This window comes from Drosophila ficusphila, unplaced genomic scaffold (genome assembly GCF_018152265.1).
Source record: "Drosophila ficusphila isolate 14025-0441.05 unplaced genomic scaffold, ASM1815226v1 contig_758, whole genome shotgun sequence".
Classification (NCBI taxonomy): domain Eukaryota; kingdom Metazoa; phylum Arthropoda; class Insecta; order Diptera; family Drosophilidae; genus Drosophila; species Drosophila ficusphila.
The window spans coordinates 228,820-372,998 of NW_025064700.1; the positions used below are offsets into that span (position 1 = coordinate 228,820).

Consider the following 144,179-nt stretch of genomic DNA (forward strand, 5'->3'; position numbering starts at 1 on the left):
GGAAACCACACTGCAAATTACAGAGGTTGTCCTTTCTACAAAGAGCTGAAAAGTCGACTAGGCCAACACATAACTGCAGCTCGAAATCCTGTAACCCGAAACAGTTCTTGATTTATATCAACGACCACGATCCCGGGAGTCTCTTTTGCACAGGTTTTAAGTAACAACAACGGGGCGAACGCCCCAGTATCTAAGGTGACAGTTCAGCAAATCACTGCTGATACAGTGCGGCAACAAATATTGAACCAGACTCCAGAAACTACTGGCCAACATGCGAATGCAAATACTCAATTGCCTAATGGCGTAGAAGCAATGTTGGTAACTATAACCAACACAATGGTAGCAATACAGCAAACGCTGCAGGAACTTATGCGCTCTCAAAATCTCCTTTTGGAGCTATTAATTAAACAAAAATCGGTTTAGCTGGTTACCTTAAAAATATGTTTCTGGAATGCGAATGGCATTTCTCAGCACAAATATGAGCTCTTGCAGTTCCTAGATCAGTATGACATTGACGCCATGCTTATATCAGAGACTCACCTAACTAACAAAAACTACTTTCACCTAAATGGCTATTCATTTTATAAAACAAACCATCCCGATGGCAAGGCTCATGGCGGCACTGGCATACTGATTAAGAAACGCATCAGGCATTATGAGTTGCCATCATTCGCAACCACCTTTTTACAAGCTACATCAATACACATTGATACCCAAAGCGGTTTCTTAAACCTATCCGCTGTATACTGCCCACCACGCTTCTCCATTTCCGAAGATGAATTCGTACAGTTCTTTAACCTATTAGGTGACCGTTTTATAGCGGCTGGTGATTACAATGCGAAACACCCCCATTGGGGCTCTCGACTCACCAATCCGAAAGAAAGACAGCTGTACAACGCCATAATAACACCAAGAAACAAGCTTGACCTTATCTCTCCAGGTAAGCCTACATTTTGGCCAACAGATCCTAACAAGAAGCCTGACCTGATGGATTTTGCCGTCACAAGAAGAGTGCCTAGAGGTCATGTTCATGTGGAACACTTATCAGATCTTTCATCGGATCACTCGCCCATTTTAATTCTTCTCTACAACCATTCACAGCTTTCTAAACAAACACATCTCCTAACTTCCAGTAAAATAGTTTGGCTTAAATACAGAAAGTATGTAAGTACCAGCGTTGCCAGTTTTTTTTTTTTGCCAAGTCGGGACTTAGGAACTTTTTTAGTGAAAAAAGCGGGACTCTTACGTCGAAAGCGGGACATAATAAAAAACGTATATAACCTGAAGTTTTTAAAATATTTATCTTTTTATTTCCATCCAAATTAAGTGAAAGTGCAATAGATAGTAAAATTAGCTATAGAAAATATATATTACCAAAAATATAATATTTCCAATGATATTTCCTTTTTCGTTAAATATTTGGGTTTTATTCGTTCTCTAAATAAAAAAAATAATAATAAACAGAAATCAAAATCAAATAAGTACTATTCATTAGAATAGAATATTGGCGTTTTAACCAATAGTCTGAGGAATGAATGTTTCAAATTTTAACTTACAATAAGAGAATAACTATTTATAAAAATCACTTATTCATGATATTTCTGTGAAGATTTCACTTCTTTTAAAGTTTCTTTTTTCTCTTTAATAAAAATAAAGAACTCTATTAGTTGCATTCATCTTTAAAGGATTCTAATAAGTAAACTCCAATAATTCACGAACAAAAACACGTGAAAAACTTACTTTTGTTTGCTTAATGAAATCAAACTAAATTACGCACGCAATGCAACTCACTTAAAGATCACTGCTTCACTGCACTAAAACAAATGGTAATCGTTATTCTTTCGTTGATAATCGTACGTTTTCGTAAAACAGAAAATTATAAGCAAATGAAAATAAGGAAAGAGCGAAGAGAAAGAGAGGAAGTCATCATCAGCCCGCACGTTCGAATTATCATTAAAAAGCGGGACTGAACCTGTCCCGCGCGGGACATTTAATTTTAATTTAAAAATCGGGACGTCCCGCCAAAATCGGGACGTCTGGCAACGCTGGTAAGTACCCATATTGATGGCTTCCCAAACATGTACCAAAAAGAAGAGATTGATAGCTCAGTTGAAGCACTAGTGTCTGTTATGTCACTAGCTGCTCAACACTCCACACCTACTATATCGGCTTGTAATTTTAATTCTAATTTTAGCAACAGTCGAGCTTCTGGGCATATCAACGAACTGCTACGCAATACGAGAAGACTTCGGAGGGAGTGGCAAGCCCACAGATCGCCTGCCTCGAAGGAGTGGCTTAAAGCAGCCAACTATCTTGTTCGATGACATCATAAGTCAACATAAATTTTGATTTCATTATTATTATTTGTATGAATAACATGTTTAATTTGCTTAATATTTTGAAGTCTTTGCCAACTTGTTATATTTAATTACCCCACACTGTAATCATATGCTTATGTTTTGAATTCGCCTTACGCTCTTTTATACAAGCAGCTCACATATCTCTCTTTTGTAATCTCGAAATCGAACATTAAAATCAGTGCATATTAGAGACCGAAACAAGTCGAACGTTTTAATTCTACTCTAATAACTCTGCATTCGGCAGAGTCCGCACATTTTGGCGACCGTGACAGGACTCTGCATTCGGCAAGTCCCACCATAAATCACGTAGAATTATTCCCTCTGCATTCGGCGGAGAAATAGATTCCAGCAACGCCAATACTTGGTGTATTTGGCAGCAGCGGCAGCTCATCGGAATAGTGGCAGTGCGTTTGGCATCATCGTTGGATCACCGGAAGCATCGTTGGATCACCGGAATCATCGCCACTGGATCGTCGTGGATACCTGCATACAGGGTATGCGCATCATAACCGTCGCAAGTACAGGTTTGGAGACCAAGGAATAGCGGCACAAAGAGGACGAAAAACTGTAAGCTAGACTCGCAAATGCAATCGCGGTTTTGTCATTCCACTGTGAACCAAAGGCCATTGCCCATATACACATACATACTTGTGCAGCTAGTCTGCAAATAAATAAGCCAAGAATTCAGTTACTCTCGCAAGCATCGGAGTGTTTTGTTTTCTCCCTCTGAACCAAAGGGCATTGCCAACATATTTGGATAAGGTATTGCTTCACTCAATAATTGCTCTACACTTAGTTTTCGTTAATTAACTCTTCGCAAAAATGACTGATACTCAACTCGTGTCTTTAAGACAACACAGGAATACAATTCAGCGAAATATAGTTAATCTCAAAGTTCGCATCGAACTGCAGAACGACCTTGCTGCCCTTGAATGCCAGTCACAAATTTTTGAATTGAATAAACAAATTCTTCAGATTCAATCACAGATCGAACGGCTGGATGCGGCTGACGACGGCCGACAAGAATTAGAGGACGTATTCATAGAAACCAAGGCAATTATCATCACTCGAAGTGGGGCGTCAAAGAAGGATCGGCCTGAAGATGCAAGTTTCTTTAATTCATCGGCAAGTTGTGCAACTGGGCACCATAATCGTTTGCCTTCGTTGAAGCTGCCTAAGTTCGACGGGAAGTATGGTGACTACATGAAGTTTATTACTGCATTTACTAGCATGGTACATAATGACGCTTCTATATCAGCTGTTGACAAATTTAACTACTTGCTTAGCTGTTTGTCTGGACCCGCGCTGAGTGTTGTGGCCCCCTTTCAAGTGTCCGAAATTAATTATCCAAAGGCGTTAAAGCAGTTAAAGGAGCGCTACGATAAAAAGGTTTTGATTTTCATAGAGCACATATCTAGCTTATTCGACATTCAAATTATGAAAAGATCTGATCCCGCAGCTCTTCGCTGTATCTTGGATACCGTCTCCGCGCTGCGTGAATCGTTGTTGTCGTTAGGAACAGAAGCAGATGTAATGAACGCAATATTAATTCATCTTGTTTTATCTAAAATTGATGCAGATTCGAAATTATCGTACGATCGGTGTCAAGAATACGAGGTGTTGCCTACTTGTGAGGATTGTTATCGCAGTTTAAGCCGTCATTGTCAATTTTTGGAGAGCAACGTTAAACGAACATCTGATGAGAAGCCAAAGGAAAGACCCACGCAGAATAGAAGAGCCTTTGTTACGGCACAGGGTGGTTGTAAAAAATGTTCTGCTACTGATCACTCTCTCACTCAGTGCCCTTCATTTGGTTTACTAGACTGGCAGGATAAATTGAATTTCGTTAAGCAATCCGCTCTGTGCATAAATTGTTTGCGCACCGGCCATTTGGCGAGCAGATGTCCACATAGATCTCGATGCCGCGTTTGTCAAGGGTTACATCATACTATTCTGCATAGATCTGCTCATCCAGAGCAACCAACACAAATTGTTTCCAACACATCTCAGCAGCAGCGGGAACCCACACATGCTGTTTCCATGCTTTCGCGTCATTCGAGGCGCGCTTTAATTCCTACAGCAATAGTATTGATTAGGGATAAGTTCGGAATATTTCAGCCAGCCAGAGCTTTGCTTGACTCAGGCTCTGAAATAAATTTCATCTCTGAAGAGTTGGCCAAGCTCCTTCAGCTCAGATTCGAGAGACAGAAGTATGACATTTCTGGCATAGGCGATGTCAGAACGCAGATGAGATTCTCGGTCTCTACAACTATTCGATCACGATTGTCTGTAAATGAATGGCATTTACAATTCGCTGTAGCCAAGACAATATCGCTTAATCAACCAGAGCGACTCGTTGATACTTCACAATGGAACATACCCTCAGAGATTGACCTTGCAGATCCAGGCTTCTACATGCCTCACCGAATTGACCTACTCATCAGCACACAAGAGTTTTTTGATTTACTTTCAAATGGCAAAATTTCTTTGGGTTCAGGCCTTCCTTGCCTGGTCAATACTGCACTTGGTTGGATCGTTGGCGGAAAGGTTTCTGATATTCCGCAATCTCAAGTCGTAACATGCAATATGGCACGTTCTACGGAGCTGCAAGGTGCATTAGAAAGGTTCTGGCTAATCGAGGAGTTTGATTCGCACGATCAGGGTTTTACCGCAGAAGAGCAGGAATGCGAACGGCATTTTGTGGCAAACACAAGGTTTCTCACATCTGGACGGGTCCAAGTTTGCTTGCCATTTAAGGAGAATCCTCACATGCTAGGTAAATCGTTTGAAATTGCCAAATCCCGGTTTCTGCAAACTGAACGTAGGTTGAGCCGCAACCCGTTGTTGAAGGAGATGTACGTACAATTCATGAGGGAGTACATAGATTTGAATCATATGCAATTGGCATCTAATTTCGAATCTCAGAAGACACATTATGTAATCCCGCATCATGGAGTCCTTAGATCTGAAAGCACAACTACCAAGCTGCGTGTTGTGTTTGATGCATCGTGCAAAGCAACGTCGAATCTTTCTCTGAATGAGTTGTTGATGATTGGCCCAAGCATCCAGCAGAATCTTATCCTAACACTTCTTGCCTTTCGCTTACATCGTCATGCACTCGTAGCTGATATCTGCAAGATGTATCGCCAGTTTGAAGTATCACCAGATGATCGTATATATCAACTTGTTCTCTGGAGAGAATCCTCAGCTGCGCCTTTAGAATTGTTTCAGCTCAACACTGTCACGTACGGCATGTCCTGTGCACCATTTCTAGCAATCAGGAGCTTGAAATATATTGCGGATAACTTCTCCAATCAGTTTCCCATCGGAGCATCTGTACTGAAAGAAGATATGTACGTCGATGACCTCCTTACTGGAGCAGACAGTGTCGAAGAACTTCATCTTAAGGCTGCAGAGGTCACCAGCATACTTTCTAAGGCTGGATTAGAGCTTGCAAAGTGGAACACAAGCAAAATAGAAGGCGATGGAGCAGAGTTCCAATTCAAAGTTGATACCAAAGATGTGACGAAGACGTTGGGCATGTCATGGCAACCAAAACTCGATGTGTTCTGTTTCAGGTGTACCCTACCTACAATATCTGTCATCACCAAGCGGAGCATCGTTTCACTTGTAGCTCACCTGTACGATTTGCTAGGGCTCGTATCACCAGTCGTTATTCGATGCAAAATATTGGTCCAAGAGTTGTGGATGCATCGTCTAAACTGGGACGATCCACTTCCTCCTGAGCTTCAATCTCAGTGGAAGAAGAAGATTTGCACAATCTTCAAACCATCGAAGTCCCAAGATTCATTAACTCGTCACCAAGAAGTCTATCGGAAATACACGGATTTTCAGATGCATCGCAGCGAGCTTATGGATGTTGCCTATATCTACGAACATACATAGATGGAGAGTTTAAATCAATGCTAATCATCGCCAAGTCTAAAGTGGCCCCAATAAAAGCAATTTCATTGCCGCGGCTAGAATTGTGCGCCGCATATTTATTGTGTCAAACATGGGCCAAGATTAAGCATAAATTCGAAAATTACATTGATAATATTTTCTTTTGGACAGATTCGAGAATCGTTCTCCAGTGGCTTACCATGCACTCGTCCAGGCTAAACTGTTTCGTCGCCAACCGGATTTCTGAGATGCAAGCAACCACGTCAAACATCACTTGGAGGCACGTTCCGGGCAAGGAGAATCCAGCGGACATAGTGTCAAGAGGCTGCGCAGCGTCCGAGCTTATGGAAACTATATGGTTTCGTGGACCAAGCTTCTTACGTCAAGACTCATCTGGATGGCCTCAACCAGTACCAAATTCTCAGGACACCAGTGAAGAGTTGGAGCTGCGGAAAGCAACAGTCCTCACATGTACCGATAGTGGTAGCAAGGAAGATTTACTCGATGACGTTATCAACAAATTCTCATCCTATCGGCGCATTTTGCGAGTCATGGCTTTTGTGTTGCGCGTCTTCAATAAAATCAAGGTCAACAGGAAGGTGAACTTAGTCGATGTAATTCATACACCAGCAACTGAATTGCAATACGCGTTCAAGCACATCGTATCGCATATTCAGCAGAAGGCCTTTTTCAACGAAATCCAGCAGCTGAAGGGAAACAAGATTTTAAAGCCCGAATTTCAAAAGCTAAATCCGTTCCTAGCAGTGACGGACGGATCAAACGGTTCGATAACACTATTACGTGTAGGAGGCCGCTTAGCCAAGGCGCCCATTTCACTCGATGCCAAATTTCCTGTTCTTCTACCAAAAAATCATTCCTTCACATTGAAATTCGTTGAATATCTCCACCAGCAGCACATGCACGCAGGACCAAAGGCTCTCATTGGAATCCTGCGACTTCAGGCTTGGATTGTAAACGCCCGAGAAATCGTTCGAAAGATTGTACGGCGCTGCACTCACTGTTACCATTACAAGCCTCGTTTAATGGAACAAATGATGGGATCACTTCCAGTTGATCGGTTTCATTCACAACGACCTTTTTTGTAACTGGAGTCCACCTATGTGGACCATTTTCCACATCATACCGCATTCGAAGCAAGGTGCCATATAAAACATACATGGCGGTGTTTATATGCTTTTCTTCAAAAGCAATCCACATAGAACTCATTTCCGATCTATCCACTAATAATTTTATTCTCTGTTTAACGCGCTTCGTCAGTCGCAGAGGCATCCCACTACGCATTTATTGTGACAATGCAACTAATTTCGTCGGTGCACGATCGCAGCTCGAGGATTTTAAGCAGCAGCTGTTCGACGAAGCCAACACATCGAATTTGCAGAAGTTCAGCAGCATCGTGGGATTTGAGTTCAAGTTCATTCCTCCGCGTGCTCCCCACTTTGGCGGCTTGTGGGAGGCCGCAGTGAAGTCCATGAAGAGCCTTATGATGAAAAATTTGGGCAACACTGGGCTAACGTACGAGGAGCTTCAAACGATTGCAATCGAGTCGGAGGCAATCTTGAACTCAAGACCAATGGCACCCCTCTCCGAAGACCCAAACGATGGAGAGGCGCTTAGCCCAGCGCACTTGCTAATTGGGTCCTCTTTGATGTCCGTACCGGAGCCTTCAATTGATGATAGCAGACCATCTTATCTTACGCGGTGGCAGCGCGTTACGTACTTGAAGCGGCAGTTCTGGGAGCTATGGAGGCGTGATTATTTACACACGCTCCAAATGGCTCAAACCCAATGCCAATATTCAAATTGGCCAAATGGTGATTGTTCACGAGGATAATACACCTCCCCAGGAATGGATCCTTGGTCGCATCACCAACACGCATGTCGGAGCTGATGGACGAGTAGGAGTGGCCGAGATCAAGGTGAAAAATGGAACCATTCGAAGACCCATCTGTAAGATAGCGCCCCTGCCTGAGCAAATTGGTGCTTGAATACTCCTTGGATCATTCAACGGGCGGAGAATGTTCGATGACATCATAAGTCAACATAAATTTTGATTTCATTATTATTATTTGTATGAATAACATATTTAATTTGCTTAATATTTTGAAGTCTTTGCCAACTTGTTATATTTAATTACCCCACACTGTAATCATATGCTTATGTTTTGAATTCGCCTTACGCTCTTTTATACAAGCAGCTCACACATGTACATACATACATATCTCTCTTTTGTAATCTCGAAATCGAACATTAAAATCAGTGCATATTAGAGACCGAAACAAGTCGAACGTTTTAATTCTACTCTAATAACTCTGCATTCGGCAGAGTCCGCACATATCTTCTACGCACTGCCCTAGAAGATGAAAGTAATCGATCTCAATTATTCTATTTGCAGAATCTTTTCCCTAACAGCAGTCGATATCCACTGTAAAAAACTAAATCGGGTATATGTCCACCAATCGAAAGCGAATCGCCATTACACACACAAACAGGAGGGTGGGCTCGCAGCAACGAAGAGAGGGCGAATGTATTTGCTGCGCATCTGGAAAACGTCTTTGAAAAACAATAAGCGTTTTTATTGCCGACAAACGCGAGAACTTGTGATTGCAGTGGTTATTTCTTATTTTGCGAGGTTTATTAAGTCGAAAACGAAAACGAGAGTTACGCAGTGCGTACGACAGGGAGTTCAAATTTCAACTAAACTTTAATTTCATAAATTTCTCTTACATGCTAACCTAAAGTACTAAGCGGGAGAGCGGCGGCCGAATTCGCCTGAGCGAGAAAGCTTTATTACGCCCCTATCTGAAGGGACGACGCCCTTCAGGACAAGATCGGTAACAGAGCCAAACGATGGATTGCTCGCCTAAACGTTCCCTCTGCCGTCTTGACGTCCGCCACTCGTCCGAAGGAACAGGTGCTTTGCAGACTTCACACCTGCTTCCCACAGACCGCCGAAGTGAGGTGCTCTGGGCGGTATGAACGCAAACTCGCATCCTTTTCTTGATGCGAATGCTTCTATACCGCCCCCTGCTCCTCCAGACGGGCCCGGAACTCTTTCAGGTGCCGATCCGCGCCGACGAAGCTCGTCGCGTTGTCGCACCACACCTTTTCCGGAATCCCGCGACGACTCACGAACCTTTGGAAAGCCAATAGAAATGCATCAGTGGTAAGGTCAGACACTAACTCTAAGTGGACCGCTTTGGACGCAAAACACACAAACAAGGCCACATATGACTTGTACGGTGGTTTACCACGGATGCGATATGTTGTGCTAAATGGTCCACAAAAATCGACGCCACAGATATTGAAAGGGCGGAGAGCTCGGAGTCTGTCTGATGGCAAGTTCCCCATAATTTGCGTCAAGAGCTGCGGCTTGCATCGAAAGCAGCTCATGCACGAACGACCTGTTCGGCGACATACGTCTTGAGCATTGACCAACCAGACTTTCTCTCGCAGGAGACTCACAAGAGCTCGAGGACCAGCGTGAAAATTCGTAACGTGCAGATACGACACGTAGGTTTTAACAAATTGTGAGCTTTTTGTTAGCAACAACGGAAATTTGGCTTCGTACGGGATAGGAGCATTCAATAACCGACCACCAACTCGCAATAATGTCGAAGAGCACCAATCTGATTTATTTTCCTGCACAAAGGGATTTAGCTTTTGAATCTGCGTTGATACCGGTTTCTTTTTCCGAATTTTGCCTATGTCGTCACTGAATTCGTGAGATTGGATGACTTCTACAATTTTCTCGAACGCAAAATTCAATTCTCTTGGCGTAATGCTTTTTTCGAAAGGCTGTAAAACATTCTTACACCTCCGAATAAATCGGAGAACCCACACGAAAACTCTCAGCAGCTTCAGTTGCGACGAAAAGGACTCTATTTTCTGAAGCAAGTAGTTGGGTTCTGGTGTGACAACAAGAGTTAACGCCGACTTGCGTAACTCACTCGACACAACTTCTGAAGGGGGTTCGAAATGCTGATTTACAAGCCAACTACTTTCTGTGTCGAGTAAAAATGACGGCCCAGCGAACCAAATGGACGTTAGGAGATCTTCAAAGTCACATCCTCGAGCCACTATATCCGCTGGGTTTACTTTCGTGGGAACGTGTCGCCAAATTGCATTCTCCGACCACTCTTGGATCTCAGTTACTCGGTTTGAGACGAAAACGGACAACGACGAAGGATGAGTTCTGATCCAATGCAGAGTGATCTCGGAGTCGGTCCATAGAACCACTTTTTTGATAGGGCAATTTAGTAATGGCCTTACACGATTAAGAAGATCTGCTAGAAGGTGAGCTGCACACAGCTCAAGGCGAGGCAAAGTTTTCGTCTTGAGGGGAGCTACTTTGGATTTGGCAGTCAGTAATGACACTTTTAAACCTTCAGCAGTTTGAGTGCGAACGTAGATGCACGCTCCATATGCTCGCATGGAAGCGTCAGCGAAACCTTGTATTTCAATCGGGACTTGCGGATCTGTATGAACGAATCGCGATACCTTGACTTTGGGCAGTTGTCGGACGAAGATTCTGGAAAGAGTCATCCAACCGAAATTGGAAGTAATCTTTACCAGGTAACCAAACCACTCCAAGGGTTTTAGTTACATCTGAGTCAGCCAATAATGGCATGATAGCGCTGTCAGATGCGGAGATCTCTGGGCAGTTCGAAAACCACTTTGCCAATTCGAAACCTGCCTCTTTCAAAACCTGAGAAACTTCCTCACGAAGGCTTTGCAGGTTCTCAACGCATCCGGCGCCTGTCAACAAATCGTCAACATAAAAATCTTCCTGAATGACCTTTGCAGCATTTGGATACTTAGCTTGCGCCATCTCTCCAAGCCGCATTAAACACCGGATTGCCATGAAGGGTGCTGGCGATGTTCCGTATGTCACGGTATTTAACTTAAAAATCTTCAGAGACTCAGAAGGATCTCGTCTCCACACTATGAGCTAATAGTTTCGGTCAGCTTCGTCCACCATCACTTGGCGATACATCTTTTTAATGTCCGCTGCAAGGGCGAACCTGTGCATTCTGAACCGAAGTAGCGTCGAATACAGCTCCTCTTGAATAGTGGGGCCTACCATCAAGATATCATTCAACGCAACCTGCGTCGATGTGCGGCTTGAGGCATCGAACACCACTCTCAACTTGGTTGAGATGCTTTGAGGCCGCAGCACGCATTGGTGCGGAATGAAGTAGTGTGGACCATCTGGAATTCTATTATCAGTAGAAGACATATGGCCCATTGACGCATATTCCTCCATGAAGTCCAGATACATTTTCTTTAATGAAGGATCTTTGGACAATCTCCTTTCCAGCGACAAAAATCTACGTTTCGCAACTTCATACGAAAAACCAAGAGAATTCGGGTCAGATTTGAACGGCAGACGAACCGAAAACCGAACCGTCTTTGAGTATTCTTCTCAAAGTGTTGTTCACAAAGTTGCTGCTCAGGAGTATGGACTTTAGCCTTAGGCGGCAAGTCCTCCACAGACCAAAATTTCTGCAGGGTTGTGTCGATTGACTCCAACGCTTCTTCCTGACAGCTGAGATGTACCGAATTTTCTGCCTTAATTTTGGTTTCCGAGGCACATCTCCCTTTCACTATCCAGCCGAGAACAGTTTTTTGTAAGATGGGAAGTTCAGGCCCCTGCTTTATCTGGCCGACTGACAGAATTTCAAAAAATGAATCTGCGCCGATAAGCATGTCTATCTTTTGTGGCTTGAAGAAGAATGGATCTGCCAATTTAATACTTTCAGGCACCCTCCACCCGCTGGTGTTCACCGCTTGATCCAGATGATAACCAGAAATATTCTTTAAAATATAAAAATCGGACGACAACTGGCTGCTCCCTATTCGCGACTTCACTATTGTATGTATTTTCTTTGTTGCTTGGGCATTAGTTTCACCAATGCCCCGCAAGCTCATACACACATCCTCTCTTTTAATTTGTAGTCTCTGAGCGAGCTCGTCGGTCACAAAATTTATTTGTGAACCAGAGTCAAGCAACGCTCGAGCCACAACAAATTCGCCACTTTTCGAGGATACGTTCACGATAGCTGTGGCAAGAATTACTCTATTACTCTATGCAAAACATGTGAAGTGGATGGAGTCTCTTGCATGAGCGTGGGCTGAGGAGGAGGCGGCAACGCAAGATTTGTCTTAGGCGAGTATATGTGCAGCAAAGTGTGGTGTGAAGATTTGCACACCCTGCACCTGTTCGATTTGCATTTCTTGACCGTGTGACCCTTGCGAAGGCAGTTAATGCATAAGGGCACTTTCTTGACAAAATCGAACCTCTGCTGCACTGTTAGAGCTGCGAAAGAAGCGCAGTTTCCTATTTGATGCTCTGCTGATGTGCAAAACACACATAGGGAAGGGTCGTCCCTGGCAGCGATCAACGAAAAACTTTTATTTCCACTCTTCTTCGGAAAAGTCTGGCTTGGGTGAACATTTTTCGGCTTGGAAGCCTCTTCGGCGACCATGTGTTGGTATCGCCTGTCCAGAGCCGACTCACATTCGCTCCAAAGCGGAAGCGAAGTATAGTCTAATTGTTCTTCCCACTTTCTTTTTGTTCCTGCATCGACTTTGCTCATGATTAGATGAATGAGGATGGCATTCGTTATACGTTTGTCATCCCCAATGGACAGCAACGAGTCATACAGAGCTCTGACTGTGTTGATCAGGTTTCTAAAGGCTGTAGCTGATGGCTGGGACATTTTTGGCAGTTTAAAAAGTGTCGATATATGGTCGAAGTAAATCAGACAATCATTATCGTACACCCGCTTCAGGCTAGCCAGGGCCTTGGGATAGTTGGCCGCGGTCACTTGAAATGCCCTGACTGTGCCTAAAGCGTCTCCAGCCAGACACGATATTAAATGGTTAAATTTTTCAATATCGTGCAGAGTGTCATCTTTATCAACAAACGTTTCAAAAGGGCTTATAAAATTTTTAAACTCGGGGTGCTTTCCGCTAAATGTTGGAAGAGACACGCTCGGCAGGCGGCATTGGGGAGTGCGCCTTGCCGGTGGAGCGGATTCATCGACGCTCGTACGCCTGATTTTATTTATCAGAGAAATTAGCAGAGACTTGGCCAATACTGCGGTCTCTTCCAATTCTTCCCGAAACAAATCCTCTGGGTCTCTCGCTTCGATTTGATTCTAAATTGTCGAAGCATTTTCAATGTGCGAACTTAAAATTTCTAAACGACATTCTAATTCGACTGGATTCAAAGATAATCTACCCTCTTCCAAATATTGTTGAGTTCGGGATATACTTCGCATAATTCCGTCTCGTTTATTTTTAAGCGCTTCGATTTCCTTGTTGCTCATTGTGATTTATTATTTTAATTAAATTTGGTTGGGAATCGAAGGCTGGGAATTTATTTTTTATTCAAAAAAACAAAATTAAAATAAAAAATTTTAATTTATTTTTTTATTATTTAAACAAATGAAAAAATAAACGAGTGGTATATGCCGAACGTCTGCAGTGTAGGGGATTTGTCGAACAAATTTAACGAAGTCGTTTAGAATAATAATAATCAATTTATTAATTCCTTCCGGAACTAATAAACTCCACGCACAAATTGTAGAGGAGCACATTTTCAATTTTCTTTGCACAATAGTTCACTGGATGCACTATTTAAATCACTTTATTTTCGGCCTTAATTTTTAACCCTAAATTGGTGCTCACTACGACGAAATTGGTGGAATTAATTGCACTTATTGGGTCAACAACGAATTTAAATTTAAAGGTCCAAAGCGATTCACTTTAATTCAATATTTATAGCAATATAAAATCTATACTAATATTATAAAGAGGTAAAATTTGTTTGTTTGTTTGTTTGTTTGCAGCAAATAGGCTCCGGAACTACTGGTCCGATTTAAAAAATTCTTTCACCGATAGAAAGCTATATTATCGTGGAGTTAAATAGGCTATAATTTATTTTGAAAAAAATTAGGGATCCGTAAGAAAATTGCAATATTGTCGCATATAAAGTGAGTTGCTACCTCATCACACTGACAAACACGCTACCATAGCATTTTAACTCAATTTTTGTGGTTTTCATTTATCATTTCCAAGTGAATTAAATTTTTTTTACATAATTTGCAAACCTTTGTGTTCTCTGCTCAGTTAATTTCATGGACAAACGGGTATTGAGTTCACTGTGAAATTGTGAAAAAAAAAGAATTTTTATTTAATTTAAGTTGAACTGTGAAAATTATGTGGATCGTGCATTTGACGATAAATTCACCACTCTGTCCAAAATGCTTAGAGGACGACGTGCAAACATTGGCAGCAGACATCCAAGCCAGCAACAAGTATATTCACAAAACTTAAGCGAAGAAAGACAAATGAGCACATGGAGATCATTGGCATCATTCAATCGCTTGGCATTCCAATATGATCCCACTGCGAACTACAGTGATAATGAAAATTTAGATATTGGACCAATGGCGACTATATACCGATATTGCAGTGCGTTAAAGTTTAAAAGAGACACGGCTGGATTGTGCTGCGCAAGTTGAAAAGTCAAACTGGAAAAGTGTTAAATTACCATCTTTCTATACTTCCATATATTTGAAAAATGTTGCAACATTGACTTTTATGTTGTAAAATTGTGTTGACCAGCGAAGCGGACACAGGACCTCTAGTATAAAATATAAGCAATATAATATAAATATGTATGAATGTATAATATTCGAATTAAAATTGTTAGTGCATGCGAAAATCAAATTTTTTGGTTAGAATGCTCACTATCTACCGATTTTACAAGAATGCAAAAAGTTGAAAGATTGGCCGAACCCAATTTTAACAAGACGCCACATATTAACTTTCAACTTTTTACACTCTATACCTGGCTGGCCTATTCGGTCTGATCAGCGACTTCCTTCCCTTTTGGTATCCATATGCCTGGGGTATATAGGGTGCGAAAGCGTAATCAGTGGTCCGATCAAAATCTTCTCCAGCGGCGACGAAAGGGCTTCTTGGCAGCAACAACAATTCCAGCGGCAACAAAGGGGCAAAAATTCCAACGACGAAAATTATTATTTGGCACTTTTGCTTTTTGTTTGCGACGCCGACTTGGTGGTTATTTACTTTATGTTTAAATTTTGTAAAACACCGACGCGGAACTGTTTGTTTAATTCAATTGTTTGTTACACACCAAAAAAAATGCGAAAAAAAGAATACCAACTGCTGATCACGTCAGGATCACCATGAAAAACAATAAGCGTTTTTATTGCCGACAAACGCGAGAACTTGTGATTGAAGTGGTTATTTCTTATTTTGCGAGGTTTATTAAGTCGAAACGAAAACGAGAGTTACGCAGTGCGTACGACAGGGAGTTCAAATTTAAACTAAACTTTAATTTCATAAATTTCTCTTACATGCTAACCTAAAGTACTAAGCGGGAGAGCGGCGGCCGAATTCGCCTGAGCGAGAAAGCTTTATTACGCCCCGATCCCCGCTTTACATAAACATAACAGAGAGAAATCTCCAAACAGTCTTCAAACCGCTTCCATCAACAAACAGCTTTGTGCTCCCAACAATCATCACTCCAGAGGCTACCCTGCCTATCGCATTCGAATCAAGAGAAGTGACAAGAGTGATCAAGGCTCAGGAAAAAAAGAAAGCGCCAGGACACGATCTAATCTCCCCGAAAATGATTATGGAATTGCCGAGCTGTGCAGTAAATCTTCTCACTACCATATTCAACAGCATGATGAAATGGGGCTATTATCCACAACAATGGAAAAAGTCCGTTATCACTATGATCCATAAAGCTGGAAAGGACAAGTCCCAGCCTTCATCATATCGGCCAATCAGTCTTCTGCCGTGCCTATCAAAGATATTTGAAAAGCTTCTGCTGAATCGTATAAAAGAACACCTGCAGTCCCACAATGCCATCCCAAAGCACCAATTTGGTTTCCGAAGAGAAACACGGAACCATTGAACAAGTAAACCGAATAACAGCAGAGATACGAAATACATTTGAAAGTCGAGAGTACTGTTCCGCAGTCTTTCTGGATGTCGCCCAGGCCTTCGACCGCGTTTGGTTGGACGGCTTGATTTATAAAATTTAAAATTTGCTACTGCAGAACGCCCACAAAATACTGGAGTCATATCTTGTGCATAGAAGTTCCCAGTACGGTGTAAAGATTTCCTCTCCGATTACCATCCAATCGAAGCTGGAGTACCTCAAGGAAGCGTGCTTGGATCAACGCTGTATTTAATCTACACAGCAGACCTTCCGACAACCGGCCTTACAATAACCTCAACATTTGCTGATGATACTGCCATTCTAAGTCGATCTAAGTGCCCCATGAGAGCAACGCAAAATATATCAGCTCATCTCGGGCTTTTGGAGAAATGGCTAGCAGATTGGCGCATAAAGGTTAACGAGCAAAAGTGCAAAGAAATCGACAAAGTAAAAGCAAAGTATACAACCAAGCTACAGGCTCATCCAAACAGGCTGGCGCGGTCTTTAACGTGGAACACTAGCCACACACGACTCCGGCGAAGAGATCTCCTCACCCAGCAACAATAGCTAGGGCCGTTATACCAAAATCTTAATTTTAATTAATTAATTATATGTATTAGGCTAAGATTTGAATACTTGTCGTTAGTCTCATTGTGAGAAGGTTCGATAATTAAATACCGTAATTAAAAAAAAAAAAAAGGATTTGAGACAAGGCACAAATCAAGTAAACGATATAAAGAGTTTCGAACATGGTTTACCTGACACAAAGGAACGTCAAGTAGACCGTCAATGAATTCAATCTAACTTTTTAACTTCGCACCTGTTAGCCAACTAAATTTGTAGCATAGGCATTTGCTTACAACTATTTCTGGAATCAAAAAATTGTGCGTAAAGTCTAATAGGTCAGTCGATATTCTTGGGCAATCTCGGGATGCTAGCTATCGTGCGTCCTTCGCAGCTGTTGTGACTCCTAGTATCACTGACTATCAGCCTCATTTCGAAACAAATACAACAGAATGGAGGATCCCACAAACCATTTTGACCGCTGATCCTCACTTTAACAAATCGCAAAGAATTGACCTGGTAGTTGTAACTGGTGTGTTTTTTTAAATAATTCATTTAGATAGCAAGTTGCCAACACTTAAGGACACCAAGCTTTGTAGGATCATTTCTGGAGGGATGTCAAGACTGCCAAATAATAAATCTGTTTCAGCTGCCATTGTTTAGGAACCTATCAGTGGCGTAACTATAGGGTGGCAGAGGTGGCCAAATGCCACGGGCCCCCGACCCAAGAGGGCCTCGGCTCAAGAGGCTGCTAGCTCAGTTTTTTTTTGTTCTATGTGTTGTAAGAACGAGTGTATTTTATTTGAATCGATAATATAAATATCAATATTTTAAGTTCTGTATCTATATAAATGTATACAGTGTCCGATAACTACTTAAAGGGTTTATTAAAATGACAGGGCCCCATCAAAAAAATTTGCCACGGGCCCCAGAGGGTATAGTTACGCCACTGGAACCTATTGATTGTTTTAATGATGAAAGAGCTTTCATAAGAAAGCGATTTTCGGAAATTGAGGACTTCAGTTTCGTTGCCTGAAGACTGTGTTTGTAAGCATTGCGTTTTTAAAGGAGGACAAAATTCCATCTTTAAAAAAGCCGCATGGACATCTTCAGAGTAGGTATGATTCATACAGCTACGGGTATATCATCCAGGGAGCCGTCTCCGAGCCGTTCTGCTTATCGATTTCCATATATTTTTAACAGTATCTCTCCCAACGGGGAGAGTATTCTGAGAGAAGACTGATAGCACCTAATCATGTGCGCATAGGTGTACCGCTGCACCTGCAGTTCTCTTATCCGCTTTTCAAGCTACTCGTTCCTATCTCATCTTTTTCTGTGTTTTCTATTCAGCTAAGCATTTGAGAACTTATTGTGTAGAGAAATCACGCTTTCGGCTGGCGCCCAGGTCAACACAAATTTGTTGTTAACAATATACACTGTCGCATACAAACTAATTGAAGTCTTTTTTAAGGATTTATTTATGAATGTGCTGACCGGCTGCCCGTGCATGGTGTTGGGTAGCCGTCATTGCAGTGCAGTGCCGGCTGATTGCGCTGACTGAAGCTTGGAATTTTGGCAACGTCGTTGTGTAACATCCGTAGGTGTCGCTGGCCTCGCATAATTTTCATGACGGCTGTGCATGATGAGCTTGAGAACTTCCCTGTTGCTGGGAAACCATGTTAACTCGTCCCTTACTTAGATGAAGGACGTCCTCGAACTTCTTGAAACTGTCAATGATAACTTGAAACATGTTGACGTCGGACTCGCTGAAGATGACCAAGAAGGCCAAGTTGCGGCCACTCCAGATATTATAGGCCGTGTTTCCAGTTCCTTTTCTATTTCGCCAATGTATCTTAGGTTTTCCATATTTCATTTTTGCAAGTATGGTAAGCTCAGAACCTCTGGTAGACTGAAATGTTAAAAACTGTTGACGCAGCAAGGGCTGGTGATTTACGTAGCTCTTCAAATTTTGGTATACGGTGTTCACATTCGCGATCTGGCCCCACGGTGCCAATACCTGCGGAGAGGTTGGTAAAAGGGAGCTATCGCTGCTGTTGGCGGGAGAGAGACAAATAAGTCTGATTCTGCACTGCATCGCGACGAGAATCGAGCTGCGTTATTTACTTATAACATACTCGAAACCCAAATAAATATTGTATTTAAGTTATATTGTTTAATTCTTAAAGTGTGACCGCGCCAAGACGGGACACCTTTTTATGGCAGTGTTACAGTTAACAGACCAGAGAGCAGTTCTCTCCAGATGCACACTCATCTCGGTCTGTTAATTGTCTCCACACTGCTCTGCCGCCCTCTCCTTTAATACACTATAGTTAGTGTAAAAACTGACCTACTCCAATAAAAGTGCATTTCAAGTTCAACCCAAGTTGTATTATTTCCGCGTCGAAAAATCATTTTTGGTCGAGTGCCACCCCCCCACGCTTGCATTTTGGTCGATCGAGCCAGATCAGGAAGGATCAGCAGCACATTGGTGGATTTCCTCTTTTTTCTTCCAAAAATAAGTACGAATTTTCATACATATATGTATGTATATGCGATCGCCATATTGGCTTCGCATAATTTCCAAGTCCAATTATATATTATATTATTATTTTATAATATATATGTATATGCGTATGCACACTCCGGTGCATACGTAATTCCTAAAAAGAAAATCTATATATATAGGTACGATCGCCGTATTGCGGCTTCGTTTAATTTCCAACGGCAATTATTCCAATTGCATAATTACTCATATATGTATGCAAACTCCAGTGAATACATCATTTCATACATATACTAGCAAACCCGGCGAACTTTGTTCTGCCTTTTTTGGAAAAAATTACAAAAATAATCAAAAACCTACATTAATAATTAATTTTTGTTTCTGTATTTTGGTACATAGGCGTCGATCAAGTTTTTCTTCCATGTTTCATTTCTTAATGATACATCTGCTGAAGATTTCTCGAAGCAATTGCTGACTATCGGCAATGGTCAAGTACCTGTCGATGAATCGAGCGGATTAATATCATTTCCAAATAATTTTTGTAAGTTTGTCTCATTAAAAGAGGAACTTATCAACAATGTATTTTCAAACATTATTTCTAACTACAAAAATAAGGAATGGTTGAGTGAGAGAGCAATTTTAGCGGCTAAGAATAAAGATGTTGACGACCTGAACTACATAATTCAAAATAAGATCATTGGAACAATGCATTCATTCAAACCTATTGACTGTGTCACAGATGAAGATGAAGCCACCAACTATCCAATTGAATTTTTAAACTCTTTGGACGTGCCTGGCTTACCACCGCATAATTTACGTCTAAAGGTTGGATCCGTAGTAATCATGCTTCGAAACATAAACCAACCAAAACTGTGCAACGGTACGCGTTAATGGCAATAAATAAGCAGATTGTTTTTTTATAGGAAAAAATTACAAAAAAAATTAAAAACCTACTAAATAGGTTGCTCTTCACTTAAGTGCCTTGTAAAAATTAATTATTAATGTAGGTTTTTGATTATTTTTGTAATTTTTTTCCAAAAAAGGCAGAACAAAGTTCGCCGGGTTTGCTAGTGTATCATAAACTTTCTTTTGTTTGGAATTCAACAGAGGTACATTCGTTTGAACTAATAAATTTAATTCTTGGTGATCATATTCACGTTCCCGTTCTAATTCTCGATTAAATACCTCATTCATTTCACGATATTGCGCTGGCATTCCTAACCTGATTAATAAATTACCACACATGAGGTAACACATATCTTCGATCAAGAGTAAAGCCCGATTATGTATCTCCTCATTCATCTCAATGTCGTGATTTCTGGAACTGACACGAATTTGATGTAAAATATCTTCTGACATATTATCCTTGTATTTGTGCCACAGGTTACATGGGTTTGAGGGAGTACATGTCGAAATTATGATAGCGGATAATGTGCGTATCTGACTTGGAGATGCAGAGATAATGGCTTCAGCTATTGTCGTATCCCAATGGGTATCGTTTTCTAATAAGTTCAATTCTTCACATGCAGCACGATATGTTGGGAATATTACACCATTAACAGTTCGTAGTGTCTCAAATTATGTTGGCCCACGCACATTTACCAGCAACAACCGCAAGTAGAAACATTCATCATTCTTTGGATGAACTGTATACATACGACCAAGAGCATCAGTAGAACGCACATCTGGATACCCAGGAACCGCTTCCCCTTGTTTCCGTCTTTGAAATTTTTTCGATGAAGCATTCCAAGTATAATAACGTGGCATCTCCGAGCAATTGAACGTTTTAGAAATAAGTGGCGAATATGGAACAATCCAACTGTTGTCGACAACGAAATCCATTCTTTTCACTTTCGTTGTGACAGTTCGACCGTTGTCATCTGGTGATCGACGCCGATACAGCGGATAACCATCATTGCCAGTGACAGTCTCCGCCGTTAATTTCCGTGGATATCGTTTAGAGCACTTACCATTGACCATGCAAGGCGATTGGGGATTGATGGCACCACACGGTCCATGAATCATATTTGTAGTAATAACGTCATGTAGGTCTGGATCGACTTCATAATCAGGAATCTCGGCACATACATATAATATCATCTATTTGGTCAGGTTGAATTCTTTCCACTAACCAAATGTACGTCGCTGGCAGAATAGTTAGTCGTCCAATATTAGCTGCATTTTCTTCAGTACTAACTGCATCACGTAAATGGATGTACTCCTCAGAACGCAGTTTGGATTGGTTCAACCTAATGAATGTTAAACGTTCAGTTTCTATTTTTACATACATGTCAACGTAGTACTGCTGAAACAATCGACGAAACCGCAGCAAATAGTTGTCAGTATTTTGACGAATCATCAAACGATATGCGTAATAATTCATTGAGCTAACTTTCTTTGTAGTTTCTTCACCTGAAATTAAAAATTTTATAATTAACCATTTCAAATGCAAATTTTAAAGGCAAAGAATACAGACATTAGCCATTTTTTTTAATAAGCATTATTTTAAATCAGTGTCTTTTAGAAATAAATGAAATAAATTATGATACTAATACTCACCATTCAATGGATTAATCATTTTAATATTAAAATTATATCCATCTTCTCCTTGCTAAAACATTAGCGGGTATTGCAACGCGTCATAAGATCGATGAGTTTCAGATATTTGTTGCAGTTGCCCAGTATCGCGACGTTTAAGCACAATATCGCGGTTTCCAAATTGTTCACCAACAATCAGGATGGCGACTTCGTCTATTGTTGGAGCATTAAATGTCCTTTTGTGTGTTCCAGATGGTCGTTTATCTGCTTTTATGACAACTTTATAGTCATCATTTGGCATGCGCTCTAAAGCACTCTCGCTTCATCCCTTCATTGATCGCTTGACATCGATCAAGTTGTTCTTCCATGTTGCCCATGAAATATATTTGTAAAAATTTTTTTGTGTATCTTCGAAAGGTAGTAATGATCCAATTCGATGGTGAATCTGCCCTTGTATCTAAGATAAAGTAAGTTATTCTTTAACTATATTCTATGTAATACAAAAAAAAAAAAAACCTTAAATGTCAGATTAAATCCTCGTTCTTCGATAATATCTGCCCCAAATGACGTCATTTGGAAACAACCATTGTATTTTCGGGTATTTGCAAGAAAGTGGCGTGATTCTTGTGTTTCACCACAAAGCAACGAATACAATGGCTCAGGTGGCCAAGTCAACAATGGCAATTTCACTTTACCATTAAAGCAGCATAATCCAGGCGTTTCTCCGGAAAACTTCAATGCACCGCAATCCTTGCAAACAACGTCCATTTGCCCAATGCAAACGCTGGGATGCAAGCTGTAATCAGTGATGCAATCGTATTGAAACACTGCTCGATTCAAATCAGCACTTGATAAGTATCTTTTGCATCTCAAATTATCTATTTCTTGACCTCTGTTGTAAGCTCGACGATTCTGCATTGTCAACCGAGCCGTATTACGGATTGCCTCTCTTTGCTCTGCTGATTGAGAAGCACGAAGTCGACCCATACTAACGCGGTTCTGTTCACGTTCAATGTTTTGTTCTTCTTCAGACCTTCCATTTGTAGTATTTCGTAGTCTTCTTGCATTACGGCTTTGTCGGGAAAGATTCGATCGTCTTGGTCGCGGCATTATTAATTAAACTTCCCTTCACTTCAATTCACAAAAAGCACGAAAAACTTCACTTCACTTCAATTCACCAAAATCACAAATAACTTCAATTCACTTCAAAAAAATTGAGTCAAAATGCTATGGTAGTGTGTGCTTGTCAGTGTGATGAGGTAATAACTCAGTTGATATGCGATTTTTGGTATGTCGAACGGAATAAAAAGTACCCTAAGTCCTAGTCCGGGCTCTAAGCTACCTTCCTACCAATTTTCAGCCAAATCTGTTCAGCCGTTCTTAAGTTATAAGTGGTGTAACTAACACAACTTGCTTTTATATATATAGATAAATTAACCAAATCCTTTAAATTTGGGTTAAAAAAAAAGCTAATTTCTTTATTGAGGTCTAAAATTGAACTGACTTATAACAATGGTAAGACTTAAGGGGCACAACTAGTGTGAGATTTTAAAAAATTCGAATTTTTTTTTTTTAATTTTTCGGTAGATTACACCTTTAAAAATAACATATTAAAATTTGAAATCTATATCCCAAATAGTTTTTGAGTTATAGCAATTTAAAGAGCAGCCGCTCGTATAACAGTGAATACGATCATTTTATCTTTAAACGCGTTTTTCTCGAAAAAGCATTTTCCGAATTTGCTGCAGTGATAACTCAAAAACTAGTGATCCGACCACTACCAAATTTTTTTTACATATTCTTTATATAGTTCTACGTACCATGAACTATCGGTTTTTTGATCCGATCAAAAATCGAATTTTGGCATGCCAAAAACGACCAAAATTTTGGTTAAAATTCGATTTTTTTTTTTTTAAACGCTGCCATTTTGTCATTTTTTAATATTTTTTTTATCGTAGTTCATGGTATGGAAAATATTATCTAGTTTAACGAGAATTTTTCATTTTTTGATTTCGTCCACGGAAAGGGCCGGAAACACTGCAGCAGTTGAGGCACTTTTTTTTTAGCGCCGTTGGAGATCGACTCTAACTTAAAAAATATTTAACTTTTTTTCTTTAAAAATTTCACTATACATTCTTAAAACATGTATAAATATATTCTGAAAATTTGAAAAGAATTGATCAAGTAGTTTTTTTTATAAAAATTCCCAAAAATCACCATTTTTTTAGGCCGGCACACTAGTTGTGCCCCTTAAGAATGAAGACCCGCTGCCACCGCTGCTGCTACCGTCGCTGCTGCTGTTGCTGCCGTGGCGCTGCTGCCGATCCCTTGTTGGTGATGGTTGCGCAAGTGTCCCACGATCGATGTTCTGCTGACCCAGGGCACGTGGCGGATATGCTGAGCTTTCTTCCATTAACATTGGCTGTTAATGATGGTTGCGCAAGTAACCCACGATTAGGGTTCTGCTGATCGATGGCATATGACGGATGTGTTGTAGACTTTGCAGAATTTGCGGAATTGGTTGGGTGCATTTCTGGTGTTAATGCACTTAGCCGCATTTCGATGTCAGCATTGTTATTAACTTTGGCTGGGTGCATTTCTGATGTTAATGCCCTTAGCCACATTTCGATGTCAGCATTGTTGTTAACTTATATACATACGATCGCCGTATTGCGACTTTGTATAATTTCCAATTGCAAATTTTTTCCAATTGCTTTCCGACCTAAATACAGTCCACAAAAAACATATTCAAGCGAGTTAAAACATTAATTAAAACATTTACAAAAATTAAAACATGATAAAATTGCAAACAAATTTAAATTTATTAATATATTACTACATACACACCCTGTTCCTCGAGAACTAGTGAGATGTTCAAGAGGGGGCTTAGCTGGGGGCACCATGCGGGTCGCAGGTTGCGGATAGCGAACGGTCTTTTTATAAGGTTAGTTGCGAATAAGCGCAAGCTAATAAGCAACCCCGGCAAACAGCGGGTACACCGGAGTCGGTGTACTGATAAGACGTTCGTCTGGCCGTCTTCAAAATTGTAGCCTCACACACCCCTCTTCCCTCACGACTACCTACCAACGTCCCTCCTCACACAATCTCACTCCGGTGCCGGACTAAGGTGTCATCCGACCCCTGCCGATAGTCAGCCTGGCTGGGGGCGCGGATTAACAAATAGCCCAGTCTTTCACGTAGGGTTCAGGCAAATCCTAACCATGCCTTACCCGGGTATGGCGGATCTCTGCCCGGGTGGACCATACTTTCTCCGCAACTCGTCGGATTCGATTATGAAAAAGAAAACGAACACCAAATTGCCGCCGGATATCCCTGCCCCAAATGCTGCAAGGCTTTTGGAAAATAGACTCCTTGACGGAGTGTGACCCCAGGTGGGACCAGCCCCACCCAGGAGCGCAGCTTCCATCAAGACTGCGTCACGGACGCAGAATGTGGCACCACCCCCGCAACGATCGACTGTGCCAGTTCGGGAACCTGGGCTACCGGCAGGACCATCCCGGCCGGCATGCCCACCCCCCGCGGCTGGACAGAAGAGCAAGCCTGCCAAAAAGGAAGATGTCCTTTTAGCCAGATGTCAACCAGGAGGCCTTGACGCCCCCAACAGGAGAGGCCTGTCGGGGTCCAAGGTCAAATAGTACCTTCAGCAGGGTATGACCATGATGAGGCAGTAAAGAAGACGAAGGAGCCACGGCTAGCGGCACAAAACATTGCACCTGCAAGCAAGCGGGCGAACAGCACCCTCACCCCTCCGATGGATACCCCGAAAAGGTGCAAGTCAGAGGGCACCAAAGAGGCAGCGGCACCCCCCTCCCGTCCCCCAAGACCTGATGAGCCAAGTACATCGAGGCCGGCGACGACGAGGGAACCCCCCTGGAGGCATCTGCTCGCATACCCAGCGTGTCGAAGGCGGGTGATAAAGGTGAAAAATAGCCACCCTCCACCTCCACGGCTCCTCTCACTGGCACACGCACCTCCTACGCGGAGGCTGCCAAGAGAGTCAGAGTTGCGGTACTACCTGAGGACTACCCGCAGGTGTACCTGAGCAACGAAGAGCTTGCCGAGCTGGACACTAGGGTAGGATAAGACATTCCTGCGGCATATAATGTGACAGTCTTCTGCCCTAGAAGTGCAGAGAGAAGCAATGAGGAGCTTCTTATGATGCTGGGACGCCAGAACAGAATGGAGATCGACAAATGGAAGGTGATCTCCCGAAAGAACTCCGCGTTTTTTGGATCGACCAACTCACCCGAGATGAGATCGTCTCTAAAGGGCATCAGCTCAACTTTAGATTCTGGACCGTCTCGGTGAGTGGTCTCAGGAAGGCGGCAAAGATGGCCGCAACAGAAGTAGCACTCCCTGGCCCCACAGTCGGCAAAGTGGAGGTCGAGGAATCCCTCGACAAGCCACAAGAGCCTATGGGTGCAAAGGAGGAGGCTATCGCCGATATGGACGTGCCCGCCCCCTTTACAAAACATGGAGCACCCGCTCCAATAATGGCTGCACACCGCAGCATGCAGCTAGCCCAGGTGAACTTACACCGGGCCAAGGCGGCATCCGCCTTGTTGGGAGGTGATCCGCCGCATCACCTCCCAACATCTGTACACCAAGGACTCAAAGGTAAAATGCGACCAACGGGGTATACACCCAAGAGCGTGCATATTAATAAAGAAAGATATCAATTACAATATCTTTTCAGAGTTTCTAAGTTGTGACTGTGTCGCGGTAACGGTGAGTGGCACAGGAAGGTTACCAGCGATCGCCATAGCGTCGACGTACTTTGCTGGGGATGCAGCATGCCCACCACCGGAAATCATCGGTCTCGTGAAATGCTGCAGGAAGAAGAAGATGCCCTTGATCGTAGGATGTGACGCCAATGCACATCACGTGATATGGGGAAGCATCGACGTCAACAACAGAGGTGAGCAGCTCATAGATTTCATTATAAATAGTAACCTAGAAATCGGAAATGTCGGGTGCACACCGATATTCATTACTAGAGTAAGAGAAGAGGTCCTAGACATAACTCTTATGAGCAGGTCTCTAGGACCACTTATTAAGAACTGGCATGTGTCGCCAGAGGAATCAATGTCGGATCACCGAATCATTAGATTTGAACTAGACTTCAACATCGCTTGGGATGCACCCAAAAGGAACCCCAAGAAAACTAACTGGGATTGGTTCAAGTCCTCTCTCGAGCTCAATCTCTCTAACGAACCGTCAGGTATACCCAGGCATTCTTTAGAATAAGATCAGGCAGTGGATAACCTCTGCAAGAAGATAGCCAATGCCTTTGAGGACAGTTGCCCTCTTGGCAGACGGAAAGCAGAAAGAGACGCCCCATGGTGGAACGGCTCCGCATCTCCACCCGCCGGCTCTTCAACAGAGCAAAACGAGCGAGGATAACTGGGGACAATATAAACAAAGCCTGACGCTCTACAACAAAGAGATCAGGAAGGCCAAACGGAAGAACTATAGAGACTTCTGTGAGGCAATCAGCACAGCCCATGAAGGGGCAAGATTGCACAATAGACTTCTGCATGAATGCACTCATTTGTGGCATAACAGATCTGTACAGTAGTGTAGTGTTTTCAAAAACACTGTACTCATTCTTTACTGTACAGTATACTCTATAGGTCAGAAGAAGATAGCACAACATTTTTAGTGTACTCACTTCGAGTGAGTACAGTATATGGTTGTACTCTTCGTAAGGAGTACTATATTTGTCCTTTGTTAAACACGCTGTACAGCTTGTATGTTGACTGTGAACAACTGTGCAGATGAGTGCAGTAATTTTCTGTTGCCAAAAATTTGATTTCCAAAAAACGGTCAAAAGTTGCCACCACTGAGGACTTGGTGAACAAAATAATGTTCCTTCATTCTAATATTAATTACTTAAATATTGATTCTCTAATTACATAAAATAATTATTATAATTAGTTTAAATTTAAATATAAATAATTTCTACATTTTTTATTTTATAATAAATACATTTAAATCGAAAAAACAAATCAATTTTTTAATCGGACATACATACACATGAGAACTATACATATATGTGTGTATGTACCAGTCATGAAGTTTCACTCACTGTACAGTAAGTCAACTGCACACCAAAACACTGTACAGTGCGTTGACTACTGCACACCAATTTTTCTGTCCTCATTAACAGCTGTACAACTATGGAATGAGTGAGACTACTGTCAATCAAAACAGACAATACTACCCTATTCACTCACACCCAAATATACTGTGCACAAAAAATAGTGTGCCCACTTTTAGAATAAGTGATTCATTTGTCGTTTTGGGTGCATTCATGCAGAAGTCTATTGCACAAGGCTATGGCCAAAGCTGCACCAGACTTCCGACGAAAGGGATAAACTAGCTTTACTCTTTGAAACACACTTCCCTGGGAGTTCACCCCTGGAGGAAGAAACGTCCACCCCAATGGAAGCAATATCCACTCCGAGACACCTCAGACCAAGCGTAGAGGACTGGGCAATCGCCAAGTCTCTAGTCTCTCCGGAGAGACTTAAATGGGCAATTGCGACCTTCTAACCATTTAAGTCACCTGGTCTGGATGGTATCTCTCCATCATTCCTGCAGCAGGGACTGGATTTACTCCTAACCCGCTTAAGGAGACTTATGCTGAGCAGCCTAGCAATTGGACACATCCCAAATGCGTGGCGTAGAGCTAGGGTGGTCTTTATCCCAAAAGTAGGGAAGAAAGACATCACCAACCCCAAGTCCTTCAGACCTATCAGCTTAACTTCGTTTTGTCTTAAAACATTGAAAAAGCTGGTAGACTACCATATTAGGAGCACAGTTCTAAAGGACTGTCCGCTGCAATCCACGCAGCACGCAGGTCGTTCAACAGACACAGCACTATACCAACTTTGTCACACTCTTGAAGGGGCAGTGGACAACAAAGAAGTTGCAATCATTTCTAGATAAAGAGGGAGCCTTTGACAATGCGTCACATGATGCCGTCTTAAAGGCCCTCGCCAGAAGGAATATAGACGCGACAACAAGAAGGTGGATTGGAGCTTTGTTAAGCTCCAGACAGGCAATGGCGACCATTGCCAATAGCTCAATGACCGTTGCCACGAGCAGAGGATATCCGCAAGGTGGAGTTTTATCTCCTCTACTGTGGAGCCTACTAGTGGATGAACTACTAAGGAAACTCGCCGATAGAGGAATACAATGTCAGGGCTATGCCGATGACATAGTAATAGTAGCCAGAGGGAAATTTGAAGAAACGCTTTGCGATATTGTTCAGCTCGGTCTCAAGATAACGCTGGACTGGTGCAGGGAAGTTGGGCTTAACCTCAACCCCGCAAAGACAGTCATTGTTCCTTTCACTAGGAAGTATAAGCTACAGATAATGAGACAAATCAAGCTACTTGGTACTCCCGTAGCAGTAAGCCGGGAAGTTAAGTACCGCGGAGTTACCTTCGACAGGAAACTAACGTTTGCAACCCACATGCAAAAGACAGTGGACAAGTTCCTCAGGGCTCTCTTCACCTGTCGGAAAATTGCAGGGAAATCTTGGGGGACCTCACCCCAAATTATCAGATGGCTATACCTTATAATTGTGAGGCCAATACTCACATATGGTTCAGTAGCATGGGGTAAAAGAGCTCATTACCGCACAGAAACAGCTACAAAGGCTGCAAAGATTGGCGTGCATATGTATAACAGGAGCAATGAGGACCTGTCCCACTGCGGCACTGGAAGTTCTCATGGAACTCACTCCGCTCCACTGCGTTGTAGAGTTACAGCGGAAAGCCACCCTACTAAGAATCACTTCTTGTGGTAATGGCAGTGACCGCATCCTCAGTTCTAGGGATGCAGCAAAGCTACTAATCGAACTTCCCCTGAGCTCACACCCCAGGGACGAAATGACAGTAGAATTTATCTTTGAAAAGAATTTCTCTGCTCATCTAAGCAACAAGAAAGAATGGACCACCATGAAGGAAGTACACTCCATGGCTAGTCACACCATAGCGTGGTATACGGACGGGTCCCTAACTCACCAAGGCACTGGCCTTGGAGTAATAGGACCACGAATCAAGTACCATGAATCTTTAGGCCAATACACCAGCATATTCCAAGCTGAAGTATGCGCCATAGGACGGTGTACAGAGCTCAATATGAAGCGCGGGTACGAGCGGCAATTACTGCACTCTGTAGTAATAGAATCACATCGAGAAGTAAGAACAAAGTTAAACCTTCTGGGCAGCAACAACAGGCTGTCATTAAGATGGATTCCAGGACATAAAAAAATATCCGGGAATGAACTAGCCGACAGGCTAGCAAAACTTGGGACGGAACGACCCCTCATAGGACCCGGGCCTTATTGTGGCATAGGCAGATACACAATCAAAGATTACCTAAGAAAGGAAGAGGTACATATGAGGCAAGACTGCTGGGAGAACACCACAGGCCAAATACAAGCCAAAACCCTCATCGTCAATTATGACATGAAGAGGTTTAAGAAACTTATACCACTAGGGAAGAGTTCACTTAGGGTAGTTACCGGTTTACTAACCGGACTTTGCAAACTAAGGAGACACCTATTTAATATAGGGATTGCAAACAACAATACATGCAGATTCTGTGATAGCGAGGATGAAACCTCCCTACACATAATATCAGATTGCCCAGCACTAAGTAGCCTGAGAAGTAGAACCCTCGGGTCCAGGTTCCTTTCACTTGGGACCTCTGGAAGCATCGACCCAACAAAACTTCTTGACTTTATCGGGGGAACCGAATTGATGGGCGAGCTTTAAGCTCAGATAGGGGGTACAATAGATCCAGTTGTGTCGAGGTAGCCAATTCCTCCCCTAATAATAACAATAATTAGAAGCGAAATGTTATTTATAGATAAACTTACATGAATTATTAAAAGCCAGTTTTTAACGATGAGTGTCTAGAGTTTTTCTGTGGGGGAGATGGAGTTTTATTAGTTGCCAGGAATGGCTTTGCTCACCTATTATGAGTGATGTTTTGATTAATACTTAATAAACATCCTAGGTTGGGTGGGTACGCAGTGGCCAAGAACACCGATGGCCACCAAAGATCCAAATTTCCGTCACCCTGTAATTACTTGTTTGAATTCAAATTTTTGTTTGTTTACCTTTTTGTTTATGTTGTCGGACTGCGGGCATTGGGGAGAACTCGGCCCAAAAGATATCGCTGAGCTAGCGGCACTGCTCACCCAAGAAAGCAGTTCGTAACAAAGGCTCAAGTTATACACTTAAAAACAATTAATTGAAATACAACTTGTGACACGTGTTGATAACTTTTGAGGTTCCGTTAATTACAAAGTTAACTAATCATGCCAACTACTGCACTAACTTTCCCTTCCCCATCCCCTTTCCTTTTCTGGAGTACCTATTCTTCTGTAAAACTTTCCAAAACTATTTTAATTTAACTAACCTTGTTAAACAAACACTTCAGAAAAAAACACACAGTACAAATTATCCTGAAGAAACCAATGTGAAAAGTATACTAAGAAATTGTAAATAAATTATGTACATGGGTATTTTGTTGTTATAACTCCGACCACAGACCAACTCCGGCCGATATATTTGCGATGCGCATGTAAGCTACGCTTCTTTGTTTTAATGGCAACTACAACAACTTTCGTAATTTTTTCTTACATAAGAACCTTCTCCCTATAGTAACAAATACAACAAAAACAGAAACAGTGAAATGGTCCAGCCATTCACTCGTGATGCCGTGGCCAAGTGAAAAAGGAATTCATTTTTATATATATATATTATATATCATTTGTATATATAGATAGACGTACGCCTAACTAACTGGGCACTATTGAACGGTGATCCATTTGATCACGCCATACTTCCTGCTATATTCCTTAGCCTCTCTCCAAGTTGGTCATTGGACAAATTCAAAGCCATCTAAGAAATGCTCCTAAGCCGGGATTAATATATATCAAATACCTACATAACCCGCCAACAGTCCAAAAGTGGGCGCTGCCCAACACATCGTTATTTATCCTAATCTATCGATATCGTCTCTCTCGGAATCGACTTCAACTGCAACATACTTCGCCAAAGACAGTAAAAGTGTGTCAGACGTCCAATTTGCGAATGGCAAATTGCCTTTGTTGGCATTTGATATTCAAATATGCGAATTAGTCTTCTTGTTTTTGGCCAAGGATCGAATTTTAACGCTTGTGAAATGTAGCGGATCCACTGGTGAGCGCTAATGGTAAGTAATGCATAATTTAATTTAGTCCAGAGTTCGGACTCAATTTTATTTATTGCTTTGACAGTTCCTATATTTAGTTCATAAAGAAAAAAGTAGGTAATAAATAACATACCTAAAATTTTGTAGAGCTAAAATGATGCCAACATATATGAATATGTTGCAGTTGGAATCGATTCCAGGGGGAGCTATCGATAGGTTAGGTCAAATAGCGATGGTTAGGGCAGCGCCACCTTTTTGGTCCATGGGCGAACCATCTAACATGTCAAATGTAAACATGTAACCTCGGCTTAGGGATTCTCTTAGATGGCCTTGAGGATGTCCAATGACCCATCTTAGAGTGAGATTAGGGAAGATGGCGAGGAACGTGGCGTGATGGAGCCGATCACCGTCAGTGGTACCGAGAAAAACAGACAAAATAGACGTGGCGAATTAAACTCGTAGTGTTTCTGTTAAAATTTTGTAAAGTGAGTTAGTTTTTTTGAAATTTTCTTTTTGTAAATATAAAATGTTTATTTTGGTTTAGGGAACCCGGGGTCCCATAATAAAGGGCCCCGGGATTCTTTTTTTTTGGAGAAACACAAATATATTTTTCTGGAGGAAACCCACATTTTTTTGAGGAACCAAAAATTTCTTTTCGGAGGAACCCATAACCTCTTTGGAAGACATCCTCGTTTTTTCTGAAGAAACACACCTTCCTTTTGAGATCACACAGTTATTGCTGGAGAAGAACCAAGATTTTTGGAAGACACATTTCCTTTCAGAGGAGGCCGATATTTTTTTGGATACATTTGTTTCTGGAGAAGACCGACTTCCGTTTCCTTTGGGAGTACAAATACATTTTTGTTGTACTTCAAACAAATTTATTTTATTTTGGAAGACCCAACATTTCGTTTTGAATGCAGTACAAGTTTTGACGGAGAAATTATAACTGAATCACGCAGGAATCAAAGTGCCGGTGAGTCCGTTCCTAGTCGGAGTGACTACAACTGTGTTCCTCAACAACAAATTCCTCCGAGGGCTGCTGATGCCGCCAAATTGGCCAGCCAGTCCTCTTAACCTCTCGGTTCATCGTTGCGGTCCCTTGGTAGACTGCATCTGCGTATGAAGTCTTATAACTAGAATCGAATTAGTAAAATGTTTAATTAATAAGTAGTTTCTTACCATCTTGTGCAATTTAATTACGCCTTGTCCCAAATTTCGCTTTTGACCGACGTTTTTCGGGAACCAAATAGGTCGCTGAAATAAGTTAAAGGATTGTGCGTTATATAGTGATTTTTGAGACGGCGGTCGATTGACGATTCTGTGGCCTGTATGTGATTAAATTTTTTGATTAGATAAATATTAGTAACATGTCAGTTAAACTTACTTGTGTTATGTGCGGCCAAAGGGAAAAATTTAAAAACTAAATAAAATGTAAACAATGTATGTTTATCAACGGCCGCCGATAATAAGTTATCGATTATGCGTGAGTTCAGGCAGGGTTGCGATTTTTTTAAGGAGTTACTGACTCACAAGTGAACCAAAGTTGAATTCGAAAAAAACTTTGAGTGCTTTTTTTTGCGAAGAGAGGATTAAAAAAAAAAGGGCAAGGAGAAGAAAAGTGGCGACAATCAGTGGACTCGATTTGCAGAAAATTTGATTAATTAATGTTAATAATTCCTACCAGTGAGTTTGAAAATAAAAATATAGTTGGATATAAGTGAAATTAAAATTTTATTTAAAAATAGAATATTCCGGAGCGTATATCAGGTCAGGAAAAACAAAATTCAGGAGGAATAGAATAAGACCAGCCACCAGGAAGGGACAACTTTTCGCGCCGAAAATTGGGTGGCCACAGGTTTTTATTTTAAACGTATTTTAAAAATCAAAAACTTGTATACCGAACTCACTAAGAAAAGACTACAAATTAAAAAAAAAAAACTACACGCAAATTCCAAATCCATAACCTAACTTATATAATTAATTATGTAACCCGCCCGAATGAAATTGTTAAAATATTTATTTATTTAAAATCATAATTATTTATTTACTAGAAAATTAACTAAAGCCTGATGTATATGTTATTATTTATTTCCTTATAATATTCGCCATATTTATTCCCTATTTATTTATTTATTGTTTATTATTATTATTTCTATATATATATGTCCCTGTAATCGTCCTTCGGTACCGTGGGTAGGTGTAGAATATGTTAGCATTTAAGTATACAAGTGAAATTATAACGAATTAAAAAAAAATGAACTTAAGTGAGTAGATTCCACAAGTGGGGGGGTGAGATGAGATAAGATGATTCCACAAAAACGGTAATTGGGAGATGTGTCCTAGATTTAACAAAGGATACACTCATGGTTGGGAGGGGACTCCGAGGGCTACCAATTTGGCAAGGTAGTCCAGTCCGGATATTCCAAAATTTCCGTCGTGTACAAATTCGTTGTCCAAATTTAAAAAATTCCGTTTTGTTTTATTTGTCGTGTCTGCTGCGCGGAATATTTGTGGTTGTTCCCCCCCTGGGATCACACTGACTAGCCGGCAACGCAACCGCGCGAAAAGCAGGACATGACACTTGAATTATTAAAAGCCAGTTTATAATGATGATGAATTGCTAGACCTTTTTCTGTGGGGGAGATGGAGTATTATTAGTCGCCAGGAGTGGCTTCGTTGACCCATTATGGGGGATGCGGTGATAACACTTACCAGGCATCCTAGGTTGGGTGGGTACACAATGGCCAGGAACACCGATGGCCACCAAAGATCCAAATTTCCGTCGCCCTGTAATTGAATGTTTTGAATTTGAATTTTGTTTGTTTACCTTTTTGTTAGAGATCGCAGGAATTTAGTGTTGTGAGACGACCGTAGTCGATGTTTGTATTTTATGTTGACGGACTGCGGGCATTGGGGAGAACTTGGCCCAAATGAGATCGCTGAGCTAGCAGCGCTGCCCACGAAAGAAGCAGTTCGTAACAAATATTTATCTTACAATATTTTAATATGAGCAGTAGCAATAGCAATATTCTAGACTACAAAAATAATTTAATTGATAAAAAAATAAGGTTGCAACTCTATTCCAATAAAAAGCTTTGCATGGAAAAAACGAATGGAAAATTAAGAAAATGGAAAATTAAGAAAATGGAAAATTAAGAAAATGGAAAATTAAAACAAAGCATTTAGATGTTTTACTTTAAATTAAAAGCATACATGAGATAAATTGTGATAGTAAAATGTGTTTACACCAATAACTTTTCAAAAAAGTAAGGCCTTTTGAGCAAAAGAGTTTATTAAATGCTGAAATTTTTTTCAATCTCCGCACAAAGTTACCGAGATTTTTAAGCCATCATAATTCTGCTTTGGAACTCCTTTTATCTCTAAAAGTTGATTTTAGGGATGCTTTAACCCTTTACATGGCAATAACTCCGATTTTCTTGATTTTTTTTTTTGTTTGGTAGATAAGTGAAAATAAAAAATACACTTCTTTTTAGTTTTATAATTTTTTTTGGTTTTACCTTATTTTTTTTACAAAAAGGGGTGTGATGCATTTCTGCATAAAAAGGTCTTAAAACGAAAATTTTTTTAATGTGTGTTTTAGAAAGATAATAACATTCATTTAATATTAAAATATAGTAATTTATATTTTAAATATGTCAATTTAAATTAAATTTTTTAAAGCAATTAAAGCAATAAAAGAAATCTTTTATTAAAACATAAAAAAACTACACATTTTTCGCACTCCGTTTGGGAGAATCCAGTGAAATTCGTATATTTGCAGTATTTTTTTATGTGTTAATCTACTTTGATGCATATCTGCAACAAAGCGAAATTGTTAATTTATTCTTATTATAATGCAACAAACACAAAAACTCGACAAGATATAGCTAAATATAATATTTACTTGTTTAAAAATATAAATTAAATCAACTACACATTTTTTTTTGTTATTTATATTTGGATGAGAAACTGCACAACCAATTCAGATTTCCACATTTACCAAATTGGCGAGAAAAGTAATCAGCTGTTGAGTATTGGACAGAATTCTGACTGACTAACACTTGTTATATAAAAAACGAAAGTTTCTGAACTGCATTAAAAAGATTTCAGATAGTTTTGCAATGCCCGTTGAAAAATAATTGAATTTGAACGGTATGATGCAGATATGCATCATCACCATGTAAAGGGTTAAAGGAGGGTTTGTTAATTAACTTTAGTTTTTGTTTTCGGGCTAAACTCGAAAAAACCCACAGATATGAGTCACAATTACCATTTATTGAAACCTATTTATGATTTAATTATTTTTTGTTTCAGAGGGTATTCTTGGTTCTTAAATTTTATTTTATATTTTTTTCTCTCCTACCGACGTCGTAAAATCTTTTTGAAGTTCCATGCCAATTTGTTCGCCAGAAGAATATGCTCTCGATAGCCAACAGCAGGCATACGGGCTAGGCGGTGACTTTAACGGCTTCAACATTAGTAGCATTAATTGAGCAATTGCCCTTTATTGAAGTAAAATTGAAAATGCTCAGGAGAGTCTAGAATCACAACTTCGAACCTATTAACCTTCGCAGTTAAAACTTAAATCTATATGACGACTAGGGTGATCGTATTTGCATGTGATGTGCCGATTATTGCAGTCGTCTGGTGACGGTTTATTGCAAATAAGGTCACTCAGATCCGAATTTGTCCTTCCAATCGCATCTTTCATTGTGAATAACAAAAAAACGGTGCAAAATTTTCACTTCCGCTAGCGGTTTTTGAACTGTTAGAAAAAAACACATCATTTGCATATGTATTTTACTTTATTTTTTAAGCTGTTTTCACCGTGAACCGCACTTGTAAACAATTACCGTGAAATTTTTCTTAAATGGTTTTCCTGAAATAAATATTACACTGGTCAACACAAGTCTTGTTTCCTTTATTTTTTTTATCTGTTATTGCGTATTTCTATGGCCCTGAGTATGAAAAAAATACTGGAAGATTGCTAAAAGCTTCAGTGATTTCTTGTGTTTCTGGAAGGCCCGCCCCACGACGAATCAATAGTAATGGAGGGTAGTTAGCTGTAACTCAAAAACAAAAGCTGTGAGAGAAAAATTATTACCATATTTAAAAAATACACGTTATTTTGAGATAGAAACACAAAAAAAATTAACGGAAACAAACGATTTTTTTTTTTTTGTTGACCAGGTGTTATTCACGCAGGCTCCGGTTTTCACTTTCACAAGATTTTTTCGTTTTCAAAAACGGGCAAGTTTTTTTTTGTCGAAATGAAAAGTAAATGCCTTTTTCTAGATAAAATCGGTTCTTAATTGCAAAAGGAAAAAAATTGTTGACTCCTTGGTCTATTGATGTTCATTTCACACCATCAGTAGATCAGTTTTATTCGTATTTATTTTTTAAATAATTTTTTTCTGATCCCATCATGATTTCATAAATATAATATTTGCCGTCGGCAACAACAACTTTCGTTTTGCTAGGGGGTCGATAAATCTATTGCCAATGCTGCCGTACTTATAGTGGAACAAAAAAAAAACTTAAAACTACAGTAGAATCCGGTTATAACTACTTTCAAGGGACCGACCATTTTTCGTCGTTATAACCGGAAGACGCACTAAGCAAAAGGAGGAAAAAAAAAAATTTTTTTTTGATTATTTAAATTATTTAAATCAAATTAATTTTTAATTAAAACGAAAAATTTAATAAATTAAGTTAAAAAACATAGGTTTTTCTAAATGCTTAAAACTGAATGAGCCTATTATTGCACATATTGCATTTGGCAAATTAAAACATTCAGTTTTCTCGGAAAAAATAAAAAAAAACTAGAAATATAACGGGACATATCATGGAATAGACTATGAGGTCTGCACACACAGTGTGACGTCGGCATTTCACTTCGACTCTCTCTCTCTCTCGCAGCAGCGTTGTTAAGGCGACAGCTAAAACTAACAAAGAGTTGTGCCAGTGCAAGATCCTTCGTGTCGCTGCTACGCACACAAGCAAGGGTGCCGATCACTAATACATACATTTCTAACAGCGTGTTTTGATGCTTAAATTTGGAACTATGGCACTGTATTTTTTCCGGCACGACGCAATATCCGGTTAAATTTTTCAATTCTCTTGAAAAATTTCATTCTTATAAGCGGTTTGTCGCTAAAATCGGAAACGCTCTAAGCGAAGGCCCTTTCATATAACTTTGTATGGGGACCAACCAAACCATCGAGTTTTCGTCGCACAACCTGGACGGACACTATAAGCGGAGTCGTTATAACAGGATTCTACTGTACTTATTAAATGAAATTATGAAATGTCAGACATCTTAAAAACACATGTGTTGCATCTAAGATGTGTTGATTTCCTTTAATCAATCAATTTCTGGTTTCTTTTGGCTTCAAAACAGGCAATTAAAAAAATAAATAAATGCAAACAAGTCAGCTGTTTGAACAGTGAGAAACGATGAAAAAATGAAACGTTCCGATGACGAAACGATGACAAAAAAATTGTGAAAACCGGAGCACATAAAACGAAGACGTACGTTTTCGCCCAAAAACGAAAACGAAAAAAAAAAGTGAAAACCGGTGCCTGCCTGATTGTGTCTATGGTTTTGACTTACTATTTATGTAAATCAAAACTGAAAATAAGGTAATCTCACAGAGACCATCCAAACGAAATGGGTGGAATATATGATAGATGTGAAACATAACAAACAGCTGGCAATAACCTTTTTGCGGTCATACTGGCAAGCGCGGGGAAGGAACCATTTAAGGAGAGATGTAAACTCAATCAAGTTTTAATGTAAATTATTTTTCTTATTTTAATTTAACTTGTTGCCTCACTTCGTTTCAAAATTGATATATTGAAATTGTTGTAACATTTGGCAAACGTTAAGTAAGCTAAAATAATGGTAATTGCTTACAAGTGCGGTCCACGGTAAAAACAGCTTTAAAAAAAGTTAAATATGCAAATGATGTGTTTTTTCAAAATCCGTTGGCGGAAAGTAAAAATTTTTGTTATAAACAATTAAAGATGCGATTAGAAGGACAAATTAGGATTCGAGTGACCGTATTTGCAGTAATCCGACACCAGACGACTGCAATAATCGGCAAATCACCTGCAAATACGGTCACTCAGGTCCGAATTTGTATTACCAATCGCATCTTTAATTGTTAATAACAAAAAAACGGTGCAAAATTTTCACTCTCCGCAAACGGATTTCGAAGTTTTAGAAAAAAAAAACACATCGTTTCCAAATTTTACTTTATTTTATTTTATTTTTACCGTGCATAGCACTTGTAAACATATACCAAAATAATATAAGTTCTTAATGTAAATAAAGTGTGGAAAATGAGGATATTTTTTATAAAGAAAAGAGTATTAAGCAACACGCAAAACGTCTTTCCATTTAATTCTTTTATTTAGTCTGAACACTGATTAATCAACACATGTTAATCGGAAATTCGATAAACGACAAAATCATTTATACTTTTCGATTTAAAATCTTGTTTGCACGACCGCAAGAATAGTACTGTGTTTATAAAAGTGACATTGATATAAAGTGAACGGTTACTCCCAAAACCGTAGTATGGAAAATAGTGAACATTGTATTTATAAATGTCAAAAGCGGACTAAATGTATTAAGCACTTTAAGTTTATTAACAACGTTAGTGTCTTCGAAAAATTTTTAAGAATTACTTATGACTTTCTTCAAGACGCACATAGCTTTCAGAAGCGATTCAATTGTGAAAAATCAATTGCGCCAGCATGGTTTGTGCTTGGTTTAACAACAATGAAGAAAACATGTTTTGCGTCCTTTATTATATTTATCCTCATTGCCGATGGCGTAAACGGAATGTCCGTTGAGGAAGCAAATAAATTATCGGCTCCGTCTCCAAAAAATCCAAGGCAAGTGTGTGGAACAGATATCGCCTTACATAAATATATCAGATTTGTAAAAGTACTTATGTATAAATATATTTTTATAATTTCATTTTACTATGTTGGTTGTTAATAAAAGCTTTCAATGGAATTTTTTCTTTATAAGACACATTTCGACATACATTTTTAATGTGTGTAGCAAGAAACTGTATTTCTTAAAAATTTTTTGGGTACAAATGTTTCATAAATTCATATGTATCACTTATGAACATAGAAATCTATCCAGAAATTTCTGGTTATGTGCTGTTTATTATAAGCACACCCAAGCAATGTGCAATACAGTGACCCAACTCAGTCTCATCTACCAAATTAAAATTTTTTTGTTTTCGTTATCTTGTTGAAAATGATAAGCAAAATAAAAAGTACAAGTTACTCTAACAAAAATTAATTTACAAAATGTTCCTAGATATATGTATTTGTTCCCCTATGTACATTCATACAGATTTATATTATTAAAAATATGCAGCACATGAATACATACATATGTGTTTGTAACGATATGTCATGTTGTTTTATTTCAGTTGTATTATTTTATTGTACTATATAATATTACATTATATATTATTATAAATGGTTCTATGGTTCTTATGTGTATTTATGTATATATATAAATATATGAAAGTAGATGAAAAATTATTCAATTACTTTTGTGTGTACGTCACACACATATGAACGGATCTTTAAATATTTGCTAAAAGTGGGTTAGGGAATGCTTGTTTTTTTAAAGAGCTCCTTGGATCTTAAACATAAAAAAAGGGCGGAAGGCGTGATTTCGGTAAAATTGCGCTTTAGCGGCTTTTGCTAAAAATGGTCTAGGAATTTTTTTTTTTTTTTTAATGGATACCTTGGGGTCTAAACATTAATAAAAAAGTGGCGGAAAGCTTGATTTCTAATTATTTATTTGTAAAAATAGCAAAAAAGCAACTGGCCATAGCTTTTCTGGATATTCACTCAGTACTATAAAATCACTCTGAGTCATTTCGCAACCTTTAAAGCGTTCAGTACTAAAATTGGCAGTGCCTGACATGGTAAAATTGTTTAATTTATTTTGTTTTTAAATTTTCACACAATTGCAGCACTCTTCATCCACAACACATTCTCAACGGTAAAGTTTTTCGCTAGAAAAACATGGCAATGTTCTAAAGCGGGTTGTCTCGCGGCAGTAATAATTGCTATTTTAACACATAAATAATTAAAATTTACGCTTTCCGCCACTTTTTTATTAATGCTTAGGCCCCAAGGTATCCATTTAAAAAAAAAAATAAATTCCTAGACCACTTTTAGCAAAAGCCGCTAAAGCGCAATTTTACCGTGATTTCTAATTATGTATTTATTTGTAAAAATAGCAATAAGCAACTGGCCGTAGGATATTTTGGATTTATACTCAGTATTTCTTTTATTTTTTTTTACCTTTTCACACACTTGCAGCACTCTACTTCCACAATACTTTCTTTTCGGTAGTGTTTCGCGTAGAAAATGGCAATGTTCTACAAACGGTTGGTCTCGCGGCAGTGTTATTTTATTAAATAAATAGTTAGAAATCACGTTCCTCGACACTTTTTTTTATTAGTGTCCCATTAAGGCCCAAGGATAACTCTTAAAAAAAATTTAACAAAAGCCCCTAAAGTAGTTGCCATTGTAAGTTACATATTATTATCATTCGGATTTTTTTTTTATATTCTTTATATCCCTGCAAGCCTTTGGAAGATAAATTTATCCCCTATCGCCTAGAAGACACTTCTTAGTCACTTCTGGAAGATAGAAAGACGATAGAACACATTTTACAAAAACATAATACACATCTATCGCCTACAAGTCACTTCTTAGACACTTCTGCAAGATAGAAAGACGATAGAAATTTTTGGAAAAAAAGAAGAGTTTTTTTTTATCGTCTAGAAGACACTTCTGGAAGATAGAAAGACGATAGCACACATTTTACAACAACAAAATACACATCTATCCCGAAGAAGACACTTCTGAGTCACTTCTGGAAGATAGAAAGACGATAGAACACATTTTACAAGAACAAATATACAAGTCGCTTCTGGAAGTTTATAGGAAGATAGTAAAGCAAAGGTCCCAAAAATGTACCGATATTCTGGTTTTTACTGAACATTTTTTTGTATTTTCTTTTGACTCGCGTACTGATTTTGCTGCAAAGCGTCATTTAGTTTCTAGATTGCTGTTTTGCCAGTTCAAGTCTTAAAATTGTTAAGTGTTTAAAAATGCAGCACATGTTAAGATCAACAATTTTTTTATATAATTCGATTTATCCAGATTTCTATTTAACGGGGCTCAAAAATGAAAGAGTCGAATAAACGGGGTTTTTACATTTCACATCATGTTAACATATGTATTTAACTTTATTCAAATTAAACAAACATTATAAGTATGTACATTCATTTGTACGTTTTTCAAATAAAAGGAAAATTAAACAATAACATAAAATTATAACAGCGAGAGAAACACAAAATCCATAATGCATAGCGACATAAAGGCGGCATAGCTGTCTGCAAAATCTAACGGTGCTTTAAGGGGCACAACTAGTGTGACGGCAAAAAAAAAGGTGATTTTTGGGAATTTTTATTAAAAAAAACTACTTGATCAATTATTTTAAAATTTTCAGAATATATTTATACATGTTTGAAGAATATACAGTAAAATTTTTAAAGAAAAAAATTAAATATTTTTTAAGTTAGAGCCGATCTCCAACGGCGCTAAAAAAAAGTGCCTCAACTGCTGCAGTGATTCCGGCCCTCTCCGTGGATGAAATCAAAAAATGAAAAATTCTCGTTAAACTAGATGATATTGTCTATACAATGACCTACGATAAATAAAAAATATCAAAAATTGACAAAATGGCGGTGTTTAAAAAAAAATATCGAATTTTACCCAAAATGTTGGTCGTTTTTGGCCTGCCAAAATTCGATTTTTGATCAGATAAAAAATCGTTAGGTGATTGTAGGGAGAACTATATATAGAACATGTAAAAAAAATTTGATAGTGATCGGATCATTAGTTTTTTAGTTATCACTGCAGCAAATTCGGAAAATGCTGTTTCGAGAAAAACGCGTTTAAAGATAAAGATGATCGCTTGCACTGTTATGAGAGCGGCTGCTCTTGAAATTGCTATAACTCAAAAACTATTTGAGATATCGATTTGAAATTTTAATATGTTATTTTTAAAGGTGTAATCTACCGAAATATAAAAGAAAAAAAAAAGATTTTTTTGAAATGTCACACTAGTTGTGCCCCTTAAGGGGTTATATACCTTTTTCTCCAGAGAAATACAGGGTTTTTATTTATTTTTTTTTTAGCATGTTACCATTGTTTTATTGAAATACAATACAAATTTTATCAACGTACGTGTCCTTAAGTAAATTCGTATAAAATTTCGATTGAAAATTTTCATAATTTTTGAAGTTACAGTCCTTGCCGCAGAAGTCCTTTTTTCAGTAGTGGCTCACGGTGAGCATGAAAACAAGGAAACGGCTCAACTTAAAAAAAAAAAAAAAAAACTACGTTAGTATATAGTGTTACCTAGTTCGTGAACGAAGGATTTTACGAAAAAAATTTTTTACAGTTACAGTGATTATTTTTTCAAAAAAACCGATTTTTCGAGGTCTAATAATTTAGTTTTTCGCCAGAAAAAAATAGAAAAAATTGTCGAAAATAAAATTTCTTCGTTCACGATCTAGCTATTGTATCTACAAACAATCCCCCAAAATTGATCGATGTAGTGGTTACCGAGATATCGTGCTCACCGCAAAGACCTTTTCTCAAAAATGCGATTCCGAGATAATCGCGTTTAAAGTTTTAGGTGGACATTAGGTAGTCATGTACACCGTGCGCTATGAACGGCTGTATCTTAGGTTCTAGTGTCCCGATCTCTAAAAAATGTTGCAGAAAAATTGTTAAAAGTATGTACATAGAAAAAAAATTATAAAATTTTTTTCGATTTTTTGAGCCTAAAAAAGGTATATAACCCCTGAACTACAAAAAATTTCGCATCGTATTGCGATTTATAAGAGGTTACGAAACAAAATTACGATTTATAAGAGGTTCAATATTCTTTGCGTTGCGCCAAGTACTACGAATTAACGAGGGGACCAAAATGTAAGGAATTTTTACGAATTAACGAGTTTTTTTCAAGGCGACAGAATTTTTTACGAATTATCACGGGGTACGAATTATCGGGATTCCACTGTATTTGTTTGTTTTCTTTTGGAGTTTACATTTGTTAAATTTCCGGATGATTCAGAGCTGAAAAATCAAAAAATCTTCCGTCAACAGTTCATCGGGTACAAGCGTCGAAAATATACAAAATTATATTAAAAAAAAGCTACATTTTTAATAAATAGGGGAGAAGTGGGGGTTGTGGGCATGGGTCGGTTGTGGGCACCCCTACGTATATTTTCACAAAATGAAGATTGAATTTTTTTGGTAATGTCATTCGCAAGCAATTACCCTATGTATGATTTATGCCAAATATCAAAGTAAACGAACGCGTTTGCTTTTTGAAATTAACGAATTGGTTTTTCTTGTGCTTGGAAAAGGTGGTGAAACTTTATTCAAAGATTTTCAATAGTGTATCAATTAAAGTGAATCGATTAAAAAGGTAAGTGTAATGCATTTTTATTTAGTCAAAGCAATATACTAAATGGAACAATATTGATTTGAACCAAAAAATTTATGCAAACACACTTTTTAATTACTTCTTAAAATGCCTGCGAAAGTTGGTTGTGGGCACCAAAATTGGGTGGGTTGTGGGCACCCGTTTTTTTTTGGCAAATTTTTTTATTACCTACAATTTCTTGTAAAATTGTTTTCAAAATTTGTTTGGAACCCTCAAGAACATTCTTCTAGAAATCTTAGGCTCTTGGAAAAGGATCCTCTCCCGCTGAGAGGGATTATGACTCAATTGTGACATCTGCGATCGAGCTTTTCATCCCAAATGTGTGGACATGCGGGGCAGTCATTATACATGTCAAAATTGTGTTTCCGACGATGAATAACGCCTATGTAGTCTTTGAAATAAATAAATTGTCATTTTGTTGATATTGGTTGCGGTTTTTTTTTCCATATTATTCCATTTGCAGCATTTTTTCCCAGGGTGCCCACAACCCCCCCAAAAAAAAATTTTAGCTGAAAATTACGATTTTACAAAAGTCCATATGAAATTTTTTCGTATGACAAAATCAAGTATGTTTCTTCATAATTAGTTAGCTTAGGTCTCTAGCTTCACACAGATACCCATATGTCCAAATAATATGCACTAGTTCGGTAATTATAAGCCAAAAACAAAACTATGCCCACAACCCCCACATCTCCCCTATAGTAAAATTATTTTCCAATTGGGAATATTCTTCTGGGTAACTTCTGGAAGTGTCGCAGAAGTCTCTTCTGGGGGGTGACGCTCCTCGGCTTACATATGTATGTATTTGAGTATGTAATGTATGTCAAAATATACAACCATACTATCCATATCCATACTATCCATACTTCCATACTATCCATATTATCCATACTTCCATACTAGTCCATACTTCCATATCCATACTATCCATATCCATACTTCCATACTATCCATACTATCCATACTAATATTATAAATGCGAAAGTAACTCTGTCTTTCTGGTACTCTTTCACGCCTAAACGGCTTATCAGATTTGGCTGAAAATTGGTACGGAGGTAGCTTAGAGACAGGAATAGGACATAGGATACTTTTTATTCCGTTCGACATACCAAAAATCGCATATAAACTGAGTTATTACTGCTTAGAAATACGCATTTAAGGGGGTCTTCCTATGTGATGGGTTGAAAAAATCGATTTTTTTTTTTTTTCATAAATTGCTCCCTTAACATGTCTAGAATACGCTAGTAAAGCGATTTTAGAAAATTCGAAGTCGTTTTAAAGATACAGCAGGTAAAAGAAAGAGCGGTTCGAAGCGCTGAGTTGGCAGTTAGAAACTTTAAACGCGTTTTTCTCAAAACTGTGTTTTTCAAACTTTCCTCCATTGTATCTCAGAAACGGCTGGACCGAATTACTTGAAATTTACAGGGCACACTCAATATATGTAAACGCATGGAATGAACTATTATCAATCGAAAATTTTCAAAACTTCGATTTTTTTATAGCAAAAAAAAAAAAAAAAACACGCCAAATTTGCAACTTTTTTTCAAATGTCTATCAAAAATCCAATTTTTTTTATATTCCTTTGATTGTAGTTCATTCCGTGCATTTAAGCCTACAAATTAAAACGCCGTTTATTTTTTTTTTTTTCTGATAAGCCGATCAGCCGGAATCGTGGAGGAAGTGGGAGCTCTTTTTTTCGAGGCGGGGGTGTTCAGAGCGCTGTAACTCTAGTTTGACCGAATATTTTTTGCTGAAATTTTTTATTTATACTGTCCAAATATGTGTTAATAAATGATAAAAAGCTTGAAGCTCTAAATATTTACTGGTCGTAGAAAAAAAATCCTAAAATAACCCTAAAAAACAGGCCGTCACATAGGAAGACCCCCTTAAGCCATATTTTTCTCTTTTCCATACAAATTTTTACCGACATTGTCACCTTCAAAAAATAGAAGAAAAATTATTTTTGAAAAATTCTGTTTGCAGTTTTTATTATTTTTGTTTAAAGAAATTTTTTGCATCCAAAAATTTTAGTTTTGAAGCCGAGGGTAAAAGTTTTTTTTGACTTTTTTTTAAAAATTGCCCTTTTCAATAAATATCGAATGAGTTGAGAAAAGTATGGTATCATTCAAACGGCATTTGAATTACCTTTATTGATACTAAAAGTTAAAAGAAGAAAGTTCAAGTTTCGAGTATATTTCACTTTTATTTTGTCAAAATACTTATGGCCACCACTGTAAGTCAGATCAACTCGACCTGTTACATACCTTTCAACAAACTTATACTCCGAGAGGATAATTTCCTTTCTTGTTTTCTAATTTTAGGTTTAGATAAGTTTTTAATTTTTAATCTGTTTTAACATTATATTTATCGTGCATGAAATTTATTTGGTTATGTCGTTGTTTTCTTTTGCATTTTAGGATGGGCATATCGAATATTAACGCTGTAGGAACAGAACGGTTATGACTAAAATAAAGTTATGACTAATAGCACTTTTATATTTGCACATGTTCAGTCTTATCGGTAAAAAGAATGATGTGAGTTGGTCATCAGTTTGGCATAATCTTTGGCTGCTAAAACTGATCAAATCCAGTTTAATTTGGACAGGAATAACTCGGATTCTTCAAAATGTTTATAATCGCTTGCGAAGATTAAGTTTGAAAAGTTCGGCAATAGATCATATGGCTTGCACTTGCTTTTTTGTTTGGTAGCAATTTAGACTTAAACAAAATTTTTATACCCTTCCAGAGGATATTAAATTTTCAGTCAGAAGTTTGCCACCCAGTGAATTATATATGTTTAGCATCACGATCTAAATCGAACTAGACGCGAATGTCGGTTCTTCTTTCTGTTTTTGTAAACTAGTCTCTCAGTTTTATAGCTATCGCTTTGAAAATTTAACAAAAGTTGTGTAGTTATTACATTTCCATTTTTCTAATAAATTTCTATATTTTCACAGTTCGCTCTTCCATCTATATGATATAGTTATCCTATTATCATTAAATTTTTTTCCCCGGCAATTTGATTGGTTATCTTGTTCACTTTTTGTTTATGGGTTTTAGAAAGAGGTACCGTTCTAATTCGTATTAAAAAATGAAGCGATAACAATTTGTTCTTGTATAGATGCACAACTTTTTTGTCTTATCCATAAATGAATTTATGTGAGTGTGTCAATAGTTTTGTCCAATCATACATCAACAAAACACATCGGCGGCTAAGACTGATAAAATCCAGTTTTAGTTGGACAGCAATGACGTATTTAGACTCGGCATAGTTGGTTGTTTTATGATAACTTGGCTTTTTTAATATATGCCTATTAAGGGGTTATATACCTTTTTTGTCGAAGAAAAAGAGGAAAGTTCGGATTTTTTTTTAGGTATGTAGCAATTATTTATTAACAATGTTTGTGCAAAATTTCGTGGAATAATATTAAATAGTTTTTAAGGGGTGGCTGTTTCCCTTAGAGGCCTTTTTTTTGAAGAGCCTTGCGGTCAACCGAAACCATAAAAGTAAAAAAATTTCATTAGTTTATTGTAATTCCTTGTGCTTGAACGATCGTTTTTTTAAGATTTTTTTTTTTATGCATACGAAAACGTTTTATGCTAAAAATGAACTTTTTGGTCTCTAGAAATTTTACTAAAAAATTAATTTCGGCGAAAAAAAAGTTTGTGCGTGAAAAGTCGATCGTTCAAGCACAAGACAATTTCATTACGAACATTTGAAAAAAAATTTGAAGTAAATCGGTTCAGTAGTTTTCCGCCAATCCATGTCACCGCAAAGTCATTTTTCAAGAAACACCATTTCGAGATATTCGCGGTTAAAGTTTCAAGTTCAGTTTCGGGCCGCTGCGAGGCGCGCGGTTAGGGAGCGCTGTAACTCTCAAGGAGTTGTTCTTTAAGATAAAGCAATAAAAAAATTTTCGATTTTTTGAAAATAAAAAAGGTATATAACCCCTTAACAAAATGTTTATTAATGATTATGTATGTATGTATATACAGGGTGGGCCATTTAAATTTGACCCATTCGGCAACCCTGTAACTTTTGACAGCGTCGACAGATCGTCAAATGTCATACCACGTTGGAAGCGTCAGTCGAAGACAATTGATACCATGGAACAATACACTCCAAAGGAACGCGCTCAAATTTTTCAGCTCTACATTGAAAATAAATTCTCAATTGTGTTAACCCAACGTGCGTTTCGTGAGGCACATTTCTTGATGAATGGAGGCGTAAATAAGCAAAATTGTCGATTTTATGCAACCGAAAATCCTCAATTAATCGAAGAACAGCCACTTTACGATTAAAAAGTTACAGTTTGGTGCGGTGTTTGCGCGAATATGATCATCGGACCGTATTTTTTCGAAGACAATGATGGAGCCACGATAACCCTCAATGGTGAGAGTATCGAGCTATGATAACCGAATTTCTGATGCCTATTATTCGTGAAAATCTCATGGATAACTTCTGGTTTCAACAGGACGGGGCAACTTGCTATACAGCAACAATCGATTTGTTGCGAACATTGTTCCCTGGGCGGTTGATATCGAAAAGTGGTGATTTTGACTGGCCCCCAACATCACCAGATTGGACGGCACCAGACTTTTATTTGTGGGGTTATTTGAAATCCAAGGTATACGCTAATAAACCAAAAACCTTAAGTCAACTAAAAGACAACATTAGACGTGAAATAGCCGCCATATCGTCTGAAACATTGACCAAAGTCATGGAAAATGCTGGAAAAAAGATATCATTTTTAATAATAATTTGTAAAAAATCTCCTTGGACCAAAATAAAGGATTTTTGGAATAAAAAAAAAATTGTCCACTTTTTTTTGTTTTTTTGTTTTAAGAATCAAGTGGGTCAACTTTAAATGGCCCACCCTGTATAAGCTCTGCCGACACATACAGATTAAAAAAATATCGAGTTGAAAGCTTTGTAATTCTTCTGATGAACATACTAAAATTTCAGAATGGTATCAAAATTAGATTTTGAGTAATAGAATTAAATAGCATTAAAAATTCATTTCATTGATTCTTACTATGCGCGCGCGAAGTGAATTGACGCTCGTTAGAGTCGTTGGTCGGCGCACGCCCTGAGACCGAGCGCGCGGACCGTGCATGATGATCTTGAATATTCTATAACTCAAAAACTAATTTTGATACCATTCTGAAATTTTAGTATGTTCATCAGAAGAATTTGAAGGATTTATTGTGATAAAAAAAAAAATCAAAATTGTCCAAGTTGGAGAAAAATTAATTTGTTATAAACATTTGAACTTTTTGTGGTGAAAAATTGTTTAAAAAAATTATTTCACGAAAGTTTTGCAAAGAAGAAGGAAGGATGAAATTTTTACTTCCTATACATTTTTTTCTGCGACGTACGGTTATCGAGTTATTGGGGCTGGAAAACGCGACTGTCATCAAAAAAAGGGCAGTTCATCAAAAATTAAAAAAATTATAACTTTGTCAAAAAAATTTTCTGAGCCATATAAAAAAATACGTGTCGATTTATTTTCGATAAAGAGCATGAAAAAAAATATCTCATCGAATTTCCCAATATCGACTGTAAATCTGATATGGAATCACCAGAGCTCGCAAATAACAGTCGACCGTTTCTCGTTGTCTGCTAATAACAGTATTCTCCTGACCCTTTACGAAAAGTCTCAGAGAACGACCGATTTATGGGTTCGTAAATGGGTTCGGTTGCGCTCAGACCGAAACCGATTTTTTCTATTCGGTTTTGTTCTGGTTGCTCCAGGACCGTTTTGTCGTTTTCAGTGAAGCAAAAGGTCTTTTGCATATGTATTGGTATACAGTGCACGTATAGGCAAGCAAATCGTTAAACATCGGTTTTGCGGACGAAATATATTAATAGTCTTCGTGAATTGAACATGTGTGTGTAAATGCGAAGACCATTTGCATTGAGTTTTTCGGTCAATCGGTCTCTTGGTGACTCTCATTGTGCGAGCGTTTCTCGATCTGCTCCTTACGCACTGCTCATTGAAAGACCGAAATACAAAGAGCTCAACGAAAAGTGCTCAACAGAAAACACAAATGATGACAGCAAGGGGCTCTTGCTTAGAGCGAGAGCGAGACAGTATGAACTTTTTCGGTTGTGCTCGAACCCAGAGCACTAGATGAAAAACGGTCAACTGTTATTTGCGAGCTCTGGGAATCACCCTTATATACTGCGTGCAATGACTACACACCTTTTGGGAAAGTTTCATCAAGATAGCTTTAAAACTGAGAGACTAGTTTGCGCGGAAACGGACAGACACACAGACAGACAGACGGACAGACGTACATATCATACGTATTTGGATTCTGATCGTGATGCTGATCAAGAATATATATACTTTATGGGGTCTGAGGTGTCTCCTTCACTGCGTTGCAAACTTCTAACTGAAATTATAATACCCTTTTGCTCTGCAAGGGTATAAAAATGTTGTCAGGGTTGGGCCATCTTCAGAAAATCGTTGACAATATCGTAACGTGGTGGAAAATAATTGAATTCAGGATTCGGGATTTTACAGTAAATGTCGGTTCAAGAAAATGATTCAGAGTTGCAGTTTTGACATAAAATAAAATTTTCGCATTTTTGCGCACTTCAGGTGAACTTCCCTCTTGCATTCAATGCACGTAACAGACTTGTTGCGATTTGTATACCGTGACATAGGTTCCCAACATAAAATGCAGAAATCGATGTCTTCATCTTCATCAAAGAGAGTTTATTCTGCATTTTCTTTGGGGGACGACCACGTTTCGCTGGTATTTTGGTGCATGCCATTTAAAGTTGACCCACTTGATTCTTAAAACAAAAAAACAAAAAAAAGGGGACAATTTTTTTTTATTCCAAAAATCCTTTATTTTGGTCCAAGGAGATTTTTTACAAATTATTATTAAAAATGATATCTTTTTTCCAGCATTTTCCATGACTTTGGTCAATGTTTCAGACGATATGGCGGCTATTTCACGTCTAATGTTGTCTTTTAGTTGACTTAAGGTTTTTGGTTTATTAGCGTATACCTTGGATTTCAAATAACCTCACAAATAAAAGTCTGGTGCCGTCCAATCTGGTGATGTTGGGGGCCAGTCAAAATCACCACTTTTCGATATCAACCGCCCAGGGAACAATGTTCGCAACAAATCGATTGTTGCTCTAGCTGTATGGCAAGTTGCCCCGTCCTGTTGAAACCAGAAGTTATCCATGAGATTTTCACGAATAATAGGCATCAGAAATTCGGTTATCATAGCTCGATACTCTCACCATTGAGGGTTATCGTGGCTCCATCATTGTCTTCGAAAAAATACGGTCCGATGATCATATTCGCGCAAACACCGCACCAAACTGTAATTTTTTGGTCGTAAAGTGGCTGTTCTTCGATTAATTGAGGATTTTCGGTTGCATAAAATCGACAATTTTGCTTATTTACGCCTCTATTCATCAAGAAATGTGCCTCACGAAACGCACGTTGATAAATTGAGAATTTATTTTCAATGTAGAGCTGAACAATTTGAGCGCGTTCCTTTGGAGTGTATTGTTCCATGGTATCAATTGTCTTCGACTGACGCTTACAGCGCTCCTAACCGCGCGCCTCGCAGCGGCCCGAAACTGAACTTGAAACTTTAACCGCGAATATCTCGAAATGGTGTTTCTTGAAAAATGACTTTGCGGTGACATGGATTGGCGGAAAACTACTGAACCGATTTACTTCAAATTTTTTTTCAAATGTTCTTAATGAAATTGTCTTGTGTTTGAACGATCGACTTTTCACGCACCAAACTTTTTTTTCGCCGAAATTAATTTTTTAGTGAAATTTCTAGAGACCAAAAAGTTCATTTTTAGCATAAAACGTTCCCGTATCCATAAAAAAAAAATCTTAAAAAAACGATCGTTCAAGCACAAGGAATTACAATAAACTAATGAAATTTTTTTACTTTTATGGTTTCAGTTGACCTGTTCGACCTGGGGAGTTGTCACCGCAAGGCTCTAAAAAAAAGGCCTCTAAGGGAAACAGCAACCCGTTAAAAACTATTTTATATTTTTAAACGAAATTTTTCAAAAACATTGTTAATAAAGTGTACTATCAAAAAATTAAAACACCCGTGTAATAAAATAATTGCTTCATACCTAAAAAAAATCCGAACTTTCCTCTTTTTCTTCGACAAAGAAGGTATATAACCCCTTAAAAACAACGACATTATAATTTTTTTCCATTATTAATATATAAAATATTTTGATCTCTCCTATGACAGCTATATGATAGAGTTATCCGATTTTGATAAAATTTAATCCGAAATTCAATAACAGTTCGAAAACGCCATCTTGAAGAAATCAAGTCCATCTGATCAAAAACAAAGGCGTGAGAATTTTTTATTTCATTCTCTCGTATGGGAGCTATCCGATATAGTCGGCCGATCCGGCCCGTTCCGACTTATATACTGCGTGCAATGACTACACACCTTTTCGGAAAGTTTCAGCGAGATAGCTTTAAAACTGAGAGACTAGTTTACATAGAAACCGACAGGAGGACAGAGGGACAGACGTACATACATATTTCGATTCAGATGGTGATGCTGATCAAGAATATATATACTTTATGGGGTCTGAGGTGTCTCCTTCACTGCGTTGCAAACTTCTGACTGAAATAATCACTTGTGTGCAGTGCGCAGTTTGTTTAAAACGAGGTTTTTTCAATCTGATGCTATTATTGATTAAATGAAACAAAAATAGGTTTTGGATCGGCACTCCAGGATAAAGATGGAAAATGGATGGGGGAAAATTGATGCATATTTGGGCTCAGGCCCTAATGTGAGCTAAATCGCCACGAAAATAAAAAAATCGCGAAATGTTGTACACGATTTATTTGAAGACTAGAGGTCCTGTGTCCGCTTCGCTGGTCAACACAATTTAACAACATAAAAGTCAATGTTGCAACATTTTTCAAATATATGGATGTATAGAAAGATGGTGATTTAACACTTTTCCAGTTTGACTTTTCCACTTGCGCAGCACAATCCAGCCGTTTCTCTTTTAAACTTTAACGCACTGCAATATCGGTATATAGTCGCCATTGGTCCAATATCTAAATTTTCATTATCACTGTAGTTCGCAGTGGGGTCATATTGGAATGCCAAGCGATTTAATGATGTCAATGATCTCCATGAGCTCATTTGTCTTTCTTCGCTTAAGTTTTGTGAATATACTTGTTGCTGGCTTGGATGTCTGCGGCCAATGTTTGCACATCGTCCTCTAAGCATTTTGGACTATGGACATCGTGGTGAATTTATCCTCAAATGCACGAGTTGAGTTAAAATGCTATGGTAGCGTGTTTGTCAGTGTGATGAGGGAGCAACTCACTTTATATGCGACAATATTGCAATTTTCTTACGGATCCCTAATTTTTTTCAAAATAAATTATAGCCTATTTAACTCCACGATAATATAGCTTTCTATCGGTGAAAGAATTTTTTAAATCGGACCAGTAGTTCCGGAGCCTATTCGCTGCAAACAAACAAACAAACAAATTTTACCCTTTATAATATTAGTATAGATAATGAAAAGTATAAAAAAAATTATAAAGGGCTCCAAAAAACAAAGTTAAACGTTTGAGATAAGCGGCTTATAGTGAAAAAGGCCTCCAATTCCACCATGTCCTACGGCGGTTTGGCTCATTATGAGGCCAACAAGGTATCTAAAATCACCATTTGGCCGACTTACTTACTTACTTACCAACACTTGTTGGCAAAATTCTTCTGATTTTTACGAAAGTAGTTCTCGATTCAAGGTTAGTTAAAAATCTCGATATTCGAAAAATCATGCTTGTGGTATTAAAAACAACGTAAATTTCCATTACTTTATGGTGTTTGAGTTTTCTCCTTTGCCTTATTTCCGTTTTTTGGATATTCATTGAAATAGCAGTAGTTGGTTTTTTCGACAAAAAATGTAGAAAAAAATTAGTAAATGGTGGGTTTAATTGAGTAAGAATATTATAATTACAGCTACAATACACTATAACATTTGAGAAATTTTAATTGAAGTGGTACCCTGCACAAAATAAAGATACAATGTATTTTTAAAGTTAGCTCCCATACAAGGGAATAAAATAAAAAATTCTCATGCTGTTGTTTTTGATCAGATCTACTTTATTTCTTCCAGATAGATTTTCTAACTACTATTGAACTTCTGATTAAATTTTATCAAAATCGGATAACTCTGTCATATAGCTGCCATGGGAAAGATCGAAAAATATATATATAAATATTGAAAAAAAATATAACGTCGTTGTTTTTATTCCCATGAGCATAAATTTTAAAATATTTTAATAACGCTTGAATCGACAAAAAAACTTCATTAAAATCCGACAACGTTATCATATAGCTGCCATAGGAAAGATATTGGAATATAGAGTTTTCTAATGGGTCTTGAATTACGAATTAAATTTTAAATTTTGTTGTTTAGCCTTTATGCATTTTGATCGGCATATTTGATGATTGCAAGGGTATATAAGCTTCGGCTTGCCGAAGCTAGCTTCTTTTCTTGTTGTCTTTGATTTTCGCGGCTATGCACGCGCTACAGAGCTTGTATCTGGCAATAATATCATTATTCTAAAGGTCTTGACATAACGTATAAACCGACGCTATGCATATTTAAATGTTGGATATTGCGAATAACATTTATAGACGTGTAAAATGGAGCTCATGTTAATCGTTAAAGGCAAATCTTCTAGAGAAACGTTTTGTGCGATTAATGGTGTTTTGAGGGATGGTAATCTACCACTTCGAACCGCGGAGGAATGGTTTCTACGATTCGGAGCTGTTGAAGACAACACCATGGATAAGCCAGCCGCCAAAAGGCCTGTGACGACGAATACCGTTCAAATCATGGAATACATCGAGTTATGCCGGCAAGTGGCATCTCGTGACATCGACATAAATAAGCAGTTAGTCACCAAACCCTCTGCAGAAGGCTGTAAACAAAAAAAGCTAGATGTTTGGGTGCCGCATGATTTGAACCAAAAACCAGACCAAATCAACACCTGCGATATGCTGCTGAAACGGAACAAACTCAACCCGTTGTTGAATTGAAATTGCAAAAAATTGCCAGAGTTGCGCAGAAACGATTTTTGCACATAAAAAATCAATGTCTGACTTAAGCAGAAACGCTTTTTGCACATAAAAAATCAATGTCCGAGTTGTGCAAAAACGCTTTTTGCACGTAAAAAATCAATGTCCGAGTTGCGCAAAAAGCCGATTGCGGTAAAAAAAAATGGAGGGGTACTTTCAAAGAGAATGCCTGATGGTGGCAAATTTAAGACGAGTAACTTACAATTTGTGGGCACCGGGTTTTTAAGTGGAAATCTGAGTGATTAACAAACTTGTGTTGCGAACGAATCATATAAGCTTTATAGGAACAATTGAAAAAAATATAGGTAGAATATTAACATCGTTGTTGTCTTCGTATTCGAATATACATATGTCGGAAATAAATTCGAGGAATCACAGAATTAATGCTAAAGGCATAGTAGCAGAGACGGTAGCAATCTCTACTGACGAGTTGTCGGGTCGCAATTCGGGGAAGAATAAGGATTCTTGCGAAAGGCATAGCAGCAGAGACGCTGTCAGTCTCTGCTGGTGAGTTGACGAGATGATGATAATAATAGCTGACATTGTGAATGTCAGACAAACGACAAGCAAATATGCTGTTGGCAAGGATTTTATTATTTTAAGGCTTAACTAGACGGGTGGTGAGCTAAGTTTTTTCTATTCTTGTTTTATAATTTCCACAACGTTCTTTAAAAATAAAAAAATTTAATTTGTTTTTGCAGTTCACGTTCACGGCGGATCGTAACAAGTTCATTTAGAATTGTGGGTTTTCGTTTGGAAGACGACACAATAGAGGCAACAAATGGAATACCAAGTGTTTTAGTAAACGAAGAACGATTTGTTCGAGTTTTCGGTAGCGGACTTCAAAAAAATACTGCGATAACTTTCACTGATGAAAACAATGATTATGACGGCCCATGTCTAAAGCCAGCTACTGACCTATTCACACCTATCGAAGTGGCTAGCGACGGCTTTTCAGCGACTTACTCAGTAAAGTTTCCCTCATTTATAGGCGAATTTTATATATGTGCAAAAACGGCCGAGGAATCAACAAATGTAAGTATTCTAGTTCAGATAGTTTGGTATACGAGGTGTGTGCAAAAAGTATCGCGAATTTTAAATTTTCGCGGGTTACCTCGTACCGAATTTCGATTTTTTTGTGGCGTTATGTTGGTATTCATGTCTCTCACTTATGCCGACAAGCTTGGCCATTTTGAATGTTCACTTAATTGTTGACAGCTGCTTTGCTAGTATGTGTTTTGGATCGTCTTCGATTTTTACCTATTCAAAAAAATGGATCAAAGAACCTGTATCAAATTTTGTGTGAAAAACGAAGTGAAGTGCGTAGATGCATTCCGAATATAATCCGAACCGAAGCAACGTTAATCGGTGGTACAAAATGTTCTCAGAAGGCCGAGAAGATGTGAACGACTTTAAGTTCGGTCGAATGTGAAAGTTTTGCTGACAGTTTTCTTCGATTGCAGGGGCGTGGTGCATCATGAGTTCTTGCCACAGGGAAGAACGGTCAATAAAGAATTTTACCTGCAAGTTATGCGCAATTGGCGCGAAGCAATCCGCCAGAAACGCCCGGTTTTGTGGAAGAACAAAATTGGCTTTTACCACGATAACGTCCCTGCTCACACATCGTTGCTTGTGCGCGACTTTTTGGCAAAAAACAACACACTAATGATGCCGCAGCCACCGTATTCCCCAGATCTGGCCCCCTGTGACTTTTTTTTGTTTCCTAAACTGAAGAGGCCCATGAAAGGACGACGTTACGCTACGCTTGATAGAGCTGGGGAAAAATCGATTCTCAGTGCATCGATTCTTTTCAATTTTTTTTTTTTTTTTGTTTTTTTTAGGCTTCCGATACACCGATTTCCTGAAAACCAAATCGATGCATCGGCTAAAAAAAAGAATCGATGTAATCGATGTTGACATCGATTTTTTTCCCAGCTTTAACGCTTGACGAGTTAAAGAAGGAGGAGCTGATCAAGATAAAAAAAATGATTTTTTGAAGTGCTTCCAAGATTGGAAAAACCGTTGGCACAAGTGCATAATATCTCATGGGGATTACTTTGAAGGGGACAAAATAGATCTTCATGAATAAATAAATAATTTTTGAAAAAACACAAAATTCGCGACACTTTTTGAACACACCTCGTACATTGCATTATTAGAGCGTTTGAAGGACGAAATCGCTGAGAAACGGTCTTATTTGTAGAACAATAAGTGCTGTTTCACCAAGACAATGCATCATGTCACAAGTCAATGCAAACTATGGCAAAATTGCATGAATTGAGCTTCGAATCGCTTCCCCATCCACCGTGTTCACCAGATCTGACCCAAGCGTCGTCAGTTTGCAGACCTGAATGGAATGCTCGCTGGCAAAATAGCTAATTCAAAAAGTTGCAACACAGCTATAATGCATTGCCCTCGAATGAAACTATGTTAAATTTCAAAAAAATTTTGCAAAAAAAAAAATGGAACGAACTTTTCAGTCGAACTGTTATATATGTGGGTAGCGTCTTTTTTTTTTAGTTTAATACAGGTTTTTTAACGATTCTTTATTTGTATATTCTTGCAGAAAGTATTATAATTTCCGTCATAAGTTTTCAACGCAGTCAAGAAAACACCTCAGACCCCATAAAGTATATATATTTCTGATCATTACTGATCATCACAATCTGTATCGTACGTCCGTCCACCTGTCAGTATCTTTGTAAACTAGTCTCTCAGCTTTAAAGCTGTCTTACTAAATCCTTACAAAAAGATGAAACTTAAATTGCCCATGAGAGGACACTGGTTTCAGGACATTTCAGCTATCTAAAAGGCAATGACCAATATTCTCAAGAGCATTCCGAAAAATGACATTTAACACATATTTTAAATGCTAATTGACCGGGCTAAACGCTGTATCGAAGCACAAGGAAACTACCTTGAATAAAAACAAGAAAAGAAGCTAGCTTCGGCTGGCCGAATTACCCTTGCAGTAATCAAATATATCAAACAAAAGACAAAGACTAAACAACATAATTTTCCAAATTTTCGTCTATTGTTCATATGGCAACTATATGATATAGTTGTCCAACTTTGATAAAACTTTATTCGTATTTCAAGAGTTGTTAGAAAACTCTGTTCAAAAAATCATGCTTGTCTGATGATAAACAACGATGTTATAATTTTATTTCCGTTATTCTATATACAGGGTGGGCCATTTAAAGTTGACCCACTTGATTCTTAAAACAAAAAAACAAAAAAAGGGACAATTTTTTTTTTTATTCCAAAAATCCTTTATTTTGGTCCAAGGAGTTTTTTTTTACATATTATTATTAAAAATGATATCACGTAAATGGGCACCTTTAGCTCTGACAGCCGAATGCATTCTTTTTTCCAGCATTTTCCATGACTTTGGTCAATGTTTCAGACGATATGGCGGCTATTTCACGTCTAATGTTGTCTTTTAGTTGACGTAAGGTTTTTGGTTTATTAGCGTATACCTTGGATTTCAAATAACCCCACAAATAAAAGTCTGGTGCCGTCAAATCTGGTGATGTTGGGGGCCAGTCAAAATCACCACTTTTCGATATCAACCGCCCAGGGAACAATGTTCGCAATAAATCGATTGTTGCTCTAGCTGTATGGCAAGTTGCCCCGTCCTGTTGAAACCAGAAGTTATCCATGACATTTTCACGAATAATAGGCATCAGAAATTCGGTTATCATAGCTCGATACTCTCACCATTGAGGGTTATCGTGGCTCCATCATTGTCTTCGAAAAAATACGGCCCGATGATCGTATTCGCGCATATTCGTTGCCTGGATACATGACTGGCATTACTTATTGGGTTGGCAAGAAAGTCATGTCGTTTTTAAACTTTTTTTAAACTTTTTATTTAGGTCACACTAGGGTCAAAATTAGAAATTGTAATTTAAGTACCTTCCTGTTGTCAGATTGATCTGAAATTTGGTAAACATCTTCAGTTCCGATGACAATACAATATAGTAATGTCAATAACATTGTAAATCCAAGATGGCGGCCGCAAAGTGGCGGATAACGTAGGTTCTGTCAATCCCATCAATATGGGTATCAAATGAAAGGTCTCAACAAGTAGAATACAATGTACTATATAAAATTAAAATTCAAGATGGCGGCCTCTGCAAAATGGCGGATAACTTAGGTTTTGTCAATCCCATCAACATGGGTATCATTGTCACTGTCAAACACATCAGATTAATTCAGATCAGTCTGACAACAAACGGGGTAAGCTATATCTTATATATAAAAATGAATCGGAGAATGTGTTGGTAAGCGCATAACTCAACAGCGCCTGGACCGATTTTGATGAAATTTTTTGTGTGTATTCCAGGGGGTTTGAGGATGGTTTAGATTCACAATATGTTAAAATAATATTTTTTGTTTTATAAAGCAAAACGAGCTAAAGAAAGTGAAGTTGATAGAAACAAAACTGGAGGTTTACCAGCAGAACTGGAAATATTTGTGGGGGCAAAAGTCATGCTACGGTCCAATTTTGACGTTTCGAAGTGATTAGTAAATGGCGCTATAGGCTACATCAACAAAATCGTTTGGCTTCAATTTTGTCGAACTCAGATGTATGCAACAGATGTTCCTTCCGTCCGAACTGATTTCGAAAAAGACGGAGTACATCTTATACACGCGAAAGCCATAAATTTTCCAGCTAAGTACAATTACGGGACGACTGAGAGAAGAATGTTGCCTTTAATACTATCATGGGCTTCTACAATACATAAAATGCAGGGCAGCACTGTGGATCACGCAGTCGTATACTTAGGTGCGAAACTGTTTGAAGAAGGTCAAAGCTTACGTGGCTCTTAGTAGAGTAAGATCTTTGCAGGGACTACGTATAGAGAAGTTGGACTGCAACAAACTAACGGGCAAGAAACCATGCAATAATGAAGCACTAAATGAATTAAACAGAATGCGAATTAAAAACTAATAAAAGCTTAATCAAATTTGTTAAAAAAAAAACTTTTTAATTTAAAAGGTTTTATGGGGGGACGGTGGCCCAGCAGGTAGAGCGCTGGCCTCCGGTCCGGAAGGCCCGGGTTCGAGTCGAGCCCCAGGCTCCCCGAGAAAAAGAAACGGTCTCTTTTTCCAAATCTCCACCACTTCTATGCTCTATCACTCACTAAAACATTAGTAACAAATTTCGGCTCCCCGGACCCGCACACCCCCTCGTCCACGTTACTATGGACCCAACAATAAAACTTTCGTCACTCCTAGATGGCGCCAGGTGGCAACCCCACCGCTAGGATAAGTCGCTACTGGCTTATCACCGGTACGATCGAAAATCTTTGATAATGAATCCTCTGCAAGAAATTGTAGAGGCTCTAAGCTCCCGGGTGTAGTAAAAGAATGTAAATGTTAAACATACATTGCAATGTTTAAGATAAATGTACTAATTATTGGACCTCTGGGGGCGTCGACCGTTTAAATGACTATTACTCGTGGGAACAAAATGGTAAAAAAAAATATAAATAAAAATGCGAAATAAAAACTAAAAACTAGAAAATAAAAAAGGTAAAAAAAAATTTTAAGTTAAACCGTTTTATGTAAAACATGTACTAAATGTACTAAAAGCCTAAAAATAATATAAAATAGATACAGACGTGGGAAATTTAAACATATGCTTAGACTAGACTAAAATAAAACCGTGGGGCAAGTCAATTGTGTACAATCGTTGATTAAAATGTTAGTTTGCCCCACGGTTTTATTTTAGTCTAGTCTAAGCATATGTTTAAATTTCCCACGTCTGTATCTATTTTATATTATTTTTTAGGCTTTTAGTACATTTAGTACATGTTTTACATAAAACGGTTTAACTTAAAATTTTTTTTTACCTTTTTTTTATTTTTCAATATTTTCAAAGATGATTTATTTATATCAGGACTTATAATTAATCAATTATGTATTGGCCATTTTGTTCGACCACTAAAATTTACGTTCTTTTACTCCACCCGGGAGCTTAGAGCCTCTACAATTTCTTGTAGAGGATTCGTTATCATTGGTTTTCGATCGTACCGGTGATAAGCCAGTAGCGACTTATCCTAGCGGTGGGGTTGCCACCTGGCGCCATCTAGGAGTGACGAAAGTTCTATTGTTGGGTCCATAGTAACGTGGACGAGGGGGTGTGCGGGTCCGGGGATCGGAAATTTGTTACTAATGTTAAGTGAGCGATAGAGCATAGAAGTGGTGGAGATTTGGAAAAAGAGACCGTTTCTTTTTCTCGGGGAGCCTGGGACTCGACTCGAACCCGGGCCTTCCGGACCGGAGGCCAGCGCTCTACCTGCTGGGCCACCGTCCCCCCAGACCACTAATGACCATCTTTCGGGCAGCTGCATAATTCCGCGCTCGAAGAACTTTTGGTCTTTTCCAGCAAAGAATCGAGACAAGTGGTTTTCGACAGCCTCATCTGAAAGTTTTTACCATTCAAAGAGTTTTGAAGAGAGCGAAACAAATGGTAATCTGAAGGTGCTAAGTCCGGATTATAAGGTGGATGTGGTAGCACTTTCCAATTCAGCTCCGTTAATTTTTGCCGAGTGACCAAAGATGTATGGGGCCTAGCGTTGTCATGGTGAAAGACTATACCCTTGCGATTAGCTAGTGCCGGCTCCTTTTCTTGAATTTTTTCCGCCAAATTGGATAGCTGGCGACAGTACACATCTGAATTGATGGTTTCATTTCGTCCCAGCAGCTCAAAGTGCACTACACCCTTCCAATTCCACCAAACAGACAGCATAACTTTCCTCTGATGGATATCGGCCTTTGATGTGGCTTGGGCTGGCTCATCTCTCTTGCTCCATGATCTTTTTCGATGCAGCAGAGAATAGCAGATGTTGATACGCTTAGTTAGGTGAATTTCCTTTAAGTTATGCGGAACCCAAACATCGAGCTTGCTTACGTTGCCAAGTTTCTTCAAATGGTTTTCAACCGTTGTATGCGACACACTGAGCTTCTCTGACATCTCCCGCGTTGAATAACGCCGGTTTTCATCCAGCAAAGCCTGAATTTGTTCGTCAAAAACGGCCGATGGTCGACCAGAACGTGGGGCGTCTTTAACTCCAAAATCTCCAAGCCTGAATTTGGCAAACCAGCGCTGACATTGGCGATCACTCATGGCATCTTTACCATTCACTTCGCACAATTTTTCGCGAGCTTCGAGCTTCCTTTTTGGAAGTAAAAAAGCAAAATATGCCGAAAATGCTCACTTTGGTCCTCCATGTTTAATTTGCTATAGCTTCCACAAATGTTATCGAAGAATTACCAAATTTTCGTCGATAGTACCTAAGACAATAAGCTTTAAAACGATACGAAAAAGTGTGACCCTGGTGCTCGATTAGTCGTAAATAAATTAGATTAAAAACGATTACTAAAAAAAACGACATGACTTTCTTGCCATTTTTTTTTTTTTAATTGTGTTTTTAACTGGAGCACTTTTAACTTTATTCATTTTACGAAACGCACGTTGGGTTAACACAATTGAGAATTTATTTTCAATGTAGAGCTGAACAATTTGAGCGCGTTTCTTTGGAGTGTATTGTTCCATGGTATCAATTGTCTTCGACTGACGCTTCCAACGTGGTATGACATTTGACGATCTGTCGACGCTGTCAAAAGTTACAGGGTTGCCAAATGGGTCAAATTTAATTTCACCCTCTAGAATTTTCGATCTTTCCATGACATCTATATGATAACGTTGTCGGACTTTAATGAAATTTTTTTCTCGATTCAATGTTATTTAAAAACTTCATATTTTTAAAATCATCATCGTGGGATTAAAGACGACGAGCGTATTATAATTTCAGTCGGGCGTTTGCAACGCAGTAAAGGAGACACCTCCACACCATATTAATATTAATATATACATATATATTAATATATACATATATATGTATATGGGGTCTGAGGTGTCTCCTTTACTGCGTTGCAAACGTCCGACTGAAATTATAATACGCTCGTCGTCTGTATATATATACACTGGTCGGCATATATATTTTGACTATAATAAAAGTAAAATATACTCGAAACTTGAACTTGCTTCTTTTAACTTATGGTGTCAATGGAAAAGTAATTTAAATACCGTTTGAATGATACCATACTTTTCTTAAAAAGTAAAAAATTTCATAAAAATCGGACAACTATATCATATAGCCGCCATAGGAAAGATCGAAAATTCTATATAGAATTAACGGAAATAAAATGATAACATCTTTATTTCTAATCAGAAAAACTGCAAAAAGAAATTTTCAAAAATAATTTTTCTTTTATTTTTTATAATTTTTTGGAAATGTTTAGAAATACGCATTTAAGCCATATTTTTCTCTTTTCCATACAAATTTTTTCCGACATTGTCACCTTCGAAAAATCATAAAAAATAAAAGAAAATTATTTTTGAAAAATTCTCTTTGCAGTTACTATCATTTTTGTTTAAAAAAACTTTTTGCATCCAAAAATTTTAGTTTTCAAGACGAGGGAAAAAGTTTAAAAAGTAAATTTTTTTGTAAACTGCCCTTTTTAATAAATATCAAATGAGTTAAAAAAAGTATGGTATCATTCAAACGGCATTTAAATTACCTTTCCATTGATACCAAAAGTTAAAAGAAGCAAGTTCAAGTTTCGAGTATATTTCACTTTTATTTTGTCAAAATATATATGCCGACCAGTGTATATTCTTGATCAGCATCACGATCTGAATCGAAATACGTCTGTACGTCTATCCGATGTTCTTCAAACAAAACTCCCAGTTTTAAAGCTATCTTGCTGAAACTGTACCAAAAGTTGTGTGGTCTTTCACCCACTTAACCCTGAACCTATTCTCCGTTTCCCTCTCACGGTACAACCGCAAGGGTTAGCCTTGGCTATTACTTCGCGAGGGCGAGATGTCCTGAAAGGCTGCAACTAGTAATTTTTTTAAATTACGCTGTTAAATTATCGAATCTTTTATCAACGAGACTAACGACCAGTATTCAAATCTTAGCCTAATACATAAATTTAATTAATTAAAATTAAGGTTTTTGGAATAACGGCCCTAGCTATTGTTGCTGTGTGGGGAGATCTCTTCGTCGAAGTCGTTTGTGGCTAGTGTTCCCGGTTAAAGACCGCGCAAGCCTATTTGGATGAGCCTGTAGTTTGATCGCATACTTTGCTTTTACATTGTCGATAACCTTTTTAACAGATCCCACGTTTAAATCTCTGTGAATGTTTTCATTCCGATTGTACCATGGAGTCCCAGTTATAGTTCTCAGTATCTTTGATTGGGCTCTCTGGATCACTTCTAGGTTACTAACGCATGCGTTCCCCCATAGCTCGGAGCCATATTTCCAAATTGGTTTGATAACAGCATTGTACAGAAGTACTTTGTACTCCAATTCAAGCAGAGAGCGAGCATTTATTAATTAGTGTAGGCTTCTTGCTTTTAATTTTAATTGTGTTCTCTTGGCTTGGATGTGCCTTCTCCAAGTAAACCGTCTATCGAGGTGGACTCCAAGATAAGTCCGTATCGTTGTTTGTGGAATATGGATGATGTTTAGAGATCGTGGGCAAGTTTGTCTATTTAGGGTAAAGGTGACGAGTTCTCACTTTTATGTGCCAATCTGCTAGCCAAAAGCCCGAGATGAACAGATAAGTTTTGCGTTGCTCTCATGGGGCACTTAGATCGACTTAAAATGGCAGTGTCATCAGCAAATGTTGAAGTTATTGTAAGACTGGTTGTCGGAAGGTCTTCCTTGAGGTACTCCAGCTTCAATTGGGTGGTAACCAGAGAGGAAATCTTTACATCGTACTGCGAAACTTCTATGCACAAGATATGACTTCAGTATTTTGTGAGTGTTCTGTGGTAGAAAATTTTGAATTTAAAAAATCAAGCCGTCTAACCAAACGCGGTCGAAGGCCTGGGCGACATCCAGAAAGACTGCGAAACAGTACTCTCGACTTTCAAATGTATTTCGTATCTCGGAGGTTATTCGGTTTACTTGCTCAATGGTTCCGTGCTTCTCGCGGAAACCAAATTGGTGGCTTGGGATGGCATTGTGGGACTGCAGGTGTTCTTTTATACGATTCAGCAAAAGCTTTTCAAATATCTTTGATAGGCACAGCTTTATGGATCATAGTGATAACAGACTTTTTCCATTGTTGTGGATAATAGCCCCATTTCATCATGCTGTTGAATATCGTGGTGAGAAGATTTACTGCACAGCTTGGCAATTCCATAATCATTTTAGGGGAGATTAGATCGTGTCCTGGCGCATTCTTTTTTTCCTGAGCCTCTATTACTCTTTTCACTTCTCTTGATTCGAATGTGATAGACAGGGTAGCCTCTGGAGTGATGATTGTTGGGAGCACAAAGCTGTTTGTTGATGAAAGCGGGTTGAAGACGTTTTCTAGATGTGCAGCAAATACATTCGTCATCTCTTCGTTGCTGCGAGCCCACTCTCCTGTTTGTGTGTGTAATGGCGATTCGCTTTCGATTGGTGGACATATACCCGATTTAGCTTTACACAGTGGATATCGTCTGCTGTTAGGGGAGAGATTCTGCAAATAGAATAACGGAGATCGATTATTTTCATCTTCTAGGGCTGTGCTCAGAAGATAGTTGGCTGTTTTAAGCAGCTCCTTCGAGGTAGGTGATCTGTGGGCTTGCCACTCCCGCCGAAGCCTTCTCTTATTGCGTAGCAGTTCGTTGATATGCCCAGAAGCTCGACTGCTGCTAGAATTAGAATTAAAATTACAAGCCGATATAATAGGTGTGGAGTGTTGTGCAGCTAGTGACATAACAACACTAGTGCTTCAACTGAGCTATCAATCTCTTCTTTTTGATACATGTTTGGGAAGCCATCAATATGGGTACTTACATATTTTCTGTATTTAAGCCAATCTGTTTTACTAGAAGTTAGAAGATGTGTTCGTTTTGAAAGCTGTGGATGGTCGTAGAGAAGTTATATGGGCGAGTGATCCGATGGAAGATTTTTGGAGTGTTTCACATGAACATGGCCTCTAGGAACTTTTTTTGTGACGGTAAAATCCGCTTTGGGTATCGATGTGTATTGATCAGAACTCGCAAATAACTGTCGACCGTTTCTCGTTGTCTGCAAATAAGTGTCTTTTCCTGACTCTGAGACTCAGAGAGCACCCGATTAATGGGGTCCGGAGTGAGCTCGCTCGCGCTCCGAGCTCAAAGTCCGCTTTGTCGTTTTTAGTGAAGCAAAAGGTCTTTTGCATATGTATTGGTATACAGTGCACGTATAGGCAAGCAAGTCGTTAAATATTGGTTTTGCGGACGAAATATCGACGCATTTCCGCGACTGTATCGTATGTCGCTTTTTTTCGAAATTGAGATTTTAATGCAAAATTGTTAGGCACCTAATGTCCCACTACCCTGTGAAATATTATAACTGAAAGCCCTATAGTTCCGATAAAAATTAAGTTTCAATTTTATCGTATGTTACAATGTGCGCGCGAAATTATCGTATGTCCATACAAATTTGCATGGAAATACTACAATCGCACAAAAATACCGAGTACAAAAATAAAGAAAAAGCTTCTCCTGTAAAATTTGATTTTTCTACATACGACGACATACGCGACTGTACGGAAATGCGTCGATATGTGTCCCCGTGGTCGTGAAAGGGTTAAAATATAATACCCTCTGCAAGGGTAGTTATACAAAAATTCTTTATCAGCAAAAATGAGTTACATTCCCTACCCTATCCAAAAACAATTCTCTAAATACTTTGAAAACATTTAGATTTATTTGATCTCAGTACAAAAAAAAAAAAAAAAATACAAGTGCCAATAAAAAATTAAAACGTAATATTTCTTACCTTTAGCATAGCAAAGCCGCAACCACAATGCCTTTGGAACATCAAGGAAACACAGATTGTCTAAAAATTAAAACGCACGAATTATTATTACCTGTGTGGCTGGCAATAATAATAATTATTACGTGCCTAGGCTTCTCGGCTCTTTTCTCAGGACTTAATTTGGGATTAATGTCTATGGACCGCACGGAATTGAAGGTGGTATATATATTTTAGAAAATACAATCTCTAAAGAACTGGTAAAATTTTAGATACTGCGGAATACAGGCACGGAACAAGAAAAAAAATATGCGTCGAAAATTGCACCTGTTAGAGATCAAGGTAACTATTTATTGTGCAGTATTCTCTTGGGTAATGTGTTGGTTAACTCAACATTTACCATTCTGCTGGATGGTTTAACCTCTGGATTGTTTGCTGTTATATTTTCAACATTGGCTATTGTACTATTTGGTGAAATAACGCCTCAGGTAAGTTTCATTTTGAACTTCTTAATTTACATTTACATTAACAAATTGCCATTAAAGAAAATATTTTAGTTACAAGTTTCAAATAAGGTTTTAATAAGGGGGTAAAACAATTCATACAATTTCCGAATCTAGTCTCTCAGTTTAACCAAAATTCTTGTTATTATTTTAGTTATTGCCGGAAGAGGCAGGGATATATGACTATATCATACAGCTCCCATAGAAAAAATCGGAAAACAATAGCAACCTTTTTCTACGTTTTTTTAATTTTTCAATGAAATATTTTTTTAATCGGTTGACTATATCATATCATATACACTGGTCGGCATATATATTTTGACAATAATCAAAGTGAAATATACTCGAAACTTGAACTTGCTTCTTTTAACTTTTGGTATCAATGGAAAGGTAATTTAAATGCCGTTTAAATGATACCATACTTTACTCATTCGATATTTATTGAAAAGGGCAATTTTGAAAAAAAAATTAAAAAAACAACTTTTTCCCTCGTCTTGAAAACTAACATTTTTGGATGCAAAAAGTTTCTTTAAACAAAAATAATAGTAACTGCAAAAAGAATTTTGCAAAAATAATTTTCTTTTATTTTTTATGATTTTTCGAAGGTGACAATGTCGGAAAAAATTTGTATGGAAAAGAGAAAAATATGGCTTAAATGCGTATTTCTAAGCATTTTCAAAAAATTACGGCAAAACGGCATTTAAATTACCTTTCCATTGAAACCAAAAGTTAAAAGAAGCAAGTTCAAGTTTCGAGTATATTTCACTTTGATTATTGTCAAAATATATATGCCGACCAGTGTATGGGACATTCTTTTACAAATCGTACGGATTCGAGAAAATTTTTTTTTCCATATCTCAGAATTGAATGAAAATTTTTTTTTTCAGCTTTTATGGAAGATTTTATTCGACACGTGTAAAAGGATTTTACTCCAAAAAAATAGTTTCCATTTATTTTTTCTATATATAAAATATATTATCTCCGCTTTCAGTAGTCACATAATAAAAACTTTTTTTTTATTCAATAGGTATTAATTTTGCCTTTCAAGTTTTTTACTTGTAATTTTTTTATTTGTTCAGAAAAAACATTATAAACAATTTAATGGTTTCAAAGCTGATCCGCACAACATATATAATTAGGAAAATTACAATTTAATTCTATACGTCATTCCTAAGAAAAAACACTTGGATTTAGAGTGGGTAGGTAATAAGATATAAAATAACATTCAACGCGCTGCGGCAGCATGTGGAGCGCGCGCTGCGCGAAGAGTCGAAAATTATTTAATTTCTCTTGATCTAATGAAGACCCCACTCTAATTCCTTTTAATGTTTATTAAGCGAAACATAGGGATAATAAATTGATTTTTTCAATTAAATAAGTTGTGGGGATCGGCATTGAAATGTCGATATAATGATAAATTTGTTACTAGTTCTTATAAATAAAAAATTAAATTAAAAAATAAAATCACTTTTTGAAAGCTAATAAAAAAAATTGTAACGATACGATTAATAGAACAAGAGATAATTCATTTAACGTGTTCAAGGATAGAGAAAACCATTGATATTGTCAAAAATCATAACTTTAAAAAAAAAAATTTTAAGCAAAATACCGATACACGTGTCTTTTTATTTTGCTTCCTACACTTGAAAAATTTTTTTGACAAAAATCGGAATTGTGACGCAAAAAAAGGTGTACGATTTGTAAAAGAATGTCCCATATGCGCTGTAAGAAGTATCAAAAAATCTATCGGGTTATCGAGTTACCTAAAATTGAATCAAGAAAAGAATTGATAAAGATCTTAATATTGTACTATATAGCTTTTATGATTTTATACCCTTGCAGAGGGTATTATAAATTCAGGCAGAAGTTTGCAACGCTGTGAAGGAGACAACTCAGACCCCATAAAGTATATACATTCTTGATCAGCATCACGATATGAATCGTAATACGTCTGTACGTTTCTCATTAACCTAGTCTCTCAGTTTTAAAAATATATTTCTAAAACTTTACCGAAAGTTCTGCAGTATATTAGTCGGATCGGGCCGGATGGGGCGACTATATAGCATAGCTCCAAAACGAGAGATTGAAAAAAATTCTCACGCCGTTGTTTTTTTCCATAACGACAATCGATTTTCAAATTAAATTTTATCGAAATCGGATAACTATTTCATACAGCTGCCATAGGTGAGATCGAAAAATATATGTAGAACTAATGGAAATAAATTGATAAAGTCGTTGTTTTTTATCCCACAAGCATGATTTTTGAAATATTAAGTTTTTTAACAACCCTTGAATTGAAAAAAAAAATTTCATAACAAGAAAAGAAGCTAGCTTAGGCGAGCCGAAGCTTATTAACCCTTGCAGTCATCAAATATGACGAACAAAATGCATAAAGGCTAAACAACATCGAAGCTATGTCGATTTTTCTATTATGACAGCTCTATATATATAATATAGTCGTCCGATAGTAATGAAATTTGATTCGAAATTCATGAGTCATTAGAAAACTCTATATTTTAATTTAATTTAGCTTTTCTGATAAAAAACAACTATGTTTTCTTTTTTTTCCTTTAAGGGCTTATATCAAGTTGCAATTTTAAAAAAATCTAAACTTTATTTTTGCCTATGTTGAATGGATATATACGGGGGGACTAACAAAAGTTCGCTTCTGGCCAGGTTCCTCTAAACAATTTAAAAAAAAATGGAAATTTTTTTTTTTTCATAAATTGCTACTGTATACTCGTCGAATAAGTAAAGAATTAGTCCCTAAGGTCAGCAAGACCGAGAAATAGGTTTAAAAGAGTCAGGAGCGCTGCGGGAAATCCGGCAGCTCGAACGCCTTAAAAACTTTAAATTGATTTTTCTCCGAACCACGTTTTTTCGCAAGGGTGACACTCTCATTGCATAACTATTGCCCTTATTGATATGAACCAAACGGCATTTTACTCTTTAGATGTCTGGCTATGGCCTCAAGCAGAACCGGAAATATTCATTATTATTTAAAAAAGTTATAAACAAGTAAAATTGAAAAAAAGGGTTAAAAATTCTAAAGTCCGAATATTTTTTTTTTATTGAAAACTTTTCATTCTGCTTGAGGCCATAGCTAATTCGATACAGAACATGAAACCGTTTTGGTTTTTGCTCTCTAATAATTATCTTCCAAGAAATGATGTCACCCATCTACGAATCGGAGTAGTTTCAGCAGCCATTTTCAGAACCGCCATTTTGAAAAAAAGATAAACAAATTTTTTTTAAAGTAATTTCATATATGTTCTTTGTTCTACATGTAAACAAGAAAGGAAGCTAGCTTCGGCAAGCCGAAACTTATATACCCTTGCAGTCATTAAATATGTCAAAACAAATACATATGATTTTCCATATATTCGACTATTGTTCATATGGCAGCTATATGATATAGTTGTCCAATTTTGACGAAATTTAATTTGTAATTCAAGAGTCGTTAGAAAACCCTATATTCCAAAAATCATGCTTGTCTGATGAAAAACAACGATGTTATCATTTTATTTCCGTTATTTCTATATAGATGTTTCGATCTTTCCCTCGGCAACTATATGATAACGTTGTCGGATTTAAATGAAATTTTTTTCTCGATTCAAGGGTTATTAAAAACTCCATGTATTAAAAATCATGCTCGTGGAGTTAAAAACAACGACTTTTTTATTTTTTTTATTTTTATTATTTTTATATATATAATATTTTTCGATTATTTCTATGGAAGCTCTATGATAGAGTTGTCCGATTTTGATAAAATTTCATCCGAAATTCAATAGTAGTTAGAAAACGCCATCTGGAAGAAATCAAGTCGATCTGATAAAAAACAACGGCGTAAGATTTTTTTATTTCATTCTCTTGTATTGGAGCTATCCGATATAGTCGGCCGATCCGGCCCGATCCGGCTTATATACTGCGTGCAATAACTATACAACTTTTGGGAAAGTTTCAGCAAGATAGCTTTAAAACTGAGAGACTAGTTTACATAGAAACAGACAGACGGACAGACAGACAGACGTACATACATATTTCGGTTCAGATTGTGATGCTGATCTAGAATATATATATACTTGCCTCTATACTCTGAGGTATCTTCTTCACTGCGTTGCAAACTTCTGACTGAAATTATAAAACCTATAGCTCTGCAAGGGTATAACAAGTTTTGCTCCTTTTGATTAATGCGTCTTCCGGGTATAACGACGTAATGTCGTCGGTCCCTTGAATGTAGCTATAACTGGATTCTGCTGTATACAAGTAAAATAATGTTATCTTTTACCGATTGAAGTCATTGAAGTTCGGTATCAAAACTGCCATTCGGAATCGCCCAAACCACTGTTCAGCGGTTTGAATCGAAAGTTTGTTATCTCCTAAGAGAGCAATAATCTGTCTGCGAGATTCCGCGGCAGTTTTTTCAAAATTGCCCGAATTTTTGCGTTTGTGAACTCCATTTCAATCGATTGTAACTTTTTAACGTGGAAGCTAAACAAACTATATGGCATTTTAAAGGCGATACCAATACCTTTCAAACGATATACAGCATTGCCAGATACGATTATATTTGACTTTATAAGGGTAGCGCGAAATTTAAATGCTTAAATTTTTAACTTTATTTGAAAACAAATTTATTTTGCGAAAAAAAATTTCAAAATTGAAAAATCAAAAAAGGGGCGGGAGGGGGCGTTGCTCAGCTGCGGCATTTCGGTGTCCCACAAAAACCGAGTAGATTCTTAAAGTGTACAGTACTGTGCATAAAATGAAAAAGGATCAGAAAAAAAAAATTAAAAATTGCAAAATTTATTAGTTTTTGAAAAAAATATCGATTTTCGGACTTTTTTTCTCACTAATTATTTTCTTAATTAAACAGTTTTCAATATTTTTTGATAATCCTAGTTCATTAGTTAAAGGAAACAATTAGGAACATTTAAAAAAAAATTTTATGACGATTGGTTTACGCCAACGCCTTCAATTACTTCCGTTAGGTCCGAAAACGTGGTTCCGAGATAAACGCGTTTAAAGTTTTGGCTTCAAATGACCGGTGCTCGAAATGAGCTCCATGTAAAGGCCTGTAACTCTTGTAATTCTTCAAATTTTGATCTGAAATTCGTTGAGCACATTCTTAAAACATATATCTATATGAACAGCCAAAAAAAAATCGTTTTTTTTTTCGACACAAGGTGAGAACCTGCCTTAACAAAAAAGCTCGATGTATGGGTGCCTCATGAGTTATCCCAAAAAAACCTTTTCGACCGTGTATCAATCTGCGAATCTTTGTTGCACCGCAATAAACTCGACTCATTTCTGGATCGGTTAGTCACTGGTGATGAAAAAGGATCACATATGACAACATAAAGCGTAAAAGATTCTGGTCGAAGCACGGTGAGTCGTCTAAAACGGTGGCAAAGCCAGGACTGACGGCTCAGAAGGTGTTGCTGAGTGTATGGTGGGATATCAGAGGAATTATCCATTATGAAGTGTTGCCCTATGGCCAAACCATCAATTCTGACCTCTACTGTGAACAACTGGAGCGATTGAAGATTGCACTTGAACAGAAGAGGCCAGCCATGGTGAATCGTAAGTGCGTTGCGTTCCATCATGACAACGCCAGGCCCCATACATCTTTGGTGACGCGTCACAAGCTACGGGAGCTTGGTTGGGAAGTGTTAATGCATCCACCTTATAGTCCGGACATTGCCCCAAGCGTATACCATCTGTTTTTGGCCATGCAAAATTTTTTTGATGGAGAAAAATTGAGTTCAAGGGATTGTGAAAGTCGATTCGCCGAGTTTTTTGCCAGTAGGGACAAGGACTTCTTTAGGAGAGGCATATACAAGTTACCATCAAAATGGCAGAAAATCATCGAAGACAACGGTACATATAGCACTTAAATCGGACAATGCTAACTATGTTAAAATCGTCGTGAAAAATCAATAAAGAAACCGGTATGTCATTACCAAACATCTATATATAAAAAATTTTGAAAAAAATTAATTTTTTGAAAGGTTAGGGGTAGGATAACCCCTTAAGAAGGAGCAATGTATTGGAAGAGGAGGGTAGGAATAGGTGCCCCATCCATCCAATCCAGGCATGCAATGGACTTTCACCATATTTTAGAGTCGCATGTCTTGGCTTAAAACATTCGGAAAGGAAATCAGAGGTTTTGAGGAATTGACACCACATATTGGGCAACACTGAGTTGATGACGTACCAGTTAAAGCGTTCAGTACTTTACCATCAATTAGCTTCATTTGAGTTTTATATTCTATATATTAGGTTGTCAAAAAAAGTCTTGCGGTATTTTCGCTAGTTGGCGCTGAAAGCGCGTAGTTCTTGTTTTATTCTTCGCATCAGGTCATACTATACCTTTTTGGAAAGCTCATTTCACGCACTAACACGTGTTTGATTGATTGTCTTTTCTTTTAAGTCGTTCGTTAGTAATAGCGTCGCAATCATGGAGCAAAATAAAGAGAAAATAGGTACATATTTTACAGTACTACTACAATAAGGCCAAAATGCATCTCAAGCCGCCAATAAAATTTGTGCAGTTTATGGACCCGATACAGTTTCCATTTCCACCGCACAACGATGGTTTCAACGTTTTCGTTCTGGTGTAGAGGTGGTCGAAGATGCGCCACGCTCCGGAAGGCCTGTCGTCGAAAATTGCGATAAAATCGCTGGTCGAAAGAGACCGGCATAGTAGCAGCCGTAGCATCGGTCGAGAGCTGGGCATGAGCCATCAAACCGTTATTAACCATTTGAAGAAGCTTGGAGTCACTAAGAAGCTCGATGTATGGGTGCCACACGAATTGACGCGAAAAAACATCTTTGACCGTATCGACGCATGCGAATCGCTTCTAACTCGCAACAAAATCCACCCGTTTTTGAAGAGTACGGTGACTGGCGATAAAAAGTGGGTCACTTACGATAACGTAAGGCGCAAACGGTCGTGGGCGAAAGGCGGTGAAGCGGCCCAGACGGTAGCCAAGCCTGGATTGACGGCCAGGAAGGTTCTTCTGTGTGTTTAGTGGGATTGGCAGGAAATAATCCACTATAAGCTGCTCCCCTATGGCCAAACGCTCAATTCGGACCTGTACTGCCAACAACTGGACCGCTTGAAGACAGCACTCATGCAGAAGAGGCCATCTTTGATCAACAGAGGCCGAATTGTCTTCCACCAGGACAACGCCAGGCCACACACATCTTTAGTAACGCGCCAGAAGCTCCATGAGCTCGGATGGGAGGTTCTTTTGCATCCACCGGATAGTCCGGATCTCGCATCAAGTGATTACCACCTGTTTCTGTCCATGGCGAACGCGCTTGGTAGTCTGAAGTTGGCCACAAGAGAGTCCTGTGAAAATTGGCTCTACGAGTTTTTTGCCAATAGGGAAGCTAACTTCTATGAGAGGGGCATTATGAAGTTGGCATAACGTAACCAATTTTATGAACAATTGAAAATTCAATAAAAATACCGAAAGACTTTTTTGACAACCTAATATAAAGTCCCTTAGACCGGCGACTTGCATATCCTAACATTCTTTTTCTCGTAGAATATTTTCATGACTTTCCTTTGCATACACAATTTTAATTGGCCTGCGGAATCTTACAGATTGTGGTGCTCTGTACTTCCAAATAATTCTTTGACTTGCATCTATCAGCTGTAGAGGTATCATTGTGGTCACAAATAGGGATAGATCTAGGAAAACAAGGTCTTCTGCTTATACCATATAAACTTTGACCTGTAGATCCATCGAAGACTTTTCGAAATTTCTATTTGAGATGGTCTGCAAATTGTTTTGACTTGTTGAAGTGATGAAAATGTCGCAGCCGCGAACTTTTATTTACATGATGAACGTTGATATACTGCTGTTTAGTAAGTCTATTTTCCAACAAAAATGCCAATGCTTCATCAGGGGTAAGAAGAACATTCACCTGAGATCTGTTGTTCTCTGACACCTTTTAGTGCATTAAGGTGGGAAATACAATTAGAAGGCCTAAAATAAGACCTATCTTTGGGAGTGGATTGCAAGTAGGGAATTAAATGAATCTTAGCGATTCTTTTTGCATGTTATTAGGAAATTATTGAGGAATAAAAGTCAGTCAAGTTTTTTGAAAAATATTGTAATTAAGCCCATTTATGATCAATAATGTGGAGTCGTTTTTTGAGGGATGAACTTTGCGCCGTGCAGTCTCCAGGTCCAGGATCTCGTCTTAAACAAAAAACAGAAATTGGACATTAAACTTAAAGGTACAGCGCACAACATGAATTAATTCCTAATTGAAAAAAAAATTTACATTAAAAAATTTGAGGTTAAAAAAAAACACTTTTCGACTTTGTTCGTAAAAAAAAACATGTTAGAACAAACAAATATGAAAACCCGTTATATTCATGTTGTGGAGAATTTAATTTCAAACATAATGCAAAAAACCGCATTCGATTTAAATAAAATCTATGACCTGTACATTGCATGGCGACTTTGAAAACACGACTTTTCAGTAGAAGCGTTTAAAGTTTACGTTGTGCCATTTCAGCCATTAACACGCTCTCACTAAAATGTGTATTACTTTGAAAATAAGTACCTGACGGCTTTATGCTTTTAAAGGCTTATTCCCAGACATATTTAAAGTACATTAAGCCAAAAAAAATTTTTCGAAAAGAAAAAAACAATTTCCAATTGTATTTCCCCCCTTAAGCAAATCATCCTCTCTAGCCCTCTTGGCTGAGACAAAATCCGCATTTGATTTTAAGGCAGGTTCTCACCTTGTGGCAAAAAAAAAATTGATTTTTTTTTCTTGGCTTATCGTATAGATATATGTTCCGAAAATGTTCTCAACAAATTTCAGATCCAAATTTGAAATATTACAAAAGTTACAGGCCCTTACACGGAGCACCGGCCATTGGAAGCCAAAACTTTAAGCGCGTTTATCTCGGAAGCACGTTTTCGGACCTTACGAAAGTAATTGAAGGCGTTGGAGTTAACCAATCGTCATCAAATTTTTTTAAAATGTTCCTAATTGTTTCCTTTAACTAATGAACTAGGATTATCCAAAAATATTGAAAACTGTTTAATTGAGAAAATAATTAGTGAAAAAAAAAGCTCGAAAATCGAAATTTTTTTTTCGAAAGCTAATAATTTTTGCAATTTTCATTTTTTTTTTCTGATCCTAGTTCATTTTATGCACAGTATTGGGCTGGCAAGAAAGTCATGTCGTTTTTTTTTCAATATTTTCAAAGATGATTTATTTATATCAGGACTTATAATTAATCAATTATGTATTGGCCATTTTGTTCGACCACTAATGACCATCTTTCGGGCAGCTGCATAATTCCGCGCTAGAAGAACTTTTGGTCTTTTCCAGCAAAGAATCGAGGCAAGTGGTTTTCGACAGCCTCATCTGAATCAAAGTTTTTACCATTCAAAGAGTTTTGAAGAAAGCGAAAAAAATGGTAATCTGAAGGTGCTAAGTCCGGACTATAAGCTGGATGTGGTAGCACTTTCCAATTCAGCTCCGTTAATTTTTGCCGAGTGACCAAAGATGTGTGGGGCCTAACGTTGTCATGGTGAAAGACTATACCCTTGCGATTAGCTAGTGCCGGCTGCTTTTCTTTAATTTTTTCCGCCAAATTGTATAGCTGGCGACAGTACACATCTGAATTGATGGTTTCATTTCGTCCCAGCAGCTCAAAGTGCACTACACCCTTCCAATTCCACCAAACAGACAGCATAACTTTCCTCTGATGGATATCGGCCTTGGATGTGGCTTGGGCTGGCTCATCTCTCTTGCTCCATGATCTTTTTCGTTGGACATTATTGTAAACAACCCACTTTTCGCCGCCAGTAATAATCCGCTTCAAAAAAGGATCGTTTTTAATCCGTTGCAGCAGAGAATAGCAGATGTTGATACGCTTAGTTAGGTGAATTTCCTTTAAGTTATGCGGAACGCAAACATCGAGCTTGCTTACGTTGCCAAGTTTCTTCAAATGGTTTTCAGTACGACACACTGAGCTTCTCTGACATCTCCCGCGTTAAATAATTAGATTAAAAACGATTACTAAAAAAAACGACATGACTTTCTTGCCAACCCAATACTGTACACTTTAAAAATCTTTTTGGTTATTGTGTTTCCGATTACCCGTTTTGGTCCCCGTAAGCGGGACACCTTTTTGCCGAAATGTTGCAACTGAGGAACGCGCCCTCCCGCCCCTTTTTTGATTTTTTAATTTTGAAATTTTTTTTCGCAAATTAAATATGTTTTCAAATAAAGTTACAAATTTCAGATTTTTATCTTTAACCGTTTTCTCAAACATTTTTTTTTTTTAAATGTCAATTTTTCGGCCCTACAAGGTGAGAACCTGCCTTAAGTGATCTGTTGAATCTATTTCTGATGAAGTTCGTTTGCTAACTTTTGTTTCAAACGTATTCCAGCCTGTTCATAGTTTTGGCGTTTCTATTTTAGATGGAGATGGATCCGTAAGCTGTTGCTCAATGGTTGTCTGCGAAAGCCACGCTAAGTGCTGAACCTTAAATCTAGACAACATTCGATTGGATTTAGGCAAATATTTTTTGAAGGTTGATATGAATGTAATAACTTTTTCCTCGACTTCGTTAACCTGTAACTTGCTGACTTCATTCACATTACATTTTTCTAAAATCCACTTCTTTAGGGCAAAGGCGTCGCGTCCATTACTCTCCCAAATCTCCAGCAATGTTAAGCGACGAAACTCATATTCGGCTGGAACATGACATTTTTTTCGAAAAGGGGCAAAAACGGGCAAAGGAAATTATTAACGCCCTTGATCAAAAAGTTCCAGACTTTTATTAATAAAATCAAAAATACAAAGTTATTCATCAAAATCAATATTGTATAATAATATTCAAAAGCAATGTCCAACTCCTCTGCCATCTCTCCAATAGTCAATTTGCGGTTTATGGCCATCCAGTTTTTGAATTTGCCGATGTTTTCGTCCGTTTTCGAAGAGCATGGCCTGCCAGAACGGTCATCATCGTTGATGGAATTACGGCCACTTTTGAACCGTGTATGCCACTCGCGAACTGTTGTTAGTTTCAAAGCATTGTCACCGAAACACTTCTCCAACATTTCCAAAGTAGTCAGAACACTAATTTCATTTTTAACACAAAATTTAATGCAAATTCGTTGCTCTTGTTTTCTATCCATTTTTTTAAATCAAAAAAATCGAAGACACGCTCAAAGGTTAATGTAAACAACACAACGTAACTTTGACAAATGTCAATCGATGACGCTGAAAACTGGTGGGAATATAAACAACAGTTCTACCAATCTGGAAAAAAAAATTATTGAAATCGTTTGACTGGGAGCGCCACACGGGGGGCAAAGTCAGGATCTTTTTGATCAAGGGAGTATAGTACCTACTACTGACATTCTGCAGCTCCTAAATAAATTATTATTAACATTACACTGTGCGACAAAATTTAACGAAATGTTTGTTTGAGTTACTTTTTTGATTGTTTTCGGTTAAGGGGCATAAGTTATGCACAAAAATTTTTATGCCACCTTCTAAGTAATAGGATTTCTTTTTTTATGATAAATTTTATGAAATTATTATTATTAAAATATTTAACACAAAATATTATTTTTTTTTTACTTCCAATAAACTATTATTTTTTTTTAAAGTGAAATTTTTTTCTGATTTTTTTTGGATTTTTCAGAGGTATTCTCGCGTAACAAGTTCCATACGTAGTCGCCCAGAGTATAGAGCTGGGAGAAAAAAATTTTAAAGCATTGTTATAAAAGCCTAACGGTATATTTGCTTAATATATTTTAATTAATAGATATTGAACTTGCATAAAACGCTTATAACGGTGAAAAAATATTTTCCCAATATGGTATTATAAGGCTGTGAAATATGCAAAAACACGCGTTTTTGGGACCTTTGAGTGTGCGTAGAAGCTGATTGGCTATTGATATTAACAAATCCAAAAACTTGTATTCTTATTTTGACTAGTAGAAGTGAAAAATAAGAAAAAATCAACTCAAACATTTTTTTGTCGCACAGTGTTATGACACAAAACTAGGCAGTAAAATTAAAAAATTCCCCCTCTCATTATTTTTGCATCGATTTTACGTTTTTCTTCTTCGAGAATCGTGCCGTGCGATATACGGCTGCGCCCCTCGGTCGGTTAAGCGGACTACGCGCGTTTGTTGAAAAAAAAAGTCTAACAGCTATGTATATGATATAGCTACATACAGAATTAACGGAAATAAAATGATAGCTTTGTTGTTTTTCATTAGACAAGCATAATTTTTGGAATATGTATATAGTTTTCTAATGACTTCTAATTTCATCAAAATCGGAAGAACATATCATATAGCTGTCTTATAAAAAATTGTCGAAAATTTAGAAACTTAAGGGGGGCTTCTCATGTAAAATTTAAAAAAATCCTTTTTTTTTTCATAGATCGATAGAATAACGTCTTGAGAGTATATTCCCGAAGTTTTATGACTCAACTCTCAATATTATGGAAAATATGACTGATTGAACGAGCGCGCTCGGGCGCGCTTTGGGTGCTAACTCAAAACTTTAAATCGTTTTTTTCAAAAATATGATTTTAAAAACGCGGTACACGATTACGAAAAAACTACTGAACCGATTTTTGATTTCTAAAAAGTGTTTTGCAGATTATACATTGAACGAGTGCATGAATATCTGAAATTGTGAAAAAAAGTTATTTTATACACTTTTCACCCCAATTCACTTTTTTTTCAAGACGTGATTTCAATATTTTAAAATCGAATTTTTTGAAGTTGCCGACCTTGCTGAATAATAAAAATTTTTGTTTGTATGTTTCCGATGAAAACTTTGGGCTCCACACTGTACCGCAATAAGTCCCTCAGCCGCGTAGAGCCAAACGCGACCTTGAATAAGTCCGCCATTTTGTTTTTTTAAATTTTCAAAAAATGTTTTTCTCATACTTTAAACATGTCTTCAAATATATGCAAAAAATTATTCGTGTAAGTTTTCATTTTCCAAGTGAAAAAAATTCCCAAAAAACAACTACTTTTTGACATGTTACATGAGAAGCCCCCCTTAATAGAAATATTGACACAGCTTCGATGTGGTTTAGCCTTTATGTATTTTGTTTGATATATTTGATGACTGCAAGGGTGCCGAAGCTAGCTTCCTTTCATGTTTTCCGTTTACTTCCATTAATTCTATATAGATTTTTCGATCTCACCTATGGCTATATGATATATTAGTTTCATAACACTTAAATCAGATTTCAAGAATACTAAGAAAACCCCATTAACAAATCATATCAATATGATAAAAAAAACAAGGGCGTAAAATTTGTTTCCCTTTTTTTCGATCTCTCGTATGGGTGCTATCCGAAACAGTCGTCCGATCCGGCCCGTTCAGACTAATATACTAAGTGCAATAATAACACAACATTTGTAAAAGTTTCAGCTAGATGGCGTTTCGTTTAGAACGAGTCAGATGGTGATGATAATCGAGAATAAATAAACTGGATGGGGTCTGAATGGTCTCGGGCCTCAGATTATAACATTCATATTTTGCAAGGATATAAAATATGAAAAGATGTTTAAAAATTGAAGATCGAGCTAACCTACACCCCGCCATTCTCTATTTATATCGGCTTTTTCATTTAATATATACTTTTAAATATTTACATTACAGGCTGTTTGTTCAAGGCATGGACTGGCTATTGGAGCAAAGACCATTTTAATAACAAAAACCGTAATGGCTATAACAGCACCATTGTCCTATCCAGTTTCTTGTATTTTGGATAAGTTATTAGGCGAAGAGATTGGTAATGTTTACAATCGCGAACGCCTAAAAGAATTAGTTCGTGTAAGTATGTTTTGGTTTAATTTCGCAAATCTTGTCATTTACACAATTTATCATTTAGGTTACTAATGATGTAAACGATCTTGATAAAAATGAGGTCAACATAATTTCTGGAGCTTTAGAGCTACGAAAAAAAACTGTAGCTGAGGTAATGACGCATATAAATGATGCCTTTATGCTATCTTTAGATGCACTGCTTGACTTTGAAACTGTATCTGAAATTATGAACTCTGGATATTCTCGTATACCAGTTTATGATGGAGATAGGAAAAACATTGTAACTTTACTTTACATTAAGGATTTAGCTTTCGTTGATACCGATGATAACACGCCTTTAAAAACTCTTTGCGAGTTTTACCAAAACCCAGTTCATTTTGTTTTTGAAGATTACACTTTGGACATTATGTTTAATCAATTTAAAGAGGGAACAATAGGTCATATCGCATTTGTCCATCGAGTTAATAATGAAGGAGATGGAGACCCTTTTTATGAAACTATCGGGTTGGTTACTCTGGAAGATGTAATTGAAGAACTGATTCAAGCAGAAATCGTTGATGAGACGGATGTTTTTGTTGATAACCGTACCAAAACCAGACGAAATCGATATAAAAAAGCTGACTTTTCTGCTTTTGCCGAACGCCGTGAAGTGCAAGCCGTCCGGATATCTCCTCAATTAACTTTGGCTACTTTCCAGTATTTAAGCACTGGTAAACTATTGTTTATATTAAGAATCAAAATATTTAACTTACAAAATAAAAACCTTATTTTCAGCTGTGGACGCCTTCAAAAAAGATGTTATTTCGGAGCCTATTTTGCGAAGATTACTTAATCAAGACGTTTTTCACAATATTAAAACAAAAGGAAAAAGTAAAGAAGACCCAAGTCTTTACATTTTTACCCAAGGAAAATCTGTCGATTTTTTTGTACTTATCCTGGAGGGCCGAGTTGAAGTCACAATTGGCAAGGAAGCTCTTATGTTTGAAAGTGGCCCTTTTACTTATTTTGGGACCCAAGCCTTGGTGCCAAATGTTGTTATCGGTGAGTAAATATGTAGTTTTCAATTTAATTTTTGGGAATATGACTTCAATCGGTAAAAGATAACATTATTTTACCTGTATACAGTAGAATCCAGTTATAGCTACATTCAAGGAACCGACGATATTACGTCGTTATACACGGAAGACGCATTAATCAAAAGGAGCAAAACTTTTTTATACCCTTGCAGAGCAAAGGGTATTATAATTTCAGTCAGAAATTAGCAACGCAGCGAAGGAGCCACCTTAGACCCCATAAAGTATATATATTTTGATCAGCATAACAATCTGAATCGTCTGTCTGTCTGTCCGTCGGTCCGTCTGTCTGTTTCTATGTAAACAAGTCTATCAGTTTTAAAGCTATCTTGCTAAAACTTTCCCAAAAGTTGTGTAGTTATCGTCAGGCGCGGCACAATTTGAAACGAATTGGTGCTCAGTAAGCTATTGCTAAGCTTTATTTTAATATTTTCATGTTTGGATTATATTTTTCGATGAAAAAAAACTTAATTTGAGCCCATCAGGGCCATCTAAATATAATCTACTAGAGGTCCTGTGTCCGCTGCGCTGGTCAACACAATTTAACAACATAATAGTCAATGTTGCAACATTTTTCAAATATATGGAAGTATAGAAAGATGGTGGTTTAACACTTTTCCAGTTTGACTTTTCAACTTGCGCAGCACAATCCAGCCGTTTCTCTTTTAAACTTTAACGCACTGCAATATCGGTATATAGTCGCCATTGGTCCAATATCTAAATTTTCATTATCACTGTAGTTCGCAGTGGGGTCATATTGGAATGCCAAGCGATTTAATGATGTCAATGATCTCCATGAGCTCATTTGTCTTTCTTCGCTTAAGTTTTGTGAATATACTTGTTGCTGGCTTGGATGTCTGCTGCCAATGTTTGCACGTCGTCCTCTAAGCATTTTGGACTATGGACAGAGTGGTGAATTTATCCTCAAATGCACGATCCACATAATTTTCACAGTTCAACTTAAATTGAATAAAAATTTTTTTTTTCACAATTTCACAGTGAACACAATACCCGTTTGTCCATGAAATTAACTGAGCAGAGAACACTAAGGTTTGCATAATATGTGAAAAAACTTAATTCACTTGGAAATGATAAATGAAAACCACAAAAATTGAGTTAAAATGCTATGGTAGCGTGTTTGTCAGTGTGATGACGTAGCAACTTATTTATATGGACAATATTGCAATTTTCTTGCGGATCCCTAATTTTTTTCAAAATAAATTATAGCCTATTTTACTCCACGATAATGTAGCTTTCTATCGGTGAAAGAATTTTTTAAATCGGACCAGTAGTTCCGGAGCCTATTTGTTGCAAACAAACAAACAAATTTTACCTCTTTATAATATTAGTAATCTATACACAAAAAAATATTAAAATAAAGCTTAGCAGGAGCCTTTAAGAATAGCTTACTGAGCACCAATTCGTTTCAAAATTTGCTCCTGCAAAATTGCCTGACGATGGATCTCTGTGCTTCTTGGAGAACTTGCCATTTTTAATGGCACCAAGTGTTGGCAAGTGTGTAAAGTCCGCCAAATGCCGATCCAAGGCCAATTTTAGTTTCATTTGATCAATAATAGCATCAGATTGAAAAAAAAAAAAACGTTTTGAACAAACTGCGCACTGTTCAGTGTACACAAGTGATTACTCACAACTGTCCTATCCAAATAAACGATTTTCAGCATGCAAAAAACCATGCAGCAGTGCAAAAACTCAAATAAAAAAGTGGGGAAAGCAATAATGAAAAAATGTAACTGCATTTTACAATCACAATATAACAGAGATTATAACTTAAAACAAGAAAGGAAGCTAGATTCGGCATGCCGAAGCTTATACACCCTTGCAGTCATCAAATGCGTCGAACAAAATGCATAAAGGCTAAACAACATCGAAGCTAAGACGATTTTTCTATTCATTTTCCATATTTTCGACTATAGATCATATGGGAACTATATGATATAGTTGTCCGATTTTGATCAAATTTAATTCGTAAATCAAGAGTCGTTAGAAAACTTTATATTCCAAAAATCATGCTTATCTGATGAAAAAGAACGATGTTATAATTTTATTTCCGTTATTTCTATATAGATTTTTCGATCTTTCCTATAGCAGCTATAAGATATAATTGTCCGATTTTTATAAAACTTTTTCCTCAATATATAAGGGTTGTTAAAAAACTTGATATCATGGTCGTGGGATAAAAAAAACAACGATGTTATCAATTTATTTTCATTAATTCTATATATATTTTTCGATCTCTCCTATGGCAGCTCAGAGATATAAGTCAGAACGGGCCGGATCGTGGGACTATATCGGATAATTAAAAAAAACGGACAACTATATCATTTAGCTGTCATAGTAAAAGTCGAAAAATTTATATAGAACTAGTAAACCCGGCGAATTCCGTTCCGCCACCAGATGGCGATAGTTGTATGTAAAATTTCGTTTGGTGATTAAAAGATAAAGAACATTTTTTTTGTTTTATGTATGACAAGAAAGGAAGCTAGCTTCGGCAAGCCGAAGCTTATATACCCTTGCAGTCATCAAATATGTGGAAAAAAATGCATAAAGGTTAAACAACATTGAAGCTAAGACGATGTTTCTATTCATTTTTCATATTTTCGACTATAGATCATATGGGAACTATATGATATAGTTGTTCGATTTTGATCAAATTTAATTAGTAGGGGAGGGTGGTGCGATACCGACCCCCTAAATGGCAAAGGCGATAAAGGTGAGAAAAATCTATTTTTCAGTTCAGTTCAAAAATTTACTATGTAGAGGGATCAGTTTACTATACATCTAATTGATTAGTAAGTGCGTAGGTGCTTTGAAGCGTTAGATATTGAGGCAAATATAAAACTCCACTTTTTGGTCGTACTCAAAAGTAGTGGTCCGAAACCGACCCCCTATTTCTTAACAGAAAAATTTAATAACATAAAATAGAATTTAATGATTTTGACGTTTATTAAGAAATATATTGAAGGTTCTTTCCAGAAAATAAAAATTATTGTATGAAATAAAGGACACTGTGATCAATTCATGAAGACTGAGTTGTCCTCTTTCTCATAGTAAGTTTTCGCATTGTTTTCGCGTTGTTTTTCGAAAGCCGCTCGTTGATGACTGTCTCTTCGCTTGCTGTCTGATGTTTTTGCTGTTTCTGTTACTTTTCTTTACTGAATCTTGTTTACTTTTTCATATTTTCCCTCAAAAATACGCTATGACATATTAAGCTGCCAATAAATGGGGGTCGGTTTCGGACCATCACTTCGCGGTCGGTTTCGGACCACCACAACCTTTTCTAATTAACTGCTCGCCATTATTTAATGACGCAAAGAGCGATGTAATTCTAATAGCGTGAATGACAGCTAGGACTATCAACTATCAGAAAACCTTACCCTCCGATTTTTATGCGGAAAAAAAAAACTTTAAAAATATTTAAGCTCAAGTTCAGTAAAGAAAAAAAAACTGAATGTCACAGGCGTTGAAACAAAACAAACGGAAAAATTGCAGTAAAACAAAAGAAGTCAAATTGGCTATCTATCTCCAAAATGTCTGTGTTATAACAGCTTTTCACTGAAGTTACCGACAATTCGGCTAGCATCGCCATCTCTGAGAAACATGGGGGGGGGGGGGTCGGTATGGTACGACCGGTCGGTATGGGACCACTCTCCCCTAATTCAAGAGTTGCTAGAAAACTTTATATTCCAAAAATCATGCTTATCTAATAAAAAAACAACGATGTTATCATTATATTTCCGTTTTTTCTATAAAGATTTTTCGATCTTTCCTATGGTAGCTATAAGATATAGCTGTCCGATTTTTATGAAACTTTTTTCTCAATATTAGGGTTGTTAAAAAACTTGATATTTAAAAAATCATGCTCGTGGGATAAAAAAAGAAAAATATCAATTTATTTCCATTAATTCTATATATATGTAAGTCTTTCCTATGGCAGCTATATGATAGATTTGTCCGATTTTGATAAAATTTAATCTGAAATTCAATAGTAGTTAGAAAACGCCATCTGGAAGAAATCAAGTCGATCTGATAAAAAAGAACGGCGTTAGATTTTTTTCATTTCATTCTCTTGTATTGGAGCTATTCGATATAGTCGGCCGATCAGGCCCGATCCGACTTATATACTGCTTGCAATAGCTACACAACTTTTGGGAAAGTTTCAGCAAGATAGCTTTAAAACTGAGAGACTAGTTTACATAGAAACAGACAAACGGACCGACGGACAGACGTACATACATATTTCGATTCAGATGGTTATGCTGATCTAGAATATATATACTTTAAGGGGTCTAAGGTGTCTCCTTCACTGCGTTGCAAACTTCTGACTGAAATTATAATACCCTTTTGCTCTGCAAGGGTATAAAAAGGAAAATTTTTACTTCATTTTACTATAGTAATGCATTCATTTCAAAAACAAAATGAAAGTGGATCCAAAGTAAATACATACATACATAAAACTACCTAGTTCTTTACTAGTTCTAAGCGTTATACGTGTCCGCGAATTATCCGTTTCATTGAAGTGCTCTTTGGTAAACCACATTTTTTTTTTGGGGTCTAACGTTAACACAAACAAAGCGGTTCCCAACTCGTGAATACGCAATATATAGCTGCCCAATTGAAAAACAAAGATTTTCTAAATTTATCCCGCAAACACTAAGCGATTGGCCTTGCGACTTGTTAATTGTCGTTTGAAGTCAAACGGAAGATCAGTCGGAATCATTGGAATTCGAGGAATTCAAACATTTTCACCTGCGTACACTTTCCGTTAATAATGGTTGCCTCAATCGAATTCGGCATAAGTCTTTTTACCGAAAGTCCAGTCCTGTAAATTTTTGGAAATTAGCTGTAACAATAGACCTTTTGTTCTCTTACAGTGGTGGCCGTAAGTATTTTGTCAAAATAAAAGTGAAATATACTCAAAACCTGAACTTGCTTCTTTTAACTTTTGGTATCAATGGAAATGTAATTCAAATGCCGTTTGAATGATACCAGACTTTTCTCAACTCATTCGATATTTATTGAAAAGGGCAATTTTGAAAAAAAAGGAAAAAAAAACTTTTTGCCTCGGCTTCAAAACTAAAATTATTGGATGCAAAAAGTTTCTTTAAACAAAAATAATAGGAACTGCAAAAAGAATTTTTCAAAAATAATTTTTCTTCTATTTTTTATGATTTTTTGAAGGTGACAATGTCGGAAAAAATTTGTATGGAAAAGAGAACAATATGGCTGAAATGCGTATTTCTAGTCATTTTCAAAAAATCATTAAAAATAGAAGAAAAATACTTATGGCCACCATTGTACGTTGACATTGCTTTCCACGTGTTCTTCTACTGTTTGATTTAATCGACCATAATCAAACCAGTAGCGCATAGTAAGTATGTCGTCCAATATTTTTTGCTCCTCTGAGAAGACGCGGCGTTTCATATGTTTGTAAACGTACTCTTCTGGCATTCACTGTACGACGACCTATGTTCCAACAACGTCGACTTCCAAACATGAGTTTATAATTGCAGAATTTACTCAGTTCTAGACTTATGTATAATTACAAGGTGTGTTCAAAAAGTATCGCGAATTTTCGCGGGTTACCTCGTATAGAATTTTGATTTTTTTGTGGCGTTATGTTGGTACTCATGTCTCTCAACTATGCCGACAAGCTCGGCCATTTTGAATGTTCACTTAATTGTTGACAGCTGCTTTGCTTGCACGTGTTTTGCAACATCTTCGATTTTTACCTATTCAAAAAAATGAATCAAAGAACCTGTATCAAATTTTGTGTGAAAAACGAAAATAAGTGCGGGGATGCATTCCGAATGTTGACTGTGGCATATGAAGAAGCTACCTTGGACCGAAGCAACGTTTATCGGTGGTACAAATGTTCAGAAGGCCGAGAAGATGTGGACGACGAAGAGCGAAGAGCGTGCCGGACACCCGAGCACTTTAACAACAGACGAAAAAATTAATGAAGTGGAGAAAATGGTATTGGTCAATCGTCAAATCACCGTTAGAGAAGTTGCTGAGGACCTAAACATATCGATTGACTCGTGACATTCGATTTTTATCAATGATTTGGGCATGAGACGGGTCGCCGCGAAATTCGTACCAAAATTGCTCAGTTGCGACCAAAAACAGCATCGCATGAACATTGCTAATGAGATGTTAAACTCTGTCCGCGACCACCCAATTTTGCTCCGGAGGGTCATAACTGGTACGACGTGGAAACCAAAGCTCAATCATCTCTATGGAAGCTGCCACACGAACCAAGACCGAAAAAAGCGCGCCAAGTTCGGTCGAATGTGAAAGTTTTGCTGACAGTTTTCTTCGATTGCAGGGGCGTGGTGCATCATGAGTTCTTGCCACAGGGAAGAACGGTCAATAAGGAATATTACTTGCAAGTCATGCGCAATTTGCGCGAAGCAATCCGCCAGAAACGCCCGAATTTGTGGAAGAACAAAAATTGGCATTAATGGTGCTGACACTTAAAATATAATATTCATACGCTATAATATATCTACAAAAACATTTCAAGTCGATATTCCTACTGGAAGTTATTGGCTGCCTTCTCCATACAATACCGACCACTGTGCATCTGTCCAACCCTTAAAAAAACCTACCATTGTGATGGCTTTGATGGCTGACCTGCGTTTCGCATTGTGTTGCACATCCCGCATGTTGGCCTGGGGCGCAAGTCTCGCCAGTTTATAGAACGATGCTTGTGTTGTAGCAATCTGCTACAACGTTGCCCTGTAGTTGCAGTATTGAGTGTTGGTGTGACGCGGAAAAAATGGTAACCTCAACATGTAAATCTAATATTAGGGTATGCAATTAAAACATGGATATTACTACTGTGAGTAAGGCAAATTTATTTTTGAAATTAAAAATCTTGATTTATTCTCGTAAATGAACTTCATCCCTTTCACAACAATCCCATTCCGATAAAATACATTTCTTCCAATGTGTTTAAATCCTCGAAACTAGCCAAATAATATTTTTCCGGTATAGCCATCAGCGCCTTCGATTCAGCTTTTATCTTCTTAATCGACTCAAAACGCGTTCCCCGAAGTGGTCTCTTGAATTTTGGAAATAGCCAGAAGTCACATGGAGTCAAGTAAAGAGAATACGGTGTGTCGAATTCTTGGCGAAATGGTCCCGAAGGACTAGTACAGAATGAGACAGTTTTTGGTACCAAAAGAGATTTAGCTTCTCGTAGGTCCGATCATATCAGTCAACTGACGACTTCTGAGCATTAACTTCTGTTAACGGCGATGGTCGTCTGGAGCGCTCCGAGTCGTCAACACGTTCCCGACCTTCTTTGAAGTCTTTCAACCACTTATAAACATTTTTCTGCGACACGGTAGAATTAAAAGGCCTTCTGCAATATCCTCAACGTTTCCGCAGCCGAAATTTCATTCCGCAAAACAAAAATCGTTTGCCCACCAGTTAAAAATGGTGTTAAAGTTAAATACAAGTAATTTTAATACTGTTTGTGGGGAAGACAACGAAAATGCCACCCTTGGTACAATAACTAAACTTACTAAGCTAAGCTAACATAGGTTCAATTAAATATATTTTATTTGGTCATTGCTTTTTGTATTTTTATGTTATAACTTATACGAATGCAAAATGTGAAATGTTTTAATGTACAAATAAATTGTGCTGAACTGGGTGCCAGCCGAAAGCGTAGCTTCTTTATACAAAGATGCTTAAATATAGCTTAGCTGAATAGATTACGCGACATAGAGGAGATAAAAATGGACAGAGTAGCTTCATTTTAAGACCGCACAAGAAAAATTCAGGTGCGATATTACTTCTGCGGTCTGCTGAAAACAGTCACTAATAGGTAGAAAGTTGGTATGCACATTATCTAATATCTAATATTTTGAATACTACTCAGAACGTCCATTCATATCTAACACAAAGCTTTCAAGCTGCTTTTCAACCGAAATTATTTACAAACATTATACTTGTTGATTACACTGGTCAACAAAAAAATAAAATCGTTTGTTTCCTTTAATTTTTTTTTTTTTTTGTCGTGGGGCGGGCTTTCCAGAAATCACAAGAAATCACTGAAGCTGTTAGCAATCTTCCAGTATTTTTTCATACTCAGGGCCATATAAATACCCAATAACAGACAAAAAATAAAGGAAACAAGACTTGTGTTGACCAGTGTTATCCAGGCCATACCAAATAACTACATTTAATTCCGAATTTGTTTTTCCTGAAGGGTATTCAAATTTCAGTCTTAAGTTTGCAACGCAGTGAAGGAGACAGACCCCATAAAGTATATGGGTGATTCCATATCAGATTTACAGTCGATATTGGGAAATTCGATGAGATATTTTTTTTCATGCTCTTTATCGAAAATAAATCGACACGTATTTTTATACCCTTGCAGAGCAAAAGGGTATTATATTTTCAGTCAGAAGTTTGCAACGCAGTGAAGGAGACACCTCAGACCCCATAAAGTATATATATTCTTGATCAGCATCACGAGCAGAATCGGAATCCGCCTGTACGTCTGTCCGTCTGTCCGTCTGTCCGTTTCCGCGCAAACTAGTCTCTCAGTTTTAAAGCTATCGTGCTGAAACTTTCCCAAAAGTTGTGTAGTTGTTGCACGCAGTATATAAGTCGGAACGAGCCGGATCGGCCGACTATATCGGATAGCTCCAATACAAGGGAATGAAATAAAAAATTCTCACTCTGTTGTTTTTGATCAGATCGACTTGATTTCTTCTAGATGGCGTTTTCAAACAGTTTTTGAATTTCGGATTAAATTTGATCAAAATCGGATAACTCTATCATATAGCTGCTATAGGAGAGATCGAAAAATATATAGAATTAATGGAAATAAATTGATTACATCGTTGTTTTTTATCCCACGAGCATGATTTTTTGAATATCAAGTTTTCTAACCACGTTTATATTGAGAAAAAAGTTTCATAAAAATCGGACAACTATATCTTATAGGTACCATAGGAAAGATCGAAAGATCTATATAGAAATAACGGAAATAAAATTATAATATCGTTGTTTTTTATCAGATACGCATGATTTTGGATTTTTCTCCAATTTGGACAATTTTGATTTTTTTTTTTTTTTTTATCACAATAAATCCTCCAAATTCTTCTGATGAACATACTAAAATTTCAGAATGGTATCAAAATTATTTTTTTGAGTTATAGAATATTCAAGATCATCATGCACGGTCCGCGCGCTCGGTCTCAGGGCGTGCGCCGACCAACGACTCTAACGAGCGTCAATTCGCTTCGCGCGCGCATAGTAAGAATCAATGAAATGAATTTTTAATGCTATTTAATTCTATTACTCAAAATCTAATTTTGATACCATTCTGAAATTTTAGTATGTTCATCAGAAGAATTTGAAGGACTTATTGTGATAAAAAAAAAAAAAAATCAAAATTGTCCAAATTGGAGAAAAATTAATTTGTTGTAAACATTTTTGTGGTGAAAAATTGTTTAAAAAAATTATTTCACGAAAGTTTTGCAAAGAAGAAGGAAGGATGAAATTTTTACTTCCTATACATTTTTTTCTGCGACGTACGGTTATCGAGTTATTGGGGCTGGAAAACGCGACTGTCATCAAAAAAAGGGCAGTTCATCAAAAATTCAAAAAATCATAACTTTGTCAAAAAAATTTTCTGAGCCATATAAAAAAATACGTGTCGATTTATTTTCGATAAAAGAGCATGAAAAAAAATATCTCATCGAATTTCCCAATATCGACTGTAAATCTGATATGGAATCACCCATATATTACATATTCTTGATAAGCATTACGATCGGAATCGAACTAGACTTCTGTGCGTCTGTCTGTTTCTATTGTAAATAGTGTAAATATTGTTTAAGTTAGATAAGGTAACACTATGACATGAATGAAAAAATATCGATAAGAATGTTGATCGATTGAGTATGATGGAGGAGTGTGCGATCATTAACCATAGAGGACTTACGATTGAGCGCCAAGCTGAGTAGACGTGCAAATAATAAAGGAACCGAAAAAAACAAAGTTTACACTATGTACACTAGCCTCTCAGTTTAAAAGCTTTTTTACCAAATTTTTTAAAAGAGTTCTGTAGTGATTGCACGCAGTACATAATTCAAAAAGGGACGGATCGGGCGACAATATCGGATATCTGCCATTTTTTAAAAGAGTTCTGTAGTGATTGCACGCAGTACATAATTCAAAAAGGGACGGATCGGGCGACAATATCGGATATTTGCCATAAGGGAAAACAAAATAAAAGCAAATACTTTTTAAAGGCAAAAGACGCGTTATTATATCGTTTCGCCGGGTGACTAAAAATACTTCGTAAATAGCCGGATTCTATTTCGCGAAAAGACGCTGAAGTTACGCATGGGTACATGTGCTCATGTTGCCTATCCCAGCGGGAAAAAACCTGTGGAAAATATGCTTCTTTCCTCTGCTTTCTTCATACAAGCGGAATGTGGAAAACCTCCTCTACCCCTTCCTTTTCTGCCTTCTCTCCTTGCCAAATACACGGGGGTGACACACAAAAGGCAGGGGTAGAGGAGGTTTTCCAGTGGATCTACAGCTGCTCAAAGCAGGACAAAATCCACTGGATCTACAGCTGCCGAAAGCAGGGCAAAATCCACTGGTTTTTGTCCTGAAAAAACTAGTGGAAATCCACTGGTTTTTGTACTGAAAAAACCAGTGGAAATCCTGCTGCCTAACGCAGGACAAAATCCACTGGTTTTTGGCTTCCCGCTTTTCAGAATTTCCACATGCAAAACAGCAATAAAAAATAATAAATTTTAATTTGGTATATGCATTTATTAATCTATTTACAGTCCAAGGGCCTTATGATAAAAGTATTGTTGTATGTTTTATTTTTTGCCTTAGTGAACGGTGAACGCAGATCATCTTGACATGGGGATGTCTGTTATTGTCGTTTCTGAGTGACTCTGAAAATAAAAACCATAATACATTAATATATTACATATTAATACAAATAATAAATATATAAAAAGTAATGGAAAAAATAGAGAAATTTAGAAAAATAAGTAATAAACATAGTAAAAAGCATGGGAACACAGGGCTGTTGAAACTTATTAAAAATTTAGTGAGTACTTACAAATGCTTCTGGATTGGCTTCGGCATCGGAGTCCAAATGGCCGAGTTCTTCAAATAACGAAATCGGAATGTCCGCTTGCGCACGTTCAGTTTTGCCGTTAATATAAACACAAGGGCCAGAATCCTTGAAGTCGAATCTATTACAAATTCTAAAAAAAAACGTTGTTTGTTTTTGTAAAACTGAAAAATAAATTTAAATAAAAAACTTACTTGACAAAGGCCTCCGGCGGCTAAAATGTAGTTTTTGGAAAAATTCCTATGTTCACCATATCCGTAACACTGAAATAAGGCTATAAAAACAAAAATATTTATGTTTTAACTTACCTTTATCTTGTTTTTTAGAGTTTACTGAACTTTTTTCACTTTTTGCACGAAATTTTATACTGATGTGACCGTGCATCATATAACAATATTCCGAAGAAAGACAATAATTAGTCACAACTTCGTTGTAACTTATGGTCATATTCAGAAACCCACCCCATTTAGCGGTCCGAAATTATTTACCCCTTCCCAACGCCTGCCAAAAGAAGTAGGTTTTCATCTATCCCTACCCCTACGCCTGCTAAAAGCAGTAGGTTTTCCACTGGTTTTTTCAGGACAAAAAAACCTACTTCCCACTTTCCCGCTGGGATGGAATGTATAAAATAGTGTTCTAATTACTAATATCAACGAAAATATAGTTTGTCATAAATAAAGTCAACGTGGAGCGCAAAATCTGTAACCAAATAAGCAAAGCTTGTGAACAACCACAAGGCGAACGTCAGCACTCGTCAATTAGAAACAACGCTTACATAACCATCAGAGAGGAAGAGTTATCAGAACCAACCAACGCACGTTCAGTTTTGCCGTTAATATAAACACAAGGGCCAGAATCCTTGAAGTCGAATCTATTACAAATTCTAAAAAAAAAACGTTGTTTGTTTTTGTAAAACTGAAAAATAAATTTAAATAAAAAACTTACTTGACAAAGGCCTCCGGCGGCTAAAATGTAGTTTTTGGAAAAATTCCTATGTTCACCATATCCGTAACACTGAAATAAGGCTATAAAAACAAAAATATTTATGTTTTAACTTACCTTTATCTTGTTTTTTAGAGTTTACTGAACTTTTTCACTTTTTGCACGAAATTTTATACTGATGTGACCGTGCATCATATAACAATATTCCGAAGAAAGACAATAATTAGTCACAACTTCGTTGTAACTTATGGTCATATTCAGAAACCCACCCCATTTAGCGGTCCGAAATTATTTACCCCTTCCCAACGCCTGCCAAAAGAAGTAGGTTTTCATCTATCCCTACCCCTACGCCTGCTAAAAGCAGTAGGTTTTCCACTGGTTTTTTCAGGACAAAAAAACCTACTTCCCACTTTCCCGCTGGGATGGAATGTATAAAATAGTGTTCTAATTACTAATATCAACGAAAATATAGTTTGTCATAAATAAAGTCAACGTGGAGCGCAAAATCTGTAACCAAATAAGCAAAGCTTGTGAACAACCACAAGGCGAACGTCAGCACTCGTCAATTAGAAACAACGCTTACATAACCATCAGAGAGGAAGAGTTATCAGAACCAACCAAAGCACGTTTGCTTGCAAACAACAACGAATAAATTAATAATATTACTACACTTATCAAGTGAAGCTGCACAGGATTACATGTTAATATCAAAGGAATCGAAGCAACACTCCCATTCAGTCTGACTGGACAGCTTAGTTTATAAAATTAAAACATTGCTTCCACAGAATTTCCATAAAATACTGGAGTCATTGTGCATAGAAGCACGCAGTACGATGTAAAGATTTCATCTTTGAATACTACCTTGATCAAAAAGTTCCCGACTTTTCCACCGTGTGGCGCTCCCAGTCAAACGATTTCAATAAATTTTTTTTTCCAGAGTGGTAGAACTGTTCTTTATATTCCCACCAATTTTCAGCGTCATCGATTGACAGTTGTCAAAGTTACGTTGTGTTGTTTACATTAAGCTTTGGACGTATCTTCGATTTTTCCATGATCTCATATCGGCTGCTGTAACGCGTTCCGCGGAGCGGTTTTTTAAGTCGACTGAACAGGTAAGAGTCGCAGGAACCCAAATCCGGTGAATTCGGTGGTTGTTGGGTCGGATTCAGCCTTGGAAATCATGTCTTTGGCGACCTCAACGCGATCCATTTTTTGTATGAAACTCAGTTCTTTTGGCACCAACTTTGCAGCGACGCGTCTGAAACCCAAATCATTAGCCAAAATATCTTGAACGGTTCCAAAAGCAATGTCCAACTCCTCTGCCATCTCTCTAATAGTCAATTTGCGGCTTATGGCCATCCAGTCTTTGATTTTGCCGATGTTTTCGTCCGTTTTCGAAGTGGATGGCCTGCCAGAACGGTCATCATCGTTGATGGAATTACGGCCACTTTTAAACCGTCCATGCCACTCGCGAACTGTTGTTAGTTTCAAAGCATTGTCACCGAAACACTTCTCAAACATTTCCAAAGAGGTCGGAACACTAATTTCATTTTTAACACAAAATTTAATGCAAATTCGTTGCTCTTGTTTTCTATCCATTTTTTAAAATCAAAAAAATCGAAGATACGTCCAAAGCTTAATGTAAACAACACAACGTAACTTTGACAACTATCAATTGATGACGCTGAAAATTGGTGGGAATGTAAAGAACAGTTCTACCAATCTGGGAAAAAAATTTATTGAAATCGTTTGACTGGGAGCGCCACACGGTGGAAAAGTCGGGAACTTTTTGATCAAGGTAGTATTATCCAATTGAAGCTGGAGTGCCTTATGGTAGCGCGTTTGGACCAACGCGGTATATAATTTACACAGCAGCCTTACGACAACCTTAACATTTGGTTATGATACTGCCATTCTAAGTTGATCCAAGTGCCCCATAAGAGCTACGCAACAATTATCAGCTCATCTCGGGCTTTTGAAGAAATGACTAGCAGATTGGGCATAAAGGTTAAAGAGTAAAAGGGCAAACACTTCACCTTTACCCTAAACAGACAAACTTGCCCCCCACCTTCTCTGAACAACATTCATATTTCCAAAACAACAGAAGTAACGTATCTTGGAGTCCACCTTGATCGACTTACGACATCAAAGCTAAGAGAACACAATTTAAAATAAAAGCAAGAAGCCTACACTGCACACTGGTCCCAATGCCCAATAATTTTCCAAAAACTCATTTTTTTTTTAAGTTATGAAAAAGAAACTTTTAATTTCCATAGAATAATATCCGTTGCATTTAAAAATCGCAATTTCGTTACTTAAATTGCAGGCCTGCTAAATTCGGTGGCCCTGAAAGTTAGCTGTTCGTTGATCAGAAACGTTGACTTTTTGGCGCGCTAAATAATAGCACATAGTATATTAAACATTTTTAACCTAATATATTTCGTGTTTCGTAGAATAAAAGTAGTTTGGATTGTGCCGGATTATAAAAACTATTAACGCAGTTTTGTTCTTGAATTTATTTACAATACGATGGCATAAATCTGACGAGCAAAAAGTTTTTGGTCCATTTTCCAAAAAAAATCTTTTTGCTAGACAACATAAACCTAAGTTATGCAGAAATGCTAGAGTATCGGCTGGCACATGGACGCGAAACCGAAAGCCTTTACAACTTTGTGTTGCAGCATCGAATTGTAAACTTAAAGCCAAACATAGAGGAGCCTTTGGAAAAGAGGATTAAGAACTTTGTTGCTTATGTTGATGCTGGAATAAAAAAATGTTCTCGGATAGTTCCAAAGTATAAGGCGCAGAAAGTTTTCTTGCATTACGTTTTCAAGCTAAATTTCAGGCATCAGACTAAATTAAAGGATCCCCCAGTCGTGGATGACTTCCACGATTATGCTATGATGAAGGGCGTTCTCTATTAAAGCATAGATTAGCTTGCGAAGTTTCAGCAGAAAATGATAATGATTTCAATCTCCTTGCTCATGCAACTACTATCGATGCAAAAGATAAAACGCAGACCTAAAGGTCTATATATTGCAGAATCTGTCGCGTCTGTCTCATTACAGAACTTGTTAAACCACACAGCCGAGCGTATTATGCTGTTACAAAAAGACTTGTTCAAAGTTTGTAAAGATATTTCCGGTTTGACATTAATTGCCAGTTATGGATTTGACGGTTCAACTGGGCAAAGCCTTTACAAGCAAAATTTCGCACTGGAAGCTAGAGACACATTCGATCAGTCTCTGTTTGTGACAACACTAATTCCGCTTAACCCTTTGACGACCACGGGGACACATATGTCCCAAGCAAAAAATAAAAAACAGCTAAATAACTATCATAAGAAATAATGTAATTTTATTTATTATGGGTTTTTGAACGTATTACTTAATTATTTATAGCTGGCAACACAGCATAGAGACCATAGAAATATATGTGTCCCAGAAAAAAAATAGGAGAACCATACCTAGTTTCAGTATTTTTATTTAGAAATATGAATTTTAGGTGCTCTATGAATCATCCTAACTATTTGACATGATTGTTTTACCTCTTATGGTCCTGAAAGGGTTAAGTTAGTGGATTCCATAAGCCGAGTTATTTGGATGAAACGGTCTCCGCTGTTCGATTTTGCAGGCCTCTAAAAATTGAATTCATAAAAGAAACAAAGTGATATCAGAGCAGAGAAAAAACGGAAGTTGAAAATTTAGTGCAATTTGGTTTCACAGATGAGAACAACAGCGTTTTCCCTATAAATTTTGAACTGAAAATGACATTAATTGATGGGAAAGTTCTTAATTTTTTAACAGAAACCAATTCGACCCAGTCTTGCCCAATCTGTGGAGCGAAGCCCCTGGAATTCATGACTGTCGCTGATGTTCAATTTGACAAATTTACTTCGTAGAACTCCCATGTGCTCGAGTATGGAGTAAGTCCTCTACATGCGTGGAATCTTTTTTTTTTGGTATTTGTTTTAAAAGTGGCATACAGAATGGGTATTCACAAGTGGCAAGTACTTGGCCCTCAAGACAAAGAAAAAGTGGCTGCCCGGAAAAAAAAAATTCAGCACAAATTATGGGAGGAGATTGGACTCCATGTCGATAAGCCCAAAGCAAATGGAAGCGGTAGTACCAACGAGGGGAACACAGCGAGGAGAGCATTTTTCCATACCGACAAATTTGCAAATGCTCTTGGGTTCGACCAGGAGATTTTGAAAATTTTCTATTTTATTTTAATAGCAATTTCAAGCAACTTTAAAATACAGTAGAATCCTGTTATAACGATTCCGCTTATAGTGTCCGTCCGGGTATTGCGACGAAAAATCGATGGCTTGATTGGTCCCCAGACAGACTTATACACTTAAATCCTTCTGCTTAGTGCGTCTATATATACCCGGATAACGACGAAAAATCGTCGGTCCCTTGAAAGTCGCTATAAGCGGATTCTACTGTATAAGGTTCAAAATTTAAATGTTTCTGCGCAAAAACTGAATTTTTATGTATAGAAAAATATCCCTGGTACCCACGTCAGCTACTGTACAAAAAGTACTAGCTCATGGGGCCCATATCGTTGCCGCGTCGTCCCTTCCACTTGGCTGCCTAGGCGAAATTGCATCCGAAGCTCGGAACAAAATTTATACAAATGATAAACGTTCGCATGCAAGACAAAATAGTCGCTTAAACACCATGATTAACGTTTTTTGTAGAGCATTTGATTCATCAGATCCGATGGCTTCCAGCATTCACATCAAGGAAAGAGTACATCAAAACAAAAAACGCAGCAGTTACCCATTAGAAGTTATTGATCTTTTAACATTTTTTTAACGTTATCCTACTACAGATAACAATGATAATGAAGACTTGGATACATTTGAATGTATCGGCACAATTTTGTCCAGACTTTGCATATACAGTGAAAAATTATCGTTAAACTAGATGATATTGTCTATACAATGACCTACGATAAATAAAAAATATCACAAATTGACAAAATGGCGGTGTTTTAAAAAAAAATCGAATTTTACCCAAAATTTTGGTCGGAATGCTGTTTCGAGAAAAACGCCTTTAAAGATAAAATGATCGTATTCACTGTATACGAGGAAAAAAAAGATTTTTTTGAAATGTCACACTAGTTGTGCCCCTTAATAAAAGCTCGCTCTCCGCTTAAATTGGAGTGCATAGTACTTCTGTATAATTCAGTTCTCAAACCAATTTGGAAATATGGCTCCGAGCTATGGGGGACGCATGCGTTAGTAACCTAGAAGTATTCGAGATAGCCCAATCAAAGATACTAAGAAAATTCACAGAGATTTAAACGTGGGATCTGTTAAAGACGAAATCGGCAACGCAAAAGCAAAGTATGTATACGATATAGCTACAGGCTCATCCAAATAGGCTTGCACGGGTTTTAACATGGAACACTAGCCATACACGACTCCAGCGAAGAGACCTCCCTACCAGCAACAATAGCCAAGGTCGTTTTTCTAAAAACTTTTAATTAAATAAATACAGTAGAATCCTGTTATAACGACTCCGCTTATAGTGTCCGTCCGGGTATTGCGACGAAAACTCGATGGCTTGATTGGTCCCCAGACAGACTTATACACTTAAATCCTTCTGCTTAGTGCGTCTTCCGGGTATAACGACGAAAAATCGTCGGTCCCTTGAAAGTCGCTATAAGCGGATTCTACTGTACATACAGTAGAATCCTGTTATAACGACTCCGCTTATAGTGTCCGTCCGGGTATTGCGACGAAAACTCGATGGCTTGATTGGTCCCCAGACAGACTTATACACTTAAATCCTTCTGCTTAGTGCGTCTTCCGGGTATAACGACGAAAAATCGTCGGTCCCTTGAAAGTCGCTATAAGCGGATTCTACTGTATATGTATTAGATTAAGATTTAATTATTGGACGTCAGTCTTAAAAAAAGAAGATTGCTCTTGACTATATCGACTTGATTTTGTCGATATGGTGTTTTTAATTACCATTAAAATTCGAATTAAATTTTATTGAAATAGGATAACTATTTTCATGTAGCTTCCATAGAAAAGCTCAAAAATCAATATAGAAATAATATAAATCGTTTTTTTTTCACACGACCATGACAAAACAGTTTTTACTATCCTTGAATCATAAAAAAAATCAACAAATCGGACCATCTCAAAAATTGTCACATCCATATAACATTTAGGGAACAAAATTATTATATCGATGATTTAATAACGACGATTTTTTGGGTATCGAGTTTTCTAATAAATTGAATTTTGAACTAAATTTCATGAAAACGGGATGTTTATATCGTATAGCTGTCATTGAAACAATCGGTGAGAATAGGAAAAATTGATTGCAAAATCGTCATTACTATGTTACGTGTTGTTCATCCTTTATGGTATATATAATGCAGAGCAAAGCATTTGTAATGACTAATGAAAGGTAAGTAATATAAGCTTCGGCTCGCTGAAGGTACCTTTTTTCTTGTTTCTGTACCCTCAAAATGCTAATGCGACTCTTCCATAATAAAAAAAAACCCATGCAGCTCAATACATTTTTTAAATTTTTTTCAAATACTTATAATTATGTACTATTAGGTACTATTCGATAACTTCTGTTTTCTATTTGTTTTATTTTTCTAGACTCTCCAACACAAATGGGTTCTTTGCAGTCTTTAAACATGGATTCCAAAATTCGACAGTCCTTTGTACCTGATTACTCCGTTCGTGCTATATCAGATGTAATATATATTGCGATTAAAAGGGTTCTGTATCTTACGGCCAAGAAAGCTACATTGTTGGAAAAGAGTCGTAAATCAGGAACATTTTCAATTGAAACATTTGACGACGAAGTTGAACGTTTGTTGCACTCTATAACAGAGGATGAAAAGCCGAGATTCCTTGCAGCGAACCAAAGTACGAGGCGCCTATCTAAGCCCCTTCAAAGTGTCAATTCTTCCCCTACGAATATCGACATATGTCATGATGGGATAAACAATATTGAATCGTTTCAAGACGGCCAACAAATTAGAAACCCTAAAAATGCGGATAACTCATCAATAAGTAGTTTCGTTGCTTCGGAAGTCGAAGTACTTCAAAATGACACAGACATGAAAACCGCTTCTATACCTCTGTTGCCGAAGCTAGAAGAGAAATATGATAGTAGGGAAAATAAGCCATTATAATCGCAAAAACTTAAAATGGAAAATATACAAATTTTCAGGAATATTTGTACATGTTCGTAAAAAAACTAATACTTATTTTTCACAAATATATTTAACTTTTTTGAATTATCAGATAATTAGGTCTTACAACAAGTGTTAAATATTATGTTATGTTATATATTTGTATCAGTCTACAAAAGGTAACAAGAAAAATACATTTTTTTTATTTTCCTTATATAATTTAGTCAGAATTACTTCTAATATCACGTACTTAAAATGTTGATTGAGAGTTGTCTTCTATTTCTCCTACCTTTTTCACCAATTTTCGTTAAAGTCGATTCAATATTAGCTGAGTTCTTTGTCATAGTATTTAACAGCCTTCTTGAACATAAAAATTATTTGCTATAACTTAAATGTGTTTATGAATACAGCCAAAGTGGTGAAATTTTCTTAGCTAATCGTTTAGACTTGCTAAACTGGTAAAATAATGTGACTTGCTTTCTTTAATAAACAAAAATAAAAAAATGCTGTTTTTATTCAATAGATAATTCATTAGTTTCGTTTATACACCTTCTGCACGGGTCTTAATCATTCATTTAATTGTCGCTATTCTGCTATGGACTGGTGCCCCGAGGAGAGGATGCCGGTGGGTGCTCTGGCGCAACACGGTTCCCGGACTGCACAAATCGCCGCACGTGGTCACCAAAATGTTTATCTACCTACTCATAACAAAAGTGACCCGTTTCATGTGCTCCTTGTGGGTAGCTGGGGAATTTCACTTTGTTTTAAATTCTCTTTATTCTTGCTTTCAGTTTCTATTCTCAGTCTTTATGACTGGTACTCCGACTGCGATGCTTATCGTTCTTTACTTAACTTGCTCCTGGGATCATTGGCATCGTTCCTTGTGTGCCTAACAATATTAAAAATGTGAATATGAGTAAGAATACGAATGTGAATATGAAAATATTATATGGCGTGTGTGAAATGTGGGGTGGGCTTATCCATCCTCATAAATGGTTCCTTAGAGTGGCGGGTAAGCATCTTTCCCGCTTTCTTACTTTGAATTGTTGGTATGCCATGCAGCTAGTGAAAACACTACATCTCGGTGTAATCTAGGCCAGAAGTATCGCTGAACAATCTGTCGCGTGTTCGTGTCATTCCTTCTGTTCTCGTTGTCGTTGCTCCCGCGACACGCAAAGTTTCCATGTGTTCAATTCGGAAACTTCTCGGGGTGTTTTTGAATGCTTTCCAGTATCTCCTTAGTTCATGTGCACCTTTTCTTATGCTCTAAGACTAACTAAAAGTTTCTAATGGTTGTCGGAAGATGGCGTCTTCAACAACATTGTATTTGGCTTTTTGGTAGATTACGGCGAAGTGGTACTGCTGGAGCTCCAGTGCCCATCGTGCTATTCGTCCCGTGGAGTTGTCGATAGAGTTAATCCACTTGAGGGCGAGGTGATCCGTGATTAGGTGGCAACGTAGTTTGCCGAGTAGCCGAGTAATTTTCCTCGGCTCGCTCCAAGCGTCGACTCACATAGTCGATGACCTTCTCTTCCTCATCGATATTCTGCTCCGAACTCTTTGTCGCTGGCATCCGTCTGTAGTTGGAACTTGTGCTCGAAATTTCGGCAAGCCAATACTGGTGCGGCTGTAGGGCGGGCCTTAAGGTCCTCAAATGCTTGCTGTTGGGGTTCCACCCAGTGCCATTTTATTCCCTTCCTAAGGAGTCGGGAAATAGACTAGACGTTGGAAGCGAAACCCTGGACAAAGCATCGGTACCAGGATGCGATACCCAGGACGAAGTTCCTTGATGTTAGTGGGAGGCTGTAGCCCCTTAATCGCGACTATTTTGTCCGGGTCCTAACTATTTTGTCCGCATACTAACTTCCTCTGAAAAAACTTGCACTTGCTTTGGTTCAACCGAATTTTTGCTTCACGCAGTCATCGGAAGACTTCCTGGAGGTTCTTGGCATGATCTTCCACGTCGCATCGATGACGATGACGTGATCCAAGTAGGCTAATCCAATGACGCTGTTAAGAGCGTGTGGAAATTGAAAAGTCCACGCCCAGGCATGGTGAACACTGTGCATTTGCGGCTAGCTTCCGTGACAGGAATCTCTCCATTCTTCAGATTCGGGGTAGAGATGAAACGTGCGTTTCGTAAGCGTTCAAGGATGTGATTGATGTGCGGAAGTGGGTAAGCTGTCGATAGTCGACGCACATCCGCATATCTCGGGTCTTCTTCCGGACCAGTACTAGATGGCTCGATTCGGTCGTCTTGTGGTAATTCATCCACTTGTTCATTTATGATCCTCTGCACGGCCGGGTTCTTCGGATAATAGCGCTGTTTTAACGGTTTGTCATCGCGGAGAGTGATGGAATGTTGGGCAATTGTTTGAGGTGCGCTGAGCTTGTCGAAAAGCTGTAACTTACCCTGTAGGAAGTGGGTGGTTCTCTCGTCGTGAGGTTCCTCGGATGCCTGTGGTCAGGATGAGTCTTCGGATGCGATGGCGAGATGCACGTGGGGGCGCTTCCGTGTGATGGTGGCATCTGCGCGTGCTTTTGACTGGTTTCTGCCGATTTTCTGTCAGAGCTCTGGGGGTACTGGTCAGGTATCCAAATTGTTGCTATGGGTTGCTCCTTCGTAGTCGTCCTTTTGCTTCTGCCTGTGGGCGTCTGAGAAAAGGGTTCTTGGTCCTATTGCTGGCGTTGTTCGCTTGCGGCTGAAGGTCGGCTGTGTTTCCTGCCTCTGGGATAGCTGTTCCTTGCTTGGTCCGGCCTTGACTGGCGATGAGTCCAGTGGGACATGGGTCCTCGGAGCGGGTATGGGGGTTCCCTATTTTTCCGAGGTATGCCCTACCGATCCTGGGGCACCTGGGGTATGCCCGAAAAATTTACAGGTGCGGTGGTGGGTGTCGCCTCTGCTACTGGGCCGGTTTCGCTCTCTGAGCGGTAGGGGGAGCAAACTTCCACGCAGATCAAGGCTGCGCCTATGCCACAGCGGAAGTCAAGGCCGAGGATTACACCATCTAAGATGGTTGGCAAGATCGAAAATTTTCCCTTGATGGTCGGGAGTGGGGCAGCGTTGTGTGGGTCGCCGCTTGTTCCCGGTGTGTGCGGGGACACTGTGCGGGTCTTTGCTGTCTCGGATGTGTTGACGTGTGTCCGTTGTCGAGGCCGAGGGTGTTTCTCCTTCCAAGGTTCCAACTCGCGGTTGGAATCAGGGCCGCTTGCCGGGCGTGATCTTGATCCCGAGCGATTTCGAAAGCGGTGGTCAATTGGGTCAGTCCGTCCAGAGAGGAGAACTCGTGTCGTCATCTGAACAGTATGATCCTTTTCAGTTCCTGGTCGATCGAATAGCTCGCGCGTTGCATCATCAAGCGCAGTTTTACGATGTAAGTTTTAAAAGGTCTTGCTTGTTCTATTTGCCCTTCCGGTAGATTACGGCGAACTGGTACTGTTGGAGCGTCAGTGCCTATTGTGCTGTTCGGCCCGCGGGGGGTTGTTGATAGAGTTAAGCCACTTGAACTCACTCGCAATTTTAGCCCTCAAGGTAGCAACGTAGTTTGCGTGTGGCCCATGCTATGGCAAGGCACTGTTTCTCTGTAGCCGACTAATTTGAATCGGCTCGCTCTAACTGTCGACTCACGTAGGCGTTGACCTTCTCTTCCCCATCGATATTCTGCTCCGAGCCCTTTGTCGCTGGCATCCGTCTGTAGTTGGATCTTGTGCTCGAAATTTCGGCAAGCCAATACTGGTGTGGCTGTAGGGCGGGCCTTAAGGTCCTCAAATCCTTGCTGTTGGGGTTCCTCCCAGTGCCACTTAATTTTCTTCCTAAGTAGTCGGGACGTAGTCTAGACGATGGAAGCGAAATCCCGGACAAAGCATCGGTACTGGATGTGGCACCCAGGACGAAGTTCCTTGCTATTAGTGGGAGGCTGTAGCCCCTAAATGGCGGCTATTTTGTCCGGGTCCGTCCTGACTAGGTGTCCCGAGTATACTAACTTTCTCTGAAAAAACTTGCACTTGCTTCGATTCAGTTTTGCTTCACGCAGTCGCTGGCACAGAATGGAGTCCGAAATTCATAGCTTTGCAATGGAAAAATCCACGCCCAGGCACGCTGAACGCTGTGCGTCTGCGGCTAGCTTCCGTGACGGGAATCTCTCAATATCGATTCAGGGTGGCGTTTGGCAAGCGTTTAAGGATGTGATTGATGTGCGGATGTGGGTACGCATCGGATATAGAATGCGCATTAAGCTGTCGATAGTCGACGCATATCCTCTGTGAGGAGTTGGATAACTCCCCACAAATAGTCTTGGGCTGGATAAAAGGATAGCGTGGCCGCGGTGGACCTTGGACCCGGTCACGCGATCCAGCCAAAGAAGCAACGGGATCGCGGTGGACCTTGGACCCGGTCACGCGATCCAACCGAAGAAGTAACGGGATCGCGGTGGACCTTGGACCCGGTCACGCGATCCAACCGAAGACATAACGGGATCGCCGTTGGACCTTGGACCCGGGACCAGGGGGCCCTATATAAGCGGGGCCCGCAGTTAAGCCAAGATCAGACGAGGAGAAGTGAAGCATGAGTATACATCAGAGAGCGAGAAGTCAAGCAAGGATACAAGCAAGGATTCAAGCGAGGACGAACACGAAGAGCAGGACGAGAAAGGATCAACGGCGTGGACGAAGGAAAAGAGAATCCCAAGCAAGCAGTCTACAAGGAGCAAGATCGCTACGTCGAGACGTTGGGGACTTTAAGTTGCAAGTCTCCGAATTGAGACACAGGTAGCTGAGGTCCTGTGGGCAGCACACGAATCGAACTAGGCGCCTGTAACGACCCCTGGTTGGAGACATTGAGCCTGGCATATTGCCCGGCGGGTCCTAACCAAGTCGGCACACACGAGTCCTTATTCGAGTAAACGTGTTCTCGGTGGGGAAGGGTCCAGAACCAGACGCATATCGTAGAGTCTACCAGACGGTGATCCGGCGTACGCTTGGTCCGTCTCGTGGCGTGTGTTGCGTGTTGGTGCGACAAGCCGCTAAGGACGCGCACGGGTGTTAAAGGCGTGCACGCCGGGAACCCTGCTGTGTCTGCCAGAGTCCTGGGGCAGCGAAACCCCGAGAGCCAAGGATTGAACAGCCCCAGCACGGAGTAGTAGGGACTAGGGTGGCGCAAAGCATGCACCAGCAACAAGGGGTGTCAGGTTTGCGGTCAGCGTCATCATACGATGTTGCACTTGCCGAGTGCAGCTCAGCCCGCCATCGCTCCGCAGGCGCCCTCTGCCCAGACGTCGTCGCTGCAGTCGGGATCTTCGATGGCTGATAATTCTGATCAGTCTCAACGGGAAGTCGGCTCCGAATATCAATGCTATACTTGCTCATCGCTTTCTAATGACGTCCCTTCGGCATACGTTTTGTACACGGTCACTTCTCTGCTGCCCTGCTCAAGCTTCTCGCCGCAACGATGGACCCACATTCAAGGACTTCCACTAGCGGATCCGGAGTACTACCGTTCGAAAAGGATTGACCTTATCTTGAGAGTGGACCTTATCGCGCAGATCATGCTGTCCGGTACACGGATAGGAAGTCCTACGGAGCCAATTGCTCAACAGACTCAGCTGGGATGGATTCTTTCAGGTCAAGCCACCGACTCGACCAGCTCCACACAGATCCGTTGCCATCATGTAGTCAAGAGGTACCTGGACCACAACATCGTGGTGGGACGATCTCACCGGATCGACCCCAACCCAGAGACGAAGCCGGCGCCTGACCCCAAGGACATGGACGAGGGCGAGCTGGAAATGCTGTCCGACACGCGCGCCCGCCTGGCCAACACGCAGGGCAATAATAAAAAAAAAATAAAAAAGAATAAAAAAATAATTCGCCAAAAGAAACGCAAAAGAAATTTGATAGTTCGAAAAATGGAGAAGACGGAAACGAAGATAATGAGGATGATGGTGAAATCGAAAATACAGAAGACAGTTACGAAGAAGCTGACGAAGATGGAGATGGTGCAAATTTCAAGGAAAAAGACAAAGACGGCGATAACAACGGCAGAAAAGGCGGCGAAGAAGACGAAGACGGCGATAATAACGGCAGAAAAGGCGGCGAAGAAGACGAAGACCGCGATAATAACGGCAGAAAAGGCGGCGAAGAAGACGAAGACGGCGATAATAACACTAGAAAAGGCGGCAAAATTTACGAAGACGGCGACAACGGAGAACTTGGAGAAGAGAAGGAGATAAGGAATTCCAGTCAGATTTTAGATATTTCGTTGCGAATGGCAACAGAAGTTTTAAATGAATTTTCGGGAGAAACCTGTGCTCGAAAATGGATTACGCAGATGTTTAATATGGGAAGTATTTATGGTATTAGTGGACAATATATAAATATGCTTATTATTATTATTATTTCGTATGCTTTATTTCCTTAAAAATTGTACTTCATTAAAGCTACTGTTACAAATTTTTGTTTTTACAGAGTTTTAGCACTAAAGCTATGCTTTTCAACTGAAATATTTTTACATTTTTAATTTGTTTGTTATTTACAACATATATTATTTTCAAGGGAAATTAGGAAACAAAACCTTGATCTGACACTTATTTGCTAGTTTAACTAATTTTACTGACTAATTGTTGTATCGTGAAATATATTGTTGTACCGTTTGGACTCCAGCTATTTCGTGCACATAGTTAGTGCTTGTATAGTATGGTAGATTTAGTAATAGTTTTAGAAGTTTATTTTGACAAGTTTGAATTTTTTTAATATGTGTATTTGCACATTTTCCCCAGATCGAGCATCCATACATGAGAGCTGGTCTGAATATTACCTTAAAAATTATTAACTTATTTTCAGTTGTTAATTTAGATTTTCGGTTTATTATAGGATATAATATTCGTATTATTTTGTTTATTTTATCTGTTGTGGCCCTAACATGTGTACTAAACGTGAGTTTTTTATCAAAATGTATTCCAAGATATCGAATATTATTAACCCACTCGATTGGTGTATTACATAGTTGTAGACAATTGCTTGGTAAATAACATGATTTTCTTCTATAAATATGCTTATGATTAGCAAAATTAAAGGCAAAGCTAAGTTATGGCTGCATGCAAATCCTGGACGCATACTATTACCAATGGAGGACCTGATTGATGACCTGATCGGAATGTTTGGCTAGAAAGCATCCAAGTTAGAAACAAGGCGCAAATTCGAGGAACGGAAGTGGAGTGCTGGAGAAAGTTTTGCAAGTTATGTTGATGACAAGGTGATGCTGGCTCAGGGCATAAATATAGACGCTGAAGAACTACTGAGCGTAGTCATCGAGGGCATTCCCAACATAGGGCTGCGTATTCAGGCACAAATTCAATGCTTCGACGATGTTAAGCAGTTGAAACGTGCATTTGCTGATTTTGGATTACCCAAACCGTACGGAGCTAAGAAGGAGGCGACTTCGTTGCAGAGCAAGGACAACAATATTATGCGCTGCTTTAACTGCAACGCTAGAGGACACTGGGCGAAGGACTGCAGGAAACCAAAGCGGGAGAAAGGATCGTGCTACGCATGCGGTGAGATGGGGCACTTTGTGGCGCAGTGCCTGAAGAACAAAACTAAAGGTGTGGGCGACAACAATTATGTAAGAAATTTTGAAATTAATTTTATGAATAGTCCTAATAGTAAGTTGATTACAGAATGCCTCATAGATACAGGAAGCCCAATTTCGTTCATCAAAATTTCAAAAGTACCGAAAGATGTTTGCAAGCTACCAGTTTTAAGTTTATATCATGGATTAAACAAAAGTTATTTAGAAACGTATGGAAAAATATTATGTTATGTCTTAAAGAATTTAAATAAAATACATTTTCATTTGGTTATTGTGGCAAACAAATCTATGAGTCGTGATGTAATCCTAGGTAGAGATTTTATGGAAGCATGCGATTTAAAATTGACTCTGGACACTTTGAAAATGGTTACGTTGGAGAAAGTTGAAAAGCAGATAATTAGTAATGTTAGAAATCAAAAGCAGATAGTTTGTGATATTAGTAATGAGAAGCAGATAGTTAGTGATGTTAGTAATGAAAGTCAGATAGTTAGTGATGTTAGTAGTAAAAATCAGATAGTTAGAAATAATTTAAGTAAAATTGGAGAAGAAAATTATTTAGTTAGTGATGTTAGAAGAATTACGAATGGGGAAAACGCTAGTAATCAAAATTATACTATGGACGAGATTATGTTAAAAAATACTAAGGAATCGGAAATAAATATAGTGGAAAAGGAATTATTTAATATTAATATAGAAGATAAATCTCTTGAATATGAAATTGGAATTCAAGTGGACTATAATGTTAGGCGACAATTCATCAAAATGGTAGAACGTTGTTATGTAAATAAAGAAAGGCCAAAGGAACCAAAGATTAGATGTGAAATAAAACTGAGGTTGGAAGATTCGAAACCCTTTAGTTGTTCGCCCAGACGATTAGCTTACACAGAAAAAGAAAAAAAACAGATCATATTAGATGAATTGTTAGAGAAAGGAATTATTAGATCCAGTGAATCGGAGTAGGCATCTCCAATACTGTTAGTGAAAAAGAAATCAGGAGATCTAAGGTTATGTGTGGATTATAGGAAGCTTAATAAGACAATGATTAAAGATAATTATCCTCTACCGTTAATAGATGATTTATTAGATAAATTAGTAAATAAAAAAATATTTTCAAAATTAGATCGTAAGCATGGATACTTTCATGTGTTTGTTGAAAAGGAATCAATTAAATACACCTCATTTATGACGCCGTTAGGACAGTTTGAGTTTATGCGGATGCCAATGGGGCTTAAAAATGCTCCGGCGGATTTTCAAAGGTTTATCAATAAAATATTTGCAGATATGATAAGGGAAGACAAGGTAGTTATTTATATGGACGACATTATGATTGCGAGTAAAGAAATACAGGAACATTTGGATGTACTACAGGAGGTTTTTGACAGATTAGCAAGGAACAAACTAGAGTTAAGAATGGATAAGTGTGAATTTTTGCAAGAAAGTGTAGAATATTTAGGCTTTGTAGTAACGGGCAAAGGAATAAAAGCTAATGACAAGGGAATAGATGCTATTAGAGATTTTCCAGTTCCTGTTAAGGTACATGGAGTTAGAAGTTTTCTCGGATTGTGTTCGTTATTAGAAGATTTATTAAGGACTTTTCGACGATCGCCAAACCTTTGTATGATTTATTAAAGAAAGACAAAAAATTTAGTTTTGAAGACAAGGAGTTACAATGTTTTGAGATCCTTAAGAAAAAGTTAGTCGAAGCACCAGTGTTAGGTTTGTATTATTATAAGGATGATATAGAGTTGCATACAGATGCAAGTGCACAAGGATTTGGGGCAGTATTATTACAAAGCAAAGAAGATAAAAAGCTGCACCCTATATTTTATTTTTCGAAAGCTACAACAAAGGACGAGGCGAAATATCATAGTTTTGAGTTGGAAACGTTAGCCATAATATACGCGCTAAGAAGATTTAGAATTTACGAACAAGGCAAACGTTTTAAAATTGTTACGGATTGTAATTCATTGACATTAACGTTACATTTTTTTTTTTTTGTTTTTTTTTTATAGCTTTGCTTTTATTTATTGAATCTACTCTTAATTTTGAGACTAACAATAAGTTGGCGAATCTTAACATTAAAATTTAACTAACAGTATACTAAGACTGCATTCTGGTTGCGCGTCCCTCAGGTCGTTCGCTGGGTGGGTAAGTCGTTGCGACGAAGGCGTGATTGGTTGCTCAACCTTGTTAGACCTCTCGCCAGGTGGTTAGGGTGCACCGATAGCTTGGTTAAGTGCTTTGCCTTCTGTTCAGCGATCACTTCTTTGACTGGTAGAATGTTTAAGTCGCGGTGTATGTTTTCGTTGCGAACGTACCACGGTGCCCCGGTGATAGTTCTCAAGATCTTCGATTGAACTCTTTGAATTATGTCAATGTTGCTATTGCTGGCATTCCCCCATAACTGGGAGCCGTACATCCATATAGGTTTTAGGACCGAGTTGTACAGCAGGACTTTATATTCAAGGCTAAGAGATGACTGAGCGTTGATAAGCCAATGAAGGTTGCTGGCTTTTAGCTATAGGTGTGTTCTTTTGGCTTCAATGTGCCGGCGCCATGTGAGTCTTCTGTCGAGATGTACTCCTAGGTATGTTACTTCGTTTGCTTGTGGGAGTAGGGTGTTGTTTAATGTAATCGGCGGGCAGTTTTGCCTGTTCAGAGTGAACGTAACGTGCTTGCATTTTAGTTCGTTCACTTTAATTCGCCAATCTGACAGCCATTTTTCAACATCGACCAAATGAAGAGCTAGCTGCGCAGTTGCTTGAATCGGGCATTTTGAGCGGCTAAGAATAGCTGTGTCATCGGCAAACGTGGATGTTGTTAGACGTGTGCTTGTCGGGATGTCTGCTGTGTACAGGACATATAAAATTGGTCCTAGCACGCTACCTTGAGGAACTCCAGCTCCAACAGTGTAATCGTCAGAAATAGCAGTGTTGCACCTCACGACAAATTTTCTGTCGTAAAGGTAAGACTCTAAAATCTTGTGGGTGCTGTAGGGGAGCATTGTCTTGATCTTGTACATTAGACCTTCTAGCCAGACTCTATCAAATGCTTGAGAGACATCTAAAAATATGGCAGTACAGTACTCCCGTTTTTCGAACGCGTTCCGAATTTCGGATGTTATCCGGTTGACCTGCTCAATTGTTCCATGCTTTTCACGAAACCCAAATTGGTGTGACGGGATTCTTTCCTAGATTCTCAGGTATGTGTTTATCCGAGTCATTAGGCATTTTTCAAAGAGTTTGGATAGGCAAGAGAGTAGGCTTATAGGTCTATACGACGTGGGGATAGTGTGGTCTTTCCCCGGCTTTGCTATCATTATTATAATTGACTTTTTCCATCTCACTGGAAAGTGGCCAAGTTTTGCGATGGCATTAAATAGCTGCTTGCTGTAGAGCTTGATCAAGTTGACGTGAGGCATGTTTTAAGCGTTGCTTAGCAGATGGCGATCTGTGACATTGCCATTCTCGACGTAAGCGTCGCTTTTCGAGGACGAGCTGTTCGATTTGTAGATTTGTCTTCTTGTATTGTATTGTATTGTATTGTGTGTTTGTAGTTTGTGGTGTTGAAACTCGAGCTGCAGAGACGAATACAGACTCCAGTGAATTAACAAAAATTTCTACGTTGGCTTCGTCGCTGAGGTGAGGACTCAGCTCAATGTGTGAGCTGATATACTTCCTGTACTTAACCCAATTGGTTTTATGTGAGGTCAGTTTTAATGAGTGATCCCATGTTCCTGGGTGTCGGAGTAGAGTAAAGAGGACAGGCGAGTGGTCAGATGAAAGATCCGAAAGGCATCCGGCGCTTATCATATTTTTAGGAATGTTTTTGGTAATCGCAAAGTCTATTAAATCGGGAAGTTTCTTTGGGTCTGCCGGCCAGTATGTTGGAGTGCCAGAAGAAACATAGTCTAGCTTGTTCTTAGCTTTGATAATTGCATTATAGAGTTGCTTTCCTTTTGGGGTCACGAGACGAGAATTCCAGTGTGTGTGCTTGGCATTGTAGTCTCCTGCTGCTATGAAGTGGTCTCCGAGTGAGTTGAAAAACTGCATAAACTCATCTTCGGCTATGGTGAAGCGTGGGGGGCAGTATACGGCGGCTAGAGTTAGTTGCTTGCCAGTATTTAGGTGTATATTTATTGATGTGGCCTGTATGTAGTTTTTAGCAAGTTTCGTATGGTAATGGTGCTTAATCAGTACAAAAAAACTTTTTAATTTTTGCACTACGCCGCCTTAACTGGAATGCAAACCTATTCCTACCCTCATATTCGCATAGATTGCTCCTCATTAACCTGCCCTCCCTTACTAACCGTAGAACGATGCTTGGTACTGTATTTATTCATAACCTTATACGTGGTGATATTGACTGTCCTTATTTGCTGAGTAGACTAAATTTCTCGGTACCAAGTAGATTAACTAGAAATTATGTTCCTTTAGTTTTAAATCAGTGTAGACGTAATTATAACGTGCATGAGCCTTTCAGAGTACTTTGTTCTGACTACAATAGACTTTTTCCTATTTTATCCTCTTCTGACTCTCTGCAGCTCCTTAAGCAATTAGTTTTAACATTTCTGGCACAAAATTAGATTGCAAAATTTAAACTTAAATTAAATTTAAAATTTTTCTTCGTTTTTAATTTTTTTTTTCTTAATTAACATCGCGTCAAATTTTCCGCGAATCGTGCCGTACGATACACGGCTGTCGCCCCTCGGTCGGTTGGGCGGGTGGTGGGCCGTGGGACTACGGGCGAAAAAAAAAAAAAAAAAAATACGGCTTCTTATTAAAATTCCAGTCCCGCCGTGTGCTTTACCATCTGGATGATTTGTTCCATAGAATGTATATCCTCGTAGTTGGAAGTTGTATTTGTTTGTAAGATGTGTTTCTGAAAGCAGCATTACGTCGATTTGATTGTCTAGAAGGAATTGCGCTAACTCGAGTTTGTGCTGCGAAACGCCGTTAGCGTTCCACGTAGATATTCGTAGGGAAGTCATTATTTGGATTGTTGTGAAACCAGCATTTGTATAAGTAGATTTTGGTTTCGCATTAGATCTTGCATAGTTGTACGCATAAACGACATAAACTCCGTAAGGCTTTGTTGTAGACTGCATATCAAAGATTCAAAGTTACTTTTTGGCTGCTCCGGCGGTTGATGCTGCTGAGCCGTGTTCGGTTCTTGGTGTGTTGATTGCGGCAGTGAGATTTTTGGGGCTGGGGTAGCTTGTCCTGATTTTAAAGCGCTTGCGTATGTGACATTTTTGGCAGAGTTTATGGGTCCTAGTGAGGATCTGGCTGCAGTCGAGAAGAAGACTTCAGGGTTTGACCTGGAGGCTATGAACTGATTATTTTGGGTGCCACGGGTTATTTTGCGTTGAGAGTTAAGGGGGTTCAGCTTCCTTTTGATTTGGATGTACCTATCCATACCAGTCTGCACAGCTGGCTTAGTATTTTCCTTGTTATTGTTATCTTTTTCGGGCAGCGCAGCGGCAGAAGTATTAATGTTTGCGCTGCTAACTGATGACGTCGTTAAACGCGCTGTCGTTACAGTTGCGGTTGTTGTTGTTATTACGGTTGACGTTGTCAAAGAAGTTGCGGTGCTAGTTACAGCGCTCTTTGGCTGCAGAGACATCGATGGTAGCGATGGGGAGCAAGATCACGCTCTCTCGCTCTCTACGTTTAAGAATTCGGTCAAGTTTGGGGTAATTGACCGTGTTTGTGATGAGCTTGCATTACTTTCGGTTGCTTTGAAAGTGAAGTAAGCGTTGTTTCTTTGTACTGAGAGCCGTCTCTCGTCTTCCTCACGTTGACGTTGTGTGCGAACGTCGTTTAGACTCATTGCAATCGAGGTTGAGATTGTTCGAGTTTTAAGTATATCACTTAATTAATTAATTAATCAATATAAACATTTTCGATTTCATCACTAAAAGCGTCTTTTCGCGTTGTTGTTGATTTACGAAACCAGTCACTGCACTTTTTGATATTATTGAATACTTTTTTCCCGGAGCACAGTAAATACACGTCTGCATGCGACGACGATTCGATTTAACGTTAAATAGAATAGAATTAAACCCCCGTATTGCCAGGTGGGCATTAGAACTGCTTGAATACGATTTTGAATTAGTACATAAAGCAGGTAAGCATATGCAGCATGTAGATGCGTTAAGTAGGAACACAAATATTCTAATAGTAGAAACAAATAGTTTCGAAGAACGGAAGTGGAGTGCTGGAGAAAGTTTTGGAAGTTATGTTGATGACAAGGTGATGCTGGCTCAGGGCATAAATATAGACGCTGAAGAACTACTGAGCGTAGTCATCGAGGGCATTCCCAACATAGGGCTGCGTATTCAGGCACAAATTCAATGCTTCGACGATGTTAAGCAGTTGAAACGTGCATTTGCTGATTTTGGATTACCCAAACCGTACGGAGCTAAGAAGGAGGCGACTTCGTTGCAGAGCAAGGACAACAATATTATGCGCTGCTTTAACTGCAACGCTAGAGGACACTGGGCGAAGGACTGCAGGAAACCAAAGCGGGAGAAAGGATCGTGCTACGCATGCGGTGAGATGGGGCACTTTGTGGCGCAGTGCCTGAAGAACAAAACTAAAGGTGTGGGCGACAACAATTATGTAAGAAATTTTGAAATTAATTTTATGAATAGTCCTAATAGTAAGTTGATTACAGAATGCCTCATAGATACAGGAAGCCCAATTTCGTTCATCAAAATTTCAAAAGTACCGAAAGATGTTTGCAAGCTACCAGTTTTAAGTTTATATCATGGATTAAACAAAAGTTATTTAGAAACGTATGGAAAAATATTATGTTATGTCTTAAAGAATTTAAATAAAATACATTTTCATTTGGTTATTGTGGCAAACAAATCTATGAGTCGTGATGTAATCCTAGGTAGAGATTTTATGGAAGCATGCGATTTAAAATTGACTCTGGACACTTTGAAAATGGTTACGTTGGAGAAAGTTGAAAAGCAGATAATTAGTAATGTTAGAAATCAAAAGCAGATAGTTTGTGATATTAGTAATGAGAAGCAGATAGTTAGTGATGTTAGTAATGAAAGTCAGATAGTTAGTGATGTTAGTAGTAAAAATCAGATAGTTAGAAATAATTTAAGTAAAATTGGAGAAGAAAATTATTTAGTTAGTGATGTTAGAAGAATTACGAATGGGGAAAACGCTAGTAATCAAAATTATACTATGGACGAGATTATGTTAAAAAATACTAAGGAATCGGAAATAAATATAGTGGAAAAGGAATTATTTAATATTAATATAGAAGATAAATCTCTTGAATATGAAATTGGAAATCAAGTGGACTATAATGTTAGGCGACAATATATCAAAATGGTAGAACGTTGTTATGTAAATAAAGAAAGGCCAAAGGAACCAAAGATTAGATGTGAAATAAAACTGAGGTTGGAAGATTCGAAACCCTTTAGTTGTTCGCCCAGACGATTAGCTTACACAGAAAAAGAAAAAAAGCAGATCATATTAGATGTATTGTTAGAGAAAGGAATTATTAGATCCAGTGAATCGGAGTAGGCATCTCCAATACTGTTAGTGAAAAAGAAATCAGGAGATCTAAGGTTATGTGTGGATTATAGATGATTTATTAGATAAATTAGTAAATAAAAAAATATTTTCAAAATTAGATCTTAAGCATGGATACTTTCATGTGTTTGTTGAAAAGGAATCAATTAAATACACCTCATTTATGACACCGTTAGGACAGTTTGAGTTTATGCGGATGCCAATGGGGCTTAAAAAATGCTCCGGCGGATTTTCAAAGGTTTATCAATAAAATATTTGCAGATATGATAAGGGAAGACAAGGTAGTTATTTATATGGACGACATTATGATTGCGAGTAAAGAAATACAGGAACATTTGGATGTACTACAGGAGGTTTTTGTCAGATTAGCAAGGAACAAACTAGAGTTAAGAATGGATAAGTGTGAATTTTTGCAAGAAAGTGTAGAATATTTAGGCTTTGTAGTAACGGGCAAAGGAATAAAAGCTAATGACAAGGGAATAGATGCTATTAGAGATTTTCCAGTTCCTGTTAAGGTACATGGAGTTAGAAGTTTTCTCGGATTGTGTTCGTATTTTAGAAGATTTATTAAGGAAGTTTCGACGATCGCCAAACCTTTGTATGATTTATTAAAGAAAGACAAAAAATTTAGTTTTGAAGACAAGGAGTTACAATGTTTTGAGATCCTTAAGAAAAAGTTAGTCGAAGCACCAGTGTTAGGTTTGTATTATTATAAGGATGATATAGAGTTGCATACAGATGCAAGTGCACAAGGATTTGGGGCAGTATTATTACAAAGCAAAGAAGATAAAAAGCTGCACCCTATATTTTATTTTTCGAAAGCTACAACAAAGGACGAGGCGAAATATCATAGTTTTGAGTTGGAAACGTTAGCCATAATATACGCGCTAAGAAGATTTAGAATTTACGTGCAAGGCAAACGTTTTAAAATTGTTACGGATTGTAATTCATTGACATTAACGTTAAATAGAATAGAATTAAACCCCCGTATTGCCAGGTGGATATAAGAACTGCTTGAATACGATTTTGAATTAGTACATAAAGCAGGTAAGCATATGCAGCATGTAGATGCGTTAAGTAGGAACACAAATATTCTAATAGTAGAAACAAATAGTTTCGAAGACAACTTAATTATATATCAAGCAAAAGATGCGAAATTAAAAGAAGTTAGAAAAAGATTAGAAAAAGCTGAAGACAAAAAGTTCGAGATGAGAAATGGGGTAGTTTATAGGAAAGCAAATGATGGAAGATTGCTGTTTTGTGTGCCACAAGAGATGGAAGAAAAAGTTTTGTACAAATACCATAATAAATTAGGTCACTTAGGAAGAGATAAAGTAATGGATGCAATTGTTAGAACGTATTGGTTTTCGAATATGAAAGAAAAAGTTATTAGGCATATAGATAATTGTTTGAGATGTGTAGCGTTTTCACCAAAGTCCGGGAAAGGAGAAGGATTCCTTCACAGCATTCCAAAAGGAAATGTACCATTTGAAATAATACACATTGATCATTACGGTCCTGTGGACTCTGGAAGGTTAAAGAAACATCTTTTTGTAGTTACAGACGGATTTACTAAATATGTTAGGTTATATCCAACAAAGACGACGAATACGAAATAAGTTATTGTAGCGTTAAGGGGGGAAATACAATTAGAAATTTTTTTTTTTCGAAAAATTTTTTTTTGGCTTAATGTAACATACTCCAAATATATCTGGGAGTAAGCCTTTAAAAGCATAAAGCCGTCCGGTACTTATTTTCAGAGTTATACGCAATTTAGTGAGGGTGTGTCATATGGCGGACATGCACAAAAGTAAACTTTAAACGCTTCTCCTGAAAAGTCGTGTTTTCAAAGTCGCCGTGCAATGTACAGGTCAGAGATTTTATTTTAATCGAATGCGGTTTTTTGCATTATGTTTGAAATTAAATTCTCCACACCATGAATATAACGGTTTTTCATATTTGTTTGTTATAACATGTTTTTTTTACAATCAAACTCAAAAAAAAATCGTTATTTTTGAAATTTTTTAACCTAAAATTTTTTAATGGAAAAATATTTTTTTTAAATATGGTTTAATTCATGGTGGGCGCTGTACCTTTAAGTTTAAAGCCCAGTTGCTGTTTTTTGTTTTGGTCGTGATCCTGGACCTGGAGACTGCACGGCGCAAAGTCCTTCCCTAAAAACACGACTCCACATTATTGATCATAAATGGGCTTAATTACAATATTTTTCAAAAAACTTGACTGATTTTTATTGCTCAATAATTACCCAATAACATGCAAAAAGAATCAGTAAGATTCATTTAATACTCTACTTGCAATCCACTCCCAAAGATAGCCCTCATTTCAGGCCTTCTAATTGTATTTCCCCCCTTAAAGGATTATTTTAGATCATACAGCAGGCCAGTATGTATTGTGTCGGATAGGGGAAGTTGTTTTACATCAGAGGATTTTACAAAGTTTTTAGAAGAGTACAATATTAAACATGTAAAAATTGCGACTGGTTCCCCTCAAGGAAATGGACAGGTGGAAAGAGTTAACAGAATATTAGGACCAATGATAGCAAAATTAGCGGATAATGAAAAGGGACTACACTGGGATACAGTTATCGAAGACGTTGAATTTTCGTTGAATAACACAAAACAAAGAAGTTGTAACGAACTGCCTTTTTTACTTTCTGCTCGCTGCGTAAAACGCGCGGCTAGCTCAGCTGAGTTTGTGTGTTCGTCCCACCAAATTTATTGTAGCGTGACCCCGAAACCAAAGAAGAACGCAGAAGTATGTTAGACTTTAGAATAAGTGTTGGGTTTATTGCATGTAGATTTATAATCGGTTGTTCGATTTCTGGCTCGGCTCGCTGATGAAGATGATGCCCTCGGTGACGCCGATAGTGGCTCCCACGTCGACTCTACGGCGGCACGCCTGTCGTGCGTCCTCTGCCTTGCCGAGTCTTTTGGGCACCGGTCGCGTACTGGGCTCGCTACGAGTCTCTCACAACCTTGGAGGATGTTAAGCAGAACCTCCCTAGCGGGGCTAAGCAGTGATGCCTGCAGTCACCACTCTTCGCTCCACCCCGGAGTTCGGTCGGGACTTCGTCGGCCTGGCCCTCGGCCGGGTACCTTTCGCACAACTCCACTGGATCTTCGTCGGCCTGACCTTCAGCAGGTCCTCAATCTCTCATGGGAACCGACGCTGGGTACCTTTCGCACAACATCCACTGCCAAGACTCCGCCAACTTCGTCGATTTCGAGACTCGTAGACGCACCCTACAACTTACCTTGTACCCTCGGGATCTCAGCTTGGCAGTCTCAGCTTATGTAGACGTAACCGTCGTTGGGCTTCTCGACTCGGCGATCTTGATTCCGGGTATCCTGGCACTTGTTGTTCACTTGGGCTTTCACTCGCGTTGGTACGATCTCTTGCACGACTTTCACTTGACTGTCTAGAAATGTGCGCGCTTTCTCCTTTTATACGCCATCCTGGTCCCGCAATTTCCCTTCCTTGGTGGCGTGATCGGGTCCAAAGTGCAGGACAAGTGGCGTGATCGGGTCCAGAGTGCAGGACCAGTCCCGTTAGTTCACGATCCTTCCCTTTTGTGCTGGTCCAAAGTCCGCCGACTTTGTCCAGGACTTCACCGTTATAACGGGTACAAAGTCCGCCGCGGTACCGTTAATTCACGGTCTCTCCTCTTTGCGCGGGTCCGAAGTCCACAGACTTGCTGTTGTTGGGTCCAAAGTCTGCAGACTCACCGCAGCATTGAGTCCAAAGTCCTTGGAGCCGTTATTTCCCTATTTCCCACTGCATACAGCGCATCCCGCTGTTGCCATGCAGCTCCGCTGCACTCAAAATTGTAAGGAGTTTTACAACTCCTTACATCTCCCCCTTCCTTCGGAAACTTTTGAAAGCTTCGGGCTCCGGAATTTCCTGGGGAAAACGTCCTGAGTGCGGCCAAGGGCCTCTTGGATCTCAGCCGGACAGCCTCAGCCTATTGGACCCTACCTGGTCGTTCAGCATCTCGACTGTGGCATCTTGACCCCCATGGCTCCTTGCGCACACGTCCTTCCTCGATCCTTGTGGCCGCAGCCACTCCCTCGTCGACCTCCTCCCGCCATGCCTGAGAGCTCCTCCAATCTCAGCACCTAAGTCTCAGCTTATGTAGACTTCCCGTCGTTGGGCTTCTTGACTAGGGCATCTTGACTGTCGAAAACTCCCAGCACGTGACTCCTTCCGATCCTCGTTCGAATTCGAACCGTTTCCTGCGTAGTATTTCCCCGCGCACAATCGATAACTCATCTCGATCGATCGTGGCGTTGCCACTCCTCAGGGCTGCAATCATAACCAGTGTGACCGGCCAGCGATGTTTCCAGTATTTTCTTTGCTACCATCGACCGCCGTTATCGTGGCGACCCCATTCCCAATTTCCGCTGGCCTCGTGGTTTTGTTTTGGTAAGTACTTGAGGTTATTTCGATTTTTTTTTTTTTTTCTCACCATTTTCGTCCTTTTCTTTCAGCATGCACCTTTGCCGGGTTGAGCTGCGAACGCCTCCCCGATGAATAAGTGCCGGGACGCCCACCATGATGCAGCGCGTCCCGGCAGGCCCTTTTTTGGCCCTTTCTTCCCCTCCATTGCCCCCTCCTCCCCCAGCAGCCCCTTTGGACTGGCCGCCCGGGCCTGCTTCCAGGTAAGTTCGTGAGATATTTCCACTGTTCCTTGGCTTACCCTTTTTCCTTTTCTTTCAGCACGTCCAGGCTGCCAGTCGACGCTTCCTCTTTATGCGCCGGGCGCCATCCTTAGCCCGTCGCGCCCGGCAGATGGTCCTCGGGCGGACGACTATGGAGTCGTTGGGTCCATCGCTGACCCCCTCTCGCTTTGCTCCTCGCCGGCCCGCGCCCCTCGCCGGCCCGCGCCCCTCGCGGGGTCATTGACCCGTCCGGCCCATATATATTTTTTTTCCTGTGTTTACATATATTTTTTTGTGTGTGTTTTATTGACAGGTCCACCTCCGGCACTACCCGCCCCTGTCCCCAAAATATACAGTCGAATATTATTCCTGAATGGGCACTTATTTCGTCTTGAAGACCCTGGCCCGCCCGCCCGCCATCTTGATGCGGTAGCGGGCCCCCTCCGACCACATTAACTTCGCCCACCGCTGGGTCCTCACTCGCTGAGCCTGCCTCTCCGCCTCGGCCCTCACCGCATCTGGGCATTCCGCGATGAATATCTCCTGCCCGGCGGCCTCCACCGACACCGCCCTCCGCAAGGTGGGTCTCCTTGGTGCCTGGGCCTCAGGACATGACTCCTGACGGAGCAGCTTCGGCGGTCGTGGCGGCGGTTGCGGCGACGACGGCGGCGGCCCTTGCGGCAGCGGCGGCGTGCTCCTTGCCGCTGGCGACCCCGGTGGCGGCGGCGGCGGCGGCCCTCGCGGCAGTGGTGGCAATTTCACCCACGTCGGCGGAAGAGGCGGCGGCGATGACAACGGCAATGGTGATGCCCTCGGCGGGGCCTCCCTCGGCGGAGACGGTGGCCGTGCTTCCCTCGGCGGTGACCCCTTTGGTGGCGGCGGCGGCGACGGCAGTTTCGGCGGCGGCGGTGGCGGCGACGATGACGATGACGACGATGATGATGACGATGACGACGACGACGTTGGAGACGGCATCCACAACTCGGCTTCCTCGGCCTCCGCTTGCTGGAGTCGCAATTGCCACGCCTCCCACTCCGCCACCCTTTCCCTCTGCTGCTCCTGCAACTTCCGCAATGTCCATTGGCGCCTGGCCATGATGGCTACCACTTCCGCGGGGTCCCCCGACGGAGCCTCCGTTCCGCACCGGATGAAGTCGCCACCCGCCACGGCCCGCCTGAGCTGCCGGTAACTCCTCCTTGCCTTTGCCGCCCGCCTGTCGTCGTCCTCGTCCGACGACGTCGTCCTCGTCGACGACAGCTCCACCGTGACCATCTCCGCAGTGGGGCCGCCGTCGACCTCCTCGCCGGCGACGGGGACCGCGATACCAGCGGGGACGCCAGCAGCTGGAGGGCCGACGACGAGCGCCGACGCCTCCACTTCGCCCCTGGCTGTTGCCTCTGGTCGCGGCCCTCCGCGCCGACCTTGCGCTTGCGCTGCTGCTGCAGCGGAAACGGCTGCAGCTGCTGCTGTTTTTGCGGCTGCTGCTGTTGCGGCTGCCCTTGCTGTCGCTGCCCTTGCTGGGGCTTCTGCTGCTGCTTACTTTGAGAAGTACGTCCGGCCATCTTGATCGAAATTTTGAAAGACCGAGTCTTCCCGCGTGGTTCCCCATGACAGCTCGGTTTCCTCCTTTCCGCCACTCCCGTTATATGCTGGATCTGTACCGGTAACGGGATCCTTCCCGCCGCTCTCTCTCGGTTTATTAGTGTGTATGATCCGTTCTCTGCGTGCGGCTGTGTACCCTCCTCTGACCCGCTTCTCGCGCTCCTGGCGCTGGCGCTCCAAAATAAAGGTGTGTGTGGGTGGCCATTTTTCGATACTCCGTATCGTCCTCTCCCTTTCTCGCGAAACACACGTACAGTGCGCCCCCAGTATGACGGTCACCCCTATTTTTCCCCCTCGGTTGTGCTCGGCTTCAGCTCGCTAACGTGAGCCCTCTTTTCTTTGCCATTCTGGCTGTGCCGTAAATTACAAATTACCGGGGAAATAAAATTAGTGATTGTGAATGGCCCGTCATATCTGGAGGCCAATTTCGCCGCGAAGCCTTCCACCGCTTTGGACAGGTGGTGCTCCTTGGCCCAGACCTTATCACCAATCCTTGGCGTCCATGGTCTCCTCCGCAGGTTGTAATGCCTTGCCTGATCCTGCGCTGCCTTCTCCATATTACGTCTGACGAGTTCGAAAATTTCCGACAGTTTTTGTGCATTTTCCTTCGGTGTTTGTGTCGCCTTTCCGGTCGCGATTGTGTGCTCGTCGAAAAGAGCTTTTGGCAGCCTAGGTTCTCGACCCTGGGTGACGAACGCTGGCGAGTACCCGGTGGACTCCGCCACACTGGAATTCACTGCCAGCTGTAGTTCTGGCCATTTGTCGTCCCAGGTCCTCTGGTCGGCCCCCCGCGAACTGGGCGATCATCGTCTTAACTGTCGTGTTTGCTCTTTCTGTTGGGTTTGTGCAGTGAATTTGTGTCGCACCCCCAATTCTTCCATAAATCTTTTAAACGCCCTGCTTGTAAATTGTACCCCGTTGTCCGTGATTAAAACTTTAGGGACGCCGTACATCAGAGCCTTCCAGCATGTAATCCGGGTATTTCTGCGGGTTTTGCTCCACCTTGTTCCTCATCTCTGCTATCCAATCGCGTCCCTGTTCCGCTGTCTTCGGGTCTGCCTTCTTTATCTTCATGCGGCGGCATTCCGCTGGCAATGGCTGTCTTGACAGGGCGTCCGCCACGACATTAAGTTGGCCTTTTCGGTAGGATATCTCAAAGTCATTCTGCTGGAGTTCCAGCGCCCATCTCGCAATCCTTTCTGACGGGCTCTCGATACTGTTGAGCCATTTCAGTGCCATGTGATCCGTGATTACTTTGAAATGGTATCCCTCTAGGTACGGTCGCAACTTCCTTATGGCCCATACTATCGCCAAGCATTCTTTTTCAGTTGCGGAGTAATTTCTTTCCGCTCCGTTTAGGGAGCGACTTGAATAAGAAATTACTCTCTCGCCTTGATCTGAATGCTGAGTGAGTATGGCGCCAAGCCCGTAGTCGCTGGCGTCTGTCTGCAGGATGAATGTCTTTGTGAAGTCTGGGCATGCCAGTATTGGATCTGCGACCAGCCTGGCCTTGACTGCCTCGAATGCCTTCTGGTGGTCGTCGGTCCACTCCCATTTCACCTTCTTCCGGAGTAGGGCATTTAGTGGCTGGACTAGTGTGGCGAAGTCGGGTACAAAGCGTCGGTACCACTCCCAAGTATTGCCTAAGTTCCTTAACGTTGGCTGGGGGCTTCAGCAACGCTATTGCCGCTACCTTCTCTGGATCAGTTCCAATTCCTTGGTCCGTGATGCGATGTCCCAAGTACTGCAGCTCCCTTTTGAAGAATTTGAATTTTTCCGCATTCACCTTCAGGTTTGCTGCCCGCAGTCTTCGGAACACTTTCCTCAGGTTTCTTTTATGCTCCTCGAGCGCCCTTTGGAACGTCGCCGACGCTGAGTGCAGCCCGAATGGCATCACTTTCCATTGGAACAATCCCTTCCCTGGGACGGTGAAAGCGGTATACTGCCTGCTATTCTCTTCTAGTGGTATTTGCCAGTATCCATCCTTTAGGTCCAGGCTGCTGATGTATCGTGCCTCCCTTAATTGGTCCAGTCGGCAGTTGCATTTAGGGGCATCCACTTCAGGGTAGGATACCTCATAATCGACTGCCTGGATCAGGACTCAGCGGACTGGCTGAGGGCCTTTGTGCCCTTGCTCAGGACGTGGAAGGGCGTGCCCCTAGAAACCAAGGTGGGAGAAGATATCCCCGCGGCATATAACGTCACGGTCTTCTGCCCCAGAAGCGCGGAAAGAGAGAATGAGGAACTCCTCATGTTGCTCGGGCGCCAGAACAGGCTGGAGACGGACGCCTGGAGAGTGGTCTCCCGGAGGAACGATGGAGGCGGAGCACTCCTTGTCATCGGGATCGACCAGCTCACCCGAGACGAGATCGTAGCTAGAGGGCATCAGCTCAACTTTAGGTTCGGTACCGTCTCGGTGAGTGGGCTGAGAAAGGCAGCAAAGGTGGCCGCAACGGAAGGAGCGCCCTCTGGTCCCCCAGATGGCAAAGTGGAGGTCGATGAATCCCTCGACGAGCCACAGGAGCCTATGGGCACAGAGGAGGACCCTAGCGCCGTTACAGTTGAGAGGAATGAGGATAAGGAGCATCCTACGCCCTCCGACAGTAACGACGATATGGAGGCCGACGTCACTCTGACGGATGGTAGTGAAGGGGAACACCCGCCCCCTTCACCAAAGATGGAGCATCCGCTCCAATGATGGCTGCACACAGCAGCACGAGGCTAGCCCAGGTGAACCTACACCGAGCCAAGGCGGCATCAGCCGTCCTGGCCAGGTTGTTCACCAACCAACATCTCGGGCTAGCTCTCATTCAGGAGCCTTGGTGCAATCAGGGCATTAAAGGCCTGTACACCAAGGAATCAAAGGTAATATGTGACCAACGGGGTGCACACCCCAGAGCATGCATATTAATAAGAAAAGATATCAACTATAATATCTTTTCAGAGTTCCTAAGCAGGGACTGTGTCGCAGTAACTGTGAGCGGCGCAGGAAGACTACCAGCGATCGCCATAGCATCGGCGTATTTTGCTGGGGATGCAGCATGCCCACCACCGGAAATCATCGGGCTCGTGGAATGCTGCAGGAGGAAGAAGATGCCCCTAATCATCGGGTGTGACGCCAATGCACATCACGTGATATGGGGAAGCACCGACGTCAACAACAGAGGTGAGCAGCTAATAGAATTTATAGTAAATAGTAACCTAGAAATCGGTAATGTCGGGTCCACACCGACATTCATTACTAGAGTAAGAGAAGAGGTCCTAGACTTAACCCTGATGAGCAGGTCTCTAGGACCACTTATTAAGAACTGGCATGTGTCGCCAGAGGAATCAATGTCGGATCACCGAATCATTAGATTTGAATTAGACTTCAACACCGCTAGGGACGCCCCCAAAAGGAATCCCAAGAAGGCAAACTGGGATCGGTTCAAGTCCTCTCTTGAGCTCGATCTCTCTAACGAACCGTCAGGTATACCCAGACATTCCTTAGAATTAGAATTAGCAAGAAGATAACCAATGCTTTTGAGGACAGTTGCCCTCTTGGCAGACGGAAAGCAGATAGAGACGCCCCATGGTGGAACGACAACCTGGAACGGCTCAGAATCTCCACCCGCCGGCTCTTCAACAGAGCAAAAACGAGCGAGGATAACTGGAGACAATATAGACACAGCCTGACGCTCTACAACAAAGAGATCAGGAAGGCCAAACGGAAGAACTACAGAGACTTCTGTGAGGCAATCAGCACTGCCCATGAAGGGGCAAGATTGCACAAGGCTATGGCCAAAGTTGCACCAGAAAGTAACCTAGCCCTGAGGAAATGTGACAACTCTTACAGTTCCGACGACAGGGATAAACTAGCTTTACTCTTTAAAGCACACTTCCCCGGGAGCTCACCCCTGGCGGAAGATACGTCCAACCCAATGGAGGCATCGTCCACTCCAAGACACTTCAGACCAAGCGCAGAGGACTGGGCAATTGCCAAGTCTCTAGTCTCTCCGGAGAGACTTAAATGGGCAATTGGGACCTTCCAGCCATTTAAGTCACCTGGTCTGGATGGTATCTCTCCATCATTCCTGCAGCAGGGACTAGATTTACTCCGAACCCGCTTAAGGAGACTTATGCTGAGCAGCCTAGCAATTGGACACATCCCAAATGCGTGGCGTAGAGCTAGGGTGGTCTTTATCCCAAAAGTAGGGAAGAAAGACATCACCAACCCCAAGTCCTTCAGACCTATCAGCTTAACTTCGTTTTGTCTTAAAACATTGAAAAAGCTGGTAGACTACCATATTAGGAGCACAGTTCTAAAGGACTGTCCGCTGCAATCCACGCAGCACGCAGGTATACCAACTTTGTCACACTCTTGAAGGGGCAGTGGACAACAAAGAAGTTGCAATCATTTCTAGATAAAGAGGGAGCCTTTGACAATGCGTCACATGATGCCGTCTTAAAGGCCCTCGCCAGAAGGAATATAGACGCGACAACAAGAAGGTGGATTGGAGCTTTGTTAAGCTCCAGACAGGCAATGGCGACCATTGCCAATAGCTCAATGACCGTTGCCACGAGCAGAGGATATCCGCAAGGTGGAGTTTTATCTCCTCTACTGTGGAGCCTACTAGTGGATGAACTACTAAGGAAACTCGCCGATAGAGGAATACAATGTCAGGGCTATGCCGATGACATAGTAATAGTAGCCAGAGGGAAATTTGAAGAAACGCTTTGCGATATTGTTCAGCTCGGTCTCAAGATAACGCTGGACTGGTGCAGGGAAGTTGGGCTTAACCTCAACCCCGCAAAGACAGTCATTGTTCCTTTTACAAAGAAGTACAAACTGAAGAAGATGAGACAAATCATACTACTAGGTACTCCCGTAGCAGTAAGCCGGGAAGTTAAGTACCTCGGAGTTACCTTCGACAGAAGGCTAACGTTTGCAACCCATATGCAAAAGACAGTGGATAAGTGCCTCAGGGCTCTCTTCACCTGTCGGAAAATTGCAGGGAAATCTTGGGGGACCTCACCCCAAATTATCAGATGGTTATACCTTATAATTGTGAGGCCAATACTCACATATGGGTCAGTAGCCTGGGGTAAACGAGCAAGGCTCGTTACCGCACAGAAACAGCTCCAAAGGCTGCAAAGACTGGCATGCATATGTATGACAGGAGCAATGAGAACCTGCCCCACTGCGGCACTGGAAGTTCTCATGGAACTCACTCCGCTACACTGCGTAGTAGAGTTACAGCGGAAGGCCACCCTACTAAGAATCACTTCTTGTGGGAATGGCAGTGACCGCATCCTTAGTTCTAGGGATGCAGCAAAACTACTAGTCGAACTTCCCCTGAGCTCACACCCCAGGGACGAAATGACAGTAGAATTCATCTTTGAAAAGAATTTCTCTGCTCATCTGAGCAACAAGAAAGAAAGAACCACCATGAAGGAAGTACACTCCATGGCGAGTCACACTATTGCATGGTATACAGACGGGTCTTTAACACACCAAGGCACTGGCCTTGGAGTAGTAGGACCACGAATCAAATACCATGAATCGTTAGGCCAATACACCAGCATATTCCAAGCTGAAGTTTGTGCCATAGGACGGTGTGCAGAGCTCAATATGAAGCGTGGGTACACAAACAAGGACATTGCGATCCTCTCGGACAGTCGAGCGGCAATTACTGCACTATGCAGCAATAGAATCACTTCGAAGCTGGTACGAGAAGTAAGGACAAAGCTGAACCTTCTGGGCAGCAACAACAGGCTGTCATTAAGATGGATTCCAGGACACAAAGACATATCCGGGAATGAACTAGCCGACAGGCTAGCAAAACTAGGTGCGGAAAGACCCCTTATAGGACCCGAGCCTTACTGTGGCATAGGCAGACACACAGTCAAAGATTACCTAAGAACAGAAGAGGTACATATGAGGCAAGCCTGCTGGGTAGACACCACAGGCCAAAGACAAGCCAAAACCCTCATCGTCAATTATGACATGAAGAGGTTTAAGAAACTTATACTACTAGGGAAGAGATCACTTAGGATAGTTACCGGATTACTAACCGGACACTGTAAACTAAGGAGACACCTATTTAATATAGGGATTACAAACAGGAAAACATGCAGATTCTGTGATAACGAGGACGAAACCTCAATACACATAATATCAGATTGCCCAGCACTAAGTAGCCTGAGGAGCAGAACCCTCGGGTCCAGGTTCCTTACACTTGCGACCTCTGGAAGCATCGACCCGATAAAGCTCCTTAACCTTATCGAAGGAGCCGGGTTGATGGGTGAGCTCTAAGCTCAGATAGGGGGTACAATAGATCCAGTTGGGTCGAGGTAACCTTTTCCCCCCCTAATAATAATAATAATTGGTCCAGGATGTAATTGATCATAGGCATTGGGTACGCATCCTTTACCGACTTTGCGTTTATTTGTCGGAAATTAACGCACAGTCTCCATTTTCCCGTCTTCTTCTTTACCATGACGATTGGAGAGATGTACGGGCTTCTTGACGGCTCGATGCATCCTTTTTCCAGCAGCTCGTCTACCTTTTCGTTTATTTCCTTCTGCATTTTGGGGTTTTTTGGGTAGTACCGCTGCTTCACTGGCTGGTCATCCATCATCGTGATCTTGTGGACGGCTATGGTTGATGATCCGCATGACTCTTCTAGAGCTTTCAGCTCCTCCTTCAGGAATTTGGCGATGTTCTCTTCTGAAAACGGTTCCGGTGTTTCTACCACTGCCACCGACTTTCTTCCAGCATTCCAAGTCTGCGCTTTCTTGCTGGTATCGCCACCTCGAGTCCTGCGCATTTTACCTCCGCTCCTATTTTTGTGAGGAAATCCCAGCCCAACACTAGGGCGTCTATCACTCTTGGGAGGATTAATAACTGCATCAACACCTTTCTCGTCCCGAGACCAACCACTATCTCCAGCTGTGATTGGATGCTCCCGCATCTTCCGTCTGCCATGCGCACCTGCCTTCTCGTTGGTATGACCTTACCGACGGCCTGCAGCCTGTCCGCCAACTCTTCGCTTATAAAGCTTGCCGTGGCGCCAGTGTCTACCGTGGCCTTCACTTTTCGTTGGTTAATGAGCACTGTGGCGGACAGCTGCATCTCTTCCGCCTTCAGGTCGCCCATTAGTTTCGAGAGGCAGCACCTTGCGATCCCTGGCCGCCCCTCGGTGGCTGAGGGTCGCCGCTCGTGCGCAGCATTCGCCGTTCGTGACGCCTATTCTTCCGCATCTCCCACAAAATGCGATTCTTCTATTGCGTCATTCTTTGGCCCAGTGGTCTTGGCTTCCGCATCTCCGGCATGCCTGGGATGGATTACTTATGTATCCCGGCCGTGCGTTACGCTCGTCTGGCTCCTCTTGACAGCGCCTGCTCGCTGCTGCTGGTTCCCTCCTCATGGCCGGCGCATGGAGCGGTATCGAACCGCTCCCTCTGTTGGTCGAGCTCCTCAAATTCGTCCGCTAATGCCATCAGGGTATCCAGGTTCTGGCACCTGTTGGGGGCGGATAAACAGCCGTAATGCTGGGGTGCTGTTTTCTTTAATCCGCTCCAAGATCTCGTCCTTGTTCAAACCCAGGGGTCGCATCAATGTCTGCATGTCTACCATGTAGTCATTGAAGCTTTCACCGTAGTTCTGCTTCCTCTGCCTGACTTGATCTGCGAGTTTGTTCATGAATCCCATGGGCAAGAAGAACTCCTGGAAGCTCTGGCTAAATCCGCCCCAGGTCTCCCAGAACCTGTTGTTAGCGATGAACCATTTGAGCGCTCTACCCTGAAGGAGCTCCGGCATCGCCCTCGGAATTTGGTTTATGTCTAGCCCGTATGTCATGACCGACCACTCCACTTGTTCGAGGAACGCCAGGGGCTTCTCATTCCCGTCGTAACGGAAACTCCACTCCCTGACTTGTTTTGCGATCTTGGCATAATCCTGACCGGGTCTGCCATTCTCCGCACGTTGTTCGCGGTTGTCGCTCTTCCTCTCTCTGCTGTTTTCCCGTCGGTCGCAGCTGTTACTCCTGCTGGCGTTCTGCATGCTGCTCACGTCCAGGCTGCGCACCAGGCCCTCGGCTCCGGTGACTTTCAGGCCGACCGACGGGTACTTGGCGTAGTCCCTTTCCAGGGCCGCCAGAATTGCTAGCGCATCAGGATCATGCCCGGAATGGTCGATGAATTCGGCCAGTGTCCGCCTCATGTCCTCTACAAGGCCCTCTAGCTCGATGCCTAGGGCGCTTGCGATCGCCGGGAAATCGTCCTTTTTAAGGTTGTATAACCAGGACTTCCCCATTCTCAATCTATTTCTGGTTTCTTTTGGTACGAGTATCACGCTTGGGCGTCAGATGTAACGAACTGCCTTTTTTACTTTCTGCTCGCTGCGTAAAACGCGCGGCTAGCTCAGCTGAGTTTGTGTGTTCGTCCCACCAAATTTATTGTAGCCTGACCCCGAAACCAAAGAAGAACGCAGAAGTATGTTAGACTTTAGAATAAGTGTTGGGTTTATTGCATGTAGATTTATAATCGGTTGTTCGATTTCTGGCTCGGCTCGCTGATGAAGATGATGCCCTCGGTGACGCCGATAGTGGCTCCCACGTCGACTCTACGGCGGCACGCCTGTCGTGCGTCCTCTGCCTTGCCGAGTCTTTTGGGCACCGGTCGCGTACTGGGCTCGCTACGAGTCTCTCACAACCTTGGAGGATGTTAAGCAGAACCTCCCTAGCGGGGCTAAGCAGTGATGCCTGCAGTCACCACTCTTCGCTCCACCCCGGAGTTCGGTCGGGACTTCGTCGGCCTGGCCCTTGGCCGGGTACCTTTCGCACAACTCCACTGGATCTTCGTCGGCCTGACCTTCAGCAGGTCCTCAATCTCTCATGGGAACCGACGCTGGGTACCTTTCGCACAACATCCACTGCCAAGACTCCGCCAACTTCGTCGATTTCGAGACTCGTAGACGCACCCTACAACTTACCTTGTACCCTCGGGATCTCAGCTTGGCAGTCTCAGCTTATGTAGACGTAACCGTCGTTGGGCTTCTCGACTCGGCGATCTTGATTCCGGGTATCCTGGCACTTGTTGTTCACTTGGGCTTTCACTCGCGTTGGTACGATCTCTTGCACGACTTTCACTTGACTGTCTAGAAATGTGCGCGCTTTCTCCTTTTATACGCCATCCTGGTCCCGCAATTTCCCTTCCTTGGTGGCGTGATCGGGTCCAAAGTGCAGGACAAGTGGCGTGATCGGGTACAGAGTGCAGGAACAGTCCCGTTAGTTCACGATCCTTCCCTTTTGTGCTGGTCCAAAGTCCGCCGACTTCACCGTTATACGGGTGCAAAGTCCAGGACTTCACCGTTATAACGGTTACAAAGTCCGCCGCGGTACCGTTAATTCACGGTCTCTCCTCTTTGCGCGGGTCCGAAGTCCGCAGACTTGCTGTTGTTGGGTCCAAAGTCTGCAGACTCACCTCAGCATTGAGTCCAAAGTCCTTGGAGCCGTTATTTCCCTATTTCCCACTGCACACAGCGCATCCCGCTGTTGCCATGCAGCTCCGCTGCACTCAAAATTGTAAGGAGTTTTACAACTCCTTACATCTCCCCCTTCCTTCGGAAACTTTTGAAAGCTTCGGGCTCCGGAATTTCCTGGGGAAAACGTCCTGAGTGCGGCCAAGGGCCTCTTGGATCTCAGCCGGACAGCCTCAGCCTATTGGACCCTACCTGGTCGTTCAGCATCTCGACTGTGGCATCTTGACCCCCATGGCTCCTTGCGCACACGTCCTTCCTCGATCCTTGTGGCCGCAGCCACTCCCTCGTCGACCTCCTCCCGCCATGCCTGAGAGCTCCTCCAATCTCAGCACCTAAGTCTCAGCTTATGTAGACTTCCCGTCGTTGGGCTTCTTGACTAGGGCATCTTGACTGTCGAAAACTCCCAGCACGTGACTCCTTCCGATCCTCGTTCGAATTCGAACCGTTTCCTGCGTAGTATTTCCCCGCGCACAATCGATAACTCATCTCGATCGATCGTGGCGTTGCCACTCCTCAGGGCTGCAATCATAACCAGTGTGACCGGCCAGCGATGTTTCCAGTATTTTCTTTGCTCCCATCGACCGCCGTTATCGTGGCGACCCCATTCCCAATTTCCGCTGGCCTCGTGGTTTTGTTTTGGTAAGTACTTGAGGTTATTTCGATTTTTTTTTTTTTTCTCACCATTTTCGTCCTCTTCTTTCAGCATGCACCTTTGCCGGGTTGAGCTGCGAACGCCTCCCCGATGAATAAGTGCCGGGACGCCCACCATGATGCAGCGCGTCCCGGCAGGCCCTTTTTTGGCCCTTTCTTCCCCTCCATTGCCCCCTCCTCCCCCAACAGCCCCTTTGGACTGGCCGCCCGGGCCTGCTTCCAGGTAAGTTCGTGAGATATTTCCACTGTTCCTTGGCTTACCCTTTTTCCTTTTCTTTCAGCACGTCCAGGCTGCCAGTCGACGCTTCCTCTTTATGCGCCGGGCGCCATCCTTAGCCCGTCGCGCCCGGCAGATGGTCCTCGGGCGGACGACTATGGAGTCGTTGGGTCCATCGCTGACCCCCTCTCGCTTTGCTCCTCGCCGGCCCGCGCCCCTCGCGGGGTCATTGACCCGTCCGGCCCATATATATTTTTTTTCCTGTGTTTACATATATTTTTTTGTGTGTGTTTTATTGACAGGTCCACCTCCGGCACTACCCGCCCCTGTCCCCAAAATATACAGTCGAATATTATTCCTGAATGGGCACTTATTTCGTCTTGAAGACCCTGGCCCGCCCGCCCGCCATCTTGATGCGGTAGCGGGCCCCCTCCGACCACATTAACTTCGCCCACCGCTGGGTCCTCACTCGCTGAGCCTGCCTCTCCGCCTCGGCCCTCACCGCATCTGGGCATTCCGCGATGAATATCTCCTGCCCGGCGGCCTCCACCGACACCGCCCTCCGCAAGGTGGGTCTCCTTGGTGCCTGGGCCTCAGGACATGACTCCTGACGGAGCAGCTTCGGCGGTCGTGGCGGCGGTTGCGGCGACGACGGCGGCGGCCCTTGCGGCAGCGGCGGCGTGCTCCTTGCCGCTGGCGACCCCGGTGGCGGCGGCGGCGGCGGCCCTCGCGGCAGTGGTGGCAATTTCACCCACGTCGGCGGAAGAGGCGGCGGCGATGACAACGGCAATGGTGATGCCCTCGGCGGGGCCTCCCTCGGCGGAGACGGTGGCCGTGCTTCCCTCGGCGGTGACCCCTTTGGTGGCGGCGGCGGCGACGGCAGTTTCGGCGGCGGCGGTGGCGGCGACGACGACGATGACGACGATGATGATGACGATGACGACGACGACGTTGGAGACGGCATCCACAACTCGGCTTCCTCGGCCTCCGCTTGCTGGAGTCGCAATTGCCACGCCTCCCACGCCGCCACCCTTTCCCTCTGCTGCTCCTGCAACTTCCGCAATGTCCATTGGCGCCTGGCCATGATGGCTACCACTTCCGCGGGGTCCCCCGACGGAGCCTCCGTTCCGCACCGGATGAAGTCGCCACCCGCCACGGCCCGCCTGAGCTGCCGATAACTCCTCCTTGCCTTTCCCGCCCTCCTGTCGTCGTCCTCGTCCGACGAGACCACGGGGGTCACGGTTTCACCGCCGCTGTCCTCTTCCGTCGACGACAGCTCCACCGTGACCATCTCCGCAGTGGGGCCGCCGTCGACCTCCTCGTCGGAGGACATCTCCCTCTCCGACATCTCGCACCAGGCCGGCGACGGGGACCGCGATACCAGCGGGGACGCCAGCAGCTGGAGGGCCGACGACGAGCGCCGACGCCTCCACTTCGCCCCTGGCTGTTGCCGCTGGTCGCGGCCCTCCGCGCCGACCTTGCGCTTGCGCTGCTGCTGCAGCGGAAACGGCTGCAGCTGCTGCTGTTTTTGCGGCTGCTGTTGCTGCTGCTGCTGTTGCGGCTGCCCTTGCTGTCGCTGCAGTTGCTGCTGCTGCCCTTGCTGGGGCTTCTGCTGCTGCTTACTTTGAGAAGTACGTCCGGCCATCTTGATCGAAATTTTGAAAGACCGAGTCTTCCCGCGTGGTTACGATCAGCACATCGTGCTAACTAAATAAAGACTTGAAAGTTTGTCTATTGAAAGTGCATATTATCATAAACATTAAACGTCAAAAGACAATAACTGGCGATGCTGTAGCATCAGCCGCAATTAACAAAATGCCACGTCAAAGGAAAAATATTACTGTGAATAAAGCTCTTCGTGACGAGTTCACAAATTACTTTCGTCCGCTTCAAACTATTGAGGACAACAACAACATTGATGACGTAGAAGAGGTACCTGTAGTCGTCCCAAAAGAGGTTACTAAAATGCCACCTATAACTGTCCTTAAACAGACTGCCAAGTTCCTACATGATGTTCTCATCCGCATCAAAATAAGTGACTACTAAATCAAAACCATATCTATTGGTATTAAAATATTCACCACAGGTGAAGAAAACTACAATAAAATTTGCACTCAGCTGCGTGATCTCAAATGCGAATTCTCTTCGTACGATTGCAAAAAGACCAAACCTTACAAGGCGGTACTCTCTGGTCTTGACAAACTACCAAATGCTGACGTCAAAACCTTGCTTAATAACATAGGCCTGAAATGCATTGATGTTAAAACAATTGACAAAATAACAAACAAGAAAGGAAGCTAGCTTCGGCAAGCCGAAGCTTACATACCCTTGCAGTCATCAAATATGTCGATATGTACTTAAAGGCTAAACAACATCGAAGCTAAGACTGTTTTTCTATTCATTTTCCATATTTTCGACTATAGATCTTATGTGAGCTATATGATATAGCTTTCCGATTTTGATCAAATTTAATTCGTAATTCAAGAGTCGTTAGAAAACTTTATATTCCAAAAATCATGCGTATCTGATAAAAAACAACGATATTATAATTTTATTTCCGTTATTTCTATATAGATCTTTCGATCTTTCCTATGGTACCTATAAGATATAGTTGTCCGATTTTTATGAAACTTTTTTCTCAATATAAACGTGGTTAGAAAACTTGATATTCAAAAAATCATGCTCGTGGGATAAAAAACAACGATGTAATCAATTTATTTCCATTAATTCTATATATTTTTCGATCTCTCCTATAGCAGCTATATGATAGAGTTATCCGATTTTGATCAAATTTAATCCGAAATTCAAAAACTGTTTGAAAACGCCATCTAGAAGAAATCAAGTCGATCTGATCAAAAACAACAGAGTGAGAATTTTTTATTTCATTCCCTTGTATTGGAGCTATCCGATATAGTCGGCCGATCCGGCTCGTTCCGACTTATATACTGCGTGCAACAACTACACAACTTTTGGGAAAGTTTCAGCACGATAGCTTTAAAACTGAGAGACTAGTTTGCGCGGAAACGGACAGACGGACAGACGGACAGACGGACAGATGGACAGACGGACAGACGTACAGGCGGATTCCGATTCTGCTCGTGATGCTGATCAAGAATATATATACTTTATGGGGTCTGAGGTGTCTCCTTCACTGCGTTGCAAACTTCTGACTGAAATTATAATACCCTTTTGCTCTGCAAGGGTATAAAAATGACAATAAGCTATTTCTCTATGTAGTCTATTTCGCTAATAAAAGCATCACTCTGCACCAGCTACGCAAAGATTACATATATATAAACCATACCAAAGTACGATGGGAGTACAAGTCAAAATCAAGCAGCAAACTGACACAATGCTACAATTGCCAGCTTTATGGACATGGGTCCATGCATTGCGCTGTAAAAACCTCTTGCGCCCACTGTGCCGGCCCACACAAGACCATTGAGTGCCCCGACAGCACCAAACAAAAATGTGCAAACTGCAAAGGAAATCACCCCTCCTCCGACCCTCAGTGCCCTTGCCGACTTTCTTATCAGTCGCTTCTCCAACGACGATCGTCCAGCGGTAATCGTTTCATCAAACCGAGGTACGAGAACCAAACAGCTCGTGGAGCAAACCGAAATATGCTCGTATCAGCTTTACCAACTCCGATTCGGCCGTCAAATCTTCCTCAAGCTTCATACCAGAGCTACAGAAATGCAGTCGTAAATAACGACTCAAATCCACCGAGTTCTCCCGACGTTTTTACCATCGATGAAATCACAGCTCTTACGACTGAGCTCATCAATAAATTGAGTGCCTGTACCTCAAAAAGTGAGCAGTTAAATATAATAACTCAACTTGCTATCAAATATGTGTACTCCAATAAGTAAATCAGTCACTCATATTAATATCATGGTATGGAACGCTCGTGCCGTCAGTAGTAAACGCCTTGAGTTAATTAACTTCCTCATTAAAAACCAAATTCATGTTTGTCTTGTTAGCGAAACTTGGCTAACGGATAAAATTAAACTCTCTATACCAAATTATAAAGTTTATCGAAATGATCGTGGTACTACAAAAGGTGGAGGTGTTGCGATTATAGTAGAGAACAGTATTCAGCATGAACAAATCAAAAGTATAAAGACCCATCTTATAGAAAACATTGCTGTAAAGATAAACACTGAGTCCAATCATTCTCTTAAAATATATTCAGCATATTTTCCTGGTGCTTCAGCTAAATGCCTAAACAATCCGTGCAACTTTCCTTTAACAAATAAACACATAAAAACAATGTTCAGGGCCGGCCGACCTAGTAAAATTTTCACAAATTAATGGCCATTACATATTGGGTGGTGACTTGAACTGCAGAAATCGATTATGGAATTGTGCCAGAGCTAACTCGTTTGGAAATTGCCTTCATGAGCTTTTGTCAACAGGAAAATTTTCGCTTTTATACTCCAAAGATCCAACCTATATACCAGCAAACTTTAGTAGCAAGCCTTCCACTCTTGACATTTTCCTTACAAATTCACCGATAAATTTCTCCGAGCCAATTGTGCATACTGATCTCTCATCGGACCATTTACCAGTACTTTGGAAGTTCACTAAAGGAGTTCGTTGCAAAAATGTTACACACTTGCAATACTCCAAAGCTAACTGGAAAAAATTTAAGCATATCCTCAATGTTGCATCCTTAGCCAATCTTGAAGCTCTTTCGGATTTTGAAGCGGAGCAAGAAGTAGTAGATGTAATGGTCGATATTCTTCAAGCTGACATACATAGTGCAATAAAACAGTGTATACCCGAAGCGCCTGTTAGGCCTATAGTTAAGAAAATTCCACAGTGGATAAAAAATATAATCAGTGATAGAAACACAAATCAAAGAAAATGGATTAGAACCAGACAACCCATCTTTAAGGCTAGGGTAAACTATTTGAACCACATGATTCGCCAGAAACTATTTGAGCATAACAATGAAAAGTGGAATCTGAAACTGTCTAAATTGGACAAGAATTCCAGGCCATTTTGGAAGCTTACTAAAATTATTAAGAACAAAAAACAGTTTATCCCAAGTTTCATTCACAATAATATAGTGTTTTCCACAAGAGCAGAAAAAGCAGATATCTTAGCAGAAGTTTTTGAATTAAAACATCACATTACTGACAGTTTCTCAGACGATAATACCTCAACTGAAGTCCGAAACACTTTAAGCCAATTTAACAATTTGAATGACTTAACATTCACACCTAAAATCACTCCTAAGGATATTGACGCCATAATAAAGTCACTAAAAAATAACAAATCACCTGGCATGGATAAAATTCCAAACATGTGTCTACAAAATTTACCAAAAAATGCGATAGACTTTCTTGCTCTAATCATGAATAAATGTCTTCAAATTGGTTATTTCCCCAAAAATTGGAAAATTGCAAGAATTATTCCAATTCCTAAGCCAGGAAAGCCGCCGGATTGTCCAAATAATTACCGTCCGATAAGTTTGCTATGTGGTTTCTCAAAAATTTTTGAAAGACTAATTAAATCTAGGCTCAATCTGCATGTGGAAGAAAATAATATTTTACCCCCAGTTCAATATGGCTTTCGTGCTTTTCTGAACTGTATTCACCCACTTGATCAAATCACTAACTATATAAAGGAAAGTTTTGCACGAAAAGAGTCAGGTGGCATGGTAACGCTTGACATAGAAGCTGCTTTTGATACTGTCTGGCACAATGGTCTAATCCATAAGCTCATCTCTTGTAACAGCCCAATATATTTAACAAAGATCATCCAAAGTTTTCTCTCAGATAGGTACTTTTACGTCAGTCTTGAAGGTACCAATTCGAATAAAAAACTAATCAAAGCTGGTGTCCCACAGGGCTCTGTGCTCGGACCTGTTCTTTATAACATTTATACCTATGACATCCCCCTATTTCAGAGATGTCATACACTCATATTTGCTGACGATACAGCCCTGTTTAGCTCTGGCACTACTTATAACTCGATAGAAAACGAGCTGCAAATGTCCTTAGATGCAACATCTTCTTATTTTTTTAAGTGGAAAATTAAAATAAATGCCTCAAAAACGAAATCAATTTTCTTCACCAAAAAACGGAAACTGTGTTTTCTGCCAAATAGTGAACTTAAACTAAATAACACTGACATTAAATGGGAACACTCCATAAAGTATCTTGGCATTTATTTTGACAAAAAACTTGTTTTCAATGGTCACATAAGTCATACCATTGATAAAATAAAATAAGACCATCCGAATATTGTACCCTTTTATAAATCGCAGATCAAATCTGTCTAATCACAATAAGCTGACAATATATAAACAAGTATTTTTACCCATGCTTTATGGATCTCCTTTATGGATCTGAAATCTGGGGCTGTAGTGCCAAGACCCATATAAATAAATTACAAATCGCTCAAAATAAAATCTTAAAAATGATTTATAATTTACCATTTTTCTATGCGACCAACCGTCTGCATTTAAAAGCAAATATTAAAATGATCGATGCACTCATCTCTCATTCAACAAATAAATTCAATATTCGCAAATCTAATATCGCACATCCGCGTGCTGACATGTCCTTCCCTTCCTAGTATTACGCTAGTAACCACGAAGTACCAGTCTTAGTTATATATTAGTTCTTTAATCTCTTTGAGCCAAGTTTTACCATTTTCTTGGATTATTAAATCTTAATAAAAATGAACAAATAAATAGGTATTAAATAAACAAAATAACAAAATATTATAGTTGTAAGTCTAAACTCTAAGTAAAAAAATTTTGTTAGCTTTAAGCAAAACTGAAAATGTTACTGGAAATAAAGCAAAATTATTGAATTGAATTGACTGCGTTGGTGTTTTACTGGGATATACATTCACATCCCTACAGTTTTTATAAAAAAAATTGTCTTACGTTGTAGTTTTTAAAACTCCCGTTATTGTTTTCGATATGCCACGCAAACGTAAATCCAATCTAAGCAGTATTTCTAGCAGAGCTCGACATGCAAAAGGTGTTAGAGGCCAAGAATCTGAAGAGCAGACTCGGACGCGTCAGATGTTAGATTCTCAGCGTCATGCGACTCAAAGAGCTTCTGAGACCTATACGCAGACTCGGGCCAGTCAGACCCTGGATGCTGAACGCCACGCATAAAACGTCGAGTTTTAGATGCCGAACGTCACGCGCAATTGTTTGCGGCAGAGTCTGACAAAGATTCACTAAGACGACGTCTTTTAAATGCTGAGCGGCAGGCAGAAAGAATACGTACGTTATCAATGAGAACGTGGGAGGCGTTTAATGGTGCCTCTTTTTAGTATGACCCTTTGATCGACTATGTTAATCACCGATTGGATATCATTGGGAGAATGGATAAAAAATGCAGATATTGTGAAGCATTGAAATGGAAAGAAGAAACTCCAGGTATGTGCTGTTCTGGTGGAAAGGTTAAAATTCCATTACTTGGCGAGCCAGAGGAACCTCTCAAATCTTTACTTTTATACGACAGTAACGAATCGCGCCAGTTTTTAAGCAAGATTAGAAGGTATAATCTTGCTTTCAGATGACGTCATATGAAGTAGATAAAGAGGTCGTAATGCCTGGATTTTCCCCTACTTTTACCATCCAAGGACAGGTGTATCACAGAATTGATTCCTTACTTCCCGCAAATAACGAACAACAAAAGTTTTTGCAACTTAAAAAAAAACCCGGGCGAAGCTGGGACGGGCAGCTTGTAATATATATTGCCTTAATTCTCAAAGTGTTTTGTACGACTACGGAACCCCCTGAATTCTATGACCCCGAGCTGCCGGCAGGAGGGGACACTTCTTAACACTATCAGAATACAATTTAGTTAGCTTGCTACGCAAGCCCCTTGCATGTTGATAGGAAAGAAGAAGGCTTCATGCTAGTTTTTTGAGGAAGAGGAAGAAGAGGAAAGGGTAGATGAAGGTTTAGTGGTCTGGCCACTCGAAGGAAGTTTTTTTTATTTTTGATCTTAGCTTCGAACTCTTTTACCACCTTACTATCCGGCCAGAAATTGCCGAACATATGGTTAAAAAAGCTCGTCCGGGACAGTGATCTTGAGAGATGAATCCCTAGCCTAAGAAAAGTTAAATTTTTCGACTTTAATATTATCGGCCTTTGTTTTGTCTTATATTTAAGACAGTACATCGGACGATGATTGATCAGGGGAAAGCCGAGAAACGAAAATCTGTTTCTTTAGTGGTGTTTCTCTGCAACACCAACTTGAGCCGGTAAACCGGCCTCAATGTTCCCTTGTGGCGGTAAACTATTTGGGGCAAGTGAAATCACTGGTTGTATGACCGGTGCGGATGAATCGGATAAGCTAGGGGTATTAGTCTGAACGCCCTCCACTGAGGATTGATCGGGATGATCCGAATCTTTCTTAGCTGCCGATCTAAGCAACATTTGAGGATTTTTAGCGGTTTTCGGCTGCTCCTCAGCGGAGTGCTTCTGGTCAACTGCCTGAGGCTGCAAGGTGTTCCCCTTCGGCTGCCTTCCACCAGCGGCTTTTTGCGCTTTGGAGACTCGCCCTATAGCTTATAGCCATTGAACTAAGAGTCCAGCGCTGAGAGGAAATCATCTGCTCGGCGAAAACTATCTCTAGCCACGCCAAAACAGGCGATCAGCCCCTTTAAGCAACCTTTGGTTTGGCGCATGAACGATTTCATTTCGTTCGCAACCCCAAGACAAGTGTCACAGAAGTAATTCAGGTTTGGACCCCTAGCTAGGTCATCACTTGTTCGGCCGTTAAAACCAGCGCACTTAGTGTGCACCATTTTGTCACACAGCCAACAAGTCATTTTTTATTGATCAGGCTTAATTACCTGACCGCATTTTTGATAAAAACAGACCATATTTAATTCCATTACCATTAACTTCTTACCACTGTATGAAGAAAAACAAAATCAAAACTTAAAAGCAGAGCTCGCAAATAACAGTTGACCGTTTCTTGCAGTCACCAAAATAACAGTTCTTTGCGCATCACTTGTGGAAAAAGTCAGACACGAACCGTGTACGCGTGTGTCTTGAACGAACGGTCTGTGCTCAACCGAAAACCAATTTCGTGCTTCCTTTTTGCTCTGCTCATTCGCTGACCACTTTGCAACGAGCGACGAAAATAAAAGTCTTTTGCGTTGGTATGGGTGTATATGCGAATGAACAGTCTGCTTGTAAACCACACTTGCTTTTGAGTATTCGGTGCGTTTGGATTGTTTTAATTCTTGTGTCAAGATGGGTCGCGATTACAACAAAAAAGTGAACTATTTTTTTAAATTTAATGCCGAAGATAATAAGTCCAAGTGCAATGTTTGCGATGTGAAGTTATCAGGCTCTCACATAACAAATTTAAAACGACATTTAATTGCAAAACATGCTGAATTATATAAAGAATTCGACGGTGACGACGACAAAGTGCAACAAAATATGAAAAAAAGAAAAATTTCGTATGAAACGAGTGAAGCATCAATCGTCTCTTCGATTATAAAGATTGTGACCGCCGATGGAAAGCCTTTTATATTTCTTGATAGCGAAGGGTTTCGAGAGATATTAAACCCAATTTATAACGCGCTTTCGATGAATCCCATAACTTCTCGAAATGGTATGGAATATGTGACTGTCAAAGAGCAGACCATTAATTAAATATAAAAGCGCTTGTAAAGGGAAAGATTGTTTCACTAAAAATAGATGTTGCCACTAGAATGGACAAGGCTATTTTGGGCGTAAATTTACAAATGATACATTCTAGTATGTCTAAAACTGATATCGTTATCAAGACTTTAGGCATGATACACCTTCGTCATTCGCACACTCGAATGTACATAAAGGAAAAAATTATGGAGATCATAAATGACTATGGAATCACCCTCGATCAAGTCTTCAGGTAAAATCTTAATTGCAAAATATGTTTAAATGACTTACTGAAAACCTAAAACTATAACCACAGTATTACATCGGATAACGGAAAAAACATGATTAAAGCCATAGAAATTTTAAATGATAGTTCGGAGACTCTTTTTGACGATACACACGATGACATTAACGGGGAAG

The 144,179-nt window shown here is 39.8% G+C and overlaps 5 protein-coding genes across 5 annotated transcripts; 4 read left to right on the forward strand and 1 right to left on the reverse strand.

Annotated features, from left to right (window-relative positions):
• The first annotated feature begins 4,946 nt into the window (after positions 1–4,946).
• LOC122320689 lies at positions 4,947–6,266 on the forward strand. Its single transcript, XM_043208857.1, has one exon. The coding sequence runs from the start codon at positions 4,947–4,949 to the stop codon at positions 6,264–6,266; it is 1,320 nt and encodes a 439-aa protein (XP_043064792.1).
• A 26,391-nt stretch (positions 6,267–32,657) lies between these two features.
• On the reverse strand, positions 32,658–34,071 carry LOC108095381. The gene is made up of 4 exons (XM_017196464.1): positions 34,053–34,071; positions 33,495–33,635; positions 33,290–33,435; positions 32,658–33,236 (listed from the first exon to the last, which is right to left on the reverse strand). The coding sequence occupies exons 1-4, from the start codon at positions 34,069–34,071 to the stop codon at positions 33,096–33,098; spliced, it is 447 nt and encodes a 148-aa protein (XP_017051953.1). The 3' UTR covers positions 32,658–33,095.
• Positions 34,072–39,588: 5,517 nt separating this feature from the next.
• On the forward strand, positions 39,589–102,833 carry LOC108095392 (unextended protein). Its single transcript, XM_043208876.1, has 8 exons — positions 39,589–40,012; positions 56,506–56,839; positions 67,651–67,839; positions 67,893–68,108; positions 81,808–81,981; positions 82,040–82,685; positions 82,750–83,016; positions 101,765–102,833. Exons 1-8 carry the CDS (start codon positions 39,693–39,695, stop codon positions 102,304–102,306), a joined length of 2,688 nt encoding a protein of 895 aa, XP_043064811.1. The 5' UTR covers positions 39,589–39,692; the 3' UTR covers positions 102,307–102,833.
• A 12,601-nt stretch (positions 102,834–115,434) lies between these two features.
• Positions 115,435–117,617, forward strand: LOC122320707. The gene is made up of 2 exons (XM_043208875.1): positions 115,435–116,514; positions 116,570–117,617. The coding sequence occupies exons 1-2, from the start codon at positions 115,912–115,914 to the stop codon at positions 116,579–116,581; spliced, it is 615 nt and encodes a 204-aa protein (XP_043064810.1). The 5' UTR covers positions 115,435–115,911; the 3' UTR covers positions 116,582–117,617.
• A 16,327-nt stretch (positions 117,618–133,944) lies between these two features.
• On the forward strand, positions 133,945–134,567 carry LOC122320690. Its single transcript, XM_043208858.1, has 2 exons — positions 133,945–134,128; positions 134,187–134,567. Exons 1-2 carry the CDS (start codon positions 133,997–133,999, stop codon positions 134,565–134,567), a joined length of 513 nt encoding a protein of 170 aa, XP_043064793.1. The 5' UTR covers positions 133,945–133,996.
• Positions 134,568–144,179: the final 9,612 nt, after the last annotated feature.

What these genes read in the sequence shown, in the direction of transcription:
- LOC122320690 (XM_043208858.1), top strand. Translation starts at nt 133,997, where the DNA reads ATGAATAAGTGCCGGGACGCCCACCATGATGCAGCGCGTCCCGGCAGG. An exon ending in CCGCCCGGGCCTGCTTCCAG is followed by an intron (nt 134,129 to 134,186) that starts GTAAGTTCGTGA and finishes CTTTTCTTTCAG; the next exon opens with CACGTCCAGGCTGCCAGTCG.
- LOC122320689 (XM_043208857.1), top strand. Translation starts at nt 4,947, where the DNA reads ATGGCACGTTCTACGGAGCTGCAAGGTGCATTAGAAAGGTTCTGGCTA.
- LOC122320707 (XM_043208875.1), top strand. Translation starts at nt 115,912, where the DNA reads ATGCGACGACGATTCGATTTAACGTTAAATAGAATAGAATTAAACCCC.
- LOC108095392 (XM_043208876.1), top strand. Translation starts at nt 39,693, where the DNA reads ATGGAAAATAGTGAACATTGTATTTATAAATGTCAAAAGCGGACTAAA. An exon ending in CGGCCGAGGAATCAACAAAT is followed by an intron (nt 56,840 to 67,650) that starts GTAAGTATTCTA and finishes TCTTACCTTTAG; the next exon opens with CATAGCAAAGCCGCAACCAC. An exon ending in TTGGTGAAATAACGCCTCAG is followed by an intron (nt 68,109 to 81,807) that starts GTAAGTTTCATT and finishes TTTACATTACAG; the next exon opens with GCTGTTTGTTCAAGGCATGG.
- LOC108095381 (XM_017196464.1), bottom strand. An exon ending in TTTGGCCGCACATAACACAA is followed by an intron (nt 33,436 to 33,494) that starts GTAAGTTTAACT and finishes AATCACATACAG; the next exon opens with GCCACAGAATCGTCAATCGA. An exon ending in TAATTAAATTGCACAAGATG is followed by an intron (nt 33,237 to 33,289) that starts GTAAGAAACTAC and finishes TCTAGTTATAAG; the next exon opens with ACTTCATACGCAGATGCAGT.